Here is a 115,808-nt window from a genome sequence, read left to right as displayed (position 1 = left end):
AACAAGCCCCATCTCTGGCTCTCTGCTCCTTGAGAAACCTGCCTCTCCCTCTCCCACTCAACCTGTTTGTGTTCTCTCTCTCGCCGTGTCTCTCTCTGTCAAATAAGTAAATTAAAAAAAAAAAATTAATGTTATTTTAAAAAATAAACTTTATTTTATTTTTTCAAAGTTTTATTTTCTATTTTCTATTTATTTAACACAGGGCTTGAACTCAGGACCCTAAGATCAAGAGTGTGAAGTTTAACCAACTGAGTCATGTAGGTGCCCCCAAAATGAACTTTATTTTTTAGAACAGTTTTACATTTATAGAAAAATTGTGAAGATAATACAAAGTCCTTTATCCCCCACCCACCCTGTTTCCTCTATTAACATGTTATATTAACATGATACATTTGTTACAATTAATAAATCAATACTGATACATTATTAGTAGCTAAAGTCCATAGTTTATTCATATTTCCTTAGTTTTGTTTTTTTTTTTGTTTTTTTTTTTTAAGATTATTTATTTATTTATTTATTTGACAGACAGGGCAGAGAGGCAGGCAGAGAGAAGAAAGGAAGCAGTGAGCACGATGCAGGTCTCCATCCCAGGACCCTGAGATCATGACCTGAGCTGAAGGCAGAGGCTTTAACCCACTGAGCCACCAGGCACCCCATATTTCCTTAGTTTTTATCTGATGTCTTTTTCTATGCCAGGATCCCATCCAGGATGGGAATCTCATTTATCCCATAATGCCTTCGTTCCTCTGGCCTCTGGCAGTTTCTCAGACGTGACTTAGTACTATTGGTGTTAACCTTGATTAGAGGAGTTTGTTAGGTTTCTCCACTGAGAAGTTACTTTTCTTTTTTCCTTTTTCATACTGTCCTCTTTGGAAGGAAGTGACTATGCTCAGCCCAACCTAAGGATGAAGAGTTATGTTCCACCCCTCCTTGAGAGGAGAGTATCTACATAAGTTATTTGGAATTTTTCTGCAGTGAAGATTTGTCTTTTCTATTTACTTATTCTGTTATTTATTTATATCAGTATGGACTCACAGGTATTTATTTCATACTTTAGGTTATAATCCAATACTACTTAATTTTATTGCTCAAAGGGTTCCAGCTTTGGCCATTGGGAGCTCAGGTAACTCCTGTGTCCCTTATACATGCCCCCCATCTTTGTGTGTCCTTTCTTCTTACTGCTGTTGTTCTTGGGCATTTCCTTCTTTCTTGCACTATGTGATACCGCAGGTTTTTCTTGCATATTTCCTGCCCCAGTCTAGAACTAGCTGTTTCTCAAAAGTCCTGATTCCTCCCATTGGAGAATGGTATTAGAAATCAAGATCTGGTGCTAAGTGTGCTCATTGCTATTAAGGTGTCATTTCTTTTAAGCCTTCTCAACTAACAGAACAAAGAAATAGGGGTGCCTGGGTGTCTCAATGGGTTGGGCCTCTGCCTTCGACTCGGGTCTTGGTCTCAGGGTATAGGGATTGAGCCCTACATTGGGCTCTCTGCTTGGCAGGGAGCCTGCTCCTCCCCTCCTCCTACTTGTGATCTCTGTCTGTCAAATTAATAAATAAAATCTTTAAAAAATAGAACAAAGAAATATATGTGTATATATTAACTTGTGTGTAAACACTATACATATTTCTGTATGTAACTGTCTGTATCTATATTAAACCAAACATGAGTTCATATTTATATTTCCAACTCTAATCCATTACCACATGAATCATTATAGCCTTCTCTCCTTGCATATCTGTAAATTCCCACTCCAACAGTGAGAAACCTGGCTCCCACTATCCACCATCCATTCACCTAATTGTTCAAGTCCCGTGTGCAAGTATAGCAGCATCAGCATTGCTGACCCATACCCTTGTAGAAAACTTTATCAACTAGAGTGCAGTACTTCTGTACACTTTCTTTTGCTTTTAGTTTTACAAGAGCCACTCCTTTCTGAAGTTACTTAAGCCAGTGCCTTTTTCCCATCCTCTTTGGTGGGATTGTCTTATACATGTGTAATATAATTTGAATGTTTCATTACATTCTGCATTCCATCTTGAGATTCTCCAGATGCTTTAAGTGTTGTTGTTGTTGTTGTTGTTGTTTTTAATTCTCATGCATTAGCATTTACCCTTTGTGTTGTACACTTCTATGGGTTTTGACAAATGCGTAATGGATTCAACATTATAGTATTATACAGAAGAGTTTCGTCACCCCAAAAAGTCTTCTGTACTTCACCTCTTCAACCCTCTCTCCCTCAAACCCTGACAACCACAGGTCTTTTTACTATCTCTATAGTTTTGCTTTTGATGCCTTCTTAAAAAAAAAAAAGATTTATTTGGGGTGCCTCAGTTGTTTAAGGAGCTGCCTTTAGCTCAGGTCATGATCCAGGGTCCTGGGATCCTGCACATCAGGTACCCTCCTCAGTGGCAAGTCTGCTTCTCCTTCTCCCTCTGTGATCTCTCTCATTCTCACTCTCTCTCAACAAATAAATAATTAAAAAAAATTTTTAGGGGTGCCTGGGTGGCTCAGTGGGTTGAGCCGCTGCCTTCGGCTCAGGTCATGATCTCAGGGTCCTGGGATCGAGTCCCGCTTCGGGTTTTCTGCTCAGCAGGGAGCCTGCTTCCCTCTCTCTCTCTGCCTGCCTCTCTGTCTACTTGTGATCTCTCTCTGTGAAATAAATAAATAGAATATTTTTTAAAAAATTTTAGAATGAAAAAAATTCATTCTAGAGAGAGAAAGAGTGTGGTGGTGGGCAGAGAGAAAGAGAAACTTAAGCAGACTCATGCTGAGTGCAAAACCCAACTGGGGCTGATCTTATTGCCCTAAATCACAAGCTGAGCCAAAACCAAGGGTTGGCCGCCTAGCTAACTCTGTCACCCAGGTGCCCCTGTGCCTTTTTTTTTTTTTAAGAGAAGACACACAAGAGTTTATTTGTTGTTGCTTTTGTTATAGCTACCACTCACTGAACCATTACCATGTCCTATGTCCTGAACTATTATACTCTCCCATTTTGCAGATAAGAAAATGGAAACTAATGAGTTGAAATAACTCCCTAAAGACTAATTATATTGAATACATTTTTACTTCAAATCCTGAACACATTGATTGTTTGGACACATCCCAGTATCTGGAATGCTTGACAGAATTCTGAGTCATCGAAGGGCATCCACTACCTTTAGCCAATAAGATGAGGATGACCTACTTCCTGATTTACCAGGTCATCTCAGTTTATTTCTGTTGCTCCAGCATAATTATTAATAGTATCCCTTTCATCATAAACAATATGGTCACTGCCAAAGGAAAAAGTCTAATGAATTTTAGAGTCAGGTTGTAGGGGTAAAGATTAGACTCCAGGAAATGACGAGATGTACCAGTGCTGTGTGATCTCAGAGTCACCAGGCAGCACCTGCTCCCAGATCAAATCCCCTCCCCCATCCAGTCATTTTCCCCTGCCTTCTCCCAATCTGATTAACCCCCATTCCATCAGTTGTGCTGGTGCTGTTAAAATGACTCTGCCATTGTCCTCTTCTCCCCATAAATATGTCCCTAGTTCTGGTCTCTCCTTCCGGTCTTGTGCTTCTCTGAGTTTCAAACTACATCTCATGGATTGGCCATCCAGTGTTCAGGCAGGATTTTTAAGACTTCAACATTTCACAAAGAAGTTAAAAAAAAAAAAAAAACCCTCCTTGTTCAAAAACAAAACAAAACAAAAAAACACACATTTTTAAAATTTGGGGATAGGCAAAAGTTTGCTCACTTTTTATTTTGCTAAAATGAGAAAAACTTCCATCTTCTATACATTAGCCTTGTCTATTAGAAATATAATAAGGGGCACTTGGGTGGCTCAGTGGGTTAAAGCCTCTACCTTCAGCTCACGTCATGATCCCAGGGTCCTGGGATCTGGGCCCTCATCGGGCTCTCTGCTTGGTGGGAAGCCTTCTTCCCCTTCTCTCTCCGCCTGCCTCTCTTCTTACTTGTGATCTCTCTCTCTCTCTGTGTCAAATAAGTAAATAAAATCTTTAAAAAAAAAAAAACCCAAAAAGAAAATAAGCAATGACAGCACAGTGATTATGAAGCTGAAGATCCAGAACTTGAGTTTCTTCAACTCTGTCATTCAATAGGACCACCTGAAACTTTCAGTGAAACAAAGAGTGAACCATAGTGTGGCAACTACAAATTTTATTATTTAGTAAAATTGTATTATTACACTATATTATATTACATTACTTTACAATTTCATTTGATACAATTATTGTTTTGTTGTGTTTTGTTTTAAGTAGGCTCCATGCCCACCATGGGGCTTGAATTCATAATCCTAAGATGAAGAGTTTCATGCTCTACTGACTGAGCCAGCCAGGCACCCCTGATAAAATTACATTTTACCAAATTTGAGTAATATATTTAATCTTAAAATTGATTTTTTTAAAAAAGATTTTATTTATTTATTTATTTGACAGAGAGAAATCACAAGTAGATGGAGAGGCAGGCAGAGAGAGAGGGAAGCAGGCTCCCCGCTGAGCAGAGAGCCCGATGCGGGACTCGATCCCAGGACTCTGGGATCATGACCCGAGCCGAAGGCAGCGGCTTAACCCACTGAGCCACCCAGGCGCCCTTAAAATTGATTTTTATTTTCAAAGTGTTTTCTTGTGTTTAAACCATAATGTGACATAATTATCATTGCAAATGATCACTATGTAAATAATTTTTTTTAAAGATTTTTATTTATTTATTTGTCAGAGAGAGAGAGAGAAAGCACACAAGTAGGGGGAGTGGCAGGCAGAGGGAGAAGCAGGCTCTCCACCAAGCAAGGAGCCCCATGCAGGACTCAATCCCAGGACCCTGGGATCATGACCCAAGCTGAAGGCAGCTGCCCAACCAACTAAGCCACCCAGGCTTCCCTCTTTCTTTTTCCCCAAAGAAATATCTCAGCGTAATTGAAAACTATTGATTCAATACTCTTTTCCTATTTTTGCGCTGTAATGTTTGTTTTTGCTGACATGATTACACATAAAAAGTTCAAAGAAAGAATATTTTCACCATCTACATTTCTTTTCCAGCCATTATCATTAGTGTTATTGCATTTTATGAGTATTATTGAAAATATTATCAGTTAGGGATGACTGGGTGGCTCAGTTGGTTAAGTGGCTACCTTCAGCTGAGGTCTTGATCCCAGGGTCCTGGGATCGAGTCTTATATCAGGCTCCTTATTCAGTGGGGAGCCTGCTTTTCCCTCTGCCTGTCTCTCCCCTGCTTGTGCTCTGACAAATAAATAAATAAAATCTTTTAAAAAGGGAGGGGGAGGCCACCTGGATGTCTCAGGCCTGCCTTCTCAGATCTGCCCTGGTCATGATCCCAGGGTTCTGGGACTGAGGCCTGCATAGGGCTCCCGGCTCAGCGGGAAGCCTGCTTCTCTTTCACAAGCCCTGCTTGTGTTCTCTCTCACCGTGTCTCTCTGTCAAAGAAATAAATAAAATATTTTTACAAAATTTTAAAAAAAATGAAAAAAGAAAAAGAATAGGAAAAAGTAAATAATGTAATTTAGAAGATATCGGTGTTAAAAAGATGGGGCACCTGGCTGGCTAAGTGGGTTAAAGCCTCTTCATTTGGCTCAGGTCATGATCCCAGGGTCCTGGGATCCAGCCCCACATCGGGCTCTCTGCTAGGCGGGGAGCCCGCTTCCCTCTCTCTCTCTCTGTCTGCTTGTGATCTCTGTCTGTCAAATAAATAAATAAAATCTTAAAAAAAAAAACTTCTCTCTGTTCCTCTTCCATTGCTGCTCCACTCCCACCCCCACACCTTCTCCAAAAAAAGAAAAAAGAAAAAAAAAGTTCTCTGTCTTGAGTGTCACATGACCCAGGTAGACCACAGATACACTGAAGGGAGGGGAAGGGACATGGGGCTAGGAGAGCCACAAGGTGGGAGACAGAGGTAGGAGTGCTAGAAGGGGTGAGGGAATGGACTTACAACACCCCGTGTGGGGAGGAACTTTAAGTCTGTGAGCTTGTCCCACAAACTGAAGACACTAATGTGGTTGGAAACTGGTTCAAGACAAAGAAAGCAGAAAAGGAGATCAGATCATGAGTGGGGGCAAATCAAGTTTGGCCTGGTGGGCCCCATAAAAGCCTAGTGTTCATCTTGAGAGTAATGTGGGAACCAGTGAAGGGCTTTAAGGGCTTTTACACACAATCTGATTTATGACTAGAAAATACCATCACTCTGGCTTCAGGTAGGAGAATGAAATGGAAGGAGACCTGGTGGGTGCAGCCACGAAGAGGCTGGCAGGTGCCCAGAAGAGAGGTGATGGTGGCCTGGCCCACTGGGCCGTGGTGGTCATCATCTCTTCAAGAACCTCACTGTCTTCCTATTGCAATCTACACAGAACGGCTCAGTGGTAAGCCCAGCATTAAAAACCTATGGCCTACAAGATTCAGACATTGGGGCACCCATTTGAAAGGACTCAAGGTAACCTGTGTGCATTGATAACCTCCACATCTCAGTGGCAGGCTGGAGTTTTAGGTTTTACTTTCCAAAATTTTACCTTCTTCTCCGGGCTCCCATAGGAATTTGAGTGTATACTCCCGATAGAACACTGCCTTTTATTCACTCAATAAATATTTAATGAGCTCCTATTATGTGCCTCCTACTCTCCTAGGGATAGAGCCCTAAAACAAAACAGACAAAAATCTCTGCCCTCTTGGGTCTTATGTTCCACTGGAGAGAAGATGGGCAAAAACCAAGTGAACAAATAAAATAATTCCAGAATGTGAAAACTGCCATGAAACAAACAAAAAGATGGGCAAAAATGAAGACGTCTGACAACATCGAACTTCGGACAAGATGTGGCTGAAAAGGATCTCTTCTGGGGTGCCTAGGTGGCTCAGTTGATTAAGCAACCAACTCTTGGTTTCTGCCCAGGTCATGATCTCAGGGTCCTGGGATTGAGTCCCTCCATGGGCTGAGCATGGAGCCTGCCTGGTATTCTCTCTCTTCCTCTTCACCCCCCTCAATGCCCCCACAGGCATAAGGGTAGTGCATATGCTCCCTCTCTCTCTCTCTTTAAAAAAAAAAAAAAAAAAAAAAAAGATTAAGGAAAGAAAAGGATCTCTTCTGTGCTGCTGGTGAAAAAGTTAATTGGTGCAACTGGGAAGTCTGACATCACCTAATAAAAGTTAGCATTCACGTGTCCTCAGATGTGGCCATCACAGTTTCCATGATTGACTTCCAGGCACATATTTAGGATTGGTAACAGTAACACTCTTCATAAGGGCAAAACCTGGCAATAATCCAATTATCCATGAATGGGGTCAACAGATAGAAAAACTGTAGCATATCCCCACAATGGAAAATGAATCAGCCCCACACGCGTGCAATACTTTAGGTGAATCTTAGCACTGTAATACTGAGTGAGAAAGTAAATACCAGAATATTAAATGCAGCATGATACCTTTTTGACAAAGCTAAAGGCAAGACAATATATTTTTAAGAAATCGTATTTTCAAAAGTAAGAGAAAGGAGAAATCGCAACCCTCACACACAAACCTCACACACTACTATGGTGCAGCAAGTCCACTGAGACAGAAAGTAGACTAATGTGGGGCACCTGGGTGGTTCAGTGGGTTAAGCCTCTGCCTTCAGCTCAGATCAGGATCTGAGGGTCCTGGGATTGAGCCCCGCATCGGGCTCTCTGCTCAGCAGGAAGCCTGCTTCCTCCTTTCTCTGTCTGCCTCTCTGCCAACTTGCGATTTCTGTCTGTCAAATAAATAAATAAAATACTAAAAAAAAAAAAAAAAGAAAGAAAGTAGACTAATGTTTGCTTAGAGGTGGGGGTTGGAGTACAGGTAGAGGAGATGGAGGAGAGATGGATAACAAGCAGAGTTTCTTTGGGGGCTGATGAAAATAGTCTAAAATTGATGGTTGTGCAACTCTGTGTATATACCATTGCATCACATACTTTAAAGATTTTATTTATTTATTTGACAGATCACAAGTAGGCAGAGATGCAGGCAGAGAGAGAGAGGAGGAAGCAGGTCCTCACTGAGCAGAGGGCCCAATTCGGGACTTGATCCCAGGACCCTGGGATCATGACCTGAGCCGAAGGCAGAGGCTTTAGCCCACTGACCCACCCAGGCGCCCCGCATCACATACTTCAAATGACTGAATAGTATGGTCTGTGAATTATATCTTCATAAATCTGTTAAGAGGTTTTTTTTTTATTTTAAAGATTTTATGTATTCATGTGAGAGACAGAGACAGCACAAGTGGGGCAGGGGCAGAGGGAGAGGGAGAGGGAAAAGCAGACTCCCCACTGAGCTGAGAGCCCACTCTGGGGCATGACGTGGTGCTGCATCCCAGAACCTAGAGATCATGACCTGAGCCTAAGGCAGAATCTTAACCACCTGAGCCACCCAGGCACCCCATGCTCCCCCCTACTTTTTTTTAATGTAAAGGAAGTTTCTGGATAGACATTACCTCAAGCAAGGGAAGGGAGAAGGGTTGGGAAAGGAGTTCATAGAAGTTTGGTTACTGTCAATGTTCCGGTTCTTGTGCTGGTTGCTGATTTAACTGTTTTCTTTTTTATTTTTTAAAGTTTTTTTTTTCTTAAGATTGTTTTTATTATTTGACAGACAGAGATCACAAGCAGGCAGAGAGGCTGGCAGAGAGAGAGAGGAGGAAGCAGGCTCCCTAATGAGCAGAGAGCCTGATGTCGGGCTCCATCTCAGGCCCCCGGGATCATGACCTGAGCCAAAGGCAGAGACTTTAACCCACTGAGCCACCCAGGCGCCCCTGTTTTCTTTTTTGAAGACTTTATTTATGTATTTGAGAGAGAGGGAACACAAGTGGGGGAGGGGCAGAGGGAGATGGAGAGGGACAAGCAGAGCCCCCATCTAGGAAGTAGCAGGATGAGAGGCAGCTCAGTCCCAGGACCCTGAGATCACGACCTGAGCTGAAGACAGATGCTTAGTCCACTGAGCCACCCAGGGACCCCTTAGCTTTTATTATATTATATATAAATAAATACAAACATAAGGTGAGTTAAATATGGGCAGTGATGAAAATGTGCCACAGACAAGCGATTCTGTGCACCTGAGCTGCAGAATGGGCGGGCTACAACAGAGTGGTCAGGACAGACCTCTCTGGAGAATCCACCTAAGCTGAGGCTAGAATGAGATGCGTCAGCCATGTGGGGATGGGATGAAAATTTTTCCAGGCAAAGGAGAAAGCATGTACAAAGGCCCTAAGGTGGGCCTTCTGTATTTGAGGAATATCCAGGAGGCCAGTACCCTGAAACCCTTAGAATAATAGAAGCCACCGAAAGGCCAGAATAAACCTTTGAGAGTTCTTAAGCACTGAAAAGATGGCCATGCCTTCATGTCATTTAGAATAAAACACCATCTTACATGGAAAAAGTGTAAAAGTGTTAGAAAATTCAAAAAAACCTTTAATTTTTCCATGATTACTTTGGATACCTTCCTTGAAATAAATACAATCACACCCCGCCATTTTTATTACGTTAGTGTCTCTACGTTGTTAGTGTCCAGAGTCCCAGATAACTAATATTTATTGAACATTTACTAGGTATCAGGGACTTGTTCGCAGCCATTATCCCGTTTAACTTGTACAACAACCATATGAGGAAGAAACCTCTTTTTCCCACTTCAAGAAGGAAAAGGAGGCACTTGCATGCGAATAAAGTAATTCTGACTCTGGAGGATTGAGCTGGCCAAACTCCCATTCTGAAGGTTCAAACCCGGGGGATCTCCAAATCTCAGCGTCCAGCACATCTGCGGAAGAACCATTTGGTCGGAAGCAGGGCCTTCCCCCTCTGAGCGCCCTGTGCCTTTAAGAGTCGCCCCCTCCCTCCCGCCACGCTCCAATTTCCCTCCCGGGCACCCAAGAGCATCACCCCGCCCCCCGCGTCTGCAGAGCCGCACCTCAGCCCTTGCTCCCCGCCCCACAGCCTCCTGCTGGGCTCTGTCCCCCACCCGCCCGGTGGTGGGTGAGTTCTGCCTCCAGGCTTTCACCCTCCACCCTCCGCCCCGCACAGTGCCCACTATACCCCAGCGGAATTCCACTTTAGAGACCCTGATCCCGACCCCTCCCAGCTTCTGATTCCCAGGGGCCAGACTTCAGCGCCCCCTCCCATCGCCCAGGCCCATGGCGCCGTGAAGGTGACCTCCCCCGGGGGCAGCACACGGCCCGCGGTGCCCGAGCGGGCTCACACGTGGTGAGTGGGGAGCGCGCAGCCCCTCCCCGCCACGCGCCTCGAGCATGCGTCGCGGACACGCCCCTTGGCCTAGCTCCGCCCCCGTGCCCGCGCACGCTTCTCCGGACTCCGGAGGGACGTCGCGCCCTAGTCCCGCAACCAGCTGGTCGCGGTGTGGGGTGGGACCTGGGATGGGCACTCCCCGCATCCTCGAACCTCTCTTGAAGACTGAAAAGCAGAAAGTCAGCCCTCCTCGAGACCCTTGGCTGGAAGGCGAGATGCCCCAGCGAGATGCTCTGAACTGGGAGGAGAGAGCTGGGACCACGAGCCCGAGATTCGAGCCCTATTCGGCTGCCTTACTTGTTCCGAATCCGGGAAAGTGGGCGTCGTATTCCCTTCTTTCTCAGGACTCTTGTGGCGCCTCAAACGAGACTTTAAAAAATATTCATTGGATTTGTGACAAAAATCACTTGTCGAGCCCCTGTGTGGCTGGACCGTGTGTGTACTGGGCAGGGGCTACATTTATGAAACGAGGAGTCTGTCCCCTTGAAGAGCTTTCCCGATCCTGAGTCCCCTACATTCTGTTCTGGGATGGTCCAGAACAGACCACCAAAAGGTTTTGTTTTGGGCCTCCAAAAGAGGAGGGCGCGGAGGTCCCACCTGGCAGCAGGTGTCACTGAATAAGCTAAAAATTTCAAAGGCAACGTGGGGCGGAACAAGCTTTCGGAGGCAGATGGGAAGGGCGCTCCGCGTTCCCCCACCCTCCTTCCAGTCCCCAGCCTAAGAAAAGAAACCGACCTCATCCAACACCCTCCAACCCAGCCGCGAGACCGCCCCGCCCCGCCGCCCGAGCCCCGCCCCATCCCGGCAGCCAGCGATTGGGAGATGCAAATACCAGCTTCTCTGCCCAGCAACGGGTGACGCGCCGCCCGAGCGCGAGGCGTGGCCCGGCCGCAGCCCAAGCGGGCACCTCGGTGTTTACACGGGGCGGCCCCGCGCGCGCCGCAGCGGCCCGCAGACGGCGAGGGGGAGGGGTGGCGCGCGCGCCGGCGGGGCCGCGCGGGGAGAAAGACACTGGAAGGCGGCGGGGCGGGGAGCGGCGCGCGCGGGCCGCGGCGGAGCAGGAGGCTGCGAGGAGAGCCCGCGGGGGCCGGAGGGTGCGATTCCTCCGCCCCCGCAAAACAATGTGCAGCGTGCGGCAGGGCGCAACTTGCCGGAGGCGGCGGGGGCGCGCCGAGCCCGCCTGAGACCGCGCCGCTGACCTTCTCCCCCCGCCGTCCGTTGGGCCCGAGCGCCCAGCTCCTCGCTCCCCAGCTCGCGGGGGCCGGGCCGAGCTGCGGGGCGGGGCCGCCCCTCCGTCGCTGCTGCCTCCTCCCCCACCCCCAGCCGCGGAGGATGCGGACGGCCCCCGGCGGCGTCTAGCGGCCCCGGGCCCAGGCGCGATGGTGCAGCAACGGGGCGCGAGGGCCAAGCGGGACGGCGGGCCGCCGCCCCCGGGGCCCGGGCCGGCCGAGGAGGGGGCGCGCGAGCCCGGCTGGTGCAAGACGCCGAGCGGCCACATTAAGAGACCGATGAACGCGTTCATGGTGTGGTCGCAGCACGAACGGCGGAAGATCATGGACCAGTGGCCCGACATGCACAACGCCGAGATCTCCAAGCGCCTGGGCCGCCGCTGGCAGCTGCTGCAGGACTCGGAGAAGATCCCGTTTGTGCGGGAGGCGGAGCGGCTGCGCCTCAAGCACATGGCGGATTACCCGGACTACAAGTACCGGCCGCGCAAAAAGAGCAAGGGGGCGCCCGCCAAGGCGCGGCCCCGCCCCCCCGGCGGTGGTGGTGGTGGCGGTGGCGGCAGCAGGCTCAAGCCCGGGCCGCAGCTGCCTGGCCGCGGGGGCCGCCGAGCAGCGGGCGGGCCTTTGGGGGGCAGCGCGGCGGCGCCCGAGGACGACGACGAGGACGACGACGAGGAGCTGCTGGAAGTGCGCCTGGTCGAGACCCCCGGGAGGGAGCTGTGGAGGATGGTCCCGGCGGGGCGGGCTGCCCGGGGACCAGCGGAGCGCGCCCAGGGGCCGTCGGGCGAGGGGGTGGCTGTCACCACCGCCTCCCCCACTCCGTCGGAGGACGAGGAGCCGGAGGAAGAGGAGGAGGAGGCGGCGGCGGCGGAGGAAGGCGAAGAGGAGACGGTGGCGTCGGGGGAGGAGCCGCTGGGCTTTCTGTCCAGACTGCCCCCCGGCCCCGCCGGCCTGGACTGCAGCGCCCTGGACCGCGACCCGGACCTGCCGCCCCCCTCGGGCACGTCGCATTTCGAGTTCCCGGACTACTGCACCCCCGAGGTTACCGAGATGATCGCGGGGGATTGGCGCCCGTCTAGCATCGCCGACCTGGTTTTCACCTACTGAGCCCACCGTCAGCGGGGCGCGCACGCCCCCAAACCAGCTGTTTACATACAGGAATCAGGTATTGGGGCCCCTCGGAGGCCGAGGCTGGCACCCCATCTCCCGCGCAGCCTCCCCCCTCCTAGACGTGCCCATCCCCCTCAAATCCAGACATGCCCCTCCCCCGCAGACACACCCCAAGGCAGCCCAACCCCCACTCTTTCCCTGACATCCAAGCCCCGCCCCATCTTGCCCCCTCCCGCACAGCCACCAGCAGCCACCCCCCCCCTCTACACCTCCTGTCCACTCCTACAGACCTGCACCCCTCCCCCACCTCGCACACGCCCCTCCTCGTGGCCGGAGGACACGCCCCTGCCCTTGCTCCTGAATCCCTCCGCCTTTGCCTAGCCCGCCTCCTCTCTTGTTTAGGGGGGCGCTGCGGCTGGGCGGCACCGCACGCTCCTCCCATGCCCCCCTCCTCTCCCTCGCCGAGCGCCGGGGCCCGCCCCCTTCTCGCGCATGCTTAATGCTTCTTGGGAGGAGGGGGTCAGTCCCAGTCGAACCGTACGCCTCTGTGGCCCGCTTCGGGAAGAATTGGGGCGGGTATTGAGCGATCCTGAGAAATTTTTTTATCCGGGAGCCGCGGCTTCCTTTCAACCCGACGGGGCGTCACTGCCTTAATGGGAGGAGCGCTAAGGAAGGGGGAGAAAGAGACTAGCTGGCCCGGAAGGATTTGGTTTGGAGCTTGGAACTCTATCTGGTGGCATAGTCCCTTTTCCTTGCGGGCTTGCCCAGACTGAGGTGCACCTCCTCCTCCTCCCTCCTCCGCCCCACCCCCTGCCCATACACACCGCTAGGCTGCCTCTACAGTCTACCTTGGTCCCAGAAACCTCCCTTTTCTTTACCCCACCTGGGAACTGGGAATAGGGTCTTCATCTGGAACTGGACCACGAGAGGACTGCCCAAGAAAACTCCGAACCAAGGCATTTCAGTCTATCTGGGGACAGGGTTCTTGCTGCTCCCCACTCCACCCCCTCCAAGTGCCCCATCAAGTCAAAGGCACACTCGCAGTCTGGGCTCCTCCCTACGCCCACCACTTCTTTCTATCACTCGAGTCCTGTGCCCACAGTGACAGTATTCAGTGGGAGAAACTGAGGCACGTTGGTACAGGGTGGGGGGTGTTGAGACTGAGGCATGATAGCAGCCGGCGTGGCAAGAAGACCCCCACTTTTAAACAGCTGGCTTGAGAGAGACTAACGACTGGGCCAGTGAGACTGAAAGGAGGGTCAGAGTAGTAGAGGTCCGCCGTTTGCGCGTGTTTTTCCATGTGAAAACTCGGGATAGCGCTGCTGCCTGAGGAGGTTGTGTTCCGTTCCGGGGTGCCCTCGATGACCCTACCCCTCTTAGTCCTCAAGTCCCGCCCCTCCGGCCTCCCCACGCCCCCTTCAGCCCTCACTACCTGTATCTCACCGGCGTGTGTTCACCCTCTTGGGTGTGCACACATTCTCATTCACACACACACAAATCTCAGGAACAAACGGTCCCAGAGTCCTCTCGGACCCCTGCCCAGGGTCTCCGCAGGTCTCTGCCCCACGCGTTCCCGTCGCTGACAAAGCCACCAGCTGCCTCCTTTAAGCTTGGTGCTCCGGCTCTGGGCCTTTCTCGCGCTCTCTCTCTCTCTCTGTCTCTCTCTCTCTTTCTCTGTCTCTCTCTTTTTTTTTTTTTAAAGAAAAACAACAACAACAAAAAGACAATGAAAAAACCCAGAAAACGTCATGTGAGTGAAGAGATGTCACTGTCTGTGGTCTTGGAGAACTAGTCTAGTAGCCGAGGGGAGGGGTCCCTCTGATCTGGGGCACTGGCACCCACAGCAGGACTCCGCCAGTCTGATGCCAGGACTGAATAAAGTGTATTTGCCCCGACCTTGCCCTGTGGTTCTACATGTCTGTGCCTCTCCTCAACCCTCCCCCAGACAGTTTGCCAGAGGGAAGTCCATGTGACTTAGCACCGTGCAGGAAGAGCGGGGGTCCTCTGTCTCCTCCTATTTCAGGACTCCCTGGTCTTCATTAAGGATGACAAACTCATCCCTGCAGGGCCAGGCATGTGACATAAGTGATAGAGTCTGGGTAGACTTGGGCTTCCTGACCAGCCTCAGCAGGGGGGCAGCCAGTCACCTCAGGCCAGTCGTGACCTTGTGGGAATGCAGCCCACGGTGGCCAGATTGTTCAAAAGAAGGTAGAAATCTGGATGTTTCTATGAACATCTCAATTGCAAAATGAAAGCTGACTCATAATATTTTTAAAAACAGGTGTGCAGGCATTACCCGGTCCAAGGGTGGCCAGTTTGACCCTGCCCTTAATGAGAAGTAAGAAGAGTCGGGCCACATTGTCTGGGCTCAAAAAGCCCGAGTACCACCACCCCTGAACACCTGTGTGACCTTGAGCAAATTCACTTCACCCTGACTCTTTTCATAGGATTAACATGTGAGAACGTTTAACAGTAGCTGCTTCAGGCTAAAATGAAGTTTGAGGTCAGAAGTATTTAATAAGATGCTCCCTGAAGTGTATTACTCCATTGTGCAGAGGAGGAAACAGGCTCAGGGTGGCAAAGCAACCTGTAGGAGGGCCTACCAGCAGCCAAGGTCAGAGTCGGGCCCCACATTTTGGTTCTCTCCTTGTGGGTGCTGCCTTTCCTTCCCTATTCACAGATGGTATTAGGCTGTCCTCTGGGTGGGGGGCAGCGATGGTGGGGTTGGTCCCAGTATCTAGCACACAGTGTAATTTTATTAAATAACTAAAGAAGAGCAACGGGAGCCACAGTGATTCTTGTCCTTGAGATTCTTACCAGCATGTTTTGGAAACAGAGGAAGGCCTTTTAAAAAATTCTTTGTTGTTCCTCCACCCCCATTCCCAGTTCCTCCATTGCCAGTTCCGGTGAATTCCTAAGGTTGACCAGAGCCTGTTTCCCCAAGTAAGAACCAAGGTCAAGTGTACAGACCTCATCCAGAGAGGGTATTTGGGGACTGGGATACCCATAGACAATTGAAAAGAAGACTATAGCAGGTTTAGGAGTGCTGGGTGCCTACAGAAAGGGGGTCTGGTTGAGGGAGGTGAAGCTTCTGATTTAAAGCAAGAAGGCAAAAAAAAAAAAGTCTTCTAGGATAGAATTGAGAAGGTGAGAAAGACAGAACTAGGTGCCACCAGAACCCCCTAGAAGGAGGGACTTGCCCAGCCATGAGAAGTATGGTCAGTGGATAGCCTCCCGCTGCTGAGAGCCCTTTGACCCAGGGCAGCCTGCATCCGGTGTCCCAGGGAGATCAGATATCTAGACAAATGCCTGGCCATTTTGGTTCAGCGATGGGGACTGGACAGACACCGACAGGCAGCGCCAGTGCACAACCTCCCCCTGCAGTCACTCACCCAGGGCAGCCGAGGCTCTGCCAGGCCTGCAGTGCAGTTTGACCCCTGTACCCAATCCTGCTTCCTCTTCTTTTCACAGGTGCTTATACCTAATAAATATCTTGCACCCAAGACCCCGTCTCAGCGTCTGTTTGGGGGGAACTCGGACTGCAAGGGAGGGGGTGAGGGGCCCGACAGAGGGAATTGGGTCACTGGCCCTGTACCCGCAGCAGGGCACTTCTGATGCCCCTGACCTGGGGGGGGGGGGGTCTCTTCCCTTCTCCACACAGGCCAGCAGCCCCCACCTTAGGGCTGCTCCCTCCAGTGGGCATCAGTGAGAAACTGCAGCCTCTGTCTACATCACTGCAGATCTCTCCCCTGATCAAAGCTGGAGAGAGGGAGGGGGTTGGTCTTTTGCCCTTCTGAGTGCCATGGAAGGGTAAAGTGCCAGGCCAGAGGTAGTCCTAGATCACGGTGGCATCTTGGGCGGTTTCCCCATATATAAAGTTTGGGAGGGGAAAGTAGGAACAGAATAGTTGAGAGACCATTTATTGTTACTTGGTTCTTTACATTTCAGAAGGAAATGGATTCTGACCTGGAAAAGGCGGGGAGAGACTTGCTTATGTGGGCTCTGGGGACACCTAGAGGCTGAAAGGAATAGGAAGCATTTGAGGGTAGGGGTGGGGTGTATCCCATTCCAATCTTACTGGGTTCCCGAGGTCATTGACTCATCATCCCCGTTGGATCCCAGACCTGGGCTATTATTTTTTTTTTAAGATTTTATTTATTTATTTGACAGAGAGATCACAAGTAGGCAGAGAGAGGAGGAAGCCGGCTCCCTGCTGAGCAGAGAGCCCCATGCAGGTCCTGATCATGACCTGAGCTGAGGTTAAAGGCAGAGGCTTTAACCCATTGAGCCACCCAGGCGCCCCTCAGACCTGGGCTATTTGAACCATCTTGTTTCCAAGGCTTTAAGAACACCTGTACACTGAGGTGTTGGTTATCTGTAGCCCGTAAAAAATTGCCACAAATGTATCAGCCTGAAATAACACGCATTTATTGTTTCAGTCTCTGTGCCCTGAATGCAGGCGTGCCTTAGCTGGGTTCTCTGCTCAGGATCTCCCAGGGCTGCATCAAGGTGTTGGCTGGACTGCATTCCGTTCTGGAACTCCGAGCCTTCTCCCAAATTCACCTGGTGGCGGGCAGAGTTCAGTTCTTTGGGGTCAAGGAACTGTGTTCTTCCCGACTGTCAGCTGGTGCCACTCTTGAATCCTGAGGGTCACTATCAGTGTCCTATCTTCCCAAGCTCTCTCACAGAGTGGCACTTTAAGCTCTTATTTACTTATTTATTTATTTACTTAACAGTCTCTGTGCCCAGTATGGGGCTGGAACTCCTGAACCCAAGGTCAAGAGTCACATGCTCTAAGCCAGCCAGGTGCCCCAGGGAAGGCTCTCTTTTTAAAGTGCTCACCTGATTAGATCAGGCCCACCCAGGAGGTTCTCCCTTCTAATAAGCTAAGGCTCAACTAATTTGGGACCTTAATCACATCTGCAAAATCCCTACACTTTTGCCATATAATGTAACCTAATCACAAGAATGACATCATCTGTCATACTCACTGGTCTCTCCCACCCAGAGGATAGCAGGTTATGTGGATCATGCACACCACGGTGGGAGGGGTCGGGGTGGGGGGGAATCTTGGGGCCATCTTAGAACTCCGCTTAACATAGCTGTGGATTCTCAAGTCCATATCTCCATCCTGATGTTGCCAGACTCTTCTATCGAGCTGCCTCCTCCTCATCTCCACTGGGATGTCCAACTGGCACCTTAAACTTGGCATGCCTAAATATGAATTCTTGTTTTTGCAGTGCTTCCAAGGCTGTTCCCCACTCCACATCTTCCCATCACATGTGACTTAAAGGCCAACAACCTGTTGGTCATCCTTAGCTCCTCTTTTTCCCCATAGCTTCGTATCCCTTGTCCCTGTTGGCTCTACTTTCAAAATGTGTCCTGTGCCCTTATCACTTCTCACCCTTTCAATGGCCACCCTCACAGTCCCCGTCAATCTCTTGCCTGAACCAACCTCTCACTGGACTCCTTGCTTTCTCCTTTGCTTCAATCACAGTCTTATTATCCACAGCAGCCAGAGGAATCTGGTTAGCCTACAAATCAGACTATGTCTCACTTCTCAAAACCTTCCACCGGTGCTCATCTCATTCAAACTAAAAGCCAAAGTCTTCAGCATGGCCTGCAAAAACCTATGTAATCTAGCTTGGGGCCCCCCGTGGGATTCATCTCCTATTGCTTTTTCCTTCCCTTGCCATACAATAGTCCGCTGGCTTCCTTGCTGTTTCCTAAAACTACCAAGCACATGCCAACTTCAGCCCTTCTGAACAGCCAGCCCTTTTCCTGTTCACTCTGCTGGAAGTGCTCTTCTCCCAGATACCCACATGGCTTACTCCCTCACTTCTTTGGCACTTGGCTCCAATGTCACTACCTCAAAAAGGTCTTCCCTGATCAGTCTTGTAAAGTATTACACATAAACCCTTAGGCTATCCCCTTACTTTGCTTTATTTTTCTTAATAGCATTTATCGCTGTGGTATTTATCATATACAGTTTCAATTTTGTATCTCTTTCTCTCTCTAATTAGTATATCAGCTTCACAAGGAAGGATTGGCTTCTGGATTGGACTCCTTGCCTTAGCTCATTCAATCACTCCTTCACTCACCCAGTCAACAGCTTTGCCAGGCTCTGTGCTGGATGCTGGAGTACAAAGATGAAAAAGACAGACATGGCCTGTCTTCACTGAACTTAACTCCCAAGGAGGAGAAAGACACATCAACAGAGGGATGGAAATGCACTGATGGAGATGGACAGTGGGGCTGGGGGCACACAGACATGGAGCAGGGCATGGTCAGGTCACTTCATGGAGAAGGTGATGTTTAAGCTGTGACCAAGACCTCAGTAGGTTGTTGTGATTTTAGAACATGGCTACATGTTCTTTGACATTCTTTCCATAAATTTCCTTCCTCTTGAGTCTGGGCTGCCTTCACAATCCACTCATAACCAATACAATGTAGCAGAAAGATGCTATAGGTTTCTATACTGAGCCACCAAATAAGAAGTCCAACACCCCTAAGATGGTCATGCAATGAAGAAGCCCCAAACAGGTGCAAAGCCTCCCCCTAGGTGCTCCTGGTGATCCAGACACCCTCCTTGGGTGCCGGTCAAGTGAGCAGAGGGGTCTCCAGGTGATCCTAGCCCCCAGTCATTCAAGCAGTGTCTTCCCAGCTGGAGTTCAGCCGTCATGGAGCAGAGACAAGCCATCCCCTCTTACCTGGTCTGAATTCCTGACCCATAGAGTCCATGGTTGTCCTGAAATTGTGGTTATTCGCACTACTAAGTTTGGGGGCAGTTGGTTATGCAGTGGTTATCACTAGCACAGTAAGACTAAGCAGATTCAGATGAAGGGAAAAGCTTTCCAGACACCAGCAATGGCAAGTGAGAGGACTCCACAAGAGAAAGGGACATGGAAGGGAGGTGGCTGTAGGCTGGCGGGGGTGGTGGGGAGAGAGGAGACAGACTGGCAAGAACAGGAAGGGCCTGGAGGGTATTGGGACTTTGTCCTGAGTCTCTGTACTGCAGCCCATGGGCTCCCTTTTTTTTTTTTTTTTCTTTTTTTTTTTTTTTTTTTTTTAAGATTTTATCTATTTGGGGCACCTGGGTGGCTCAGTGGGTTAAAGCCTCTGCCTTCAGCTCAGGTTTTGTTCCCAGGGTCCTGGGATTGAGCCCCACATTGGCCTCTCTGCTCAGCAGGGAGCCTGCTTCCTCCTCTCTCTGACTGCCTCTCTGCCTACTTGTAATCTCTGTCAAGTAAATAAATAAAAATTTTAAAAAAGATTTTATCTATTTATTTGGAGAAAGAGAACACAGCAGGGGGAAGTGGGAGAGGGAGAAGCAGGCTTCCCACCGAGCAGAGAGCCCAATGTGGGGCTTGATCCCAGGACCCTAGGATCATGACCTGAGCCAAAGGCTTAATGACTGAGCCACCCAGGTGCCCCTCACAGGCTCATTTTAATGATCTGTTTATTTATTTGAGAAAGAGACAGAGCGTGTGCACATGTGGGCGCTCACGTTGTGGGGTGAACAGAGGATGAGGAAAAGAGAAACTCAAGCACACTCGCATCTTGAGCCTGGAGCTGACTCAGGGCTGGATCTCATGACCCTGAAATCAGGACCTGAGCAGAAACCAGGAGTCTGGAGCTTAATGAACTGTGTCACCCAGGTGCCCCCAAACCTGAGGGGTCTTTTGAAAACAAACATGACTGGGGCGCCTGGATGGCTCAGTTGGTTAAGTCTCTCACTCTTGGTTTCAGCTCAGGTCATGATATCAGGGTTGTGAGATCATGCCTCATGGCCAGCTCTGCCCTCAGTGGGGAGTCTGCTTAGGATTCTCTCTTCCTCTCCCTCTTCCCATCTCCCTGCTCTCTCTCTAAACATAATAAATAAATCTTTAAAAAAAAATAAAAGGAAAGAAAGAAAACAAATGTGACTACCTCTGGAAACCTTTCAGTGGCTCCCCATTAACCTCAGGATGAAGGTTAAGATTCTTGGCCTTGGCATTCAAGGCCTTTTACAGTTGTCTTCTTTATTGTTTTTACAGTCTCTTCTTCAGCTACCAGCTCTGCCCTAACGCTCTGCCTCAGTCACGCCACTCCCAAAGACAATGTCCTCCTCTGCCATTTGACTTTGCTCTTGTTGAGAAATTAGAGGGAATCTGGACTAATCATCCTGCCTTTTGAGGCCTTGTTTCCCCATCTATACAGTTAGGTGGTTGGACCAGAAGCATTCAAGAGCATATCCCATCTGGCGTTCAGGGAGCCTCTGTAAAGGAGGGGAAAGCTGCTTGCAGCCAAACCTGCCTCTCTGGCTTCTTTTAGGTTGCCTAGCAATGGATGCCAAACATCTCCCCCGTTCTAGGAGGTTTCTTAGCAACCCAGTTTCTCACCCTCAGTTGTTTTCAGGGTTTTCTGTTAACTAAATGAATGTTAAGTTCTGCTCTTTCTCTTCCAAGAAAATCTGTGGCCAAGGATCTCTTTGGAGTCCTGGATCTCATTGGCCAGAACTAATCACCTGGTTTTGTCTAACTTCAAGGGAACTGAGAAATGTATGTGATGCACATGGAAGTTTGGTGAGCGGTCTATGTCTCTACCAAAGTGTTTAAACAAAGCCTCTTGTGAGCAGAGGTCTGAATAAAGCCAGAAGCTAGCCATGCAGATTTCTGGAGAAGGAGCAATAAAGCAGAGAAACAAGTACAAAGGTTCTAACACCTTGAGATAGGGGTTTGCCTGATGGGCTTAGTTTACTCAAGGATGCTGGTGTGGCTGGAGCAGTGAGTGAGGGAATGGAGGAAGAGGAGAACACGGAGGTAAGTAAGGTTGTGGGCAAAGGGCAATCACAGGTCCTAGTAAGAAGTGGTTTGGAGGTGCCTAGGTGGCTCAGTCAGTTAAGCATCTGCCTTCAACTCGGGTCATGATCCCAGTGTCCTGGGATGGAGTCTCACGTCGGGCTCCCTGCTCCAGAGAGAACCTGTTTCTCCCTCTCCCTCTGCCTGCAGTTCCTCCCGTTTGTGCTCGCTCTCTCTCTCTCTCTCTCTCTCTCTGTATCTGTCAAACAAAGAAATAAAATCTTAAAAAAAAAAAAAAAGAACTGGTTTGGGATAGTCATTGCTGCGTAACACACCATCTTTCAACTTAACAGCTTAACATTGTTCTATTATCTTTCACGATCCTGTGGGTTTATGGGATTCAGTGGGATAGCTCTTCTCTTCATGTGATGTCATCTGTGGTCTCAAGTGGGTGGACATGTCCGAGAGGACTCGCTCACACCATGCTGCCTGATACAGTATTTGGTGCTGGCTATGGGCTAGAGGTCTGGTGGGCACTGTCAGCTGGAGTACCAGCATGGGACCTCTCCATGTGGTTTGGGCTTCTTCGGCAAGGGGACTGGGGCCCAAGAGGGAGCTTTCCAGAAGTGAGCGTTCCGAGAGAAGGGAAGAGGAAGCTGGTCTTTTTTTTTTTTTTTAAGATTTTATTTATTTATTTGACAGATCACAAGTAGGCAGAGAGGCAGACAGAGAGTGAGAGAGGAGGAAGCAGGCTCCCCGCTAAGCAGAGACCCTGATGTGGGGCTCGATCCCAGGACCCTGGGATCATGACCTGAGCCGAAGGCAGAGGCTTTAACCCACTGAGCCACCCAGGTGCCCCGGAAGCTGGTCTTCTTGAAAGCTAAGTCCAGAACAGACACAGCATTGCTTTTGCCATGTTTGGTTGGTTGAAGCAATGGCAGGGCCAGCTCAGGTTGAGGAGCAAGAAACTCCACCTTTTGAAGGGCAGAGTGAAAAAGAGTTTGTGGCCATCTTTAATCCACCACAGTTTTCTCCTTTTTTTTTTTTTTTAAAGCATTTATTTATTAGACAGAGAAAGATCACAAGTAGGCAGAGAGGCAGGCAGAGAGAGAGAGGAGGAAGCAGGCTCTCCGCCGAGTAGAGAGCCCGATATGGGACTCGATCCCAGGACCCTGAGATCATGACCCAAGCCGAAGGCAGTGGCTTAACCCACTGAGCCACCCAGGCACCCCCAGTTTTCTCCTTTTGCCCTGAGTAAGATGAGATGTCATTAGAGGGTTTTGACCAGGGAATGAGACTCCTGTATGAGAATCTGACTCTTGATTTAAGGATCACTGTGGCTACAATGTAAAGAAGAGACCATTACGGGGCAGGGCAAAAACACTAGGTAAAAGGGCTTGGATGATGGGAGTCTGAGATGACAGTCATGCTCAAAGTAGGGCCCTGGCAGCAAGATTTGTCCCACTGACACCTGACTGTCCAATATGATGACCATTAGCGGCATGTGGCTATTTTAACTTGAGTTTAAAATAATTAAGGTCAGGGGGCACCTGGTTGGCTCAGAGGGTAGAGCGTGTGACTCTTGATGTCGGGGCCATGAGTTCAAGCCCCATGTTGGACATAGAGCCTACTTAAAAATAAAGAAGTAAATAAAGTAATTAAGGTTAAATAAAATTTAGAGTTCAATCATCAGCCTCACTAGCCACATTTTAAATGCTTAATAGCCCAATATGGCCAGTGGTTCTGTTCAGAGAGCACAGATCTAGACCATTCCCACCTTTGCAGAAACTTCTGTTGGATAGCACTGGCTTAGTAAGCCTTCTCATCTCTTACAGCGTTCTACATCTAAAATGTTTAACTACAACATCCCACACTCTGACCTCAGGCTCCCTTTCTTCCCATATACCTATTTTGGGACTTCATTGAGCTCCTCCGTCTGGAATTCCTGCATCTTCTCCAGATCCATCTGCTCTCTTTCTCAGCTGCCTTTGGCATCCTTCCCCACTGAGCCAGGATCCATCCTGAGGTTCATTATGGGATCTGTTTTCTCCTCTGCATTCCCATTCACCCCTCCTTTCTGCCCCACCTGTCCTGGAGAACCCCCTCACCCAAGAACCGGAGTGCCAGCAGCCTCCTTCATTCCCATTTCTCCTGACACTGCCAGAGAAAGTCACAGCCATGCACACCATTGCCTCTACAGATCATGGCCTCAGAGCCATCAGAGCAAATTCAGATTCTGCGGAATCGTGACTGAATGACCTCAGGTGGGTGACCTCAGGCAAGTGACCTCATAAGGTTATTGAGCAGATAAATTATGCTGGCACCTAGTAAATGCTCAGTAAGTAACATCTGTTACCACCACCATCATCATTACTGATTATTCCAAATTTTGACCACATTTTGAAAAGATTGTGGAAAAACTTACATAACATAAAATTGTCATTAGTGATGGTACATGCACAGAATTATGCACCCATCACCACTATCTAGTCCAGAATATTTCTATCACTCTAAAAGGAAACCCATAAAGCAGTCATTCCTCATTCCTCCCTTCCCCCACCCCGTAGGAAACACTAATCTGTTTTCTGCCTCTACGGATTTTCTGACTCAGGCTATTTCATCTATATGGAAACATACAACATATGGCCTTTTGTATCTGTCTCACCACCCTTTTTAATCCTCCTGTTGAACTAAAACCTTTCTCTTCTTTTTCTTTTTTAATAATTTACATTTAATTGCTACACCCAGCGTGGGGCTCAAACTTACAACCCCAAGATCAAGAGTCACATGCTCCACCGACTGAGCTGGCCAGGCACCCCTAAAACCATTCTTTCTTAATAGATGATTCTTCTTGTTTTTCTCCAGAGCATTCAATTTATCAGATTTCTTGTCATTCAACTCCCTGCCCTCCTTACCTATAAACTAATGCACCAATAATAGCAGTAGCAACAACAATCATTTGTTGAGGTCTGACTCTGTGCCAACGTGCTTCACTAAGGGTCTTCGATGCACATCTCATTTCACTCTGATAAATCCTCTGAGAAGCAACCACTAATCTTATCTCTATTTCGTGGTCAGGGAAACAGAGGCTCAGAGAAGTTAAATCATGCAAACAGTGAGTGGCAGAACCAAGATTCAAACCTGAGTCTGTTTCAGGCAGAGTTCAACACATAACCACCACACTGTATCTCTTCTCAGTGGCCACCTTCCCTCCCTCCCCTGGGTCTCAGAGGATACTGGATCCTTCCTGGGCTGGCTCAAAGCCCATCCCTCCTGTACACTTGACCTCATCCCTTCCCATCGCCTCTGGAACTTCTTCCATCCCCTCTCCCATTATTATCAGAGCTGAACCTGATTCAGACAGTTCCGTACTGGAATCATCTGGTTGCTTCTTCACTTGTCTGATGCCTAAACTGGGACGACTCAAAGGCCAAGCCTAGCTGGGACAGGCAACTTCTTATGGGCTTCTCCTGTAGTTCATTTTACCCCCTAACATCTCTTGGATCCATTCATTTCTCTGCAAGCCCACTAGGCCAAGTCATAGTTATCTCTGATATGGAGGCTCTTCTCGGATCTCTCTGCTTCCTCTCTGAATCATTCTAGCCTGTTCTACAGAGGGATCAGCACCCAGAGGGATCTTTTCAGTGTGCAGTCCAGAACACATCCCTCCTTCCAAAGCTTCCATGGACCCCCACAACCCTTGGGTTGAACTGCAAACTCCTTACCTTGGCTTATGAGGCCCCGAATGTATGCTTGCCTCTCTAGCATCATCTCCTGTCACTGTTCAAGGTCTTTAGTTTGGGGCTCTAGGACTTTTCTCTGTCTCTTTTTCTGTCTGTCTGTGTCTGTTTCACACACACAGTTAAATGAGTAAGTAGTACATGTAAAGCACTTTGATAAGCCCTTTGCACATAACAAACCATATATTTGTTATTATTACTAGTCTATGTTCAGTAAATATCGATTGAGCTGCCTAGTCAACGCCAAACACTACACAACTCTCTGGGATACAATAGTGAATGAAAAAGATCTGGCCTCATCTTGGAATTCATTCATCTCTGTATCCCCAGCCCCCAGCACGTGGAAAGACAGAATGGTTGCTTAAGGCATGAAGGCATGTGTGTGCAATGGTGTTTGATGGAGCTCAGAGCAGTGCCGTGACTTTCCTAAGACCACACAGCAAGTGTAAGACAAAATCAAGGCTGTGGGCTCATGACAAGGAATGAAGTAGACACAGTTGTCTGGCAAGGGCTGGTTCTCCAGAGAGAGGGGCCACAAGGCACACACTGCCTGGAGCAGAACTGCAGGTAGGTTAGGAGAGAGAACACTTGTTTCTTCCAGAGGGGAAAGGAAGTTTCTCTACCAACCCCTTCTCCCCAGCCTCAACTTCGTTTTCGACATAAGAGGAGCTGAGCCTTAGCAAGGGTCAGTGGCTCAAAGAGGGAAAGAGAATGGAGAGAGGACGAGGGATTCAGTGACAGGTGAGGGGCCTCAGGAAGAGGTAGGGAGCTCCTGAGAGAGTGAGGGTGAGGGCTGAGAGAGAGAGAGACAGAAAGAGAGACTGGAATCTGTGGAGAAAGTGGGGGTGGGGTCAGCAAGATGAGCACTTGTACACTTATGGCGAGGGGCTCCAGGAAGAGGATGGAGACCCAGAGAGGATGCAATGAGGAAATGACAGCTCGGTGAAGCAAGGGTCTTCAGGGATAGGGGTGGGAGATTAAGGGAGTGATGGAGAGTCGGATCAGAAGTTTGAGGGACTGCAGGAGGGGGCGCGTTCTGGGGAGGCGATAGGGTTTCCGCGAGCGGCCTGGGGTCTCAGAGAAAGAAGGGAACTCTGGAAGGAGGTAGGGGCTCTCATTCTGCAGGGGTCCGCAATCTGCAGAGCCAGCCTTTGCGGCTGGCGGGTGCCCCCCCCCCTCACCCCCCAGCCCCGTATCACCCCCGCCCCCCGACTGCGGCGCAGGCGCCGACAGAACCAGCTTCTGCTCGGCTCTCGCTCTGGCTCCCGCTCGGCGGAGACAGCAGGCAGAGAGGTGAGCTTCAGCCCGGCTCCACGCGCGCGCCCCGACCCCCACCCCGCCTTCTCCCGGGTTCCGGGGAACCCCACCTCAGCCCGCATCCCCAGCCCCGCCACGTCCAACCTCGGACGGGACGGCGTTGCCCAAGCCTTGGTGTGCCTCGAGCTTTGGGAGGTGAGGTCCCAGAAAAGTCGTAGGGGGCAGAGATCTCACCAGCCCCGTCTCCCAGAGATATCTCAATGCTGAGAGGATGGGCAGAGGCTTCGGAGGACAAGACCCCCACCCACCTCTTTATTAAAAACCTATTCCCACCCTTCCGTGCCTCAGTTTCCCCCTTTCCCCTGGGGGAAATGATACGGTTTATCTCGGCCAGGGAACTGGTGGTCCTATCAGAAACAGCGGTGCGGTAGCGAGAGGGAGGAATTGGCCCGATTTCCCTGGACTTGCCCCCCAAGAGGGCGCCCCTTCTCCCAACCCCGGCAGCGCCGGACACTGTTGTGGGCAGTGGGGGTCCAGATTGGGGTCTGGAAAGGAGAATGAATGAGGCCCTTCAGGCAATAGGTTCCAACGATCTTCAGGCCCTTGCGCCTATCACCTTCGCGTACTTCTCCCTCCGCTCGCCTCCGCCGCAGTCTCCCCCCTCCGACCCTGTAGCCCCCCTCCTCTTCCCGCTCCTTTCACACTGAGCTCCTTCCTCCTCCCCTCGCCTAGGGACACCTCCCCAGCGGTTCCCATGGCAACCCACGTCCCGGGTACGCGCGCGGTGTCCGGAGCATCCTCTCTCTCCCTCCCCCTGACCGCCAGACCGCCTTCTAGCAACCTTAACACGGGAGGGGGAGGGGCCAGGCCTAGCGGGAGGCTGCGTCAAGGTCACCTTCCTTCTCCAGTGCCAGCAAGATTGAGTGATTAAGTATATTTGAGATTGAGGGACGGTGAGTTGCAGGGGAGGAGCTAACCCAGACCTACAATTCCCGAGCCTCTCTTCCCTGCCCCCTCCCCTAGGACTTTAATTAATAGTTGCAGCTTTGACTCTGACTGCCCCCAAGCCCCCATTCAGTCTTCCCACCCAGGCCTCCCGAGGGCCCGGGCCGGGGGCGGTTCCTGCAGTGGCCACACCCCCTCGGGGGCCCCGCCCCACCTTCCTCCCAGGGAGATTCCTGCTCTCTCGCGGGACCACTTGTCTTCTTCCTTATCTTTCGGTTTTGGTCTGTGTCTTTTTCCATTCTCGATCCAAAACTTTTTTTTTTTTTTCTTGTATTTTCCTTTTCTTCTCTTTTTCCCTGAGTTATGGGTGACGGTTATAAAGCACTGCGATTTATAGACAGGCTATAAGAAGAGAACTTCTGGCGCTTGTGTGGATCCGTGGGGGCTCCAAGAATTACCCCAACACACACTTTGGCTCTGTGTGTGTGTGTGTGTGTGTGTGTGTGTGTGTCTATGTGTGTGTTTCTCCGTGGAGTGTCTTTGTGTGTAGTGTGTCTGTTTCTTGGTGCTATGTGTGTCTATCTGAATATGTCTCTAGGTAGTATGTAAGTGCCTGTCTCGGTATGTCTCTGTTATGTTTGTGTAGCCATGTTGGTGTGTGTCTCAGGTGTGTGTGTCTGTGCATCAGTCTGTGGTATGTCTCTGTTTGATTTGTGTGTGTGTGTGTGTGTGTGTGTGTGTGTATGCCTGCCTCTCTGTGCTATGTGGGTATGTGTGTGCTAGTGAGTTTATGCAGGAAATTGAAAGCTACATCTGATTGGAAATTGGGGGGAGGTCCAGAAATTTGTCTTATCCTTCAGTGTAAGCACATTGCTTTATTATTATTTTTTAAGATTTTATGTATTTAGTGAGAGAGAGAGAGAGAATGCGCCCATGAGTAGGGCAAGGGATAGAGGGAGAGGGAAAGAGAGAATCTCAGGAGACACTGCAGGCTGAGCCCATGGGGGCTTAATCTCATGACCTCTGAGATCATGACCTGAGCTGAAATCAAGAGTCGGAAGCTCCACCAACTGAGACCCCCAGGCACCCCGCTCATTGCTTTATTTTGTTTGAAGCTGCTCAGGGGTGCTGATGCAGGACCCCAATCCTTTCCCAGTATAAACAACTCCCCTCCCCAAACCCACCCTTCTCCTCATCCCCCACTTTGGTTTTAGTCCTCTCCATGTGTAGATACACAATTACTTTCCATTACCAAGCCCTCAGTGTCTCCATCTGTTAAAAGGGAGATTCTTAAGGTACGTGGTTGCCAGAGGCAGGGCAAAATGTGTGAAGGGGGTCAAAGGTACAAACTCCAGTTATAAAATAAATAAGTCATGAGGATATAATGTGTAGCCTGGTGACTATAGTTAATAATACCATATTGCGTATCTGAACGTTGCCGAGAGTAGATCTTAAAGTTTCTCTCACAAGGAAGGACATTTATTGGTAACTAGGTATGGTGACAGAGGTTAACTAGACTTATTATGGTGATCATTACAAATACTGAATCGTGTTGTATACCTGAAACAAATACGATATTATATGCCACATATACCTCAATAAAAAAGGGTATTATTCTAAAAGGAGGGGTTCTTAGATGGGTTTCCCTAGAAATCTAAACACCCCCCAAGGGATGCCTGGGTGGCTCAGTTGTGTTAAGCATCTGCCTTCCTTCTGCTCTGGTCATGATCCCACCGTCCTGGGATCAAGCCCTGCATCGGGCTCCCTGCTCAGTGGGGAGCTTGCTTCTCCCTCTCCCACTCCTCCTGCTTGTGAAAAATCCTCAAAAAAAAAAAAAAAAAAAAAAAAAAACCACCCTGAGACTAAGAGGGACCCTGGCTTTCACCTCCTTTGGAGTCAAGATGATTTGGGACTTGGAGGCTCTTGCCTTGTGAGGGGCAGCCCCGGGTAGGATTATTTTAGAGCCTTGCACCTTGGGAGCTCAGCCTGATTGGACAAGTGTCAGCCATGATAGTTACCCCCAAGAGTACCGGGAAGAGGGGAAGATTTTGAGAGGAGGTGGAGATGAGAACCTCTTACTCCAGATACAGGGCTCAAAAGGTTTAGAATAAAAATAATAAGGAAGAAATTACAGTAATGGTAATGACAACTGGTGCCATTCCTTGGCCTCAGATATAGTGACTGTGTGAAGCAGAGGTGACTATTAGCCCTGCTCTACAGGTAAGGAAACCAAGTTTCAGAGAGGTGAAAGCACTTGTCTAAAGTCACACAGCCAGGAAGTGGTAGATCTGGGATTCCCATCCAGACCTGGGATTCCGATCCAGACAGTCAGACCCCCAGAACCCACAGTCCCAGCCACTGGGTGGCCTCCAGATTAAACAAGCACATTTACTGGCATCTATAATTGTTAAGCACTGGCCTTAGTGCCCCTATGCGCTGGCTCATTCACCGCATACTTAGAGAAAGACAAACCAGTACCTAGAAGGCCAGGCTGCGTTATGAGTGTGGGTTATCTAAAATGGGAGGAAAAGCAGATGACGCACAAAGACTCTCCCCCTGTCTGCACCTTGCTTCCCCCCACAGAGATCCACAATGCCAGGCTGTGACCGTTCCTGCAGCTGTAGCCGCGGCCCCAAGGTGGAAGATGGCAAATGGTATGGGGTCCGCTCCTACCTGCACCTCTTCTACGAAGACTGTGCAGGTGCGGCCCTCAGCGATGACCCTGAGGGGCCTCCCATCCTGTGTCCCCGCCGACCCTGGCCCACACTGTGCTGGAAGGTAAGGCCAGAGGAGGAGCAACTCCTGGGATTTCTTGGGGCTGCAGGGAGGAGATGAGATCGGTGGATGGAAAAAGAGATGATACAGCAGGTACAAGCAACAAAAACCCAATTAAGGGAAACCTGGCCGACTCCGCTGGTAGAGCATGTGACTCTTGATCTCCCGGTCGTGAGTTCAAGCCCCACATTGGATGTGGAGCCTACTTTTTTTAAAAATTGGCAAATGACTACTGTTGATAAGTCATTCAAAACTGTACAAATTTGGGGCACCTGGCCGGCTCAGTTGGTAGAACGTGAGACTCTTGATCTTGGGATTGTAGGTTTGAGCTCCACACTGGGGATAGAGATTACCTAAAAAGAAAATCTTAAAAAACAAAACAAAACAAAAAACCTCAAGTGGGCTTAAACAAGGAAGGGAAAATATCACCCACTTTATTGAAAGGGCCAGAGATTGAGCAACTTCAGGCCAAGTTCAATCCAGTCGTTCAAGATTTCTCTTAGTCTTCAGGTTCCCCATGGTACCCCTGCCCGTGTGGCCCCTTTAGCTTCAGAATCTATGCACATGTTCTCCAAGTAGCTGCTACCATTCTGATCTTCAGCATTTTCACTCCACACCATCCGCCGGAAATCAGAATTTCCTCCAGTATTTCCTTCAGAAAAGAAACACTGCTTTCCATTTCCAGGAGTCCTATCAAGCACTGCATTGGCTCTGATTGGATCACTTGCCTGTCTCTGAACTAATTACTATGGCCAGAGGGCACAGTATACACTGACTGTAAGGAAGTGGGGTTCATCTCAGCTAACTCTTCCTGTGGCTTCTCAATGACATATTGGAGTACTGTCACAGGGACAGTGGAGGAAAGGAGCAGTGAGTGTCTCCACCAACCAGGGAGAGTGGTCAGTGAGGGCACAGAGTGTAGGGAAAGGGTGGAAGTGGCAGTAAGCAGAATCCCTACAACAGGCATAGCTCTTTGCTAAATACTATAACGAAATTGAGGCAAAGAGCCCTTCCCCTCGGCTTTCAAAGGGCTTCTACTCTACTGGGGAGGCAAAGTGTAGAGATCTAGAGACCTCAGGCCAAGTGGTCAGAGGGTGCCAGGAAGGGAGATGCTCTCAGGACCTGGGGTGAGCAGGGAAAACTCCCAGGAGAAAGTGAGCATGTATTTTAAATCTTTGAGCATCTTCTAATTGCCAGGCAATGTGCTAGGCTCTTGAGGACAGAGAATTTAAGATGTGGTCCCTCTCTTCTAGGAGCTCCTAGCTGTGGTTCACATAGTCATTCTGCAAACATCCACTCAGTTACTGCTCTGTACCAGCGTCATGCTAGGAAGACACCTAGTGACCCAAAACAGACAGTGTCTGTTCTCATGGCTCTCCAGTCTCTCGTTCCAGTGGGACAGGCAGATATCACTTACAAAGTAATGAAATTCCATGTTCAAGTGTGCACCATGGTGAGTGCACAGAAGAAAAAATGTGCACAGTGTTTGTACAAATGCAAAGCAGGGGACCTGACCCAGGCCAGGGGCATCCCAGAAGGCTTCCCTGAGGAGATGAGTTTGAGATGAGATCTGAGGGATGTGTAGGAGTTATCCCGAATGCAGGAAGGGGGCAGACAGGATACAGAGATGAGATGGGACCCAAATAATGATGGAAGGAAACTCAAGGTACTGGAAAAACCTACTGCTAGGTGGGAGTTGGAAAGACGTTGATCTAGGGGTTTCAAGACTCCAAGTAGAACATGACAGTTTGTGCCCCTCATCAGTTCGATCCTAGGAAGTGTATTCTGTGACTTCTCTGTGATTCCCATCTCTTAAGGTTAGACTAAGTTGTTACCGTTAAGTCTAATTGGGATCACTGTCAGGCTGACCCTAACTACCTCCCAATCTGTTTGCCTCTCTCCAGATCAGTCTGTCTTCGGGAACCCTGCTTCTGCTGCTGGGTGTGGCGGCCCTGACCACCGGCTATGCAGTGCCTCCCAAGCTGGAGGGCATCGGAGAGGGGGAATTCCTGGTGTTGGATCAGCGGGCAGCTGATTACAACCAGGCCCTGAGCATCTGCCGCTTGGCAGGCACAGCTCTCTGCATGGCGGCTGGGATCCTGCTGGCCATTTGCCTGCTCTGGGCCATGACTGGCTGGCTGAGCCCGGACACCAAGGCAGAACCCTTGGACACCGAAGCTGATGGCCATGTGGAGATCTTCGGGGATGAGCCAGAGCAGCAGCTATCCCCCATCTTCCGCGATGCCAATGGCCAGTGTTGGTTTTCACCACCTGCCAGCCCCTTTGGGCAATCCTCTGTGCAGACCATCCAGCCCAAGCGGGACTCCTGAGCTGCCCATAAGGCCAGAGGAGGAGCCAGACCTGGGGTCTGGACCATTCCTCTGTCCCACCACACCTGGCCCTCCAGTTGTCTCCCTAACTTCTCCCCTTCAGTGGGGCCCCTTCCACCTATCAGAAGACCCAACTCCAGGTCAAGCGAGTCTGGAGCTCAAATCCCAGTAGCCCTTCCCAGGGATTGAGCCCCAACTCCTCCAAGATGCCAACTTTCCCCAGGTCCTCCCAAAACTTCCCACCTACCCTTCCTTCCCAAGACCCTTCAGGAGAAGAAAACTTCCCTCTCAATCTATCCTCCCTCTATTCTCTGTGACCCGGGGAAGCCCCTTTTCCTTTCAGACCATCTGTTCCTGTCTCCATACTATGAGGGGTTTGGATCAGATTCTAGAGTTCCATGACTTTCCTCTTCCCAGATATAAGCATTACCATAGACAAAGTTGGCGGGTTGCGTAGCGAAGTCATTCTCATCTTGGACCCCTTCCTCTGTCAGCTGCTCCAGCATGCCTGCGGATGGGTCAAGAGCACTCAGTGGGACTTCCCTTCCAGGATGGTGCGGAAGCAGTCACCTCCTACAGAATGTTTTCTGTGCGTTTTGGCCTCAGAGCCCCTGAGTCTGGCCCATGATGCGCTCTAATTAGCCTCAGTTTACAGACGAGGTGGCTGAGGAAAGCGGTCAGTCCGCAGGAATGGGGACCCACATCTTCTGCCTCCTCTTGGACCAGCTCTTGTTCTATGGCTGGAACAGGAGACCTGCCCGATGCTTTCCTGGCTTCCACAGGACCTCCAGGAGTGGGAGGCAGGTGGTCCAGGGAGCCTGGTTGGAGGCCTGAGGGTCCTAGGTAGCTCAGAAGAGAATTTGGACATGCATTTAAATGGTCTCTTAGAGCCGAGGGGCAGGAGAACTGGGATGTCTTTGCCCTTCAAAATCCGCCCACTTAGTAACCATCACCCACAGGTATTGACCTTACTCTGTAACATACATAATGCGTCCTCCTGGGGGCACCAGAACCTTCATCCCGCAGGCTCCCCAGCCAGATGAATCACCTCCGTTCTTACCACTAGAGGGGGCTCCAAGACAGCTGGAGAGAGGAGCCCACGGATCCCGCCCCTACCCTCCCCCTCTCCGTCGCACCTCCACCCTGAAGTGGTCTCTTGGGAGTGTCCACCGTTCTCCCCAACCAGGCAGGCACTACTGCCTCTGTGCTCCACGCTCCTTCCCCACTCGGGACCCCTTCTATCTTACTTTCCCTTTCAATAAAGAGCTGGGACGGATGCTGGCTTGGCTTCTTTTCTCCATGACCATGGGGCATGGGTAGAGAGGAAAAAAGACTGTTAGGAGCTCCTGCCGTGTGCTGGACACTTAAATCCACTATTTCTCATTAGCTCCTTATGATAACTCTTTGGGAAAGGAGACTATCATCTTCATTTTATTTTTAATTTTTTAAAAAAGATTTTATTTATTTGACAGAGAGATCACAAGTAGGCAGAGAAGCAGGCGTGGGGGGAGAGGGGGAAGCAGGCTCTCTGTTGAGCAGAGAGCCTGATGCGGGGCTCCATCTCAGAACCCTGAGATCATGACCTGAACCGAAGGCAGAGGCTTAACCTACTGAGCCGCCCATCTGAGCACCCCTCATCTTCATTTTACAGATGAGTTAACTAGTGGTCAGAGAAATGGGGCGACTTAAAGGGAGGATTTAAATGCTAACTTGTTGGGGTGCACCTGGGTGGCTCAGTCGGTTAAGGGCTGCCTTCGGCTGGAGTCATGATCCCAGGATCCTGCATGGAGCCCCCCATCGAGCCCCCCATTGACCCGGGCACCGGGCTCCTTGCTCAGTGAAGGGTCTGCTTCTCTCTCTCCCGCTGCCCTCCCTGCTTGTGGTGTCTCTCTCTCTCTCGGCAAAATATATAAAATCCTTTTTAATAAATTAAAAAAAAAAAGTACTGACTTTTTGGGAAGGAGATTTCTCCAGCGTCCTGACAACCCACTGCCCCCATCCCTGAGGGGGAGGTAAGCTCCTGGAGCCCAGAGCTCTGGGATCTGGAGCTGGCACGAGCTGGGATCGTTTCCAGGGCAACGCAAACAGCTAACCCCTATGAGCACTTACCAGAGGGCAGACACTGTTCTTAGTGCCTAACAGACACACATTCATTCATTTACCCTCACAACAGCCTATGAGGTAAGGATTATTATTCCCAAACCTGGCTCCCAGACAGCAGGTTTGTATTTCCAACCATGATGTGCTCGTGCTCAACTATCCCAAACTGCTCCTGTTAAACCCGTCCTTCAGACCAGCCCCTGCGAGTCCCCCTTCCCCCACCCTCACCCCTCCCCCTTAGAGGGCGGTGCTCCAGCTCCCTGCTGGCTCTAGCCCAACCCTTGGAGCCATCTTGGCCCCAGTCTGTCCTCACCCTCTAAATCCAACCCAGTGGCTAGCCAATCTCGCAAATACAGCCTCACCGGGCTTCTCTCCGTCCGCACAGCCTGTGGCATTTGTCCCCTCAGTACAGTCTACAGCTTACCTATTTGTTATATGTGCCTCCGTTACCTGTCTACCCCCGCCCCAGTGTGATCTCTGCCAAAAGGAGGATCTTCCTTCACTTTGTTTGCTGACATACCCCAAGGGCCTAGAAAACGCCTGGCACAGAGTAGATGCTTGATAAAAATGGCTTGAATAAATCAATCCTAGTTTTATAGGTGAGGACCGGGAGGCTTGGGAATATTAAGTAGCTGACCCAAGGATGCACAGGTAGCAAGGGGGCAGAGCTGAGGTTCAAACACAAGCAGGGGAGCTCCTGAGTCCACAGTCTGGGTCACTGCATTGCACTGCCCCTTGGTTTGAAGGTGCAGAGCTGGGGAAATGACACTGAGCGCCAACAAACCTATTTAGGAATGTTTGTTGCCCTGTGGAATTGTGAGCTTAGTGTGAACAATTTTTTTTTTTTTTCCAGAGAAGTTAGAATCCAAATTTGTATATGAGATGTATCCATTTTTAATTTTTTCAAAGATTTTATTTAATTATTTGACAGAGAGACAGCAAGAGAGGGAAACCAAGCAGGGGGAGTGGGAGAGGGAGAAGCAGACTTCCTGCTGGGCAGTGAGCCTAGCATGGGTTTTGATGCAAGGGCTCTGGGATCATGATCTGAGCCAAAGGCAGGCACTTAACTGCCTGAGCCACCCAGGCACCCCAGAGATGTATCGTTTTTAAAACATCAGTATGGGGGTTGCTGGGTGGCTCAGTGGGTTAAGCCTCTGCCTTTGGCTCAGGTTATGATCTCAGGGTCCTGGGATAGAGCCCCACATAGGGCTCTCTGCTCAGAGGGGAACCTGCATCCCCCCCACCGACCCCGCCTGCCTCTCTGCCAACTTGTGAGCTCTCTGTCAAATAAATAAATAATTTTAAAAATTGTTTTAAAGATTTTTATTTATTTATTTGACAGCCAAGGATCACAAGTAGGCAGAGAGGCAGGGGGCACGGGGAGGAGGAGCAGGCTCCTTGCGGAGCAGGGATCCCCATGTAGGGCTCGACCCCAGGATCCTGAGATCATGACCTGAGCCGAAGGCAGAGGCTTTACCCTACTGAGCCACCCAAGTGCCCCAATAAATAAGATATTTTTAAAAAATTAGATCTGTTTCAAAATTTGACTGAGCACTGAGCAGGAGGAAACATTCCCAGGGATAGCTTCAACTCCTGAGAGGCCACGTGTGACCTATGACTTGGACACTCTGAGTTCGTGCCCTCAGCTGGACAGGACCAGGGATGGAATTTCACATTGACAAGATGGCCTCCAGAAATGGAAGTAGGCCTCCATCCCCGGAATATCTATATCTCACTTTAGTTTTCCTTCCCAGCTGCCATGGAGGAAGCCAACCCTGATCTGTAAGCCCAATAAAACCCAGGCCCCCACAAAGCCCCATTCCCCACAGGGAATCTCTTTTAAGAGAAGCAGAATCCAATAACCAAAGTTAATTCGCACTGACACCAACTGTTGCGTGAATCCTTGAAGCATGTTAAAGGGGGCTGTTCCACTGTCCATACTTTGCTAGGGGGAATGTATACTGGGTTCAGTACTCTTTCCCCAAAGTTCACGTCCACCTGGAGTCTGTGAATGTAACTTTATTTAAAAATAGGGTCTTTGCAGAGATAAGAAAGTTAAGATGTTCCCATTGGATTAAGATGGGCCCTAATCCAATAACTCATCCTAAGAAGAAAAGAAAAGAGAGATTCGGACATGCCAGACACACAGAGGGCTGATGTCCACCTGAAGACGGAGGCAGGGTCTAGAACAATGTGCCTATAAGCCGGGGGATGGTAATGGTCACCGGTAACCACCGGAAACTAGAAGCATCCAAAAAGTCTTCTTTCCTAAAGACTTCAGAAGGAGGGTGGCCTTGCCCGCTCTTGATTTCACACTTCAGCCTCCTGAACTGTGAGGCAATACCTTTATGCTGTTTGAAGCCAGTACTTTGTGATAACCATGAACTCTATTATCTCTGCAACTCTTCTGCAAATCTAACATTACTTTTTCTTTTTTTTTTTTTTTAAGATTTTATTTATTTATTTGACAGAGAGGGAGAGGACACAAGCAAGGGGAGCAGCAGGCAGAGGGAGAAGCAGGCTGCCCACAGAGCAAGGATCCTGACTCAGGGCTCGATCCCAGGACTCTGGAACCATGGCCTGAGCTGAAGGCAGACTCCCAACCCACTGAGCCACCCAGGTGCCCCCAACATTACTTTACAACATTACTTTAGGTGTAGAAGTGAGATGACAGAGGGGACATCATCATTTGGAAAGCATCAAAATAAGATGGCCTGCGTGGCTTTCAGGCCTACCACCTTCAGAAGTCGAGCTGGGGCAAATGTGGCTATCTTGCCAAGTGGAAGAGAAGGTGTAACTGGGGTGTCAAGAGTAGAAGACAAAATACCATGGGGACCGGGTGAATGAGGCACCTGAAAATTATCTACCAAAGATTCAGGCCAGGATTCTGTGAAGGAACACTGCCTCAGCCCAGGGGGGCCTCTGTTGTAGCCTCCAGTCCATCTGAAGGATTTCAGGGATGAGTCACATAGTAAATGTTCTGGTTTAAAATAAAATAAAAATAAAAAAATAAAATTATTTTTTAAATAAAAATGATGATCATACAATTTTTCTTGTCAAGATGGAGTAACAGGAGGGGCACCTGGGTGGCTCAGTGGGTTAAGCCTCTGCCTTCAGCTCAGGTCATGATCTCAGGGTCCTGGGTTCGAGCCCTGCATCGGGCTTTCTGCTCAGTGGGGAGTCTGCTTCCCTCTCTCTCTCTGCCTGCCTCTCTGCCTGCTTGTGATCTATCTCTCTCTATGAAATAAATAAATAGAATCTTAAAAAAAAAAAAAGGTGGAGTAACAGGAATTAGGTTCACCCTCCCATCTGAAAAAGACCAAGAACGTACCAGGAAAGGAGGGAGTGAGGGGAGCCCTACAGGACCCCCAGCTGACTTCCCTGGGACGGTCCAGCCTGTGGCGCGGATTGTAATAATAAATGAGGAAACAAGTAGACAGACAATCATAAGGCTGCCAGTAAGGGGAGATTCAGATGACGTTATCACCCAGCCAAGTTGACCGTTGCAGGGTGCTCCACCCTCAGCAGGAGAATTCACAAGGCCTGGGGCCTTGGTGGCTCCTGGAGACCCAAAGGGCACTGGGGGCACTGAACCGAATAGACACAGAGCCCATAGCTGCCGTGGGTGCCCTCTGGTGTTCCTTTGAGGTGCTGGCAGCTCAGCCGGCCGGCCATTTCCCCTTCCTCAGAGGGAAGCTGGGTTTCCCATAGCCTGCATTCCCTGCTCCCTGAGGTGGGGGCCCTGGAAGAGGGCGGGGGACTGAAGGGCTTGGGGCGGGGAGGGTCACCTTCTGCTTTACCACTTTCTTTCCCAGAGCCTGAGCACCAGAGGCTGCACCTCCCTCCTGTTGGATCTTGTGTCCCCTCTCCCTGTTTCTACGAACCCAGGGGACCAATGAGGTGACTTCTCAAGACCAGCTTCAGAGGAGCTCCTGCACCTCACCCCCAACTGGATCAAAAAGGCATGAGCTGAGGCCACGGCCTGGCCTCTGGGGGTGCTGTCCAGGGCAGGGAGCTGAGCTGGCCCAGGGCGAGACAGGAAGTGAAGCCATATTGGTAGAGGTGGGGAAGGCGTTAGTGGGAGGTGCAGATGACCAGCAACATCCACGCCCCGACCCTTGACCCTTTCTCCTAAGTTGAGAGCAAGCTGAGAGAGGGGGCAGCCTGCCAGGGTTCAAGTCACTCTGCAAGCAGAGGCGGTCCCTAACTCCTCCGAGTCTCAGTTTCTTTCTCTCTAAAACGGGCACACCAGAATGGCTGTCTCTTGAGGTAGTTTGAGGACCTATGAGCTGGACAGTGCTTGGCACATTGTAGTGCCTGATAAGTGCTAGCTGTCGTGACCCCAGAGGCGGGGTCTGAAGTTCAGATGAGCAGGGTATTTATGAGCTCTATTACCTCTGCAACTCTTCTGCAAACGCACAGGTTATAACTGTGGATGACTCAGACGCGATCCTGCCGTCCGTCGCAGTCTGGTGGAAAGGCGGGCCCTGCAGACGGACCATTGGACGACGGCAGCATATCGTAGTCAGGGCTGCGGCTAGAGCGCCAGGTAATATCACAGCTGAGAGGACAGACGCACAGACACTCAGAACAGGAACACACACAGCGCTTGTCTGCCCCACGCTCTGTACTCGGTACCTCACAGAAGAGAACTCTTTGTCCTCCGACCTCCGTAGCGTGGTGACCATCCTCTTCACCTCACAGGAAAGGAACCTGAGCACAGTAGGTGAGCCTCTTGCCCAAGGCTTCTCAGGTGACATCTGAGCCCAGACAGTCCAGGTCCAGAGTGCCCCATACCTCTGGCATCTACGGATGCAGAAACACACTCATCCCCCGGATTCTGCCAACGGATCAGCCTTCAACCTGAGAAGCGATGAGGTCATACCCACAAGCCCTCACGCAGGTCCACACAGAACAGGCAGGAATACGGGTGTTGGGTAAATACCCAGGCATCCCATTTACCCAGATAAACACACTGCTTTATCCTGCCTATGACAAGTGCTTGGAAAATCCTCTGGAAAACCACCCTGAGAATGGTGTATGTTGTTGGGAAAAAGTAATCAGTGAAAATGAGCTCACAGACACACGCGTCCATATGTGAATCAGCGGACCCCTATACAAGCCTTTGGATACACACATAACATGTGTGTGGGTGTGTCCCAGTATCCATGTGTGTGCACACAACAGGTGTGTAAATTATTATAATGGTATGTGTGTAGACATGCTGATAGACCCAGTGTGTGTTTGCACTTACACTGTTGCTGATTTTTTCCCCACTGCTACATTTATTGAGCATCTACTATGTGTAAGTGAAGATAAGTCTCAGAGACATGAAGTAGCTTGCTCAAGGTCACAAAGCTAGTGAATGGCTGGGATTCAGACTCTGGTCCTGTAGTCCTGTCTCCACTATGGAGCAGATGTGTTCAAAAGTGAATAGTGCCACGGTGGGATTTTCACATGGACACTCCCTATGACCTTGGGCACATCACATCCTCTTACAGGCCATATCCCCACATGTCTGTTCACAAGTGTGTTCCCTTGGCCTGAGTGGTGGTGGGACCCGTGACTCGGCCCCACTCCAAGTCTCAGCCCGGGCTGGCATCACTAAGGGCTGTGAACTTCCTGTCCTGGCCTTGCCAAGCCCCAAAGTGCATGACTCAAAGCCAAGTCCTGGGCACCGGGCCACCAGGAGCCTGGTGATGGAAGAACCCATGGGATTTCATAAGCATCTGGCCCCGGACGTGCGGTCAAGGCAGGGAGAGGGAGGGAAACAGGATGTCCGCCGGGTGTGTGCCCAGCTTGGCTCCCTGGCCGGGGTTGGCATGGGGAGAGCTGTCAGGCTGTGGTATTTGATGCACATTCAGCAGATGCTTGCTGTGTGAGGGAGGGGGAGTCCAGAGGGAGGGGTCAGGGCCTCACCATTGCCTGATCCTCGTGGCCCTGAGCAGGGGGGACCACAGAGATCAGGAGGGGTTAATAAATACAAGATGGAAAGAGAAAGGGAAGGGATTTATCTTCTCACCAGATTTTTTTTAAATTTTTAAATTTTATTTATTTATTTGACAGACAGAGAGGGAGAGAGCACAAGCAGGAGGAGCAGCAGCGGGAGGGAGAGGGAGAAGCGGTCCCCACCAAGCAAGGAGCCCAATGTGGGGCTTAATCCCAGGATCCCGGGATCATGACTAGAGCCAAAGACAGATGCCCATCCGACTGAGCCACCCAGGTGCCACGCTTTTCCATGGATCTTGAGTGCCTGCCCTGGGCTGGGCACTGTGGGTGCTGGGTGGGTGGGACAGACTGAGCCTGCTGTTGCCAAGCCCAGAGAACTCAAATGGCTCCAGTCAGACGGAGGAACTGGGAGCGCCCCGCCAGTGCGAGCAGTCATCTGTGTGTCTGTGGGGAGAAGAGTGTGCAAGAGGTGTGGTGTGTATGCAGGTGTCCACAAGTGCCTGTGTAGCTTGGTGTGTATGTGTGTCCCATAAGCACAAGCCTCGTTCCTCCCCTCCCAGGCCTCCACCTGACCCCATCTTTTCCCTTCCAACCACAGGACCAAGGCCCCCCCTCAGCGCAGACCCTGGAGCTCAGGGGTATAGGCCTCCTAGCAGACAGACCCCTCGGGCCCTTGACATAGACCTCTCCACCAGGAGCCCTGAATTGTGAGGAACACGAGCAGCCCTGGGCCTCTACCTGGGTGCCCAGTCATGGGGGGTGGTGTGTGCCCAGGTTTGTGTCCTACCTTGCTAGCACCAGAAGAACCTCTGGGAAGTCCAACAGGTGCATGAGGCCCTTGGCCACTGAGTCCCCACTGTGGGCATAGGCACTTTCTTAAACCTCATGCTTCAGACCAGGTGGGTGACCTTAGGCATATCAGCCTCTCCGAGCCCTGGCTTCTCATGGACAAAAATGGAGTGGTGATAGCCACTTCCGGTCTTGTTAGAGTAACGCAATGCGTTGTGATCTCAATAGTCTTATTATTTTCCCAAAGTCTTAGTCTTCCCAGCAATCCCATCTCTTCCTCAACAGCAGGTCCTGGGTCTCCTATTTCTGTTTTTCTCGTAACTCTTCATCACACAGGATCAAATAAATACTTGCTGTAAGAATTTTTGAGCAAAGCTGTGCATTCCCCATAAATAATGACAGCCATTCGAACTTACATAATAAACACACCCAGCAATTCTGAGCTTTTATTCTATGTCAGGCATTGTGCTGAGCACTTTACATTCATTCTTTTGACAATTCATTGAACAGAAGGAGGAGGCTTCTGTGCTCGACAGAAGGAGGAGGCTTCACTGCCCTCCAGGTTTGTCATTTCTGGTGGGGTTAGGAATGCAGATGATAAATAATTCAATACATAAGTGAGATCATTTCAAACCTTGGTGGGTGCTGTGGATACATTAAGACAGGGCTCTGGAGTAGAGACAGACCACCGGGACCGGGGTGGGCATGACGCTTCACGAGAGCCTCTCCGAGGAGGTGACATTTGACCTGAGACCTGAAGGAGGAGGAGGAGGAGGAAACTGGGCAGATGGAATAACAAGGACAAAGGCCCCGAGGCAGGATGAATTTGGTTTGTACAAGGACTAGAAAAGGAAAGGAGCATGGTTGGAGCAGACTGAACGGGGGAGGGGGAGAGGGAGGGTTGGAAGGAGGCAGGCAAGGCTGGCAGGAGCCAGCTCCTTGGTTGTCATTCTAGATTTTCAGACCCGGAGCTGATGCTTCTAGAGGGCAAGTAACTGGCCCAAGGTCACACTGCTAGCTAGCGCCTAAATAAGGATTCAAACCTAGGTCTGGCCTGGCTCTAGACCCAGGCCTTTTCTCCTTCACTGCAGGTGGCCAGAGAGACACACACATCTGTGCAATACCCAGCAATGTCCACACATGGGCACACCCGGACACATGACCCACACTCTGTCTGCTGGCCCACGATAAGGGCGTGTGGTCTTGACCGTCACCAAGTGTCAGTAGCAGAGAGCCTAAGATTCTGATATTCTTCCCTGTCTTGTGGGGCCCAGTAGGAGGGCTGTTTGTCACCTGAGCCCAGCATTTCAGAAACTCTGGGCCAAGGAAAGGTCAAACAACAGGAAGAGGAAAAGGGGTTCCCAAGGGAGGGGCCAGAACTCTGGAGTGGCCTGTGGGGGTGCAGACATGGAAGGAGATGAGAGAGAACTGACAGCCCAGCCCATGTGCACGCCTGGGAGGGGGAGGGGAGGTGAGAATGGAGGAAGCAGAGGGAGCTGAAACCTATCTCAGAAGCATAGTCCCTGCCAGGCCAGCACCTGGCCTCCTCTTACCTCTGCTGGGTCACCTCCCCAGATGGGATGCTCATCACTCACCAAGGCAGCTGGGAGGTTGATGACCTTGATTAGTTCCTCTTCCCCATCTGGCTTTGTGACTGTAAAATGTGAAAAGATCATTTGCCGGAACTAGAGAGACATAGGGAAGCTTCATGAAAACACTTCACGTTGGTACAAATCAAAAACTTTGATAAGGGAGGGTGCATGCATGGCTCAGTGGGTTAAGCCTCTACCTTCAGCTCAGGTCATGATCTCAGGGTCCTGGGATCGAATCCCACATCGGGCTCTCTGCTCCGCAGGGAGCCTGCTTCCTCCTCTCTCTCTCTCTCTCTCTCTGCTTGCCTCTCTGCCCACTTGCGATCTCTCTCTGTCAAATAAAATCTTAAACAAACAAAAAAAAGACTTTGAGAAGGCACTGTGCTGTTGAAGTTGTGGGGAAGCAAGCAGTCATACCCTCTGCTAGCCGGAGGTAGATTGACACAATCTCCATGGATGATCATCCAGAAATTTCCATAAAAAGTGCAAGCAACCAGGGGCACCTGGGTGGCTCAGTCAATTAAACATCCGACTCTTGATCTCAGCTTAGGTCTTGATCTCAGCGTTGTGAGTTCAAGCTCGTTGTTGGGCTCCATGTTGAGCGTGGAAACTGCTTAAAAAAAAAAAAAAGCACAAATGCTCAAATTTTTGACTTAGTTATTCTGTTTCTAGGAAATTAGCTCAGAGTTGCCCATGTATAAAAACTAGTATATGCTCCCATCTGTATATAAAAGAGACGATAGTTATCACTATGTCTTTAAGGAGATACAAGAACATTGGTTGCCCCCAGAAAGAGGAATTAGGGGGCTGGAAACACGAATGGGAGGGAGACTTCAAGTATTACCCACTGTGCCTTTTGAATTTTGAGCCAAAAATATGAATAAATACAAATATTTAAAAATCTAGCCTCTCAAAAGTGCCACATTCCTGCATGCTCCTTGCCCCCAGCTGACTTCTGTCACTTTGGACAAAACATCTTGGAAGGAAAAAAAAAAAAAAAGAGGCCGGGGTGTGAATCCTGGTTCTGTCACTGGCCCACAGTGTGACCTCAGGCAAAATGCTTTCCCTCTCTGATTTGCATCATATGACACCCAGATAATGGCCCCCAGCTCTGGCATTCTGTGTCCACCTACTAGACCAAGCACCCGGAGGGTAGGCACCACTGCTCCTTGCTTCTTCTTCTTCTTTTTTTTTAAATTATTTATTTATTTATTTGAGAAAGAGAGTGAGAGAGAGAGAGGATGAGAGGGGAGAAGGTCAGAGGGAGAAGCAGACTCCCCATGGAGCTGGGAGCCCAATGTGGGACTCAATCTCTGGACTCGATCCCGGGACTTCGGGATCATGACCTGAGCCGAAAGCAGTGAGCCACCCAGGCGCCCCCTGCTCCTTGCTTCTTAATTCATCCGATCCACCTAAACTGAGTGCCTCCCATGTGCCAGATTCTGGGTTCTCCATTTCTTGCCCAGCAAGCCCCCACCCCCAGTGCCGGTATGGCAGTTGATACATCGTAGGAATTCAGGACATTCTTAACTTACAAACAAGAAATGGGGATTTGGGTAAATGCATGGGGAATGGTGGATGGACGGGTAGATAGATGGCAGAGGGCAGCTGAATCGAGTCATGGTTGGGTGGTAGGTTGATGGATTCTTAAAAGACAACAGCTTTCACTTGACCTTGCAGCTCTCCCCACAGTTACCACCTGTGGTTTTGGTTTTTGCTCCCTTTTTGCAGCAAAAGACTTTGAAAAAGTGCCTATACTCATTGTAATTCCTCTTCTCTCTTAAAACTAGTCCAGTCCCGGGGCACCTGGGTGGCTCAGTGGGTTAAGCCTCTGCCTTGGGCTCAGGTCATGATCTCAGGGTCCTGGGATCAAGCCCTACATCAGGCTCTCTGCTCAGTGGGGAGCCTACTTCCCCCTTTCTCTCTGCCTGCCTCTCTGCCTTCTTTCTCTGTCAAATAAACAAAATCTTTAAAACAAACAAACAAACAAAGAGTCCAGTCCTACGTCTACCAGTTCACCCCATCCCACACCCACTGAAACTGTAATTGTCAAGGGCATCGTGTCTCAAAATTCAACACTCAATTCTCGGTCTTCATCTATCAACTGATCAGCAGCTTTTGACACAGTTTAACCTCTGCTCTGAGCCTCCGGAGCTTCCTAACAGAATTCTGGCAAGAGCTGCTCCTTTCTCCCCGGAGTCTTTTCAAAGGTCTTCGAAGCTCCAGATGCTCTGAGTCCCTAAGAACTCTCAGACCTCATCCACCACCACCTCCCCTCACCTGTTCCTCTCCAGCCACACCGACCCCCTTTGCCCCAGCACACCAGTCAAGCTTCCCCTTGGAGCTTTTGTATAAGCTATTCCCTGGCCTGAGTAACTTGCCTCCAGGCATTCTCATGGCGTCCACTGGACCACCTTACTCACTAAGGCCCCTGTCTGCCTCTACCCTACCCCCTGGATCTTCTTTGCCAACTCTCCTGTAACTTTTTTTTTTCAAAGATTTTATTTATTTATTTAACACAGAGAGAGATCACAGGTAGGCAGAGAGGCAGGCAGAGAGAGAGTGGGGGAAGCAGGCTCCCTGCTGAGCAGAGAGCCTCATGCAGGGCTTGATCCCAGGACCCTGAGATCATGACCTGAGCCGAAGGCAGAGGCTTAACCCACTGAGCCACCCAGGCGCCCCTCCTGGCACTTTTTAACATGCCCTACTATTTAGGTATTTTTATGTTAATTATTTATTGCCTGTTTTCTTCCTACTGGGATGGAAGCACCATTTTTGTCTATTATCTTCACTTCAATATCCCCACGCTTTAGAACAGTGCCTAACATAGAGGTGGGTATGCACCACATATTTTTTTGAATGAATGAATATATGAATTATTTGATTGACGCTAGAAAGATACATAGGTGATGGATAGATGGATGATGGATGATGATTGGAGGGTAGATGGGAAAATAGAGAGATAGTAGGAGAAATTTGAAGGCGGGGAATGAGTTATGAGTGAACAGTAGATGGATGGGAACGGAGGAACACACCAGTGGTGAGATTTAATCCATTCAGCTGCTACTCACTGAGCACTTACCATACACCGGTGAGCCAAACCAACCATGTCTGCCCTAAAGGAGCAAAAAGTTTCATGGGAGAGACAGACATAGATATGTACTATATATAATTAATATACTTATTAATTATATTAATTTGTTGTTTTATTAATTTATTAATATTTGATCACATATAATTAAATGGATATGTAATTCCAAATTATAGCTCCAAATTATAATGTCTGCTATGAAAGGAAAAAGGATGCTCTGAGAGAATGATATGGATGAGGGACAGAAAATTGGGCAACAAATGGGTAGATGGTGGTGGCTAGGACTCGGGCTGGGCTGCTTTGCTTCAGTGGTCCTGGCCAGCCACATGCACCATCCATTTCCAGACCCAGGGTCTCCCCACACCCCACGTCTACGTCTAACCTCAGAGAAATCATCCTCTCCCTCTCTCCAGTGACACAGCCCCTGCTCTAGCCCATCCCCAGTGGCCCTGCCTGACTCTGTGTCCTGCCCCCACCCTGCTGAGTCACGCAGTCTTGGGCTACTCAGAGGACTGCTCCATGGGGTTTCTGGTTCAATCCAGCCCTTCGGCCATCTTCTGCCTGGAAGGGGTAAGACTGACAGAAGGAAGGCCAGCAAGTGCCAAGCTCTTGATGTCTGTTCTTGAGCACAGCTCTCCGTTCTTGATGGACCAGACCTAGGGTTCCAGCTGGACCAGACCTAGGGTTCCAGCTGGAGTTTATTGGGGGGCTGGAGTCAGGAGTAAAAGAGTAGAGCTAGGTCTGCCCGCAGGACTATACCTTAATCACGAGCTGGAATTGGAATTTAGGTCAAGGGCCAGTGCTATAGAAAAGACATTAGGGTTCGAAGCCGACAGCCAAGAAAGAATTCTTGAGACGTCTTTGGTGCAAAAGGTGATTTTATTAAAGCAGAAATAGCTGCACTGGGTCATGAGGAGTGGTCCATTTTATATTTTCAAGTTGGGAGGGGGTTAGGGATAGCCTAAGTCTCTAAGGAATTTTGGAAGCAAGGTTTCCAGGACCTGGAGGAAGCTAGTTATTGTTGGGAAAAGGTCATTTATTACCCTCTAATAAAACTTCAGTCATGAGACCCTTCAGATATTTATCAGTGGGCCATATGCTTGGGGGATGATTACTAACATGTATCTTGCGGGGGTGGTTAGAGATAAAGGAAGTTTCCAAAGGAATTTTTATATGTTAAAGTAGACTTTAAAAAAAAAAAAAAGTAGACTTACAGGATCCTTGGGGCTGGGGTGGGGGAGGGGTGATGCGGTATCCGAGGTAAGATTGCCTTTGCCCTCAGCAAAGTATTAATTAACATCAAGGCAGTTGAGTCCCTAGAGGAATGTCACTCTGCCTGTTTCGAACCTGTCAATGGGCTGTAGGTAGAAGGGAAATTTAATAATTTTTCTTCTGCCTTTGTTTCCCACATCAGTCAGGACGGGAAAAGGTGGGTATCTAGATGGCGACCAAGTCAGTGCTTGGTTTGGGCCAGGGTCAGGATTTAGCTGTGGCTGTGAGCAGCGATGGGGGCTCAGGCTCTGTCCAAGTTTTCCTCAGGGTTCGGTAAGAGTCCAAAGTCTCGAATAGGGCTTAGTTTATGCCCAGAGTCAAGGATCAGGGCTTAGTCAGTGTCCAGGGCACCTGCCTAGTCTTGTCTTTCTCCAGGGATGGACAGAGTGGGCAGATTAGTTCTGGACTCCTTTCTGCCTAGAGTTCCATTGTCCACATGGATGAGCGGCACCTGCCGCAACCCTCTCCTCCTTTCCACCGCCCTTCCTGGGTCATTCCCTGAGGCCCGGGCCTGGCTCAGTGTCCTCCATGAGGCCTAGCAGTCCTCATTCTGGTGCCCAGGGGACCAGAGTGGGGGTAGGGGCTATGACCCAGGGCTCTGTGCCTGACCCAGGAGGGCACCTTGCGTAAGTTTTTCTGATGCAACTGGCTGCTGGCTGGACACTTCAGTACTCACTCCTACTCCTCAAGCTTTTCCCAGAAACAGGAGGGCTGGGTAGTGGCCAGAATCAAATACACGTAATCCTTTTCCTTCCCTTTTTTCCTGGGCCCCCAATGGCTTCAGGACCAGCAGGAGGCAGGCAGGCAGGGATCCGATGACTCAGCAACATCTCCAGTGTTGGGAGCAGGAGGATCTAGGGTTTCCCCCTCCTCCCAGCAGGAAGGCAAGAGAGAGAATCAGGATCCCTGGAAGTTGGCAGAGCCCCACCTCCAACACACAAAGCTGTAATTATGTGGCTGAGCCCAGAGGACTGGTGGCTGCCCAAGGTCACCCAACTGTCAGCGGCAACTTCAGAACTGGAACCAGCTTTCCTCCTGCTGTCTCTGGCTCCTCCCGCTACAGGTCAGGGAGAGGATCCCTCGCCCTTGAGGGGGGCATGGGACTTCCCCAGGAACTTCCTATCAGTCTAGCGGAGGATTCTGGAACAGCCAATGACATGGGCTTTGGAACTACACATGCCTGGGTGCAAACCCCTTGGGCTTGCTGTGTGATCCCTGGCAGGTTTCTCCTCCTCTCTGACACCTGATTTTCTGATGGGTGAAAAGAGCATGAAATTCACCCTTAGCTCACAGGGTTGCGGACAGGGTTGCATGAGGAAGCAGCTGAAAGAAACAGCCCAGACCTGCCATATGGGGGATGCTCAGGAAATGTCCTCTTACCTTTCCAGCCTCAGCTCTCAAAGCATCTGTGTTGCAGGGGAGGGGGTGGGGGTGGGAGCGGAGGAAGGGTTGAGAGGATCCCCTGATCCTGTCTGGAGGCTCTACTAGGTCAATTCCAATTTATAGATGAAGACTCTGGGTCTCAGAACAGCTAAATGACTCACCCAGCTAAATGTCCCGCAGCCAGTATAGGCCAAGGAGGTGGCACAAAGCTATAGACAAAGACCATCCAGATTTTGAGCCAGACTGGCGGCTTCCTAATCTCACTGTCCCTACTTACTCCCTAGGCCAGTGATGTCACTCTCTGAACTCTGGTTCCCTCATCTGTTTCCAGGTGTGAAAACACGACCCTGGTGGGGACGTCTGGGGGTGCAGTAACATGATATAAGGGAAGCACCCACATGGGGCCATGCTCCATCCAGGGGCAAAGAGACACATTCCCACACTCAGTGAACGGAGCTGGATCACCCAGCAGGTCTGCCACTACCACTGGGCCACTACTGGGCTGATGTGCCCAGTATTGGTCTCCCTGCCTTTCCCCAAGAGGAGCCCAAGCTGAGGGCTGCAACTCTCGAATCACCCACTGTCATTCCCAGATCCACTGGCCCAAATCTGTTTACCCATTTGTACTAGGAGTTCTGTAGTTTTTCTTTCAATCAGCTCATTTTTAAAAACATAAGGAAATTTAGTTAAAATGGAAAAAAAATCACTGGCTTAAAATAGAAAGCCATCGTTTTCCATAAAGAGGAAGTGACCCTAAAATTGAATGCAAGGAGGCGCCTGCGTGGCTCAGTCAGTTGATTGACTCTTGATTTTGGCTCGGATCATGATCTCGGGGTCCTGAGATCGAGCCTCATATTGGGCTGTACATGGAGCATGGAGCCTACTGGAAATGCTCTTCCTCCCTCTCTGTCCCTCCCCCTGCTCACTCGCTCTCTCTAAAATAAATAAATAAATAAATAAATAGACAAAAACAATCGAATGCAAGAGCAGCAAAACAAGATTCTTTTCTTTTTTTTTTTTTAAGATTTTATTTATTTATTTGACAGAGATCACAAGTAGTCAGGGAGGCAGGCAGGGAGAGAGAGGAGGAAGCAGGCTCTCTGCGGAGTAGAGAGCCTGACATGGGGCTTGATCCCAGGACCCTGGGATCATGACCGGAGCCAAAGGCAGAAGTTTTAACCCACTGAGCCACCCAGGCACCCCCAAAACAAGATTCTTAGATTCTAGTTAAATCCTGTCACTTGCTGAAGGCTCTGACCCTGCTCTCTCTCCCTTAACAAGTGAGGTGTTAAAGACATAGAAGCTGGGGCACCTGGGTTGAGTGCCCCTTGTTTTCAGCTCAGGTGGAGAGCTCAGGGTCCTGATCTCGGGGTTGTGAGATTCAGCCCTGCATTGGGCTCCTGGCTCACCACGGAGTCTGCTTGGGACTCTCTCTCCCTTTCTCTCTGCCCCTACTCCCACCCTCAAATAAATAAATACATCTTAAAAAAAAAAAAAAAAAGACATAGGAGCTGTTAAATGAGACTTTCTCCTCAGTAACTGGAGGAACAGGAAGAAAATCAGAAGGAAATACCTGTATCACAATCTGATGCAATGTTATTTAATAGTCTTGAGACCCTAATAATACCTGGCATCCTACCATTGGTGTACATTGTATATTTTGGAAAACACTGACTTAATCCAACTCTTTGTTCCTATTTTACAGGGGAGAACAGTAGGGCTCCCAAAGGGGAGATAACCTGCCCACCATCTCACAGGGCCCATGGCTTTAGCCAGACCCGGAATCCAACCACAGTTCCTTCCAAGGCATTGTTTAACTTCTGTTGGAGAAGGGGATCCCTTGCCCTTGGCCGGTGGGGGTGGGGGGTGGTAGAGAACTTATACAGATGAAGGACATGAGTGGTGGAATCTCAGGCGTGTGGCAGGTACCAGCCAGGCCAGGTGCAAAGGAAGGAGGCGAGCAGCTGCTTCCAACCTCCATGCTTCTCCTCCCTTGGAGCACAGCCTGAGTCTCTTCCTGCGGTGCTGAGAGCCGGCAGAACTCCAGCCAGTAAAAATGCAGCCTGTGGGGCTCAGAAACCAGGGTAGTGCCATGTCTAAGCCTGGAGAGAAGGAAATTCACAAAAGCCAAATTCTCTCTCCAGGAAAGTGCACATTTTTGTATTCAGCTGGGGAGGGGAGTTGGTCACCATTTCTTTTCTTACTTTTTAACAAATATTTATGTAGCATTTATATTCCAGGCACTTCACATATTAAGTCATTGGATCCTCACAACAAACCAATGAACTAGGAACTATTATTTTCTCCATTTTACAGAGGAGGAAACTGAGGTGCAGAGAGCTTGAGGAATTTACCGGAAATTTTATCACTTGGAAGTGGTAAGATTTGAACCCAGGAACTGTAATCTGACTCAACGATGCCTTAATGCATTTAATCCTTAGGACTACAATACAAGGAAGGGTATAATTAATCCCATTTTATAATTGCATAAAACTGAAGCTCAAGGCTATTTACCATCTATGCTATAAACCCAACAGGTCCTTCACTTTTTTGCTACCCTCCCTGGATCGTGTGCCAGAAATTCTTGGCCTAGGGCTGTGCTATTCAATTTGGTAGCCATTTACTACATGGAGTTATGGAGCATTTAAAATATGGTAGTGTGGGGGTGCCTGGGTGGCTCAGTGGAATAAGCCGCTGCCTTCGGTGCAGGTCATGATCTCAGGGTCCTGGGATCGAGTCCCGCATCGGGCTCTCTGCTCAGCAGGGAGCCTGCTTCCCTCTCTCTCTCTGCCTGCCTCTCCACCTACTTGTGATTTCTCTCTGTCCAATAAATACATAAAATCTTAAAAAAAATATATGGTAGTGTGACTCAGAAACTGAATTTTTTCATGTGATTGAACATTTAATTTTAAATCAGGTGAAACATTTTTTCCATTAAACACAATTTAATTGTTTTGGTGGAAAAACATTTCACTTTAAGCACAGACAGTTTAGCTCCCATGCTGAATTCTTTCTGAACTAAGTACAAAATACCAGGTATTGAAAACATTAGTAAGAAAAAAAAATTAGAATTTCTCATTAATAATTTTTTTATTATTTGTTGAAGTGATAGTATGCTAGATATATTGGATTAAATAGAATACATTATTAAAATTAATTTCACCCAGGGTGCCTGGGTATCTCAGTTGGTTGAGTGTCCCATGATTGATTTCAGATCAGGTAATGGTCTCAGGGTTGTGCGATCAAGCTCCCTGTCAGGTTCCACGCTTAGTGGGGAGTCGGCCTGAGATTCTCTTTCTCCTTCTCCCTCTGCCCCTCCCTGCCTTGTGTGCATGCATGCATGTGTGTCTCTCTCTCAAATAAATAAATACATCTTTTAAAAAAGTAATTTCTTTTTGTGCTTCTTTAATGAATGACTAGAAAATTTGAAACTACATGTGCGGCTTGTATTTTATGTTCTGTTGGTCTAGAGAACTGGGATTTGACACCCTCAACTCTGACAAAGCCCACCCCCAACCCCGGAGGGCTATACCCTAGGTACAGTTCCAGAAGCCTCATCCACCAGTCCAGGTGAAGGCAGCTGGGTTGTAAAAGTTGTAAAATGTCCCTGGACAGTGTGGCCACTGGAGTTAGCTGCCCCAGCAAATCTCAGATCTGCTTCATACTACAAGCTGGGTGCTCTTGGGTAAGCCCCTTACTTTCACTCATCTGTAGAACAGAGGTCATAGTTAGTGCCTATCTCATGGTTCCTTAAGTGCCTCAGGGCCTTTGCACTTACTTTTCCTATGTCCATTCAAATCTTTGCTCCTCTCACCTGCCTCTTCCTTAAGATTGTAGTGTAAACATCATCTTCTGGGTAAGCCCTCATGAAAATAGACATTCCTCAGTCATATCTGATAGAGGACAAATCTATCCCATTCAAATCAATCCTATCTCTTTATTCAAGAAAATACATGACATTAGCTTTATTTTTTTAAAGATTGTATTTATTTACTTGACAGAGATCACAAGTAGGCAGAGAGACAGACAGAGAGAGGGGGAAGCAGGGTCCCCGCTGAGCAGAGAGCCCAACATGGGGCTGGATCCCAGGACCCTGGGATCATGACCTGAGACAAAGGCAGTGGCTTTAACCCACTGAGTCACCAGGTGCCCCATGACATCAGTTTTAAATGATCTTGATTATTTATTAATTGAATTTTATTATAAAATCAATTATTGATTTTATTTTCGTGATAATGGTCTGTCTTCCCACTGATTTATGAGAGCTGAGAGGGCAGGGATGGGTCAATCTTGTCACTGCCAAGTCCCCAGCATTCAGAACATGGTCTGACACAGCATGAACCAAGTTAGGAATGTCTGAGCAAACCCAGCACAGTGCTGGTTTCATAGAGAAGTTCAGAAAACAACCAACCCCACCTTACTTTGTCCCTTATCACTGTGGGATTTTCCACTTGAATCTAGATGTCCTGGTGTAGAAAATGAGTTCATTAGTCCCTCCCTGGCAGGGGAGTCTCCAGGGCTAAATGAGATCCCAGAACACCTTGGTGAACCCTGAAGATCCTGAACACAGGTGAGTTGGTCCCTGGGGCTCCAGAACCTGAGAAACAAAGGTAACCACCTATGGCTCATCCAACCTCTGCCTGAAGGAGTTATTTTTGGATCCTGGTGCGTTCAGACAGGAAGACCTAAAAGGGATTTCCCAGGAAGGTGCCAGACCCGGAAGGCTTCATAGGGATGCTTCACCAAATAGCAAGTGGCCCCAGGGCCTCCTAGGCTTGGGGTAAAATCCCTGTTTGGGGTGCCTTCCCCTCTCCGAGCCTCCATTCTATTTACTGAGCACTTAGGATGTCCACATAGTTCTTAGCATTTTGTCCCAGCAAACCTCTTACGAAGTGAGACTCCTATAAGCTCATTTTACAGAGCAGGACCCTGAGCTCCAGGAGGCTTTGAAGTAGCTTTCCTGAGGTTGCCCACTGCGTCTGTGCAAAGATGGGAGGCTGCACTGCCTCTATCCAATGAACGCTTTGAAGTATGCCCGACTTCAGGCCTCCCCAGGCGACCATGCTAGCTCTTTGGCGCTGGAGTCAGCTCCTAAGTCTGCAGTGTTTGCAGAGCTCCTGGGCTGCTTTCGCAGTGCTGGGCCTCAGGCTACCCCTTAATAGGACTGGTGAGCCGAGCTTCCTGATAGCCCAGGGTCCTCCTAAAGTTCATAAGGCAATGGTTTATAAACAGTAAAGCACCCGGAAACTGTCACGGTTTGCTCTTTTTCTCCCCTGCATCCTCGGAGGAGGATGTTTATCCCATTTCACATACGGGGAAACTAAGGCTCAGAAAAGTAAACTGCTCTTTCCAAGGTGATCGGGAGAGCCAGTAGAGGGTGTCTGAGCGGGGCTGGTGAGGGAGGAGGTTGAGCCCAGACACCGCTGGAGGACCCGCGAGGGGAGAGGGGCGGGGCGGGGCGCGCTGGGGCGGTGACCCCAGGGGCGGAGCCCAGGGGTGGTGCAATCCCCGGCCCGAGCGCAACAGGCAGCAGCAGATTAGCACAGGTTTGCATCACCCGGGCCGGGACCGGAGCCGGCGCTGGCGCCGGGAGACACTTGCCGCGGAAGCGCCGGGGGCTCCACACGTGTCTGGCTGCTGGGGGCCGGGGTCCCGAGCTCGGTCGCTTCGCAGCGGGGTCCCGGCCACGTGGGAGTGCCCCGGCGACTCTGGACCTTGCCGCACGCCCCGGGCAAGGTATCCAGCGGAGCCCGAGAGGGGCCGGGGCCGGGAGCCGGCGGGTGGGAGGGTGAGCCCTGGCGAAGGTGGCGGCGGTATCCGAGGGGTGTTAAGGAGGTGGGGACAGAGGTGTGGGAGTGTCGCCCCGAGCAGTGAGTGTGGGGCGGGGGACGCGTGTGTGCGAGGGGCCTGTGGTGTGGTGGTGGGGGGGCTGCTGGGGACTCTGCAGGGTCTGTGTCGCTGTAGGCTGAGCCTGCGGGGCTGGGTGGGGGGGATGTGTGTCGGCAGGCGGTGCGACCTGTGGGGAGCGCTGCGTACTTGGTGGCAGGTGTCGGCCGAGCAGGGGACACGCCTGGGACCGGGCTGGGGTGCCCCGGGGTGGGGGTTCGGGGCGAGTGAAAACGAGGATGCCCCGCGCGAGGTGCGGGCCCCGGGAGCGCACGGAGCGCCGGCCGCAGGTGTGCACCTGGCGTTGTGGCTTCGGGTCGCAGATTGTACTGTGCGCGCGTGTGTTTTGTCCCTGCGGACCCTGGGGTGTGCGGGGCGGGGGCCCACACCTTCCCCTTCTCGCAGCCCTGCGACCTAACCTCCTTCCCTTGCTTCTCCCCCTCCCGCCGCTCGGTTTCCGCTGAATCCTCTGCCTCCGGGCACCCGCCGCCCGTTGCTTCCGCTCCCACTCCCAAGAGAAGAACCTGGCTGGGGGAGGCGGGGCGAAGCCGCCGAGGGGCCTGGGGCACGTGTCAGACCATGCCGGTGACCTTACTGTTATCAGTCATGCAGTGGGGTGCTTAATCGTTGGGAGAGCAATGTGTGTGGATGCTGGTACACTTGCCCACGGAGGATGAGGTGTGTGTCACTTGATGCAGGCTGTGCCCCCTCTTCCCTTGAGGTTGGTGTCTCAGCTAGCTGGCTGGGACAAACTGAGGTTTTGAGGGATGTGTGCGCACCTGTCTGCTCTGGGTTCTGTGAGTGTGTGTTTGGTATGACCTGCCTGTTACCCCAGAGGTGTCGGGAAAGGGCGAGAAGTAGATATGAGGGGCTATCTCCAACCTACAGCCGAGATTTTAGTCCCCGCAGTATGGCCTGTGAAGGCCCTTGCTCAGTCCACCTGCCGCTGGAGCTTATCCCAGGCCCTACCAGCCTCTGAGACCTGGACACAAAAGTAGCCTGCAGTGCTGCCATGGCGGGGGAGAAAGCCACCCCAGGGACAGTCCCCAGAAGAGCACTGCAGCACCTTCGGCTGTGAATAGTGGTAACAATGGACCGACGGTGGTGACCGTTTTCGGACCCCCACCCCCCGCAACAGGGTCACTCTGAATTATTTGAGTTTTCGTTTCATCGTTGTAAAAATCCTATGGGCTTGGCATGCTGCTCCCACTTAACGGATGAGGGGCTGAGACTGGGGGAGACTGCAGGACTTGCCCAGAGCTACCCAGCCAGGAAAGGTGTGAGTCAGGACTAGAACCCAGGCATATCTGTCTACAGCCACCTGCTGTTGCATCCTTACCGCACTGGGATTATGGCCTTTCATTCAGTGTGGGGGTCTCCCTCCTGAGGCAGCCCATGTGCTGTAGTCCATGATGTTTAACCAGCCCCCGGCTGCTGGCTATTTGGGGGTGTTTCCTGCCTTTTGCTATTAGATACAAGGCTCTCCTGAACAGCCTTCATGTGTTTAAGATTTTGGCGAGCATTTTAATGGGAGGAGAAATTCCCAGAAGTGGGACACCCAGTTAAGGGTACGTACATTTGTCAGTTCAGTGCAGACTGCCAGGTCCTCCTCTGTAACAGCGAGGGAAGAGGGGGGCCACTGAACAGCCTGCCTTCAGTGCTTTTTCCCTTTCTTTGTAGATGCGAGCCACCCCTCTGGCAGCTCCTGCGGGTGCCCTTTCCAGGAGAAAGCGGTTGGAGTTGGACAATGACCTAGACACAGAGTGTCCCACCCGCAAACAAGCTCGAAGGGGGCCCCAGCCCCAGCTGCCTCCCTGCCTGCTGCCTCTGAGCCCACCCCCTGCTCCAGCCCGAGCTCTCGCTGTGACCACTGCCTCCCGGCTTGGGCCCTATGTCCTCCTGGAGCCCGAGGAAGGCGGCCGGGCCTACCGTGCCCTGCACTGCCCCACTGGCACTGAGTACACCTGCAAGGTAGGTCTTCTGGGGTCACTCCCCGCCCCACCCCCAGCATCACAGGGGCCTAGAAAGGGCCTTTGCTCCAGAGGATTGTCAGGGAGGAGGCGTCCTTTGGGTTACTTTGTTCCTGTATTTATTGGGGAAGCAGCCAGTGAGCCCCCAGCCCTATGTTAGGCCTGGCCTGGGCTGAGACCAGAGTGCTACACCTGACATACCCAGCCCTGGGGAATGCACAGTATAGGCCCATAGTATGATACATGCCAGAGGGGTGGGGTTTAGGGGCTGTGGGAGCACAGAGCGGGAGGCTCCAGTGTGTTCAAGGGGGATGTCAGAAAAGGCTGAGCAGAAGTTAGCCAGGAAGAAGTGAGAGAATGGAGATCTAGGCAGGGGAGGCAGCAGTGCAGGGGCCTAGAGGAGCAGGAGCAAGGGAGCCGTCGGGGAGTTCAAAGGACTTCACCATGGCCAGAGTGGAGAGGCGCAGGAGATGAGGGCTGCCCGCCACCGGTTGTGAAAGCGTAAGAAAGGAGCTCACACTGGGCTGGGGGGGACGTTGGGGGCGCTGAAGATATTTGCACGTGGGAAGGATAAGGTCGGGTAGACGTCAGAACTCCTTCCTGGGAGGGAAGAACCTGGAGGTCATTGGGCCTAGCCTGTGACCATTTCACTGATGGGAAGACGGGTTAAGAAGGAAGGGCCAAGCACGAAAACTCATTGTATTGGGCCTGGCTCCTAGGATGAAGGCCAGGGTTCTTGGCAGAAATCAGGAAATGGGCAGGGTCAGGCCCACGGGACATTGGCAGGTCGTAGCCTAAAAAGACAGAAGTGAAGAGCAACAATAATAGGTATTCACTGTGCACCGGGTACTACGTTGATGGCTTAGTGTGTGTAATCTCTTCCCATCTTCACACAGTCCATGAGGTAGCTACTATTATTGGCCCATTTTGCAGATAGAGGATACTGAGGCTCATAAAACTGTGGTCACAGAGCCAGGGGGTGTCAGAGGTGAGACTGAGCCCAGGGCTGTGGCCCCGTGCTAGGACATAGGTTTCAGACACAGCAGGGTGGCTTTGCTCCTGATGGTCAGGGCAAGGAAGATACGGAAGACCCAGCTATACAGGAGACCGGAAGAAGAGGGCCCGAGTCCCTTTAGGAATGCACAGAGAAGCAGGTGGACCGAAGCCTCCTCCCGGGAGCAGTTGCAACTGGCTTCTGCTGGGGGGGGGGGGGGTGCAGTAGGCAGAGGAGTAGAGGCAGACCTATGGTCCAGCCATAGGCTTTACCTGGGCTCTGGGCTGCCCCCTGCAGGTACCCAGTGCTCTGCCCCAGGTGCTCTAAGGAACCCCTGAACTCTGGCTCCTTTTCCTGCAACATTACAGGTTTTCTTCTGTTCCTACTGGGGAGAGGAATCCATGACCAAAGCAGGCTCAAGCCAGAAGCACCATGCTTTCTCATGGCCCCAGTTACTCAGAAACATTTAGGGGGGATCTCCTGGCATGTGCTTAGCGGGAGCCTTGGGGCTGCCATTTTCACATCGCCTTCTCTGCTCAGTGCGTAGAATGATCACCGTCCTGTCTGTAGATTATCACCTATTCATTCATTCATTCATTCATTCAACAAACGTTCACTGAGCACCCTATGCACCGTACACCTGGCTGTGGGTTCCAAGAGTTCTGTTGTCATCAGGCTGATGCTCTAGTGGAGGACATGGGCAGGAAACAAGGGAATAAGTAAAATATAGCACAAGGGAAGGCTGATCCTGGGCCAGGTGATCCTAAAAAAGGGAAAGCCAGGAGCTGGGAGAGAGGGGGACAGGGACCATGGGGGAGCAGGTGATTTCAGCCCAGGACTCACTCTCCAAAGAGGTGACATGTGAGCAGTGACTTGTGTGAGCTGGGGGAGCCGGCCCTGTGGGTATCTAGGCAAGAGCATCCAGGAAGCAGGACAGGCAAGTGCAGATGTACAGAGGCAAGAACGTGCTTGACCTGACTTAAAAAAAAGTAGTCTTTGTTTTTGGGATTCTTTCTTCCATGCCACCTAACTGTGTGTTGTTTTAAGATGTGCTTACATGTTTTTCCATGAATTAAACATGTATGTGCTTTATTGGTTTATTTTCTGTTGGCAGAGCCAACATAACAGGAAAAGGGTTAAAGGCAGACAGACTGAGTGAGTCTTCCAGCTCTGCCTCTTTTCGGCTGTATTGGCTCCAAGTGCCCTTGCTTCTCTGAACAGCAGTCTGAACCAGCAGGAAAACAGAACACAGCTTTCAGGGCTGCCGCGAGGCTCCCGTCTGATTTCCATACAGCCCCTAGCACATTTTCCGACAACCTCGTGCGCCACTGGCACCACTGCCCCTCTTCCCTCCCTGCTCCAGCTGAACTGATCTGGGGCGGGTTTTTGCTCCAGGAATTCAAGCTCTTTCTTGCCTCAGGGCCTTTGCACTGCCCCTGTCCCCCACCTGGAAAGCTTACCCCATGGGCATCTCTGAATCATTCAGGTCACTTTCCCAGTATGGAGTTTAGACCTTTTTCAACTAGGTGGCCCCTTCCTTTTTTTTTTTTTTTTTAAGATTTTATTTATTTATTTGACAGAGAGAGAGAGAGAGGGAGAGAGGGAACACAAGCAGGGGGAGTGGGAGAGGGAGAAGCAGGCTTCCTGCCGAACAGGGAACCCTACATGCGGCTCCAACCCAGGACACTGGGATTGTGACCTGGGCCAAAGGCAGATGTCCAAGGACTGATCCACGGTGGGGGTGGGAGGGTGGCGGTGACAGGACGGCTGCTTGCTGCCAGAACACCCAACCCAGTGCCTAGTACACAGTACTGCCTAAACCCTTGGCTCTGACCGTTTCCCAGGCCGGCCAGCACCCCCCACCCCCTTTGGCACCTGTGCTCATGCCAAGCCGCCCTCCCCCACCCAGGTGTACCCGGTCCGCGAGGCCACGGCAGTGCTGGAGCCCTACTGGCGGCTGCCTCCGCGAGGACACGTGGCCCGGCCCACCGACGTCCTGGCAGGCCCCCGCCACTTGTACACCTTCTTCCAGCGGTCCCACGGGGACATGCACAGCGTGGTGCGCCACCGCCACCGTCTCCCGGAGCCCGAAGCCGCTGCGCTCTTCCGCCAGATGGCCGCCACCCTGGCTCACTGTCACCAGCACGGGCTGGTCCTGCGCGATCTCAAGCTGCGGCGCTTTGTCTTCACCGACCATGAGAGGTGAGTGTGGTCCCGCAGAACCTCCTCACGGCCATACCTAAGAGATGGGCCATGATGGGGAAAGTGAGGCCCACGAAGACAAAGGAACTTACACAGAGAAATGGAGAAGCCCCGACTGGCTCCTCGGCCTGGTTCCCGGGAAAAGCTTGGCTCAGGGCGAGTGAAAGCCCCCTGGGCTGCGGCACTGCGTCTGTGACAGTCATAATAGACAACAGTGATGAAGAGCTTGGCTGTGCTGTGTGACTCCGTGGGGGGCTTACAAAGATGAGGTGGGCACTGTGCTTGTTCCCATAGGCAGGGGGAGGAAACAGGCCCAGAGAAGTCAAGTTACCCCCAAGATTCCACAGTGAAATTGATAGTACAGCTGAGACTCGAATCCAGATGGGACCCTGAGCTTGAGAGGCAGGAGGCCTGGCTGCCCAGAGCTGCTGACTCTGGGTGACTCAGGGTCTTTGGACCTTAGTTTTCCCACTGGTGGGGGAAAGGCCTGCACTGTGATGATGTTTCCAGGAAACCAGGGCCACAGACAACAAACCACAAGGGGCCCTGAGGTTCCTCACATGGGAACTTGCCTGTGAAATGGAATCCATGATCTTGGAGGAAGGGAACAGAGGGGGACCTGGCATGCTTTCCCCTCCTCCAGACTCCTGGGGGGTGAGCAGAGTGTGTCAGGAAGCACGGCAAGCCAGTCAGGTCCACATGAACAGCCATCGGAGCGTGGATTACGTGGCATGATGTGTGTGTGTGTGTGTGTGTGTGTTGGGGGAAGGAGGCCGACCTCATTGCACATATTGTTTTATTTATTTTTTTAAAATAATCTCTACACCCAACATGGGGAATCAAACTCACGACCCCAAGATCAAGAGTCACATGCTTTTCCAACTGAGACAGCCAGGTGCCCACCTCCCACTGCGCATCTTAAACTTTTTGAAATACTTTTAGATTTTCAGAAAAGTTCCAAAAATTGGTGCCTGGATAGCTCGGTGGGTTAAGCCTCTGCCTTCAGCTCAGGTCACGATCTCAGGGTCCTGGGATCAAGCCCCACATCGGGCTCTCTGCTCAGCAGGGAGCCTGCTTCCCCCTTCTTCTCTGCCTGCCTCTCTGCCTACTTGTGATCTCTCTCTCTCTCTCTCTGTCAAATAAATAAATAAATAATCCTTAAAAAAAAGAACTTCCAAGAATAGGGCAGGTTATTGTATCTCTTTCATCTACTTCCCTTAATGTTAACTTCTCACATAGGCACAGAACAAGTATCAAAACTAAAAAACCAGGGCTCCTAGGTAGCTCAGTCGGTTAAGCGTCCGACTCTTGGTTTCTCAGGTCATGATCTCAGGGTCGTGAGATGGAGCCCAGCGTGGGGCAGGGTGTGAAGCCTGCTTAAGATTTTTTCTCCTTCCTGGGGATAAAAATATATGTTTATAAAAAATAAAAAATTATGGGGCGCCTGGGTGGCTCAGTGGGTTAAGCCGCTGCTTTCGGCTCAGGTCATGATCTCAGGGTCCTGGGATCGAGTCCCGCATCGGGCTCCCTGGGAGCCTGCTTCCGTCTCTCTCTCTCTGCCTGCCTCTCCGACTACTTGTGATTTCTCTCTGTCAAATAAATAAATAAAATCTTAAAAAAAAAAAAATTAAAAAAAAAAAAGACCTAGGAAATGGAAAAAATATATATTTTTTCTCCTTCCCTCGCTTTCTCTCTCTCTCTTTCTCTTCCACCCTCCCTTCCTCTTTTTTTTCCTCTCAAAAAGCAAAACAAAACACCAAAAAAACTAAGAAATTAATCTTGGTCCAGTACTATTCACTAAATCATGGATTGATTCCGATTTCAATAGCTTCCCACTAATACCAGTTTTCTCGCCAGGATCCAATGTAGGACCCCAGCCCATGTTCAGTTGTCCTGTCTCCTTAGTCTCCTCCAGTCTGAAACCTTCCCTTAGTCGTTCCTTGTCCTCCTTGACTTGGACACTTTGGAAGAGCACCGGTCAGTTATTTTAGACATTGCCCCTCAACTTGGATGTGATGGATGTTTTTCTCATGGTGAGATTGATGTTGTGCATTTTGGGCAACAGTATCATCAGGAAGGCTGTCTGGGTGACTCAGTCAGCTGGGTGTCCAACTCATGGTTTTTGGCTCGGGTCCTGATCTTGGGGTCTTGAGATGGAGCCGTGCGTGGAGCCCCATGTAGGGCTCTGCATGCAGTGCTGAGTCTCCTTGAGATTCTCTCTCCCTGTCTCCCAACTCACACATGCATGTGCACCCTTTGTCTCTCAAATAAATAAATAAAATATTAAAAAAAAAAAAAAGTACCACAAGAATGATAGGCTCTTCTCAGCACACCGTGTCAGGAGACATGTGATGTTAACCCCAGTTATTTGGTTAAGATGGTGTCTGCCAAGTTTCTCCACTGTACGGTTCCTAATTTACTGTTTCTAGTTAGTAAATACCTTGTGTGTGTTGGTGGGGGCGCAGCACCTGGGTGGCTCAGTTGGTTTAAGCCTCCAACTCTTGATTTCTGCTCAGGTCATGATCTCAGGGTGATGAGATTGAACCCCATGTCAGGCTCCGCATTCAGCAGGTATCTGCTTCTCTCCCCCTCCTGTGCCCCTCTCCCTGCTAGAGCTCCTTCTAAAATAAAAATAAAATAAAGTCTTTAAACACACATACATATATATGTACTTCGAGACATGTGTGAAAATACAGTTTCTCCTCAAACTTGCCGGAGCATTTTCGTTGGGCCTTTGCCTTGCCCCTAGCAGTTACTATTGTGATGCTGACCTCAGAGTGATTTTTCTAGTTCCTTCTGTCCTTCTACATTTTATATGAAAATGAACATGCCTTTAGTAAGAAGTAGAATATAAATTTTATAATGATGTTTAAGCTAATACACAGCTTCAAAATCTTTTTTAAAGATTTTATTTATTTATTCGACAGACAGAGATTACAAGTAGACAGAGAGGCAGGCAGAGAGAGAGGAAGGGAAGCAGGCTCCCCGCTGAGCAGAGAGCCTGATGCAGGGCTTGATCCCAGGACCCTGGGATCACGACTCGAGCCGAAGGCAGAAGCACCCACTGAGCCACCCAGGTGCCCCTTCAAATAATTTTTTACCTAGGCTGAGTAGCATCACCCGCAGACCTCCCAAGGTGAGAAAGTGCTTCCTTGTCTTTTTAAAGCAGTTTGAGAAGCACTCAATGTGTGTAGAATGTTTGTAGAAGAGGGCTAGTGGAGACAGACCTGGCTTCGAATCTTGGTTCTTCTTACTACCTGCTCTTTGGCCTTGAGCAATGGCTTTACCTGCCTGAACTTTGATTTTTTTCAAATGCCAGCAGGCACCCAGGAAGTGGTGTCATAGGATAATCTTAATAGCAATGGTAATAAAAAAAAAAAATGGCATTGGTAGCAGAATGGTTATACTTAAGTAACGTAGAATGTGCTGTGGGAATTGTTTAAGGCGGAAGTTGCAAATGGCTGGCTACACACACTTTTTTTTTCTTTGTGCCACATACATATTCATTTGTTTTTAATTGAGATTGGCTGCCGACATTTCAAAAATTGGGATTTTTCATTTGCATGATTTCTGGCTTTTCTTGGGGGAAAAACGGGAACACGGGACCCCCTTGGGAATGGTGAGTGGTTCATAGCAGTGGCTCTGGGTGGGTGAGAGCTGGGGTTCACATTTCCAGCCCTGTGCCCCATGGCTCTAAATGGTGTCTTCCTCACAGGTTGTGTGAGGATAAAATGAGATGGACCAGGTAATGAGCTTAGCTCTGGGTCAGGTTCCCCATGAACACTCCAGAACATTGACGGTAATGTTGTTAGTGGTGCCCTTTTTAGACGGGGTTTGTGCTGAGGTGTTTGGCGTGGTCCCCACTTCTGATTTCTCTCACTTTATTACCTGCCTGGACCCTAATTTGCCTGGTTTAAGAGAGGCTCAGTGGCCTCGGCCCCCTCAGTCCCCTCCCTGAGGGGCTGTTGGGAAATGCGCTCTTCTCAGAATCCTAGTTCACACTCAATTGCTCTGTGTCCTTGAGAAATGACTCAACATCTCTGAACCTGTGCCGCCTCGTGTGTAAAATGCCATCAACCGACCCGTCTCACAGGACAGGCTCAAGTCTGCCAAATGCGTCAGGCTTTCAGGAAGTGGGTCCCATTAAGGGTGAGAGTGTGCAGGGGTGGCATGGGGTTCCCCACGGGAGCTGACCCCTCTGTCTCTCTCCCCCTGCCACAGGACAAAGCTGGTGCTGGAGAACCTGGAGGACGCCTGTGTGCTGACCGGACCCGACGACTCCCTATGGGACAAGCATGCATGTCCAGCCTATGTGGGACCGGAGATCCTCAGCTCCAGGGCCTGCTACTCGGGCAAGGCCGCCGACGTGTGGAGCCTGGGCGTGGCGCTCTTCACCATGCTGGCTGGCCACTACCCCTTCCAGGACTCAGAGCCTGTCCTGCTCTTTGGCAAGATCCGCCGCGGTGCCTTTGCCCTGCCGCAGGGCCTCTCGGCCGCTGCCCGCTGCCTGGTCCGCTGCCTCCTTCGACGGGAGCCGGCGGAGCGGCTCACAGCCACGGGCATCCTGCTGCACCCCTGGCTGCGGGAGAACCCGATCCCCTCAGCTCCATCCCGATCCCGCCTCTGGGAGGCTGACCAGGTGGTCCCCGAAGGGCCGGGGTTGGAGGAGGCTGAGGAAGAGGAGGGAGGAGGAGCAGTGGGTCTGTATGGCTAGGTAGCCTTAGACTCTCAGCCGCAAACAGTGGACCGAGTTTGGAGTGTCTCCAAGCTCTCTCCTGCCTTTTTTGCACTGAGCCAAACCTTAGTGCCTTCTACAAGAGAGAAGGGAAGAGGCGTGTGTGGACTGTGCTGTCCGCACACCTGTGTGGTTCCTCATACCTGCGCACACAGGCCCGTGCATTTAACACATCCTTCTTGGGGGTTCACTGTGTACCAAACCCTGTTCTGGGTGATGGGAACTCAGCAGTGAAGGAAAGGCAAACTCTTGATCCCAGAGCTCCCCACACTTCTCCACACCCACAGGTCCGTGTCCAGACGGGGCCCTCTCCAAACAGGTGTCAGCACCCACTTGAGCTGGTGCCTAGGCCCTTCTGACCTGGGACAGTCCCTCTCACAAATTGCTGTGCCAAAGGCTCCAGGCCTCTCCCTCACAACTCAGGACTCCAGACCCCAAGCCATGGTGGGATCTGTGCTCCCAGCAGCTCTGCCTTCTGCATCCAGGCCTGAGCCCAGGATTCGGGCTGGAGGCTCACTAGTTCAAACTGTGAGGCTGGTCCTCATCTAACTCAAGGAGTGCTTTGGAATGAGGGTCCATGTCTGTCCACCTCTGGCCGAGCACCAGAGTTTGGGGTCAGAGGAGGCAGGGTCTTCCTCCTGGCAAGTCTCAAGCCCTATTCTGGGTTTTGGATCAGCACTATGGGTTTTGGATGCCATAAGAATATATTTTTACCTTTTGCCTAATAAAGGAGTTATGAGATATGTTAATGTCTGCTGGACATTTGTTTGAGCCTCTCCTCCCCATCTCTGACCAGTTTTCCTTGTGGTGTGTGAGCTCAGATTTCCTGCAGCCCAGCGGGATTTGTGCACGCACTCTGTTCCTTCTGGAGGCACTGGTGTCTCTGTTAGGGTACTTTTTGGCTGCAAGTAACTGAAACTCTGGGCCAGAGTGGAAAGAAGGAAATTTCACACAAAGCAAGAAATCAAGAGGGGCTGGCTGATTCAGCTCTCAGAGCTTTCAGCAAGGACTGGCTCCTCGGGCTCATTCTCTCTCTGCTGTTGTCCCTAGTGACTACGGACACAGTAGCCACAGCTGTCCCACGACCAGAGAAAGCCGGGGGGGGGGGTGAATTTGTAGCCCCCAGAGGACTCAGTCCTCTGGAGTCAGACTGCCACTCACTGGCTGACCCTCAAGTGTCTTAACTGCTCTGCTCAGCTTACCCTCTATACAATGAGGGCAACAGTGCCCACCAACTCATGAGAGTTGAATGAGTTATTTCCTGGAAAGCACTTAAACCCTCAATAAAGGTTAACTGTTACTATCACCCATAGAACTCTTTCTTGGGATGGGGAAAACTCCCAGAAGCCCTCTTAGCGGACATTTGCACAGATTTCCTTGGCCAGGGCTGAGTCACATGTCCTTTCTTGACCAATCACCAGCAGGGAAATGAGGGTACCCGAATTAACCATGAGTGGGTACAGCCTCCCTGAGGCTCCTGCTTCATGTGGGAGGGGGAGCATCACTTCAGCAAAGTCAAATTCTGGGAGGAGGTAATGGGAGAAAGCACGAGAACAGAGGTGTGCCGGTTAAGGTTATGGCTGGCTGCAGACAGATGAGGGAGGCTGTCCAAGATCATCCAGCCACCAGCCTGCAAATGGACAGATCAGTCAGGCTGGCTGAGACCAGAAAACTTGCCACAGGTTCGTGAACTAAATAAAGAGATCTTTGTTTTAAGCCACTGAGTTTTAGGGTGTTTTGTTACACAGCAAAAGCTAACTGATGGACAAGTCAGCTTCCTCTCTCTGCAGCCAGGATTGCCATGGACAGGGCCCCAAGCTTACTTCTTTCCCCTCCCCGCTTCCAAAGGACAGTTGGAACCACACAAATGAATAGTCCCAGTTCCCTCACTGAGTGTCCTCTCTGGTACCAGTGGAGAGAGGGGAAGGGGCACAAACTCATATAAAATGGGTGTGCCCAGTGGCAGGAACTCTGTTAACTTTTTATCTACATTACATGGCAGGACTTGTTTGATTCTCATGCAACTCTTTAAGAGGAATGTGCTTGTCATCTTACAGGTAAGAAAAATGTGGTTTAGATTAGAGAGCAGAAGACTCAGCCAAGACCACACAACAAAGAAAAAGACTCACCCAGTTTTGCCTTGAAGCAGGAACTTTTTTTTTTTTTAAAGATTTTATTTATTTATTTGAGAGAGAGAGTGAGAAAGCACAAGCAGAGGGATAGGGGGAGAGGGAGAAATAGATTCCCCGCTGAGCAGGGAGCTTGATGCAGGGCTCAATCTCAGGACCCTGAGATGGTGACCTGAGCCAAAGGCGGACGATTAACCGACTGAGTCACCCAGGGACTCCGTGAAGCAGGAACGTTTGACAATGTGGCTCAGAGGCAGCTGCATAAGAACTGGCACAGAAAAATGCAAAATCCACTCCCACCAAGTAATGCATGTGGCCACACCCTGGATGCAGTCAGTGAGGACTTTCATGTTCCGTTTATATTCATATAATGATCATTGTAAGCGTTTTACAATATCAACTGGGATACATGTATATTATTGCAAATGAGGGATTATAGGAAAAAATTTTTTTAAAATTGTATTTATTTATTTGACACACAGAGAGGGATCACAAGTAGGCAGAGAGGCAGCTGGGGGCAGAGTGGGGCGGGAGGGAGGCTCTTTGCTAAGCAGTGAGCCCGGTGCAGAGCTCTATTCCAGGATGCTGAGACCATGACCTGAGCCAGGCAGAGGCTTAACCCACTGAGCCACCCAGACGTCCAGGACCATTAGAAATTTTAATTGAGGGGGGCACCTGGGTGGCTCAGTGGGTTAAAGCCTCTGCCTTCCACTCAGGTCATGATCCCAGGGTCCTGGGATCGAGCCCTGCATCGGGTTCTCTGCTCAGTGGTGAGCCTGCTTCCTCCTCTCTCTCTGCCTGCCTCTCTGCCTATTTATGAGCTCTCTCTCTGTCAAATAAATAATTAAAATCTTAAAAAAGAAAGAAAGAAAGAAAGAAATTTAATTGAGGTTTTTCTCTGTAACTGGGAGCTAAACACAAAAGATAATATTGTGGCCTGCCCCATTATTATTCGCTTTCGCAATTCAACCACTACTATGAACAGAGGCTATGGGCCAGGCATGGAGCCAGATGGGTGCGAACGTGGTCCCTCCGCTCAAGGACTCAACCTAATAGAGAAGCCAGATGTTAAACAGGTAAGCACCCACTAAGAAGCTAATAACCAGGGGCACCTGGGTGGCTCAGTTGGTTAAGCGGCTACACTCTGCTCAGGTCCTGATCTCAGTCGTGGGATCGGGTCCCACGTGGTCTGGCTCCCTGCTCAGCAGGGGGTCTGCTTCTCCCTCTCTCTCTTCGCCCCCCCCCCCCCATGCTCGGTCTCTAAATGAAATAAAATCTTGAAAAAAGAGAGAGAGAAACTAATTACCGCTGTGGTAACTAAGTTCTTTGTTGCTAAGGTGGGAGTCATCAAATATTCCAGGTGCTCCCCTACCGGCCCCCAAGTCACGTGATCAGTTCCGACCAATGAATAGTGTGTGTGCATAGCCCTTCTGGGCTGAGGCCATTGAGAGCTGGTGAACTTACACCCCTCTCGCAGGCACCTTGAGGCCACAGTTCCCCTCGCTACAAGACCGAGGAGGAGGACCGCCAGATCCACACTGGATTTTACTGAGCAAGAAACGAAGCTTCCTGGGTGATATCTTTGTGAGTCGAGGTGTGTCTGTTGGGCCGTAGGTTTAATGACCGTGATTAAGGAAAATTTGCCCCAGAGGAGGGGAGGAAATTTCTCTCCCTCAGGAACTAGACTGTAGCCGTCTTGGCTGCATTACTAACAAAAACTCAGTGGTCCCTGCTTCTGTGGGCCAGCAGTGTGGGCTGGGCTCAGGCTGGGCTGGCTCACTCACAGGGTAGCGGGCAGCCCCCTCTAGAACTGCGCCCAGCCTCACTCCTGGCTGTGTGTCCTGCTCTGACATTGTCAGTCAGCAGGCTCCAAGGAGGCAGGGCTGGGTGGCTCCCCTCTGTTCCCCCAGGTCTCTCTCCAGCAGGCTTAGCCGCAGCCCCCTCACATGGTGGTCTTGGGTTTCAGAAAGCAACAAGAAAGGGCAGATGGGAATGTTGAGCTATGCTGGTGTCACACCCGCAAAAGTCCCATTGGCCAAAACATGTTACACAGCCAGATTTGGGAGGTGAGATTCTCCCTCTGGATGAGAGGAGCTGAAAATGATTTATGGCTTTTTAAAAAAATGTTTTATTTATTTGATAGAGATCACAAGTAGACAGAGAGGCAGGCAGAGAGAGGGGGAAGCAGGCTCCCCATCGAGCAGAGAGCCTGTTGTGGGGCTCGATCCCAGGACCCTGGGATCATGACCCGAGCCGAAGGCAGAGGCTTTAACCCACTGAGCCACCCAGGTGCCCCGATTTATGGCTTTTTATATACTTAATTATTTTATTTTATTTTATTTATTTTAAAAAATATTTTATTTATTTGGTGGAGAGAGACACAACAAGAAAGGAAATACAAGAAGGGGGAGTAGGAGAGGGAGAAGCAGGCCTCCCGCTGAACGAGGAGCCCGATGTGGGGCTCGATCCCAGGACCCTGAGATCATGACCCGAGCTGAAGGCAGACGCTTAACGACTGGAGCCACCCAGGTGCCCCTACACTTACTTATTTTAACGGGCAGCATGAGATCTACTTGATCAAAGATGTTGACCACTGTGTACCCAAAACTGACGCTGCGGGCTGTGGTCCCTGAACAAATTGCTGGGTGTCTCTGGGTCTCCCCCTGTTCCCCTGCTCTCTGCTTGGCTAAGCCCCGTCCAGCCTTTGAGCCTGGACCTGGAGACTGGGAGAGTGGGCCAGCCCTCCCTCCCCTGCGCCTGCCTGTGCAGCCCGAAGAAAAGAGCCTAGATGTGGTGGGTCGGTCCCCTGGGTGTTTGTTTACAGAGCTGATCCCTGACCTCTCCTGACCTGTGAGTCAGACTTCGTGCACTCGTGCATCTTAGCAAACTCCCTGGGAGATGCTTCCGAGCATCTGATTTGGAGAACCTCTGTATTCTGGAAAAATCCTGACTCCTTGGGGGAACTCAGAGCTCACTTCAGCTCTTCTCTGAGCTTGCTTGACCCCAGCCCAGGTATAAAATGGGTATAAGTTCCACCTGACCAGGATGCCAGGATGGGCTCAGAGGTCTGAGAGGTCCCTATCAGGGGTCAGATCTGAGCCACCATGCCTGTTGTACTGACTTTACCTCTCCCCTCACCTGACTCTGTGGTTCTTCTTACCACTTAGCCCCACCTGGTAGGACATTCTATCTCTGTTGTTTGCAGGAGTTACAGAAGGCCAGGGACTATGTTTTGTTCATAACAGTCTCCCCCTAGAAGTGCCTGGCACCCAGAGCTGCTCAATTAAATGTTTGTTGAATGACTAAATAAAAGCAGTTGCTATGCAGACCCTACATGGCTAGAACAAAGAAGGACACTTGTTAGGGAAGGTTAATGTTTACTGAGCATATACATCACATGCCAGGCATGGTTCTAAGCACTGTCTGTCCTGTCTCATTTGACATGTGTTAGCCAGCCTTTACCGTGGCCCCCATGATCCTTGACACATGGGATTCACGCCCTTGTGTAGTTCCCTCCTACCCTGAGCTGGGTTAATGGGGGTAACAAATACGATGCTGTGAAAATGAAGAAATATGACTTTTTTTTTTTTGGTAGCAGTCCTTAAGTAGTGTATTATGTCTTCAAGACACAATAATGTCAAATCTTATCTAAGAGAAGAATCTTTCAGACCAAGGAACCATCACCCTGATGAGTGGCCCATTTGTCATTTTCTTTTCCTTCTTTTTTAAAGATTATATATATTTATTTATTTGACAGAGAGAGAGACAATGAGATCAGGAACACAGGCAGGGGGAGTGAAGCGGGGGAGAAGCAGGTTTCTGGCCTAGCAGGGAGCCCGATGTGGGGCTCGATCCCAGGACCCTGGGATCATGACCTGAGCCGAAGGCAGATGTTTAACGACTGAGCCACCCAGGCGCCCCACTTTTGTCACTTTCATAAGCAGCTGAATTCTTCCCCTTGGATTTCTCAAACTTGTGGGTCCCCCACGTGTGGCTAAAACAAAACACTACAAATGGTGGCCCAGTGCCAAGCGTGGATGTCTGAGTGTGGTGCCGCACACCGGAGCTGCCCTCACCGAAGTGTGTGGGAAGGTGCGATGCTCGAAGGACCACAAAAATATGTGTGGTCCCATGTTGCATCCATGTTAGATTCCCAAACTCGTGGGGTAGGGTCACAGCGACGCCTCACTTCCACACAGGGATTCCCCTCGCCCTCCCCAGTCGTGGGGAATCACTGTCTGACTGAAGGAGTAAGGCTCGGCCATAAAATATGTCATGGCTCCTGCCTCACTCTCCCAGATCATCTGCTCTTGGGAAAGCCACTGCCATATTTCAAGGACACTCAGACCTATGGAGAGGCACGAGCGACAAGAAACTGAGACATCCTGCAAACCAGTACCAGCCAGGTGTAGAAGCAGCTTTCCTGAAAGCACTTCCTCCACCCCAGTCAAGACTTCAGATAACTGAAGCCTCCGCCATCTTTGCGATGACCTCTGAGGGACTTTAAGCCAAAACCAACTAAGAAGGTGCTCCTGAATTCCTAACCCCCAGAGACTATGTGAGGTCTACATGTTTACTGTTGTTCTAAGCCACTAAGTTTTGGGGTAACTCATTAGATATCACTGAGCAATAACTGACCAGATCAAGACAGCCCTATGTGGGAGGGGCCATCATGATTACCATTGCACAGGCGGGAGGCCAAGGGCCAGAGAGGGGGGATCTTGTCCCACGTGCACAGATCGTGAGCAATGGGACTGAGCCCAGGTTTGAAGGACTAAAGAGCCTACCCTCTGGGATGAAGGATGTCCAAAGTGAATGCCAACTCTGCCCTTGAAGGCCCTGGGCAAGGACCAAAACAGCCAAAAGAAAATACCTGCCCCGACTACAGATTTGTGTAGGTAACTTCAGGGCTGAAGGGACCGTGACCATCACAAACCGGCAGGGTCACCAGAGGAAGTGACCGGCAGGGTCACCAGAGGGTCACTGGAAGTGAAAACCAGCAGAAACAGACACTCAGAGTTCAGTTCAGCAATATTGTCAGATATAGATTACAAAAGAAAAAAACACCACCCTGAAATTAATAACAAGCTTGAAACTATGGCCAAAGTGTAGGAACTTATATCAAGTGAAATAGATTTGAAAACCTAATAGAGGGGCGCCTGGGTGGCTGAGTGGGTTAAGCCTGTGCCTTCGGCTCAGGGCATGATCTCAGGGTCCTGGGATCAAGCCCTGCATCAGGCTCTCTGCTCAGCAGGGAGCCTGCTTCCTCCTCTCTCTCTGCTTGCCTCTCTGCCTACTTGTGATCTCTGTCAAATAAATAAAATATTTAAAAAAAAAGAAAGAAAATCTAATAGAGGGGCACCTGGGTGGTTCAGTTGGTTAGATGTCTGCCTTTGGCTCAGGTCTTAATCCCAGGGTCCTCGGGTTGCGCCCCTCGTGGGCCTTCCTGCTGAACTGGGAGCCTTCTCCCTTTCCTTCTCCTTCTCCCTCTGCCCCTCGCCCCTGCTCATCTTCTCTCTCTCTCTGTCTTTCAAATAAATAAATAAATAACATCTTTAGACATAAAAAGAAAGAAAAAAAGAAAACCTAACATAACTTCTAAAATAAAAATACAATAACCAAAATTAAAAATTCAAAAGCTTGGGGGGTGCCTGAGTGGCTCAGTTGGTTAAGCATCTGCCTTCAGTTCAGGTAACAATCGCAGAGTGGTGGGAGTGAGGCCCACATTGGGCTCTCTGCTCAGCAGGGAGTCTGCTTCTCCCTCTCCTTCTGTGATCTCTAGCTCTCACTCTCTTTCAAATACATAAATGAAATTTTTAAAAATAAAAAACATTCAAAATCTGGGTTAAACCACAGAGCTCTACAGGCGATTCAAATGTACAGCCCAAGCTGAGAACCTCTGTGTTAAGAGATGCATTTCAGGGGAAAGATAAGTGACCCTAGATGAAAGTCAGAGATTCCGTCATTCGTTTAAGATATAATCCTTGAGCACCTATTAGGAACTGTCCTAGACACCAGGAACACAGCAGTGAGCAAAATAGATAAGAGTCTTGGCCTCTAGAAGAGGGAAACAGACCAAACCAAACCAAACAAAATAAAAACAAAACAAAACAAAAACTCCAACCAAGATATGTAAGTAAAACATGTCATTAGATAGTAATATATGCTTTAGAAAAAAAAGAAAAAATGAAGCCAGGAAGGAGGGTATGAAATGACGGATGTATATGGCTGTGTGAAGTTTCAGAAGGAGTGGATGGGGAAGACTCTTGGGTAAAGACCAAACTAAAGGGAGAGAGCAAGCCATAAAGATATTTGGGTTATGGCATAAGCAAAGGCCCTGAGGTGGAGTGTGTTTGCCTTGTTGCAGGACCTAAGAGGCCAATGGACTTGAGTGCAGTGAACCAAGGAATCAAGGGAGACCTCATTAAAATGGAGGGGAGGCCAAGAAGGGGACCTCTGACAGTTAGTCCGGGAGGTCCCTTACAGGAGGAATTGTCAATTACACTTCCCAACGAAGAATCCTCAACTGGAAAGAATAAACTACAGGCCCCAAGAGGGAAAGATGTGCATTGCATCTCCCACAAGAAATCCACTACCTCTGTAACTCCACCAGTGAGAAACTGCCATCACCCTGAGCTCTTGCTTTTCTCCAGCAGACTTGGTTCAAAGCACCAATTTCCTCCTCATCAGTAAAATAATATTCCTTTGCTTTGTTAGACTTGCCCGTTGTTTCTCATAGTTCGAATGTCCCAAATCTCAATTCTTGGCTCTTCCTGAATAAACCCATTTTGCTGGGAAAATAACGGGCTGTTTTATTTTTTAGGTTTAACAGGAGACAGAGAAGGGGAGGCAATCTGCAGTCCGTGGGGGAGGACCTCGGCTTTTGCTTTGCCGTGAGACTGTTGGGAACTACTGGGAGCGTTTTGAGGAGTGACGTGGTTTGATTTACATTTTAGGGACCCTCTGACAGCAGGTGGAAAATGGACTGCTGCAAGCCAAAAGGAGCCAAGTGAGGCTAGGGCTTCCGTTGGTCTTGGGCATACAGAGCTGAAGATGGGGGCGACTCTCAGGTGTTCGGGTGGGTCCCTTGAGGCTGAGCCCCGCCCCAATACCGCCCAAATCCCCGCCCCCGGCAGGCACGGTCCCGCCCCCGTCCGTGCTCTGCCGCTCCGTCCGGGCCCCGCCCCCGCCCCTTCCGCGGCGCTGCGGGAGCTGCTGGGCGGGTGAGTGAGGGTCGGGGAGTCCGAGGTCAGCTCAGCGGGGTCACTCCGGCCAAGGTCACCGAGGACCCGGACCGCCGTGATCCGGAGTAGGGCGGGGACCGCCGGGGACTGCGTAGGTGGCAGCGGCCGCTGGGTGGGCCGGGTGCTGTGTGTGGAGGGGGTGTCCGGATGTCCCGACAATCCGCTGCCCCACTTCCGGGGCCTCCACTTTCACTTTCCCTTCCGCTGTGCCGCTTTTCTCCCCTCCCCTCTGTGTGAGACCGCCCCGCAGGGGAGGCAGTGTTGCTGCAATCCCGGGCGCCGGGCGGCGCTCCCAGCAGCAGAAAGTGGGGGCTCTCCCTGGGGACTAAACAGCGCCCCGCGTTGCGGCGTCACTCTCATCCCCGCGGGCTTGTCCCGTTTCCTCTGTCGCCCATTGTGGGCTTGGCTTGGTGCCGCCGCCTGCCCTTTCACCTCCCACGCGGGGTCCTATCGGTTCCCATACCCAGTCACCGGTGCTTGTGATGTTACCCGATTGCCGCTGGGGACATCAAGGCACAAAGAGGGCTCGGGCCGCGTTGGAGGTCACCGGCCGGGACTGAGTTGCTTGTGGTCGTCCGTCCTCTGCCAGGTGACCCAGGGATAGCATTTCTCCGGAGCTGCTGCCCCCGCCCGGGGGGATGGGCGCAACCACGCCAGATGGACGAGAAGACCAAGAAAGGTGGGCACCCCCTGGAGGCGGCTGGGAAACTTCCTTATGAGTTGGGCCCCGGCAGGACCCGGTCTCCCCTGCCCAAAAGGGTCCGGAAGAAGCAGCTTTAACAGTGTCCTTCCTCTACCCACCGGTCCCTGAGTTTCCTTCCTTGAGGCCTGGTTGCTGCCAGCGGCTTGTCATTCAATTATGGGATGCCCCTGAGGCCACCATGAGCCAACTGGCTGCAGTGGGGTAGGGAGCTCCCAGAGGGCACAGAAGACCTCACAGGCTGGTGGGGGAGACAGATCTCAGCTGACCTGAATACCAGGCGCTCTTGCCTCCCCTCTTGCCTGCTTCAACCAGCATCGTAGAACATGTCAGGTCACCACCCTGCTTAATCATCACTCCCCCATTCCTCCTCCCCTGCAACCCGGTGCTCCTCTGTGTTCTTAAAACTGAGGCCAGAGCCCTTGGTTAGCCCACAAGGCCCTTTGGGCTTTATTATCCTCATAGTCTTATCCCACTCATCCCCTTGCTTGTTCTGATGGAGTTCCACTGGCTTCTTTCTGTTCTCATCTAACCATTTCTTGCTCAAGGCCTTTGCCCTTACCTTTCTCTTCACCTGGTAGACTCTTCTCTAACTAGGTCTAGACATATGTAGCTTCTCCTTCTGGTCTCAGCTTCAGCATCACCTCCTCCTAGAGGCCTTCCCTGATCTTACCCTGTCTATTTACTTGCCAGCCTGGATCACAATCTGAATTTTTTTCTGTTGTCTGTTTCCTTACTGGGCTGGGAGGTCCATGAGGAGAGGGACCCTGTTTATCTTATTCAGTGCTGAATCCCAGTTTCTGGGACAGTGGTTGGTACCCAGTAGGAGGCTCAGTAAATGCTTGTCAGATAAATGAATGGAAGTATGGGGACCTGGGAGTATGAAGAAAAAACAGAACCAAATGAATAGGGAGGTGGAATGGGAGTTTCAGAGACTGGCCACTCAGAGAAAGGGACTTTTAAGCTGGGTACTGTTGGATATGTAGGAGTTCTTCTTCCATGAAGACAGAGGAAGCAGCATATACAAAGGATAACCACCCCCCTCACCCCCAGCTCCTAAAAGATAAACTCTGTGCTAACCTGCTTCCACTGTGCTGGGTTTCAGCGGAGGAGATGGCCCTGAGACTCAGCCGAGCCGTGGCAGGCGGGGATGAAAAGGTGGCAGTGCAGTGTGCCATCTGGCTGGCAGAGCAGCGGGTGCCCCTGAGTGTGCGACTAAAGCCTGAGGTCTCCCCAACACAGGATATCAGGTGAGAAGTGCACGGGTGGCCAAAGATGTAGAGTTTTCTGAACCTCAGTGGACCACAATGTATTCAGTTATGCTTAGTGGCAGGTTCTGGTTCTGGTGTCAGGAGACCTAGGTTCAGACCCAAGCTCTATCACTAATCAACTGTGAGATCTATGGCAAGTCACCTCCCCTCTCAGAATTTCAGGGTTTTAAAAATTTTTAAAATGAGGCAATAATAGTAAGCTATTTCATAGGGTTGTTAGAAGGTGTATTAGAATGTTAGTTCTCATGTAACAGAAAGAAACCTAGTAACAGTGGCATGAACAAGTTTGAGGGCAGGCAGTCGAGATGTGGAGGCTGTGCTTCCCAGGGTCTTCAGAGACTCAAGCTTCTGTCCTTTTATTCTGCCATTCATGGACTCCATTGTGAGGTTTGCTTCATGGTCTAAAGTGGCTGTTCCAGCTCCAGCCATCACATCAGCATTCTTGTCAGCAGGAAGGAGAAGGGGGTAGTGTCTCTCCCGATCAGGTGGGGGAGGCCCCCAAATGTGGGGCCACCCACGCCCAATTGGGTGGAAGCCCCAGGGGGTGAAAGAATTCACCCTAGGCCGAACAATGGACATAGAAGTTTATTGCATACACCGCAAGGGAGCAGTGGCAGGAGAGCAAAGCAGAGACTGCGAAGAGGCAGGCTGGGGGGCTGTAGTTAAAGGGCAGAGTGAGGAAGTAGGGGACCGGAAAGGATGTAATTTTCCCTTCATTGGTAAGTGTGCCCAGTGTAAGGTAACCCATTGTCAGCTAGTGCTATGAGTATGTGGAGGTGGGTTGCTTAATGAGCCTGTTTGCATTCAGCTGTGGGCCTTTTTGCCTTGATCAAGTTTCCATTGCTCCAGCTTGTTGCCCCAAAGCAGCTTCTACAGAAGGGCAAAAGGATACCCCCTCCCACACTTGAGAGCACACAGCTCAGAAAGTTGCCCACTTCTTCCACTAAATTCCTGTGGACTAGAATTTATTCTCGCATCCACGCTCAGCCTGAAGGGAGGCTGTGAAATGTGACCAGGTATCCAATAGAATTCAGGAGTTCTGTTAGCAAGAGAAGCGAGGGAGGATGAATACTGTTAGTCTTTCCCCAGAAGACTTAAACTTGACGTTGTAATGCTTAGCACTGTGCCTTGCACATGTCAATCACTCAATAAACAGTGGGATTTGTCTTTTTTTTCCTGCTCTTTCTCTGCTGCTGTATAGTAAGACAGTAGTTTCATAGTTAGTGATTTTCAGTGTTCCTGGTGCATCCCATTTGATTTTTTTTATGGTTTCATTGAGGTAGGGTTGACATACCATACAATTCAGCAATTTAAAGTATTTAGTTCAAAGCTTTTAGTATATTCAGAGTTGTACAGCCATCACCCTCAATCAGTTATAGAACTTTTAAAAGACTTTATTTATTTACTTATTTATTTATTTGAGAGAGGGAGAGCAGAAGCAGGGGGAGTGGCAGAGGGAGAGGGAGAAACAGGCTCCCCACTGAGCAGAGAGCCCAATTGGGGGCTCGATCCCAGGACCATGGGAACGTGACCTGAGCCGAAGGCAGATGCCTAACTGAGCCACCCAGGTGCCCCACTTATTGAACGTTTTTATCACCCCCCTGCAGAACCCCAGTCCATACTTAGTAGTCACTCCTCATCTCCCTGCCTTTCCCCAACCCCAGCCTTAGGCAGACACTGATCTACTTGTGATCTCCAGGGTTGTGCCAAGTCTGGTTATTTCATGTAAATGGAATCGTACAATATGTGGCCTTTTGTGTCTGGCTTCTTTCACTTAGCATAATGTTTTCTCAATTCAACTGTGTTGTAGCATGTATCAGAACTTTACTCCTTTTATTTTTGTTTATTATTTAAGTAGGCTTCCCTGAGTGTGGAGCTTAGTTGGGGGCTTGAACTCACAACCCTGAGATCAAGAGTCGGAGGCCTAACTGACTGAGCCACCCCAGTGCCCCAGAACTTCATTCCTTTTTGTTGCTGCATAATAATCCACTGTACGAATATACCATATTTTCTCTATTTGTTAATCATTTGATGGACATTTGTTTTTTTTCTACTTTTTGGCTAATATGAATAATGTTGCTGTTGTGAACATTTGTGTCTAGCTTTTATATTTTTTTCCAGTTTACTGAGATAGCATTGACATGTAACATTGTATTAGTTTAAGGTGATGTGATATTATGACTTATAGAGTATATATCTGGTCTTTGTCCTTTCCTGGCACAAAACTCCTTGGAACTTGGTAAGTAATGAGAGTGGTAAAGGTGCCTTTTGTTATGTGAATGAAGTGACTTTTGGAATGTCCCCAGATTACTTAGGAATAGGGCCTGGGTGGCTCCGTGGTTTAGCCTCCGCTTTTGGCTCCGGTCTTGACTGAGGGGAGGGAGGGCTTGATCCTGGGATCAAGCCCTGTGTTGGGCTACCTGCTTAGCAGGGACCCTGCTTCTCCCTCTCCTACTCCCCCTGCTTGTGTTCCCTCTCTTGCTGTATCTCTGTCAAATAAATAAAGTCTTAAAAAAAAAAAAAAGGAATAGGGGCTGGTGCAGAGAATCCAACCCTGTGATTAAAGAGTTGGAAATTTCAGTCCTATCCCCTTGACCTGGAAAGGGACAGGGGCTGGAGGTCGAATCAGTCCCCAATGACAATGGTTTAATCAGTCATGCCTGCATAATGAAATCTTCTTAAAAACTGAAAAGTACAGCATTCAGAGAGCTCCAGGATTGGGGAAAACATGGAGATTTGGGGAGAATGGTGCAATCCAAGAGGGCACAGAAGCTCCTCACCCCCTCCCATATACCTTGCCCTATGTGTCTCTTCCATTGGGTGGTTCCTGAATTATATCCTTTTATAAAAAAAACCAGTGATCTAGTAAGTAAAATGTTTAAGTTCTGTGAACTGCTCTAGCAAATTAATTGAACCTGAGGAGTGGGCTGTTGGAACCCCCAACTCTATAGCTGGTGAGTCAACACAGGTGACAACCAGGCTTGTGATTGGCATGGAGGGGGGAGGGGCAGTCTCGGGTCTGAGCCCTTAAACTGTGGACACAGCTGCTGTCTCTGGGTGGAAAGGGTGGGAATTGAGTTGCAATGTAGGGCACCGTGCTGGTGCCTGAGAATTGCTGGGGCTGTGTAAGGAGCTCCCCTCTTCTTGTCCAACGTTGGAAGTGGAGTCTAAGAATCATTTTAGATGTTCGCCATAATGATTTGGTACATGTGTGTATTGGGCAGTGATGACCACAGTAAGTTAACGTCACATACTGACATACTTACAGGTTATCATTATTTTTTTTAAAGATTTCATTTATTTATTTAACAGACAGAGATCACAAGTAGGCAGAGCCAGGCAGAGAGAGGGGGAACGCAGGTTCCTCCCCGAGCCGAGAGCCCAACTCGGGGCTTGATCCCAGGACCCCAGGATCACGACCTGAGCCAAAGGCAGAGGCTCGACCCACTGAGCCACCCAGGTGCCCCCAGATTATCATTATTTTTAACTAAACTGTACACCCAACATGGGACTCCAACTCACCCCCCCCCCCCAAATCAAGAGTCACATGCTCTAGGGGCATCTGGGTGGCTCAATCAGTTAAACGTCTGCCTTTGGCTCAGGTCATGATCCCAGGGTCCTGGGATGGAGTCCAACATCAGGCTCTTTGTGCAGCGGGGAGCCTGCTTCTCTCTCCCCTCTGCCTGCTGCTCCCCCTACTTGTGCTCTGTCAAACAGATAAATAAATCTTAAAAAAAAAAAAATAGGCACCCCTATTTTTTCTTGGGATAAGAGCTTTTAGGACTTATTCTCAGCAATATTCAGATATAGACACAGTATCGTTAACTGTAGTCACCATGCCATACATTACCTCTCCATGGCTTGTTTATGAACTTGGTATCATTATCATACCTATTAAGGAATTATTAGTAATAATTCCTTATAATTTCTAATAATTATTAGTAATAATTCCTTAAAATTCCATTTATATTAAAATTTCCCTGATTATCTCATTAACAATTTTTATAGTAGGTTCCCGTTAGGACCCAAAGGAGATCTACATGTAGCATTTCTTAATATTGTCTCTTTTATTCCCCCTCTCTTTTTAGGCTATTAATTTAAGAAACCTGGTCTAGGACTTCCAGAATTTTCCCACATTCTGGGTTTCTTAATTGCTGTCTTGGGGTGTCATTTTAGGATCTCTAGTTTTTCTTGTGAACTTGTAGTTGGAGCTGAAGGGTAGGTTCATCAGGAGTCACTTTTTACATTTCCAGGTGCTTGTCCTCACTTCCCGATGGCTCCTTGCTGTTCTTGTTCTGTTTTATGATTTTTCTGTTTCCTTTGGGATCAGTTCTGTTTTTTGTTTTTTTTTTAACCTTAGCCCTTCCTTCCATGCTTTTCTTTTGATCTTCCAGAAATGTTGAAGGGTCCTTGAGAAGGCTGGTGTTTCTCTGCAGTGACCCCGGGTTGGAATCCTGCCTCTCACAGTCACTCAGTGCTTACTGGGTAGAGTCTATGTGATCTGGCTGTGCCTCAGGTTTTTTATCCTAACATAGCGGTGACAACAGTATCTGCCTCGTGGGTTCGTGGAGAGCATTAAAGGAGCAAAAATATATAAAGTGCTTTGAAGTCTTGGCATTATAGTAAATGACTGTTGGTGGCTTGGCTAAGGAGCAAAGGACAGAACCAGAGAGGAGGCTGCGGAGTAGGGGAGTGGAGCGGGCCTGATTGCAGAGGTGCTCTATGGGGGCTGTGGTGAGTGTGGATTTGATTCTCAGAGCAGTGCAGATTCATTGCAGGGGCTTCAGCAGTGGGTTCTGATCAAGAAGGAAGCCCAGGGCTGCAGGAATCCAGAAAAAGTCCCTACCCCAGTCTGGGGGGCCGTGGGCATGTGCACATGTGTCTGTACACATGTGTGCGTGCGCAAGTATGCAGACACATACGTGCCAATAGCTGGAGGCTGGGGCTGGACCTGTAACCTTCTCTGCAGGCTGTGGGTAAGCGTGGAGGATGCTCAGATGCACACAGTCACCATCTGGCTCACAGTGCGTCCTGACATGACCGTGGCTTCCCTCAAGGACATGGTGAGTTGGCAGGGGGCAGGGCCACACTGAAGGGACACATCAGGGTACATGCTTCCCATTTCGCTTCCACCTCCCTTTACTCTTGTCTTCCTTTTCTACCCTCTCGCTCTCCATATCCCCTGCCAGGTATTCCTGGACTACGGCTTTCCGCCTGTCCTGCAGCAGTGGGTGATTGGGCAGCGGCTGGCCCGGGACCAGGAGACCCTGCACTCCCATGGGGTGCGGCGGAATGGGGACACTGCCTACCTCTACCTGCTGTCAGCCTGCAACACCTCACTCAACCCTCAGGAGCTGCAGCGGGAGAGGCAATTGCGGATGCTGGAAGGTGAGGCTCAGTCTCTGAGTGGCTGGGGACTCACCTAGATCCAGGGCGAGGGAACAGAGCCCATGGCTTTGGTCAGGAGCTCTCATGGGGAGGACCTTATCCATAGTGGGGAAGAGAGGACAAAGGGCACCCTGGAGGGAGCCATTTCAGAGCCATTCTGAGAGCAGCAGGAGAGGGTCTGAGTTCAGTCCGGGCATTCACCAGCTGTATGACATCGGGCCAGTCCCTTCTTGTTTGTTCCTCAGTTTCTAAATCCTTACACTGGATATGATGATGATGATAACAGCGTTTATTCTAAATGTTTTGCTTATTATCTGGAAATATTTCAGACTTCCAGAAAAGTTGCAACATTGTACAAAGAGTTGTATAACAAATTTCCAAGTACCTTTCACCTGGATTCCCCAAAAGAGTAACATTTCACCACAATTGCTTTGTTTTGTCATTATATAAAATTATTTATGTACGTCTAAATAACTTTTTTTCTGAACTGTTTTGAAGTTGCAGACACAATGTCCCTGTCCCCTAAATATTTCCGTGTGCATGTTCTTGGAAAAAAGGTCATTTTCTTACATTACCACATATAACTACCAAACTTAGGAAATTAGCAATGATGAAATACTATTACCTAATCCACAGATGTTACCCAGATTTTACCAGTTGTCCCACGAATGTCCTTTTATAGTCAGGCACCTGGCAGTGTCCTCATGTCTCTCAGGGCCTTTCAGTCTTTAGTGTCCTGTGTTCCTCTGACTTTCCTGATATTTGGCCAGTTTTTTTTTCTTGTCTCATATCCCCTCATGAATGGATGCAGATCAGTACTTGGCAGGAGCATCTCTGAAATGATTGTGCCTCTAGGTGCATGACCTTTGGAGCACAGGAAGCCGGTTTTTAAGCGGGGGGGGGGGGGGGGGGGGCTCGCAGGGGCACTCACGGGTGGAGGAGGGACCCCGACCCTGTGGTAGCCGGACATTGAGCCAGGTGTAGGCTCACCTGTCGAATCCGGGGGAGACTTCCCCCAGGGAGAAGGGAGCAGCGTGGGGGCGGGGCTCATGGCGCCTGACTGGCTCGGAGTGTGCACGAAGTGGGCTGCCTGGAACTGCCACCCCCTAAACCCTCCTCCCTAGATCTGGGCTTCAAAGACCTCACACTGCAGCCCCGGGGCCCCCTGGAGCCTGCCCCCGCGAAGCCCGGAGGCCCCCAGGAGTCGGGGCGGGGCCAGCCTGATGCCACGCCAGAATCCCCGCCGGTAAGCCGCCCCCGCCTCCGTGCGCAGGTGACCTAGCGCCCTGCCCCTGACTCCGCCTCCAAGCTCCCGGGCCCCACCCCCCGTTCAACGCCTGGAGTCGGGACCCCCGGCCGCCCCTCGCGTTGCTCAACCCCCTCATCTCCCGACTCTGCTCCCAGGTGGGCTGGCAGTGCCCGGGCTGCACCTTCATTAACAAGCCCACGAGGCCCGGCTGCGAGATGTGCTGCCGGGCGCGGCCTGAGGCGTATCAGGTCCCCGCCTCGTATCAGCCGGACGAGGAGGAAAGAGCGCGCCTGGCGGGCGAGGAGGAGGCACTGCGCCAGTACCAGCAGGTAGGCGCGGGAAGTCCCGGGACTTTGCCCACAGAGTGGGCGGGGAGGCGTAGAATGGGAAGGGAGGCCCCTCCGCAATGCCGCTCCTCCCCTGTTGCTGCCTTGCCCTCTGACCCCACCGCTGGTGGAAACTGCACTTGACGCGACTCACCCTCTCCTGGAGGTCTTGGGTGCTGAGAGCTTGCTCCCGGGCTGTGATCACATGCCCCGTCCCCACTTGAGCTGTGGCCCCGGCCCCAGCTTTGACTTACACACCCACTGTGCTTACAACTCGCCTGGCTGTGACTCCAGTACCCTAGGTCCGACCATGCTTTTGTCCACCTCCTCCGTATCCGCCTGTGACCTAGCTCTTGCTCCACTCAGACGTCACCTCACCCTGGACCCTACTGTTCCTGACCCCCTCCGTCCCTGTTGTGTCACCCCCGACTTCCTATGAGCCGGGACCCAGCCTTTCACCTCTCCCTGGGAGATTGAGCCTGTCCTCTGTCCTGGCCCTCCCAAAGCTCTGCCCCCGATCCTGACACAAGTCCTGATTAAACAGATACCATATCCTGACTGTTCCCCATTCTGATCGGATGCCCCCTAACCCCCACCTGCATTCCCTTTGGATCTGGTGCTATCCTTTTCCCACCCCAGCCATGACCTCATTCGTGGTCTTACCTCCAGCCGTGGTCCAGATCCATCCTCTCTCCCTTCTTGCTTTGCTGCCTAGCTTTACCACCACCTCCATACCCCTGACCCACTCTGTGACCTTGGCCGGCTCCAACGCCACCCCCGCTCAGCCCTGCCCTACTTCTTGGCAGGGATGTGAGCCCTGTTACTTCGACTATCCCCTCAAACCTTAACCCTCTTCCTTTCCCTACCGCCATCACTCGCTCACGTGGTTGCAGCCCCAACCTGCCCCAGCCTGGCCCACCTCCGTCCCTTGGCTTCCTCCCCTCCCCTCCTGGCCCCACTCTGGCCCCACCCTTCCCAGCATCTAGTCTCCTGCCGGCGACCAGGTTCCCCCCTCCCAACCCGGACCCAGGGATCCTGCTCTACCTCAGCTTTGCCCCGCCCCCAGGGAATGACCTGGTCCCGGGTTCCTGCCCCTTTCCCCGGTCTGCCCCTCCCCTGAGACCCTGACCCGCCCCGCGGCCCCACCCCGTGTGCCCAGCGGAAGCAGCAGCAGCAGGAGGGGAACTACCTGCAGCACGTCCAGCTGGATCAGAGGAGCCTGGTGCTGAACACCGAGCCCACCGAGTGCCCCGTGTGCTACTTGGTGCTGGCGCCCGGCGATGCCGTGGTGCTGCGTGAGTGTCTGCACGCCTTCTGCAGGTGCGGCCCCCACCCCCACCTTCCGCAGCACAGCGTTTCTCACAGCCGCCAGTTCCCGGAGGGCTGAGAATGGGTGGGGCCCGTGCTCTTACATCTCATTGGATGCCCGCAAAAACCTGCGAGGTCGGAGAGGTAGGCGCTGTCTCCGCATTTTGCATAGGAGGAGTGCGAGGTTCAGAGAGGTCTGCGGCGTGCTCAAGGTCACACAGCTCAGGCGTTCTGGTTCCAGCATCTGCGCCCTTTGCTACTGCCTGGGCGGGCGCCTCGAAGGGCAGTGGGGCCCTGTCTCCCGCAGCCCAAGCCGAGCCCGCTCTCTGCCTGGCCCGGGAGCAGGCTGCCAGCCCCGGGCTGTGAAGATCGCACCCTTCTTCACCCCAGCAGGCCTTGGTTGAGTGGCCCCTTGGTGCCAGAGACTGTGCCAGGCCTGGGGATCCACGGGTGAACAAAAAACTGTTCATTCCAGTGGAGAGCCTGATGGTGATAAAAAAAAAATGACTGGTATAATTGTAAATTGTGTTGGATGCTAAGTCCTGGTGAATTATGAGAAGAAAACAAACAATAAACCCAGGGGCTCTGCTTCTGGAAGGGGGTCAGGGAAGCCCCACGGCAGGTAGCCCTTGAACAGAGACCAGAAGGTCTGGTGCAGGGGTGTGCCTGGCTCATCTGTGTGGCCAGAGCAGAGGGATGGACAGGGGTGTTAGGCTGCACCCCCGGGGTTCTTGTGAGCTGTAGTGAGGGGTGCGGGTTGTTCTGGGCAGGTCGGGTTGGGAGGCTGCTGGGGACAATGCGGCCACTGTTGAGAGTGGTCTGTAGGGGCGACAAGGACTCAGGGATTCCAGTGAAGCTGCACCCACAGTCCCCCAGGCAAGGGGTGATGGGGGCCTGGGCCAGAGTAGTGGGGGTGGCCGTTGGGTAGACGGAGGCCTTGCTGGTGGATCTGTGGGAGGGATAGGAAGGGAGAGAAGTACTGAAGCAAAGCCTACGTGGGGTCAGGCCTCGCCACGTGAGGGGTATAGTCTGGGTAGATGGGGTTCAGAGGACACTAACCTCCACCCATCACCCCTCTCCCCCTTCAGGGAGTGTCTGCAGGGCACCATCCGCAACAGCCAGGAGGCGGAGGTTTCCTGCCCCTTCATTGACAACACATACTCGTGCTCTGGCAAGCTGCTGGAGCGGGAGATCCGGGCGGTAAGGCCTGGGGGCTGGGAGGGGGAGGGGCATGCCTGGAGCTGGCAGGTCTCAGGCTGCACACATATATCCAGAGCCTTCTGGGTGGGATGCTGGGGGCCAAGCAGTGAAGAAGATGGGACTTGGGGGAAGTAGCTGCTTAAGAAACCACTGTTGTGAAGGAAAGACAGCACAGGTGTTAAGAGTGGGGAAACCTGGGGCCATTGGTCGTGGTGACCTCCAGTCAGATACTCAGCCAGCAAGGCATAGCCTTGCTTTTCTCATCTCAGGGTCAAAGTTAGTTTCTTCGACGGTTGTCTAAGGTTGTGTGTAAAGCACTACTCTAGAGTAGTGCTTAGCGCATGGTGAGTGAGCCCTTGTATCAGCTTGCGTCTGCTGAGTAACAAGTTATTCCAGACACTGTGTCTTCAACCACTGTTTATTTAGTTCATGCATTTGCAAATTTGTCATTGGGGTTGGATGGGTTTAGCCAGATGATTCCTGTAGCGCCTGATACTTCTAGCTTCTGCTAGCCCTGGCCAGTCTCCGCTGGGTTTAGCTGGTGGGTCCACTGTCCTGGACTGGTTCATGATGGCCTTACCAGTGGGAGGGGAAGGGCAGCTGGTTGTCTTTCCAGTTTGCTCTCTCCACCCGGCAAGCTGGACCCACCTGCCCACTGGCTGGTGGTCCCCAGGTTCAGAGAGCAGCCAGCAGGGGGCTCTAGTGCAAGAGTGCTTGCCCTCTTCTCTCACTTGCTGCCCTCCCAGGGAGCATGCTTAAGCCCAGAGTCCCTGCGAGAGGGGACCACCCAAGGGTGTGGAGTCAGGGAGACACAGTAAATAGTGGCCATCGCTCCAGCAGTCCATTCCGGTGATGTAGGCATCTGGGTGCACAGTCGCCTTGACTGTTACCAGTGGCATTACCAAGTTCTCACCCTCTGGGAGTCTCCATATCCCCACTTGGAAAATTGACTGTTGGGCTTGATTCATGGTTTTTAAACTGCTGGGGAAGGGGCCTTCTCAGAATTGGGCATCTTGGGATTACCAGGCCAGAACATGAGGCAGGGTCAGAGGTGGCCGAGGCCCACGTGGGAGACCCCTCCAGGCACATCCCCAAGACCTCTGTTCCTTCTGCCTCTCCTTTCTGCGAGCCTCCTTGGCTGCACCTAGTATTTCCTGGAGTCCAAAGGGTCTGCCTCAGCTGAAAAGGGGGAGGCAGAAAGGGTAGAGCTTGGGGAACTTACTCCTACAGCAAGAACAGCCCCTTTTATGTGTTGTCTGTGGGGCATCAGGGAAGGGCGGCTCCAGGGGGCTGCTGAGGCCTTCTCACTGCGGCCTGGAAAGCTCCCAGACATGGAGTCAGTCATTCCGTATGTTCTGACACCCATGTGGTTACCCAGAGGTTTGTCCTTGAGGTCCATCCCTGCCAAGGGCATTGTGATGGGACCAGAGTTCCTGCCAAGGGGTGCAGGGCCCACGCTTCCCCAGAGCCCCTGGGGATTAACCCAAGACAGAGAAGGTCAGGTGTGGCAGAGGGGGAAAGGGGCATGGATCAGCAGAGTAATGCAGTGGGGGTTATCTTTATAAAACACATGTCTAAACCACCTAGAACTGGAACAGAAATCAAAGAGAAAAGTCACCTGCCACCTTGCCATCCCGGGGGGTCCCTGATTGCATTTTCCGGTTTCCCATGTCCCAGACATGACTTTATTCATTTTTAAATTAGGTTTACTAAGGGAAACTTGGCATGCAATAAAATGCACGCATTGCATGCAGTTGGGTGAGTTTTGACAAGTGTTTAACTCTTGTAAACACCGCCCAATTGAGATGTAGAAAGTAGGCATGGTTTTTCCTTTGTTGTTACCAGCAGAGATAAAACAGCTTTTGCTCTTTCGTGGTAGAGTGTTTCTAAGGATTATCATAAATCTTATGGCATCTGTCCTGCTTACAACTCTTCTCATAATAATTCTCGTTTCTCAGTTTGGAACAAATGCTTCAGGGGACATTTTGTGTGGTGTCTCTTCTTCTATGTTGTATGTTAGGATGAACTCATGGAAGTGGATTGTGTCCCAAAGGGTCAGAGAAGTTTTTTTTTTTTTTTTTAAGATTTTATTTATTTATTTGACAGAGAGAAATCACAAGTAGATGGAGAGGCAGGCAGAGAGAGAGAGAGGGAAGCAGGCTCCCTGCTGAGCAGAAAGCCTGATGCGGGACTCGATCCCAGGACCCTGAGATCATGACCTGAACTGAAGGCAGCGGCCTAACCCACTGAGCCACCCAGGCGCCCCGGGTCAGAGAAGTTTTGTTGAAACACGACTGCCACGTTGCTTTCTCAGTGTGATGTACCAGGATACTAGTTTAACAACATCTTCCCCAGCATTGCCAGTTACTTTCTTGATTATTTTTCCTTTTTTTTTTTTTTTCATTTATACTCTCTGTAAGTGCACAGCTCTGTGCCATCACGTACTCTGACAGAGTTGCGCAGCCATCGCGACCATCCATCTCTAGAACTTTCAATCCACTTTCTGATTGGAGTTTTTAAACACTGAGGGTGGTACAAAGTAAAGAGCCGGGGCCAGGTTGGACTTCATGGGTTGGGGGCTTTCTGGAGGATATTTGGGAGCAAGGAGGGCCCTCATGGGCTGTTCTGAACCCCAAGCAAACCGGGTTGTGGGTTGTGGCCTTTTGGCAGCTACTGCCCCCTGAGGATTACCAGCGGTTTCTGGACCTGGGTGTCTCCATCGCAGAAAACCGCAGTGCCTTCAGCTACCACTGCAAGACCCCGGACTGCAAGGGATGGTGCTTCTTTGAGGATGATGTCAACGAGTTTACGTGCCCGGTGTGCTTCCACGTCAACTGCCTGCTCTGTAAGGTGGGGACAGGGACCCATGCTGTCTCTCCCCCCATCCTGCCAGGAGCTCACTGCAGCTCAGTGCCTGTTCTCCTGGGAAGGGAGCTGGGGCACTACTAGCCTGTCAGGACAGATGCCAACATGTCTGTGACGGGACCTGGCCTGGGCTCCAAACGGAGCCTAGGGTTTGGTCCAAGCCTTGGCCCTTGGTGGAGCCTCAGCTTAGACTGACCCCTGACCTTGGCCTCTAACCAGACCCTGTTCCCAGTCACAGACTGACCCCAGCCCTGGCCCCTGACGGAGTCTTGCCAGACCCTGACCTCAGGCTGCTCCCTCCCCTCATCGTCTCAGTTCTTGACCACTGAGGAGACTGGTCTCCAGCAAGGAGACAGATCTGAGCCTGGTCACGGCCCAAGCAAGCTCGGTCTCAGAGCATCGGTCCTGCAATCAGGCAGAGTCTAGCTGGGGCTGCAGCTGTGGGGAGAGGGGGCGTAAGGATTTCTCTGGCCTCAGGACTTAGCGTACATGGGTATTATCATCATCCTATGGGACAACCCTGGCCTCCCCTCCCTGACCCCTTGTCGCCTTCCATAGAATGGGTAGCTGGTGTATGAAGCAAGGCCCTGTCCCTGACGTCATCTAGAGGCAGTTAGTGCCCCTCAAGTCTCTCAGCTTCATAACCCCTTAGGGAACCTTGTCACCTCGAGCTCCTCACTCTGCCGCAGGCCATCCATGAGCAGATGAACTGCAAGGAGTACCAGGAGGACCTGGCCCTGCGGGCTCAGAACGATGTGGCCGCCCGGCAGACGACAGAGATGCTCAGGGTGAGGCAGGGTTGGGGCTGAGGGCCTGGAGACTGGAGTTCCGGGAGGTCTCGGCGGGTGGGGGGCTTCTCAGCGCTGTCGGGTGGTCCTGGTGTCATCGCCATCCGGAAGTGGGACCTGGTTAGGACAAGTGGGCGGGTGGCAAGCAGCAGGATGGGCGTCCGCAGAGACGAGGCCTGGGTGGAGTGGTGGAACAGAGTGAGCCCCTGACCCCTGAGGGAACAGCCGGCTTCCCTGTGTGGGGGGCCAGGGGCTGAACCCCCGCTCCGCCCCAGTCCATGCTGCAGCAGGGCGAGGCCATGCACTGCCCGCAGTGCCGGATCGTGGTGCAGAAGAAGGACGGCTGTGACTGGATGCGGTGCACTGTCTGCCACACGGAAATCTGCTGGGTCACCAAAGGCCCGCGCTGGGGCCCCGGGGTGAGTCCTCTGGAGATCAGGGGCTTGGGAGTGCTGTGGGGAGGTGCCCAGGGGGCCCTGCCCGAGAACAGGGCCCAGCCCCTGGGCCAGGTCTGACCACTGCCTGTATTTATGCAGCTGGTAAAGTAAGAATGTTCTTTACATTCTTTAAATGTTTGAAAAGTACCAAGAAAAGTAGACTGTCTTGTGAGCTGTGAAAGTGACACGAAATCCAAGTGTCTGTCCTTATGTAGCATGTTCCGGGAGCACTGCCCTATACATCCCCCGTGGCCCATGTGTGGCTGCGTTTGCGCCGCAGGTGGGGACCGTATGGACCCAGCAACCTGAAGGACCCGGCCCCCACCCCACCAAGGGCGGCGAGGAGGCTTCAGTCTGGGGGTGTAGGGCAGCAGAGGCAGAGTGGCCCCCGGCACCAGCACGCCCTGGCCTTGTGGTTAGGCTGTTCATCTGGAACCCAGAGATGCCGGCAGGGATGGGGCTGGGGCCTCTCGCCCCTTCTCCCAAGTCAGCTGGAAACGCGCACGGGGTGCTCCATGGCAGCCTGTGGGTGAACGTGGAGGGCCGCTGCCTTTATTAGGAGTGTGGTCGTGGAGACGGGCTCAGCTTTGTGTACTGCCGGACGCCAGGAGAGACGGAGGCAGAGGGAGCTGCCCTCTCTCCAGGGCCCGGGCATGGGCCCACCCAGGATAGGCAAGGGTCCGTCGCACCCTTTGGCTGCTCTGGGTCCAGGGGAGCATAGACTGAGACCATGTACTTAGGGGTGCCATGGGAGCCCAGAAAGGTCTTACTGCTTCCACCAGGTAGCTGAGGCCTAGGGGGCCGTTGGTAGCAGGAGGACCTGCCTGAGCAAAGGCCTGGAGTGGGAACGTACAGCGCTTAGGGGTGTGATGGAGCAGCCCCGGGGGAGGGCACTTTCTTAACCGCCATGACCTTCTCTCCTCCCCATCCTCTAGGGCCCAGGAGACACCAGCGGGGGCTGCCGTTGCCGGGTGAACGGGATTCCTTGCCACCCCAGCTGTCAGAACTGCCACTAGCTGAGGATGGCCGGGTCCCCACGCTGGCCCAGCCCCACATCCCCACACTGCTGTGGGACAGGGCTAGTGCTTTGGCTCTGATTTCTGGCTTGGGAGATGCCTTTGTGCTTGGCTGAGACGGGCCTTGTAGAGACCACAGCCCCTGAGCCGTGTGGATGTGTCTGCAAGGGGTATTGCAGGGGCTCCTGCCTAAGCTTGTGCTCGGTGTTTGTGGCTCCCTCTGCCCCAGGGCCTCTGCCCTGCCTCTGGGGCTGGCTGGCCAGACCTCTCCGCTCTTCTCTGCATCTCTCCCCTCTGCCTGACACAGACTTAAACACAGCCCTGCCGGATGAAACCTCTGAGAGCCCCGTGTGAGCCCACACTCTGCCCTTCCCCCACCCTCAACTGCTGAGCGCCGAGCACCCAGAGCCCACCACTTCCTTGTCAGCTCTCTGGGGCTGACTTTCCTGTCTTTGCTGTCGGAGGTTTGGGGCCTCACAGCTGCTGCTAAGCCCGTTTGGAGACGGGGAAGACCTGGTGCTGTCTGAAGCGGTCCATCAGACTTAGCTTCTGGGTCTCCCCTTTGCTGCCTGTGTGAACTAATTAAAATGGCTTTCCAGAAAGGGATGAGGGTGATGTCGTGAGAGGGCGTGAAAGCGTCACGGCCGGTCCCCTGCACGTGGGCAGGACAGCGAGTTCTGTGGGCACCAGGGCAGGGTCGGGGAGCCCCTGGCCATGGTGGAGCAGGGTGTGACCAGCACGGGGATCCTTGCTCTGGTTGGGGCACCCTTGTGCCCGCTGGAGGGGCTGCCTGCTCTTGAGTCAACAGCCTCCTGGGCGGGCAATTGGCAGTATGTCCCGGGACGAGGAAGTGGGCTCTGCGGATGGGCCACTGGGTGGAGCGGGGCAAGGCCCCGACCAGACGGCAGGCCAGTCTTGCTGCAGACTTGGGGCCCTTCAGTGGATGTCCAGGGTTGGACAGCGATCTTTCAGGAACACATGAAGCTGCTACAGTTGAGGGGCAGGGTGGAGGGGGCTGGCCATCCTCGTTTAATACCTCAGGCGAGCTGGCGCAGTGTTAGGGCAGCAGCATTTATCCATCATCACTCTGCTGGTCAGAGATGAAGAAAGCATGGCGGTGGGTGTCCATTCTGGAAGTTCTGCTGCCTTTTCTCACCAACCCTTTTCCCCGTTGAGATCTGGTATTTGATGACGAACACGTATCTGAGCTTGGATGTGGGTCACCGTCATGACAGGCAGAGGGCGTCTCTGCCTCTCAAGGCCTGACTGGATTCAGGCTCCAGAATTTGGGTTATGTGGCTTTGGCTGGGGGTAAACGATAGGGCAGGGCTCATTCCGGTCCCTCAATAGGCACTGCCACCCGTCCCTGAAAGACAAGACTCAAGAGTTGACTCCAGAGGCATCTGGGTGGCTCAGTTGGTTAAGCAACTGCCTTCGGCTCAAGTCATGATATCAGGGTCCTGGGATCGAGCCCCACATTGGGCTCTCTGCTCAGCAGGGAGACTGCTTCTTCCTCTCCCTCTGCCTGTCACTCCCCTGCCTGTGCTCTCTCTCTGTCAAATAAATAAAATCTTAAAAAAAAAAAGACTTGACACAAGACACTGGGAACGGAGATGTCTGAGAACATGAATGCCTTGTGTTCTGCTGGCCTCCCTGTCCTGGGAGGAAGAAAGGGTCAGATAGAACCCCTGTCTGGAAGGAAACAGAACATGCTAAGGGGAGCCTGGCTGCAGGAGAGTGAGATGGGCCCCAGCGTGGGTGGGAGGTGTTCTGTCCCCAGCGCCTCCCTCATCCTGCCGAGGGCTAGCCCTTGGGGGCCCGGGGCACAAGATCTAAGCAGAGACCATTCTCTTAATGCAGAGGGGATGAACTGACGAGCCACAGGCTGTAACCAATCTACCCGGTATTTTAGAAATTTGAATTGGTTGTCAATGATTTTACATTAAAAGATACTACATTAAAGCCTAGATGCCCAGCGTCTCTTGAAAGAGACACCTGTAACCCTGGGTCCTCGTTTCCATAGGGCAGGACTGGGCCACAGTTGTGACTGGCTCCCCAGTTCACCCCTGTCCTCATCCCCAGTATGCCCCACGCTGTGGCCTTTCCTGGGGCCTTGTACCATTCTTTGTCCAGTAGCATTAAGAGGTACTGATGGGGTCTGTCTTTCCCCACGGCTGTATCAAAAACGAAGACAAGACAGGCCCCGGGGGCTGTGCAGCTCCGCTCACTCGGCCACTGTGCCAGAGAGTCCGAGAGTTTGAGTCTGCTGCAGCCAAGCAGAGGGTCAGGAGTACAAATGGAGGGGTGCAGGGCTCCCAGGTTCTGCCTCCAGCACCAGACATACACGCCAGTGGGTGACGGAGCCAGGACGGGCGGGCCTCAAGGGCTCCCTATGTTGGATCGGGTGGGGGCACCTCCCCCTCCCAAGGGGTCAGCCCATTTCCAGGAGGCCCAGACTGCTGAAAGCCCTGTGCAAACTCACCAGGGCAGGCTGGAAACCAAATCCCACGGGCTTTGGACTGGAGCCACCCACCTGAGCAAGAAGCCAAAGGACAGTCTCCATCCTGGGGTAGGAGACCGTGAGTGGAAGCCTGCTGCTCCCATGAGAGCAGCTGCTGCTGGTGAGGGTGGCCGTGGAGGTTGGGCTGCCCAGCCCCTGCCGAAGCTGATAGGTTATCCTCTCGTGTCCGGGGCTAACACGAAAGCCCCACACTGCAAAGGCAGGAAGTTGGAGGCAAGCCCACAATCTCACTGGCTCACGGAGGCTGCTGGGCCAATTCCAACCGTCTGTACCTCTGGAGAAGACCACTAGCGAATAGAGGGCCTTTCTAAGGACAGGGGGAAAAGGCAGCAGGTGTCACAGTAGAAGGGAGAGGGGTTAGGGGATAAGGGGATGCAAGACGGGGAAGAACAAGCCAGGCTGAACCTCAGGGCCCGTCACCTCTTGGTTGCATTTGGCAAAAGCCTCCGGCCTGTTCCTCCCTGCAGTCCCCACATAATCCCTGGATGAGCCCGGCGGGGCCCCCTGGCGTGGGGCTGACTAGCGGCATTTATGGACCAGTAAATGTTCACTGAAATGGAAGTAAAGGCCTCGCACGTGCTCGTACACCTCTGCTCACGAAGCTGCCGGTGTGGGAGGGGCCGATCCTCACCTCACAAGGCCAGGAAGTGACACACTAGCCCTCCCGCCACCCCAACTGTGGTCAGGAGTGTCAGGTCAAGGGGCAGCACGGGGCTGGCCAGTGGTGGTGGGACATGGCCTAAGAGCTGAGTGATGCCTGTCCAGCTTGGGCGCCGTCCCATCTCTGCTCTGGGCCAGAGAAGCATCAATAAACGTCCTAGACAACACGGATTCATGCCTCCGAGGTGGCCCCAGGCTCAAGATGGACGCCACTTGGTACTGCCCTGGGCTCCCACTGTCCAAAGGCTGGCAGTGTTAAGAGGTGTTGGTAGAGTTTGGCTAGAACAGCTCTCAACACCTCCTCTGAGGAGGCAATTACATGTGGAGATAAAGTTGCATTCACATCACTTGGATTATGTTCCCAAACCAAATGTCCGCCTTTAGAGCCTAAGGCATCTCCAGAAGTATGTGGAAAACAGGCAAGATCCCCCAAGACCAATGGCCCATGTCACCTGTGCTGCTTAACTGGGACCAGTGCCCCCGGGGCAGCACCTGGAGTGTGAAGGTCATACCTCTTGCAGATGAAACAGAAACAGAACTGCAGGTGCTCCCCAAGCTCTCCAGGTAAGTCAAGGCCAACTGAAGTCCCTAGACTCCAGCACAGGCCCAGGCCAGGGCTGGGAGGTGGGGGAGCACAAGGATGGAGGAGACAGATTAGTGACCACATATGGCTGTTTATTTTATACAGGGCTCTGTACAAAATATTTACAGATATTCTTTACAGAATAGTAAACCACCTGAAGATAAAAGGATAATGCTTTCTTCTCATTGGCAGGGAGAATCCTGATGTCAGCAAAGCTACCAAACAAATGAACCCCCTCCTTAGGCTACAACAGAAGCCTGTGCCACTTGCTTTCTGGGATCCGAAAGCTGTGGCCCCGGGAGCCTGATGCCATGCCCCTTCTTCCCTCTTCCCCAACAACCCCTTTACTCTTTACAGACAGGCCCCAGTGCTGGGCAGGAGGCGCGACGCTGCTGTCCATCTGTAAAGGTGGTAAGGGGACAAACCTGCTGGGGAAGACTGGGACTCCCTGCTGCATCACTACCTCTCCGTCCTGGAACAATTTCCTCTGTCTTCATGATTCCACCACTGTCGAGAAGAATCCATCCACATTACACTTACCCCAAGTGGGACTCCTGCTAAGAAAATGACCCCTCACTTTAACCTTTGGTATTAAAGTGCTTAGCGTCCCTCACGTGACGTGGCGGAGACACCTGCCCTCACAGCTCTGGGCCTGCCGGCTGCCCGGCGTACTACACACCCTCCACTCTGCAGTCTGGAGATGCTAAGGGAGAGGACTTCTGGCACATTCACTTTAAGAAAACACCTGCCAAGAGAACAGTGCCCAAGAGACAGGAAAATGAAAGTACATGGCTGCTTCATACTCCACACCTCAGTTCTTTAAAGCAGCGAAAGGCACTTTTTTCCAAGCCAGCGTTCATCGCAAACAAACTTGGTTTCGCTTACAGGAAAAGCTGGCCAGGACTGAATGATCCATCTTGTCCCCTAAGGCTTGGAAAGTCCTCCAAGAAGCTTGGGGCAGGGGCTGGCTGGTCTCGGCCTCTCCTGAGCGCTTCAGGATGCAGTGTGTCCCTTCTGGTGGCTGACAAGTCTCCAGTGACATTTCCAACCAGGAAGGAGAGACCAGCAGTTGAGGAGATAAAGTGAATCCCCCCAACAAAGCCAAGACAGGAGGGAGTGGGAGCCTACGTGGGAGGAGAACAGTGGTCTGAGGAGAAGGAAGGAGAGCAGGCCTGGGGCGCTCTGGAAGGGTGGGGCTGGTGACACAGAAGCTCTAGCTCGAGTGAGATGTTCAACAGTTGAGCAGAAAGGAAACTTCAGGGCCTTAGAAGCTCATCTTGCTGATGAGGACTATTTTTCCCGTGAAGGAACTATCATTTTTAGAGTGAGGGTACCTTACGTGTTGGGCATATGTAATTCTAAAAATAGTAATAAAAGTGTCCTTGAAGAGCAACACCATGTGGCTTGTGGGAGAGAAAAGGGAGGAAAAAGAAGGCAGGCAAAACCAGTTTATATCTGGGCCCTACAACCTCACATTCCTTCCTGTTTGACTGGGAATGCCCAAGCGATTTCTAGGCTGAAAATAGGTCGGATTTACCTAGTAACCTAGTTCACGTCTGTCTGATTTCTGACCAGCTAATGGAGCTGCTCTCGAGAGGGGCCGACCTTATTCCTGGCTAGCAGCCTCTGTCCCTTGCCTCCAGTCCAAGGCCCAACTCCCTCGGCAGCAGCTCCTGCCTCCCCAGCCCAGCAGCAGAAGATGGAACAGAAGGCGACTGGGGGCCCCACTTACTCACTACAGGGCTGCCAAGAGGGTCCCCAGTAACCAGGCCTGGCGGGCTCCCCAGCAGCTGGCAGCTCCCTTAACCCACAGCGCCCCCCTCCCAGAGGCACGGGTGAGGAGTGCAGGGAGCAGGCGGCGGGGAAGGAGAGGGGTCCCATGGCCCGGCCCCCCGGGGGCAGCTGCCAGGTGCCAGCAGCCTCTGAACCGAAGGCGGACCAGGGGCAGTTGGGTGGGTGGGGGGGCTGGGCAGGAAGAGAAAACCCTTGACAGAAACCCTTTTAATAAAGGAAATGCCACCCCCTCCCAATCCTTCCATAGAAGGGTGAGACCTCAGTTGCCAGAGGAGGACGTGCCCTCCCTGGCCTCTAGGGGAACAGCTGCAGCTGGAACTTTGGGGCCCACTCCAGGGCGCTTTTCACCACAGCCAGGGCAGCCGCTCCAAGCGCCACCGTCAGCCCCATCACCGCCAGCTTCACAAAGCGGTTGGTCCTCGGTTTGGTCAGGACGTCTTTCGTTCGGTCCTCAGGTCGCAGGAGTCCCCGAAACCGCTGCCGCAGCACCATGTCAGGCCTCTGCTGGGCGGACGCCAGCTCAAAGTCTTTGAAGGTGGAGGCGGCCGTCCTGCTGGGGCGGAGAGACAGAAGAAGGAAACACTATGAAGGAAGAGAAGGAAAGAACAGATCCTTACAGAGGCTGAGGGCAGAGCTGCTGCTGCTCGGAAGGCTCTTCTTGACAGAGACCCATGAAGACTAAAGTAGGGATTCCTTGGGCCTGAGCTTAGAGCTCTGGAACTATCCCCCAGCCCTGACCCCGCAGACACCATCCCCCACCACTTCTGCTCATTCACAGACACCCCCAGTTCGGCCAGAGCCTCGGCCCCACTCACTTCTCGGCCTGCTGTTGGGCAGCTGCCTCCCGAGCCAGTTCAGACGGCGGAAACTGAACAAACAGGTCTCCGGCTCTACTGATCAGCGTCTCATAGGGCAGGTCCTGAGGGATCTGGGACAACAAGTGGTGGACCGAGGCCATGTCACAGTCACAATCCAGGACTTCCTGCTCTCGATACAACACGATCTGTGGGGAGCAAGGCCTTGCATCAGAGATTGGGCCACGCACAGCCTTCGCCACTTACACATCCTTCTCCTTAAAGAGGAATTTAAATCAGTAAGATGGCAGACTCTTGCATCCAGCTACGAAGGAATAATGTATGTATGCTTTTCCCAGGGGGCTTTTCCCAGGGGGCTGGCCCTTCCTGCTACAGGCAAACTTCCGCCCCAGGATGTGGAAGGCTGACCAACGAAATGCAGGAGGTTCTTTAAGGAGGAAGAAAAGGAAAGGGATCACAGGGAGACTCCTGGAGCTCCCACATAGAAAATAATGGTTCAAAGCAGCAGAAAGAACAGTCTCACTCCCTTTTCAAAAGCCCTGAAAGGGCGCCTGGGTGGCTCAGTGGGTTAAGCCGCTGCCTTCGGCTCAGGTCATGATCTCAGGGTCCTGGGATCGAGTCCCGCATCGGGCTCTCTGCTCAGCAGGGGGCCTGCTTCCCTTCCTCTCTCTCTGCCTGCTTCTGTCTACTTGTGTTCTCTGTCAAATAAATAAATAAATCTTTAAAAAAAAAAAAAGCCCTGAAGGGTGTCCATGCGCTCCCACCTCCGCCCTGATCTCCACGATTCAGGCCGTCCTAAGAACTGGAACCCCACCAAGCCCCGTCAGTGCTCCCCCGTCGTGGCGCACCTCCTCCCTCCCTGGCCTGCAGCCGGCAGTCTCTCTACTAGTTCCGGGAGAGGTCGAGAGGAACAGGGACAATTCGTAACACGCACGAGTATTTTAAAGGTTCTGAAGAATCATGCAGGAAACAGATCTCTAACTTGGTTTAACCAAGTACTTCTCAATCCTATTTTTACACAGGGCCTCATCCTTCCCCATGACGCTCGTCACATTGCACAGAGCGGTGTCCGGGGGTATCAGTCTGGGAAATGCCGTCTTTCCCACCTTCCCATAATCGCCAGGTTTCCCTTGAGGGAAAACAATCAAGCTGGAATGGGTGACGGTGAACCTAGGTGCTGGCCTGTGGCCTGTACCTACCACGGCTGCGAAGTAAATGGGCATCAGCGGGTGGCAGGCCAGGAAGAAGTCATATAACCGCACGACGTGCCTGAAGTCAGACAGCACATGCCCAAACCAGGTGATGAGCCAGCTGAGGGCAAAGATGGTTCCCACCTCGGCACTAGGAGCAAGGAAACTCAGATGTTAGATTCCCCGATGGGCTGTCCCTTCCCGTTCCCTGGAGCATCTTTGTCCTCAGTGCTCATGAGAAGGAAGAATTTCGGAAATACACTTCCTGGAAAATTCAGCCCCCTAGGAATTCAGTATCTTCTCACCAAACACAAAGTCCTCAAAACATACCCACCATCATGACACTAAAACTACGATGGGGTCCTGACTGCCTTATCTCACTGGCTGCTTTCCTAATGCCTAACCAATGTCAATTACAGGAAGAAACAGCAGCTGTTACCACAGAATACCATGGTTTTCTTTCTGAGAAAGTCATATATCCTTTTGGCAGACAAAGGCACATATTCTCAGGGTTAGAGACACAACTGTATTAATTGTTACCATGAGATGATTGAAACATCTTAAGACAAAGACATTATTTTAAAAAAAGGGGGGAGGGGAAGGTGAGGCATTGGCCAAGGACTAATTTCTAATTACACAAAACAGAAAAAAGAAATCATATGAGATTTGCAAAGAAGCATTTCTTCTCCTTGGACCCTGGAGAATAAAACAACCAACAGATGGCCTTGTCTCCTTCTTGATTCGGGATCTTACAGTAGTATGTCCTTCTCTTGCAGCAATAACCTCAAAGTCCACCTCGGCACACTCACCTCCCTCCACCCCCAGCTGTGACCTCAAGGGCTGTGACATCTTGCATATTCTGCCCCCACGAGCACAGTACCCATTAAAATGCTCCCAGACTGTACAGAACTGAATTACCCAGCTCGCTGGCAAACAGAAAGGACAACTTGAAAGAACTTAACACTAGTCAACATGTGACGGCGGTGAGATAGAGCTGGACTTGTGAAAAAGAGACCACGGCCCGGAGAGAGTCAAATGGGTGTGGGTGTGCATGTGCACGGATATATCTAAGTGGAGACGGGGGTGCCTGGGTGGCTCAGCCATTAAGCATCTGCCTTTGGCTCAGGTCATGATCCCAGGGTTCTGGGATGCAGCCCTGCATCGGGCTCCCTGCTCAGTGGAAGGCATGCTTCTCCCTCTCCCACTCCCCCAGCTTGTATGCCCTCTTCTCACTGTGTCTGTCTGTCAAATAAACAAAATCCGTAAAAAAAAAAAAAAAAAAAAGTGGAGACGTGTACGTACCTCTGCATGAAGTCATGCAGCTCGGGATTCACCTGGTCAATGATGGGCATCAGATAGTTCAATATATGCTTGGTGTTGTCCATTGTTGGATCCATGAAGTCCCTGCATGGAGACAGTTCAGTGAGCTCGGTCAGATCAAATGCTCAGATCAGGGTCAAGTGGGTAGAACGGGGTTCCCGCCACTGGTAAACGGGATGAGCAAATGGGCCGAGGACTGAGCCTCAGCCTCACATCTGCCTGCGCCAGTACCTGAGGTGGTGCGTGGACAGTTTCTCCACCAGGGAAGCCGTCAGCTTCTCGCCCACCACCAGCAGGAACGTGACCACGATGTCGTGGTAGCCCTGGTAGTAGTGCAGCTGGGGGTTGCGCTCCAGGACCAGGAGGATGATGTCGATCAGCTCTTCCTGGAGCCCCTCTCTCTGCTGCTCCGGCATGCCTGCGGGGGGAAAAAGGAGATGCGCCTGAACACCCCAAGCAGCCTGCTACCATGGAGGGGAAGAAGATCAGCAAACGATTCGCCAAGTGTTTACTAACAAGGAGGAGTTATGAACAGCCAGGCAGCACATACTAAAACCCCCGCCCCACCAACACTACTCGCATATGGGAAAGAGCACAGGGGCGGTGGGGCGGGGTGGGGGGGGACCACCAGCGCCCCCTCAGCCCGCTGCCAAGGCTAATAGTGCCGGGCACGAGACCACCCGCCTGTGTGTGCCCCCTCACAGGGTGCCCTGAAAACAACTCGGGTTCACCGCTGGGGGGTGCCTATCGGCAGGCACCTGCCCAAGTCTACGCATGACATAATCCAAACTGAGGGGAATTTGGTAAAAATAACCAAGCCATAAAACACAGAGGAACTACTCTCCAGGATCAAGGAGGCTAACAAGACGGAATGACTGAATAGGAGCTGCTTGCATTCGTATAGCCTTTTCCTTTAAAGGACTTTACAGCAGTGAAGGGTGAGACCTGAATAAAACCTACAGGTTAGTAGCAGTGGTTTTCAGTGTGTTGCTGATTTATTGTAAGAGCCTTGTTTTTTGGTTCTTTTGTTTTTTTAAAAGATTTTATTTATTTATTTGACAGAGAGAGAGATCACAATTAGGCAGAGAGGCAGGCAGAGGGACAGGGGGAAGCAGGCTCCCTGCTGAGCAGAGAGCCTGATGCGGGGCTCTATTGCAGGACCCTGAGATCATGACCTGAGCTGAAGGCAGAGTCTTAACCCACTGAGACACCCAGGCACCCTTAAGAGCCTTGTTTTTAAGAACCACACCCTGAGATATTGAGGGGTAAAGGGACACCATGTCTAACTGATTCTTAAATAGTTCGGGGGAAAAAAAGTGTGTCTGTGTGTGTGTGTGTACAGGAGACAGACAAAGCAATACTACAGCAACACAGCAAATATAGTTAAATGTTAACATATAAGGAAATCTGCATAAAAGGCATCTAGGGAATTATTTGTCCTATTTTTGCAACTTTCCTATGGGTATGAAATGATATAAAAATAAGAAAATTAAGAGTTGCATGTTTTCCTCTAACCCAAACTAAGAATCACAGGAATATATCTTGATCCAAGACATATCTGGAAACCCCTTCTCAAAAAAGCTTCCTCTAAAAGACCCAATTAAAAGAAAATGGAATTAACAACTATGGTTAGGGAAAGTAACCAAAGTGGTAAGAGAACAAGACTAATCTCTGTTTGAATTTTCAGAGTAAGAGAGGTTAGCTGAGCTTAAAAGAACATGGATGTAAAAAGAATATGAAGCCACATGGAAAGTGCAGCCCACACAGCGAACCGCACAGACCGATGTTCCATAAATGGAAGAGGAAGAAAGGGTTCAGAGGAAAAGCAGGTTACCTAGAGGGAAGCGAGGGCACCTGCCTGCGCGGTTTCATCCAAACCAGCAGGAGAGGGAAAGAGGACTGGGCCATGGGCAGACATTTTTATCAAAAGCAAGCGGGCAGGCTACTGGCTACACAGGAATCATAAGCAGGGGCTCAAGCAAGATTTAAGAGGCAAAATCCAAGCCAGAGCATGGTTTCAGAAGAGTAAGGCAAGGAGTTTAGAGGCTCCTGTCGCCTTTAGCAATCCTCCTTTCTTCATTGACCTCAACAAAGGTGAGGCTGCCGAAGGAAGAGAAATGGATCATAAACACGAGGTCTGTTGCCCAGCTTCCTTCGCTGTGAACATGGAGACAACAGTGGGTCATTCTCAAGTTTCCCAGAATGGGAAGTGATATTTTCAAATAGACCCTTAAAACGTGCAGGGAATGGCCTCCCTTCTGATCCAGGGACCCAAGAGAGGCATAGATAAGATATCCCTATCTGTATATCTAATCAAATGAAGGTATGATACCTCTTAGTGCCCCCTTGTAAACCCATCTGCTCTTTAAGGCCAGACCATGGCCCTAGCAGTCCCTATGGAGTCTTTTCGGTGGCTCTGAAGGGGGGAAAGCCTCTAGGTCTTTCATCCACCACCTGTAGGCCAAGAGAAATCACTCTAAGCCAGGCTTTCATGGTGGGGGTCTGAACATGACCGAGCCGGTGAGAGAATGTCTCAGCAGACTGAGAGTACAAAGGGCCCCTGAGGAGGCAGGGGCCCCCTCGAGGTCACACTGTGGGCCCAGATGGAAGCAGCAGCATGAGGACGTGTGCGAAGCTGGGACAGCAACTCCCGGGTGGCAGGACTGAGGGCGCTTCTCACCAGGTGGGAAGCGCCGCAAGGAGCGCCTGACGTCCAGCAGCACTTGCTGGTAGTCCTTGCTCACTTGCCGAAGGTCCTTCCCTGTGGGAGGAGAAGGAACACGTTACTGCAGGAATGTCTGGGAAGCCAGATCAGGGACAGAAACGTTCTCGTATGGTATCAAGGGCCTAGAGGACATCCTTCAGCTTTTTCCTGAAGAGGGCGGGACACCAGGAATCCCCAGCTTAGTTCCTTCCACACAGGTTGTTTCATTTGAGTCACAGCGACAGTAAGAGGGACGCACACTGTTCAGGGTGAGGCGGAAGGAGCAGAAGAGAAGTCAGGAAGCCTACTGGAGGCTGCTCCTGCGTGTCACTGGGGGACTGCTCTGAATTTCAACGTCCACGTGGGTAAAATGGGGCTATTTCCTTCCTATGTACTTCTCAGGTGACTATGCTGATCAAACGAGATCACGAATGCCGAAAGCACAGATCCCCAGGAAACCCGAACATCTATGCAGCCTGGGGAGCGCTGAGCTGTTCAGGAAGGAGCACTAAGATACACTCACACAAAGAAGAACATAACCTCTCTTGACCCTGAAATTTAAAAACTAAGACACTGTGAATAGGAGCCTGTGCTCGGTGGAGAAGTCCAGCGCAGTGTGAAAGTGAGGCGGCAGTCTCTAGCTGTTGAAAATGGAACCGGTGTACATTTCCCTCAACCCGAACCCAGTCTTATCTAACAGGTGCACATTTCCAGCACAATCCAAATCCAAAGCTCCCAGAGGAGCCTGCGTAACACTTCCCTGCACACAGACTTCATCTTCTAAAGATCTGGAAAGTCTGGAATCTGACAGAAGAACATCATCTCAAGGTTTAGAGTGTGAAATGTGGCAACATCTTTTCCTTCCCACTGAAGGCTGACTGCTCTGATGCAGCCAGTTTCCAACAGCTAAACACTTACTGGGCTGCCCAGCAGTGCCCTGAGCGCATCAGCAGAGGCCGTGGGACTCACGTGTAGCACCTGGCACACAACAGGAGCACAACCAGTACCTGCCACACGAATGATAGCTCCAGCACCTGGACTCTGGCCATACATAGCAGGAAAGCAATCAATGTTTGTTGAGTGAATGACTGACAGAGTGTACTCACTGCTCTCCCATACTTTGTTTGTATTTTGTTCTATATTCCAAGGAACTGCTTTCTCATGGGCCTTACAAACAGTTAAATAACAGCCTTTCTTTTCTTTAAAAGATTTATGTATTTATTTTAGAGAGAATGTGCACAAGAGCACATGGGGAGGAAGTGCAGAGAAAGAGGGAGAGAGAATCTCAAGCAGACTCCCCACTGAGCATAGAGCCCCACATGGGGCTCGATCCCATGACTGCGAGATTGAGACCTGAGCTGAAATCAAGAGTCAAACTCCCAGCTGACTGAGCCACCCAGGTGCCCTAGTAACAGCTTTTCATACTGTTACAGAACTTTAGAATTCAAACCGATCTTAGTATTTCCCCAATAAAAAAGTTTTGTTTTGTTTTGCTTAAGGACCAGAGACGTATTCTCTCTCCCCATGAACCAGTGTTCCTCAAAATGAGTTCATCTGCACCAGCATTAGCTGGGGAGCTTGTTAAAATACAGATTTCCTATAACCCACCTCTAAGTGAATATAGAACCTGGAATAATAAACTCCCCTACCCAGCCAATAAAAGCTATCGATCAACCTAATAAAAGTTCATTCCATTTTTTGAAGAAAATTCCACTTATCAGTTTTAGAGTAGGCCCAAACATGTTCTAAATTGCTTTAGGTTTACTCATTTACTGTTATCTTAAAATGAGTATCAAAATCAAAGATCCTGGAAGTTTTTTTTTAAGATTTTATTTATTCATTTGAGAGAGAGTGAGAGCAAGCGAGAGAGCACAAGCAGGGGGAGTGGCAGGCAGAGGGAGAAGGAGAAGCAGGCTCCCCGCTGAGCAGGGAGTCCAATGGGGGCTCTATCCCAGGACCCCGAGTCCACGACTTGAGCCGAAGATAGCCCAACCAACTGAGCCACCCAGGCGCCCCCTGGCATCTTTTATCCTTGTGTCCTAGACAAGTTTCCCTCAGAACCACCCCTCACCATTACCTGATATAGGAGGTGGGTCATTGGTGTTGACATTGAGGAGCTTGGGCCACACTTTCTGCCTGATCTCATCAGTCAGGAGCCCTCCTTCACTGATAGCCATGCGTCTAAGGGCGGCCACATCGGTGGGGTCACTGTCCAGAGCCTGGTATATCTCTGCCACTTTCTTTTTCTTTTTGGCGTTCAAGTCTGCAAAACAAAGGAGAAAAGGCACCAGGTGCATATTCAGCATGTGTGCATTTTCTGTGCTGGGCTCAACCTCCTTATTTGGTTTGAGGTACAAGTAGGTATTTTTAAAGTTGATCTACAGATCTGTAATTAGTGCCTAAGTACAAAACACTTAGTGCAAAACACTAAGGAGATAGGCCATATAAGTAACGAGAAAGGAATTACAATGATAATAAACACTCAGGGAATTCAGGCATATCTGACACCATTAATGTTTTGGAATAGAATAAAATGCTTTCTTTCCTAGTAACAAACTTCACAGAACAGACATATGTCTTTATATAAAAATTTTTTCCTCTTGTTTATATACATGCCACCAAAATTCACTACTTTTAAAACCCTGTGAGAAAAAATTCTCCAGTTACATACTAATACAAGTGGTAACATCAGAATTACAGAGAGATTTTTTTCTTTTTCTTTCTTTTTTTTTTTTTAAAGGCTTTGAGACTCCACGCCCAACGCCCAATGTGGGGCCTGAACTCATGACCTAGAGATTAAGAAGAGTTGCATGCTCTATCAAACGAGCCAGCCAGACACCCCTACATAGAGATATTTTCAAAAGCAGAATACTGAAGGTTGTATTTGGGTCTCCAGTTGGCTGGTGCTAAGGGCGGCGTGATCGTGCACACAGAGCAACTGCTTCTTGAAGACCATGTGAGTTACAGGTGTGCCGAAAGTAATGTTTTAAGCATCTTATGTCCTTATGTGATAGTTTGTGATTTATACACTAACATTTTACTGTGTTTAAACTCCTTTTTAGGAAATTGGCTGAGAGTCTGTGGTTGATGTATGTCCTATGGTAATTTTTCTATCGAAAAGAATATGTTAATATGCTTTCACAGTTTAATGCGGTATATCTAATTTTAGGAATAGCAAATGCAATAAAAGTTAAACAAGACAATGCCAAAGAGACGTTACAATACTGTGTAGTGTAACTGCCCCCCAAAAGGGATGTGCGGACACCAAGAGCTCAAAGAGCCTGCTGGAGGTCAGGCTAACTTGAGAATGCCTTACTGAAGAGTGTAATTTCAAAAGGAAGGGGGGATTTCAAGAGGAAGGTGGTGGGGTAGGGAGCAAAAGCTAGACTTGGATCCAAGAAACACAAGGTCCTTTCATCTAACAGGAAACAGACTCATTTGAGAAATACTGATGTAGCTTAAAGAAGGTGCACGATCCAGTTAAGGGGAAGGTAACGCTGGCAGGAATGGTTAGGCTTTAGAAGGGTCACTAAGCAGCTTTCCTCAGTAACAGTCTATTCTGAGACAAATTGTTTCCATCACCAAGACACACATTATTAATACCATGAAAGTTGGTACTAATGGTCCTGGTTACCTACGACAGTGGTGACATACAAACCACACAGAGGCATCACTGGCCAGGAGTCACATGCACCCAGAGGTGCAGACAGGAATACAACACAGGTGACTCTTCACCCAGGTAAGCCAGTTCTCCTGGCTAGACTGTTACTTTCCCTGGTAACCGAGTAGGGTGACCCCCTGCTCCAGTTTGAGAGATTCTTGGTTTATGTCTATAGTCCTGGAATAAGTACCCACAGTAAACCCCTCCTGCTAACTGCACTCTCAGAAAAGTCCCAGCTTGGATGTTAAATTAAATGGTAACTCCACCTAGAGATCATGAAAAAATCAACTCTCAGTTCCCTCTGTTAGCATAGCACCTAACAGGTCTAATGTTTGTTTATAAGATGCATCAAGTTCTTAAAGACTGACCGATTGACTGACTGACTGATTGATTTAGAGTGTGTGCATGGAAGGGGGGGAATGGGCAGAGGAAGAGGGGGAGAGACAATGTCAAGCAGACTCCCCACTGAGCGGGGAGCCCAACATGGGGCTTGATCTCACGACTTTAGCCAAGAAAAAACTTTTAGAGGCACCTAGGTGGTACAGTCAGTTAAGTGTCCAACTCTTCGTTTTAGCTCAGGTCATGATCTCAGGGTCATGAGATTGAGGCCTGCATCTGGCTCTGGCTCAGTGTGGAGTCTGCTTCAAGAGTCTCTCCCTCTGCCACTCCCCCTCTAAAATAAATAAACAAGTCTTAAAAAAAATTTTTTTTTCCATATCAGCAAAAATACATATAATCTACACACTAATTAAATCTTATGTGAGAGTACATACTGATTAATTTGGTTTAAGCTTACACATCAAGAAACCTTTACAGTCCTTTTTAATTTTTTTTTTTTTTCATTTTTGAGTAAATTCTACTCCCTCAAATTCCCAACCCTGAGATCAAGAGTTGCATGCTCCACAAACTGAGCCAGTCGGACACCCAGAGAAAGCTTTACAGTCTTTCAACATAAGTTACACTGAAACCAACCAATGTTGGCCAAAATAGAAACAATGGAAGACCCAGCCAGAGGGGAGACAGAGTCCCTCAGACAGACACCTTCTGTCCCATCCCTTGAACTCTTAATGCTGACACTGGAAACTAACTTAAAATTTTATGTTTGAACTTCATACCTGTACCAGATAAAGACCGTGGGAGAGGAAAGCCTTACCTTACTTGGAGTAAGGTTCCTACTAAAAACAAAATAAAACAAAGTAACCTCTGTTTCTGGAAGTCCTAATTAGTTTCAACAAACAGTATCTAAATTAGCAGAGATCCATTAACTACCTGAAACATGAAGACAAGCATGTATTAAGAAAAACTGCTTGGGGCGCCTGGGTGGCTCAGTCAGTTAAGCATCCGACTCTTGATATCAGTTCAGGTCTTGATCTCAGGGTGGTGAGTTCGAGGCCCCTGTTGGGCTCTGTGGAGCCTACTTAAAAACAAAACAAAAAACTGCTTTACCCCAACAATAAAGAAAAATATTCTAGAGAGTAAACCAATCTGATCATAAGGTCTACAAAGGGCTTCCAATATTAGTAACTTTGCCAACAATTCTCCAATATGATTAAAAGCAGAACAAAACTCTCATCTCCAAATTCCTCACAGAGAAGCAAAACCAAGGAAACTGAGTTAAAGCCTCACAACCTAGGGACATTACAACAGGTCACAAAACCCATACTGCTTGGGGCACTATTATGCCATGAGGACAGATGTCATACAAAAACACTAGCAAAGGGTTACAAGGCCAAAGGCCCCAACAAGTAATATGAGGAGTGAGTAGGAGGAAAGGAAGATAACAGAAAATGAGCCCAGAGAAACAAGGTGTGGACACCAGGTGCTTCACCAAAATGTGGGTTGCACATGTGGCTGGTTCTATTATGGGTAGCACCCATCAGAGGGCGGAAAAATGGGAAGCCTACCTTAATCTTAGGAGAAAAAGGGATTATTTTCCTCCTACCGAGTAAACATTACTAATTTTAAGTGTCCTGTTTTAGCAGTATGTAAAACACATTAAAAAACACTGCACAACCATGATTTCATAGAAATTACTGCTTAGTATGAAACTATAAAAATCTGACAGAATCGTTTTCTTCTACACAATTAAGTAACATTAAATTAGGCGGCACAGGATCGAGATAGGAAGTAGATTAGTGGTTGCCAGGACCTGCAGAGACGGGAGAATGGGGAGTGATGGGGGTTTCTTTTTGGAATTAGAAATGTTCTGGAATCAGATGGTGGCTATGATTGCACAACCCTGTAAACGTGCTAAGAACCAGTGAACTACACGTTTTAAAAGGCTGGATTTTTATGACAATTAAAAAAGAAATAAGTGGTGCACGTACACTGCGTAATTCAAGTCGGCGAGAGATGAATGAAGTTGGGGAAACGTGCCTTACAACTAGGGAGGAGGCACCAGGAGTGTGCAGACGTGGCCGGACAGCTTCGAGTCGGGGGTGGAGGCTCGGCCTCAGTTCTCCGGGAGACCCAATTCTCCCCAGACGTGACGAAGCCGGACCAGATCCCCCGCCCGTCCTTCGCATTGGGGACACGAGTCGGCCAGCAGGATTCCTCTGGTCTCAGCATCCGCTGACTCCCAAACTCCAGAATCGCTTCCCTTTCAGACGTGACCGGGCCCATCACCCTTTTCCTCTCCCGGCATCCCGACCCCGGCCCGCGGCGCCTGGGCACAGCCCGCGCGGTCCCTCGGGCCCCCCAGCCCGCGGCACCCCCAACCCCCACTCCCGGACGCCGCCTGCAGCCCGGGCCGCTCCTCCGACAGCTGTCCCAAGCCTAACCCCGAAGGGCCGTCCCTGCCCCTCGGGCCATCCCCGAAGGTCGCTCCTCGGCGGCCCCGCAGGCTTCCGTACCTGTCTTCTCCGCGCCGCCGTCCCAGCGGCTGGAGGTGGGGCCGTCGCCCTGCGCACTCCGGAGGGCCATGTCCCGGGGGCCCGGGCTCGGGCCCGAGCCCCGGCTGGTGACAGAGCTGAAGGAAGACGCAGCTATGGCCGCGGGACCCACAGCCGGCTCTGCCGGACAGGGTAGAATCGGTCAGCCCGCGGCGCGCAGGCGCGCAGGCGCGCAGGCGTCCCCGCGTGGGCCCCGCCCCCGCGCCGGCACGTGACCGGCGGCTGCGCCAGGCGGAAGGCGGTCGCGGGGACACACGCGCAGGCGCTCTAAGAGGCGAGAGGAAGAGCGCGGGGATCGAGCCAGGGAGTTCCATACGAACTGTAGATTCTGGCAGGCACACTTGAGTAAGTGTGTTCAGGATCAGATTTTGCCATTTCTTTTGCTTTTCTTATCTGTAAAATGATACTGATGATGATAAACTTACTGAACTCACGGAATTATTGGGAAAGTTTCTAGAACACTTAGAAGCGTATAGTAACTGCCCCACAATTATGAGCTATTATTTTTGTTTACCAAGGATTTTACCTCTATTTCACCTCCCCACGCGAGCTCCGTCGTCATACTTGGTGACTTCAGGGTTCAGAAGAACCCAAGCATCCAGCTCCGCAGGTTGTGCACTGCTCAAGGCCAGAAAGTGGGGTTCACATAGATGGTTATGTGAGTTGTACCCTTTCGAGGGGTACAAATTGACTATTCACGGAAAATGAGCACCTATCTTATCAGGTGCTCTTATCATCTTATCTATCCTTCTTACTATCTTACTGTCTTATCATCTATCTTCCCATGAAAAGATAAATGTATTTATGTTGGAAAAGCCCAGAAGCTGAGATTCATGATGGAGTGTGGGGCACAGGCACACGCTCTATTCTTGCTTGCAGTGCTGATGAGACAGTGAGTGACCTGCTCTACTCCCCATCACAACTCTAGGGATAAAGTGTGTGGTCTTTGCAAGGCTTGGGCCAACTCTCACCCTCTGTAAAACAAGGGAGCGTGGCTAGCTCTCAGGGAAAATGGAGAGGGAAAAGCTAATCTCAAATGCTCAGCAACTGGTTCAAGGCATCCCAGAGGAGATAACCAGTTCTTGTCCTAGGCTGGTACCCCATCTCTGAGCAGCATATTGTCTAATTACAGTTCACCATGAAGTTGTGATAGATTAACCAAGAATGCCATTTTGCCTTGTGATTCTCCATGCACTCTTTTTTTTTTTTTTTATTTTTTTAAAGATTTTATTTATTTGACAGACAGAGATCACAAGTAGGCAGAGAGACAGGCAGAGACAGAGGAGGAAGCAGGCTCCTCGCTGAGCGGAGAGCCTGATGCGGGACTCGATTCCAGCACCCTGGGATCATGACCTGAGCTGAAGGCAGAGGCTTTAACTCACTGAGACACCCAGGTGCCCCGTGCACTCTCTTTTAAAGGAGCACTAGGTGGCAGATGAGAATTTAAAAAAAAAGCTTTCCCAGGCCAACAGAAACGAGACTATCATTCCTGTGTTGTGATGGACAATACCTATTGCCCTGTGGCCTGGGCTTGGAAGCTGTAGATGAGCTAGGGTCTGCTAGGCTGGGTTGCCAGGGGACCCAGGACACCAGGAAGCATGAGTATTTTGAAAGACCCCAAATCACAAAATAGAGATTATTGAACCCTTTTGTTTGTTCAACAACTATTCATGGTCCTTACGCAGAGCAGGCCTGTGCTGGGACCCAACATAATGAACCTCTTCAGTACAGCTCAGGGTGATGGGAGAGATGGACTTAATTTACAAGAGGTGACAAGTTCTAGAAAAGAGGGAAGAAGCTTAGAAGGTTGGAGAAGCCCAAGGAGGGACACTAACCACAGAGAAGCAGGACAGGAAAGGGTGATGGGGGGGGGGAGACCCTGCGTAGTGATTTTGAAGTTTATATAGACGATGGGTAGCACCGTTAAGTCAGTTGTAGGGAATTAAGTTCTAGGCTAAGGAAACAGCACAGGCACTATTGTGAAACTAAGAAAGCAAGCCGTATCTAGAAATGAAGTGATTTAGTGTTCTTACAGCGCAGAGAGTATGAAAGAGAAAGTGGGACTTTGATAGTAGTGAGGGCAGAGAACTGTGCATGGGGCATCAGGTAGGACCTCTTAAACTATACTCAAATTTGGACTGCATGTAGTCAGCAGGGTGGAATTAAAGAATGTTCATAATTGGGGCACGTGAGTGGCTTAGTGGGTTAAGCCTCTGGCCTTCTGTTCAGGTCGTGATCCCAGGGTCTTGGGGTGGAGACTTGATTTGCATCAGACTCTCTACTCAGCGGGAAGCCTGCTTCCCCCTCTCTCTCTGCCTGCCTCTCTGCCTACTTGTGATCTCTCTGTGTCAAATAAATAAAATCTTAAAAAGAAAAAAAAGAATGTTCATAATCAACGTGGTCTTTGAATTCACCTAGATTAATCCTCATCCCCAACATAAGAATCTACTCCACTTATCTACACAAGTTTGTGGAGCGCCAGACCTGTGCCAGGTTGTGAACTGGAATGGAGATAATGAATATTCATTCAGTAGTCAACTTCTCATGGGGGAAGAGACAAGTAACCAGGCGATTGTAAAGGCAAGTGAAAAGAAGTCAGACAACCTGGAAGTCTAGTAAAATATGGAAAATTCCAGAAACTGACTCATGACTGAATGTAAGGCAAAAGGGCATCAGGTCAGTGGTAGGCAGAATTCTAAAATGGTTCCCAAGATTCCTACTCCACGGTATACATGGCTGTATAATCCCTCGGAGCGGCTGAACTCGTGAATATGATGGGGATTTTGCTCTTGTGATGTTACAAGGCAAAAGTAAAGGGATTATGCAGACATAACGAATCTCTTCTTCTATCAGTTGACTTTGAAGTAATCAGAAGGAAAATCAGCCTGGGTGGACTTAAATAGGGGAAGCCCTTTAAAAGAAGGTGCAAGCCTTGCCTGCAAGAGGAATTCAAAGCAAAAGACATTCTCCTGTTCACTTGTGAGAAGTCAAGTTTCATGTTGCAAGAGGGCTACACAATAGCGTTTGTGGAGTAGCCTTCAGGTGTGGAGGGCCTCAGTCCTACACCACAAGGAACTGAATGTGGCCAACAGCAAGCTTGGAAGAGAAGTCTGACCATCAGTTGACAATGATGAGAGTCTTCGTTGACAGCTTGATTTTAGACTAGTGAGACCCAGGCCAAAGAACCCAGCTAATCCACACTTTGATGTCTGAGCTGGGGAAGGATAAATTTTTGATACTGTATTACACAGCAGGCGACTGAAAAACCACACACACCCAAACAAGCTCAGGCAAAAAGCTTTATTGGCTCATGTAACTACAAAGTTCTTGCCCTTCTGCATCCTCTCCCATCTCTCAGCTGCCCATCTCTTCCCGTTGACTGTGCTCACCAACAGGTCTTGGGTCATAACCAGCCTCTGGCAGTGCCAGATCTGAAGTAGTTTCTACATCTGACTCCATGAAATATAGCTCAATTGTCTTTGTCCTGGCATTTCCTTGACATGTCCCACTGGTTCTGACCATCACAGGTCTCAGCCTGAACCAGTCATTGTGGCCACTATGTGCTTCTTGATTTGGCCTGAGTCTCATGCTCCACTGTTGATCCCGGGGCGGAGCCCTGTACAAAACCTGGGCTGAGAGTGAGAAAGAGGTGGAGAGCCTGATTTTAGTGATTCCTCTAGGATTCCCAACACACCTCGTTAACAACTTTGCCTTCAAAGAACATCCTGCTTCATTTACAGCAATGAAGACCTTGTAATAGTGAATTTCCATTTCCTCTCTTCTGTTCTTCATGTTGTTGTCATACACTTCATTACACTTTTTTTTTTTTAAAAGATTTTATTTATTTGACAGAGATCACAAGTAGGCAGAGAGGCAGGCAGAGAGAGAGAGGAGGAACAGGCACCCTGCTGAGCAGAGAGCTGGATGCAGGGCTCCATCCCAGGACCCTGGGATCATGACCTGAGCTCAAGGCAGAGGCTTTAACCCACTGAGCCACCCGGGCGCCCCTTCATTACACTTTCTTAAATCTCTTCCTTCCTTAAATCCCTTCTCTTCCCCTTCTTGCACCCCATCCCCACCCTGCACTTGTAGAGAACCACTTAACTACATTCTGTCACTAGAGATTAGTATGCATTTTCTAGAATTTTATATGGATGGACTTAAAACAGTACGTAGTCTTCCTTCATTCAGCACAACTGTTTTAAAATTAATCCACATCAGTGCATGTACAAGTGTATTCCTTTTATTACTCGGTATTTTATTTTACAGATATACCATCATACATGTATACATATTTTTTATTTTTATATATGCTATACACAATCTAAAGGATGGCTTATGAGCCAAAAATGGCTTTAACAATTTTAAATGATTAGGGGGAAAAGGGCCAAAAAGACTAACTTGTAGCACATAAAAATTATGTGAAATTTAAATCTCAGGAGTCCATAGTTTTACTGAAACACAGCCATACTGATACACCTATTGTCTAAGACTGATTTCGTGCCACAGCTGTAGAGTGCTTACAGTAGAGATCATAGGACATGCAAAACTTATTATTTACCTGCTCCTTTAGAGGTTTGCTGACCTCTGTAGACTTATTTTAAAGCAACTAAATTTTAAATTTTACTTTCATTTATTCCATTTCCAACACTCTTAATTTCGTTGCAGATCCATGCTTCTGTCTGATTTCACATTCCTTCTGCCTAAAGAACTTCCTTTAATATTTCTAGTTGAAATAGGTCTTCTGGCAATGTATTCCTCAGATTTTTTTTTTTTTTTAAAGATTTTATTTCTCCTTCATTTTCAAAGATTTTCACTCTGGGTTGACAGGTTTTCTTTCAGCGCTGGCCACTCCACTGTCTTCTGTCATTTGGTAATTTTTTGCTTCCTCTGTAGGTCGTATGTCATTTTTTCTCTGGGATGGTCTTCAAGATTCTCGTTAATATTTTGCTTTTATTGTTTTAACATTTCTGACATGCTTAGTGTGGGTATACATTTATTTTGTTTGGTGTTCTTTGAACATCTTGGATCTATAGCTTAATGTCTTATATGCCTTAATTTTGGAAAATTCCCAATCTTTATTTCTTTGCTTGTGTGATTTCATTTGGCCTCTTGTGCTCCAACAGCTCACTGCAAGAAGAGTATACCCTGGGCAGCAGCTCCAACTTCAGCATTGGTCCCAGAAGGAACCAGTGAACAAATCGGAGTCCAATCAACACGGGAACCCAGCCCCGCCTCAACCCAAAGCAGAGCTGTTTGACTGAATCCAGTCTAGACAGCTGAACTAGTTACAATTGACCTAGAGATCTGTGTGAGGCAGAAGTGCTTTTAGTGAAAGGACCAGAGAGCCAAAGAGAGAAAAAATTTATAATGACTGCTAGAAACCTGGACAGAGATTCTTGGCAGCACAACTCATGCAAAGGCAGTCCAGGAAGCAGAACTGAGCCAGGAGACATGGGTTCTGATCCCAGGTACAGGCCCTGCCTAGGCCTCTTCCCTAACCAGCTCTAGCAGCCCTTCCTCTGGGAAAGTTTCCTTGACCATTCTCTCTGCCCCAAGAGCTTGTTAGGATTCCTTTCTGCAGACTGAGTTTTTGTGACATTTATCCCGCCCCCAACATTATTCATTTATTTGAGAGAGAACGAGAAAGCAGAAGCAAGGAGAGCGGCAGAGGGAGCAGGAGGAGCAGGATCCCCACTGAGCAGGGAGTCTAACATAGGAGATCGATCCCAGGACCCTGAGATTATGACCTGAGCTGAAGGCAGATGTCTTGACTGAGCCACCCAGGAGCCCCTGTGACAACTATAGTTAGTATGTTGTTTTCAACCAACCTTTTTTTATCTTGGAGGCAGCCTATTTCAGTTTCTACTGTGAAAGTCCCTGAGGCTATCTCCTATCTTCCAGGGGCATTCAACCCCTAGGCCCTAGCCTCTGTGGCCCGTCTGTACCCATACCCCATGTCTTGGGAGGGGGTCACTGGGACTTCAATATCCACTTACCTTCATATTGAATTCTTCTTTCTGCCACCTGGAAACTTCCATATCTTCCTTTGAAAATGGCTACTTAAAGTAAATTATTTTAGCCAGCATCCTCATGTATTTAGAGCAGGATGAAGATGGCTGAGTTAGCTTTGTCTATCATGTTGACTGGGCAATCTGATTTTTCCAGTATCCTTTTTAAAAAAAAAATATTTATTTATTTGATAGAGAGTGAGAGAGAGAATGACAGGGAAGAAGGTCAGAGGGAGAAGCAGACTCCTCATGGAGCTGGGAGCCCGATGAGGGAATCAATCCCGTTATTCTGGGATCATGACCTGAGCTGAAGGCGGTCGCTTAACCAATTGAGCCACCCAGGTGCCCCTCTAGTATCTCTTTTTAAAAAGTTTCTCATATACATAGTTTTGTTTCCCATTTTTCTATTTGACAAGAACACATTTCCGCTTGGGGTTATGTCTCATCTCTTCCAGTCCTCATTGTTTAGCATAGGGCTGGGTTCATAAACACCAAATAATGTTTGCTGAAGGGCATCTGATATAAACAAATAAACTCTGGAAAGACTGGTCAATAAGGTGAGTGTGTAAGGAATCCTGAGAGGGAGGGATGTGATTCGGTGAGCAGAAGAAGGTATGCATGAGTGTGGAGAGCTGTGGGTATGTAAGCTTCTTCATAGGAAATTTCACTGTGGAGTTCCCAGAACTGTTCACACAGAAAAAAGCAATGTCCTCCATCTTCCTTTCTAGGTAAGTCTACAAATGTTTATCTATAGCTGAGACTGACTCACAGGGTGTGATCAGGAAACCACTTACCAGCTGCTGCTGCTTTTCCTTTTTCCTCATTAGAGAAAGCAAGAAAACTCTATCAAAGCAGGTGATGCAAGAATGAAGCTGACTCAGAAATACCCAATCCCCTCAGGAACTTCTCCAAGAAAAGGATTGGCCATTTTATTAGCTCCCATCTGGAGGCATTACACTGAGACCACTAAGAATCCCTGGTGATTATGGCCACAGGGAGGCAAATCCGCAGTGTAATTTGGTACACTGCAAGAATATAGTTTTCAGTAGATAAGTTAAAAATTCAAAGGAGACAGTGATAACTATCTTAGGGGTAATGAGTGAGATGGGGTGGGAACAGACAAGGCAATGCTCGCCTTCATGCAAATTAGAAACGACTTACATCACTGAAAATTGGTCACATTTAATGGATGGGTTTTTTTTTTTCTTAAAGACATTTTACCACCATCTACTGTGAAATTGTAGGAATGAATGCAACAACCTGTGGGATCCCTATACTTGTGAGATCCTCTTTCTGTATATGAATCTGCACAACTGTACAATGGAAATGGGCATTTAGTCCAACTGTAGTGTGTGCCAG

The 115,808-nt window shown here is 50.5% G+C and overlaps 5 protein-coding genes across 18 annotated transcripts; 4 read left to right on the top strand and 1 right to left on the bottom strand.

Annotated features, from left to right (window-relative positions):
* Positions 1 to 11,263: 11,263 nt before the first annotated feature.
* Positions 11,264 to 14,484, top strand: SOX12 (SRY-box transcription factor 12). The gene has a single exon (XM_082743071.1). The coding sequence runs from the start codon at positions 11,632 to 11,634 to the stop codon at positions 12,583 to 12,585; it is 954 nt and encodes a 317-aa protein (XP_082599197.1). The 5' UTR covers positions 11,264 to 11,631; the 3' UTR covers positions 12,586 to 14,484.
* Positions 14,485 to 21,024: 6,540 nt separating this feature from the next.
* Positions 21,025 to 33,692, top strand: NRSN2 (neurensin 2). Of its 3 annotated transcripts, none has more exons than XM_082745632.1 (3): positions 21,025 to 21,389; positions 29,894 to 30,088; positions 31,990 to 33,692. In XM_082745632.1, exons 1-3 carry the CDS (start codon positions 21,366 to 21,368, stop codon positions 32,413 to 32,415), a joined length of 645 nt encoding a protein of 214 aa, XP_082601758.1. In that variant the 5' UTR covers positions 21,025 to 21,365; the 3' UTR covers positions 32,416 to 33,692. The 3 variants fall into 3 exon arrangements, with proteins under 3 accessions (XP_082601758.1, XP_082601759.1, XP_082601760.1); XM_082745633.1 differs by lacking the exon at positions 21,025 to 21,389 and adding an exon at positions 26,300 to 26,401; XM_082745634.1 differs by lacking the exon at positions 21,025 to 21,389 and adding an exon at positions 26,464 to 26,560.
* Positions 33,693 to 54,070: 20,378 nt separating this feature from the next.
* TRIB3 (tribbles pseudokinase 3) lies at positions 54,071 to 65,121 on the top strand. Its single transcript, XM_082745631.1, has 4 exons — positions 54,071 to 54,327; positions 56,158 to 56,448; positions 59,351 to 59,643; positions 63,865 to 65,121. Exons 2-4 carry the CDS (start codon positions 56,158 to 56,160, stop codon positions 64,355 to 64,357), a joined length of 1,077 nt encoding a protein of 358 aa, XP_082601757.1. The 5' UTR covers positions 54,071 to 54,327; the 3' UTR covers positions 64,358 to 65,121.
* An 8,535-nt stretch (positions 65,122 to 73,656) lies between these two features.
* On the top strand, positions 73,657 to 91,884 carry RBCK1 (RANBP2-type and C3HC4-type zinc finger containing 1). Of its 7 annotated transcripts, none has more exons than XM_082745832.1 (13): positions 73,657 to 73,730; positions 74,341 to 74,430; positions 75,557 to 75,701; positions 80,692 to 80,785; positions 80,912 to 81,110; positions 82,235 to 82,356; positions 82,515 to 82,688; positions 83,845 to 84,005; positions 85,082 to 85,193; positions 87,864 to 88,043; positions 88,748 to 88,846; positions 89,122 to 89,265; positions 90,219 to 91,884. In XM_082745832.1, the coding sequence occupies exons 2-13, from the start codon at positions 74,409 to 74,411 to the stop codon at positions 90,297 to 90,299; spliced, it is 1,533 nt and encodes a 510-aa protein (XP_082601958.1). In that variant the 5' UTR covers positions 73,657 to 73,730; positions 74,341 to 74,408; the 3' UTR covers positions 90,300 to 91,884. The 7 variants fall into 7 exon arrangements, with proteins under 7 accessions (XP_082601958.1, XP_082601961.1, XP_082601959.1 ...); XM_082745833.1 differs by having other exon boundaries at positions 73,659 to 73,842; XM_082745835.1 differs by lacking the exon at positions 75,557 to 75,701.
* A 2,250-nt stretch (positions 91,885 to 94,134) lies between these two features.
* Positions 94,135 to 108,647, bottom strand: TBC1D20 (TBC1 domain family member 20). 6 transcript variants are annotated; one of them, XM_082745870.1, is made up of 10 exons: positions 108,400 to 108,609; positions 107,875 to 108,146; positions 106,817 to 106,964; positions 103,964 to 104,149; positions 101,863 to 101,943; positions 99,414 to 99,600; positions 99,165 to 99,266; positions 97,872 to 98,013; positions 96,673 to 96,860; positions 94,135 to 96,407 (listed from the first exon to the last, which is right to left on the bottom strand). In XM_082745870.1, the coding sequence occupies exons 4-10, from the start codon at positions 104,061 to 104,063 to the stop codon at positions 96,152 to 96,154; spliced, it is 1,056 nt and encodes a 351-aa protein (XP_082601996.1). In that variant the 5' UTR covers positions 104,064 to 104,149; positions 106,817 to 106,964; positions 107,875 to 108,146; positions 108,400 to 108,609; the 3' UTR covers positions 94,135 to 96,151. The 6 variants fall into 6 exon arrangements, with proteins under 6 accessions (XP_082601996.1, XP_082601997.1, XP_082601995.1 ...); XM_082745871.1 differs by having other exon boundaries at positions 106,817 to 106,961; XM_082745869.1 differs by lacking the exon at positions 107,875 to 108,146 and having other exon boundaries at positions 108,400 to 108,639.
* Between the last annotated feature and the right edge of the window lie 7,161 nt (positions 108,648 to 115,808).

The sequence above is a fragment of the Mustela nivalis genome, assembly GCF_964662115.1.
Source record: "Mustela nivalis genome assembly, chromosome: 8".
Lineage (NCBI taxonomy): Eukaryota > Metazoa > Chordata > Mammalia > Carnivora > Mustelidae > Mustela > Mustela nivalis.
This window is presented reverse-complemented; position numbering and strand designations above follow the sequence as displayed.

Coding starts and splice junctions, on each gene's coding strand:
- TBC1D20 (XM_082745867.1), bottom strand. CDS start 108,469: ATGGCCCTCCGGAGTGCGCAGGGCGACGGCCCCACCTCCAGCCGCTGG. Junction 101,944..103,963: donor TGACCCACCTCCTATATCAG/GTAATGGTGAGG, acceptor CTCCTCCCACAG/GGAAGGACCTTCGGCAAGTG. Junction 99,601..101,862: donor CTTGCGGCGCTTCCCACCTG/GTGAGAAGCGCC, acceptor TTCCCCCCGCAG/GCATGCCGGAGCAGCAGAGA.
- TRIB3 (XM_082745631.1), top strand. CDS start 56,158: ATGCGAGCCACCCCTCTGGCAGCTCCTGCGGGTGCCCTTTCCAGGAGA. Junction 56,449..59,350: donor GCACTGAGTACACCTGCAAG/GTAGGTCTTCTG, acceptor TCCCCCACCCAG/GTGTACCCGGTCCGCGAGGC. Junction 59,644..63,864: donor GTCTTCACCGACCATGAGAG/GTGAGTGTGGTC, acceptor CCCCTGCCACAG/GACAAAGCTGGTGCTGGAGA.
- NRSN2 (XM_082745632.1), top strand. CDS start 21,366: ATGGAGGAAGAGGAGAACACGGAG. Junction 21,390..29,893: donor AGGAAGAGGAGAACACGGAG/GTAAGTAAGGTT, acceptor TTCCCCCCACAG/AGATCCACAATGCCAGGCTG. Junction 30,089..31,989: donor GGCCCACACTGTGCTGGAAG/GTAAGGCCAGAG, acceptor GCCTCTCTCCAG/ATCAGTCTGTCTTCGGGAAC.
- RBCK1 (XM_082745832.1), top strand. CDS start 74,409: ATGGACGAGAAGACCAAGAAAG. Junction 82,689..83,844: donor CACTGCGCCAGTACCAGCAG/GTAGGCGCGGGA, acceptor CCGTGTGCCCAG/CGGAAGCAGCAGCAGCAGGA. Junction 89,266..90,218: donor GCCCGCGCTGGGGCCCCGGG/GTGAGTCCTCTG, acceptor CCCATCCTCTAG/GGCCCAGGAGACACCAGCGG.
- SOX12 (XM_082743071.1), top strand. CDS start 11,632: ATGGTGCAGCAACGGGGCGCGAGGGCCAAGCGGGACGGCGGGCCGCCG.